The 106496-nt window shown below is 43.3% G+C and overlaps 1 protein-coding gene across 2 annotated transcripts; it reads right to left on the reverse strand.

Moving 5' to 3' along the window:
- Positions 1-10722: 10722 nt before the first annotated feature.
- Positions 10723-99044, reverse strand: SUGT1 (SGT1 homolog, MIS12 kinetochore complex assembly cochaperone). Of its 2 annotated transcripts, none has more exons than XM_066581474.1 (14): positions 98923-99044; positions 94516-94598; positions 83300-83345; positions 80149-80239; positions 75776-75845; positions 70911-70981; positions 62088-62141; positions 60611-60630; positions 57833-57861; positions 53677-53773; positions 43538-43645; positions 25203-25290; positions 18337-18518; positions 10723-11204 (listed from the first exon to the last, which is right to left on the reverse strand). In XM_066581474.1, exons 2-14 carry the CDS (start codon positions 94545-94547, stop codon positions 11103-11105), a joined length of 990 nt encoding a protein of 329 aa, XP_066437571.1. In that variant the 5' UTR covers positions 94548-94598; positions 98923-99044; the 3' UTR covers positions 10723-11102. The 2 variants fall into 2 exon arrangements, with proteins under 2 accessions (XP_066437571.1, XP_066437562.1); XM_066581465.1 differs by having other exon boundaries at positions 57833-57864.
- Positions 99045-106496: the final 7452 nt, after the last annotated feature.

A 106496-nucleotide genomic window follows, 5' to 3' on the forward strand; every position in this document is an offset into this window, starting at 1 on the left:
GAATGGAGTCATAGACATGAGCGATGCGGTGAGGGGGAAAAAATCACTGCATGTCCTATCTTTTTGTGTTTCTCAGATGAAGCAGTAAAACACATTCCACACCATGTGATGTGCATGCAAATTTGATGTTTCCCAATAAACTCAATGGGAAACACTTGCCGATCCTTTAACGTGCCTGAAAGCCATGCCAGGGGATCACCATTTCGGTACTAGTGTATCTTGTCTACATCAGATGTATGGGTGGAGACATGGGTTGGCAGGGCTTAGTGACAGGTCATGCCCATAGACGTGCAGATTGGCTGCTGCACATGTCTCAGCGCCCACCCCCCTGACAAGCTAACACATCGCTGCCCACACTAGCATGTGCGCTCCCATCCCTCTGACAAGCTCACACATGACGGCCGGACTGCCATGTTCACTCATCCGCCAGATCAGCCGGCCCCGTGGTGAGTCTTCTCCCTGTGGCCATTCAACTATGTCACTCTCCACTCCCGTCCCCCAGATCAGCTGTCCCCACTGTGAGTGTCCTGGCTGTGGTCCACTGCTTTTGAACGCTGACACTGCTGGCGTGGCCGCTGACAACCCCGTTGGCATTGCGATCACTGGCGTCCCTGCTGCTGCAGTATAGAGCCAATGGCAGTCCGTGGGGATGACTGTCAGCGCAGGAGCCGGGAGGGGAGAAGGGACAGTGGCTGCGACAGTAGCCGGGAGGGAAAAGGATGATGGTAGAGCTGCGAACATAGTTGTCCATGTTAGCACAGTTGGAGGCAGCTCAGCTTGGTGCAGGTGTGTATCCGGCAGCCAATCCGGAGCTGTGGGCATTCCCTCTAGCTCCGCCAGGCCAGCCTATGTCTCCACCCAGAAATCTGGTGGAGACAAGATACACCAGTACCCGCCACTTCACAGAAGTGATTGGAGACATTTTTACCAGAGCACCTCGCATCCACATAAAAACACACGTTTCTCGGCCCAATATCATGCTTGCACATGTGTAGGTAGCTTAAAGGTAGTTTCATCTGCAGGTGTTTTTTTTTTTAAGCTGATGTTGTTGTGCTGATGTGGCAGTTTTCCGTGCAGTTATTGAAAGCCAGAAGTGGATGCAAAAGGAATGAGAAATATAAAGGATGGACTTTTACTTCTCCTTCCTGCTGGATCCACTTCTGGCTTTGGCTCAAAAAAGTGCTGCTTTTTTTAATGTGAAAAAAACAGTTAAGGCCTTTGAAATTGTCAGATCCAGGTCAGATTTTTCTGATGTCTAAATGACTGTTTAATTTGTGACAGAACTAAACTCCGAGCCTTGGAGTTTTGCCATGAAGTTTCATGAGGATTTAGCCCCAGGCAATGCCCCTTCTTGTAACAAAGGTGTGTATTTCTACTCCATTCCACCAAATTGGTTAGTGTACCTGCCTGTTATTGGGCAACAATCAGCTTCGGAAATGAAGCCTAAGGCTGACCTCACACTGGCGAGAAAATCACGCAAAGTGAGAGTGAGTGAAAATGCATGATTATGAAACCAATGATTTTCAATGGTTTCATTCTCATTCGCGATGTCTTCACCCATGCGATGCTGCTTAAATAAAATCGCATGTCCTTTCTTTTTGCGATATTGCCCATTGTTTTCATTGGGGCCAGCGCAATGGGAGAACTCTGCAATCCTCAGCCGCAGCGGAGATTCCATTCAGCCCCACAGTGATGCAGGACTGTTTCCATGTGAAAACACCTCACACCCAGGGTTTCTCACATGGATTGCGAGGGCGATAACGGGCAGAGAATAACGGCCCGATATCGCTCTTCCCAGTGTGAAACCGGCCTAAGAGTTACACCCACCTTCCTTATGCTTTATGTCTTAATAGCAGCTACCGCACCTTACAACTGAGACCATAACCCTTATACGGACAAGAGCCATTGATGCTCCTGGGTTCAAGGCACATTCTGCAGTTCTGGTATTTCCACTTTAAAAAAAAAAAAGCATAATTTTTACATTTTTGGGTTACATATCTACATGAGGATTTGTTTTTTGTGGGACAAGATTTTTTTTTTAGTGGCACCATTATCATGCCATATAATGTATTGGAAGACTTAAAAAAAAAAAAAAAAAAAGACCAGGTGGGACAAATCCTAGAATTGCATCATTTTGGTAGGAGGGTGTGGGGTGTAGAATGTATTTCTACAGCTTTCACGGTGCTGTAAAAATAATATGTCCTTATTCTGTGGGTCAGTAGGGGTATGGCAATATCAAATTCATAGTAATACCTAAAAAAATTATATATATATATATATATATATATTAAACAGAAAAATTAAAAACTGCTTTCTGCCGCTATCTTTTGATGGTCTCAACTTTATTTTTGCATTCAGGGTTCTGTGGGGGCTTATTTTTTGTGGGGTGACGTGAAGTTGCTATTAGTACCATTTTGGGGAACATATGATTTTTTTGCTAGATTTTTATTCAACTATTTTGGAGACAGAGTGACCAAAAAAACCCCGCAATTCTGCCACTGCCTATTTTTTTCTAATGGAATTAAGGGCTTAGTCACGAGCGTAGGCGTTTTTACGTTCGCACGTCCACATCGTGTAAACGCCTGAAAGGACATTTTCCGGCGATCACAGGCAGAGCTAGTTAGCGTATTCTAGTCCGTTCAAGCTTTCAGAACTATCTTTCTGGCCACCGTATATGGGTCAGTGCGTATTTCGGTTGTGTATGTTCTGTTTTCAGCGGGTCGCCATTTTTCTGTGCCGTATAATCGCCCATGTAGACGAATCCATTGGAAACCAATGCCTCAGATGATCGTGTATATACAATCGGGCGTAAAAACGCGCCATATATGCGCTCGTGTGAATAAAGCCTAATAATGTGATATTTCAATAAATTGGTCCTTTACAGATGCAGCATAACCAATTTTTTTATTTCTTAAGTTTTTCTTTTTTTCTTATTAGTCCTTGTAGGGAACTTGAACTTGTGATAGTTTGATCGCTTGCACCATATAATGCAATACTTTAAGATCCTGCCTATTAAAGACATGCCTTTATTAGGCAAGCAATCATGGCATCCCTGGGGCCCTGCGGACGTCCCCAGGCTGCCAGTGTAGTGAAAGGGCACCCTTATCATCTTATCACAGTAGAGGGCGTTCGGGACATTTAAATCCCGATTGGAAGATTGAAATGTGCCTGCTCATGTTGTGTAATGAATGAACTATGCTCATATAGGAGTTTGTAGTTGCAGCAACAGTGTATTTGGGTTTAATACGAGGTGTCCCTTTAATACATACCAATCAAAGATATGTTTTACAAGTAGGGTAACCTACATGTGGCTATTCAAGGTCTTTGGACTTTTGAGTAGTTAAGCCTGGATTTTTGTGGTGGTTCTGGGACAAAGCCAAAAGTAAATTCAGAAGAAAAAGGACTTTCTATGGAAAAAAAACTGGAAAAACAACTGCCAGAAAATACCTGCGCATGAAACCACCCTTAAAGAGTAAATCAGGGTGAAATTAAAGTTTCAGACTCATGACATAAATGTATCACTTACCTTAAGGCCTCGGTCAGATGAGCGTGTTTTGTGCACACCTGTAGGCGCGCAAAAAAAATGCGCCGCTTACATGTGCTGAAAACGTGTGAACAGGCAAAGTGTTATATGCGCATCGCATGAAACATTGCCCGTTCACAGGAACTGCTGCACTTGAAGAGCAGCTGCTCCAGGAGGTCAGAGAAGAGCTGCCACAGGACTTCGGGATTTCCCCAAAGCAGGGAAAGTGAGTGAAGCTATGGGGATTTCCCCATAACATGGAGAGATGGAGCTGGGCAAAGGGTTAAACGCCCATTGCTCCTTTCTCTGTCCCTTGCTATGGTGAAATCCCCTATAGGTCCACTCACTCTCCCTGCTCAGGGTAGATCACCCATAGCTCCGCTAAATCTTCCTGCAAAGGGGAAATCCGGAGGGATATCCCCATAGCAGAGAGTGAGTGGGCAGGGCTATAGCAAACCATAGGGGGAGGGCGATCGATCTATTTCTCTCTCTCTATTGAATCTCCTGCCTGTCGCACACCAAAGATAGTGCATGTTCTTTCTAATACCCCATGTAACTGACAGATGATCGCTCAAACGACAGTTTGAGTGACAGTTTTGAGCGATCATCTCTGTATACTTTATAGTAGCTAATTAGATACTATACAGTTATGCAGGCGCAGTGGGACACCGCTGCTATCTCTCACCAAACACTACAGCTACTGAATTCACAGCAGGACACAGGCACAGAGAATCTTATCACTGCAGCCGGCTGATAACAGCTGATCAATCAATTCTAGCAAGCTAGAATTCAGTGATCAACCACTCGTTGCCAAAAACTGCACAATCTCAGTGCATTTAGACAGAACGAGAATCGCTCAAAAGATGATTTTGAGCGATTCTTTTATGTCTAAATCAGCCTTTAGGTATGCGGTGTTTTGCGCCCCTAATTTCACGCATATGATTGCTTCTATAGGAACCCATTGGTTCCTTTAGAAGCGTTCATTTTGCGTGCACAAAAAGCACGCTTGTCTGACTGACTGAGGCCTTATGGTGTCATTCTAGTGGACTTACAGTGACAACCAAGCAGGTCAGCACTTCAGATTTTAACAAGTGTGTCTGGGGAAATGTTGCTTCGTACTAAACCAAAAGTTATAGTTGTTAGACTTCCACAAAATAACTATTTATGGTAGCATTTACAGTAGCCCGTTCACTGTCCTCTACTGCACTGCCTGATATTTAGCACTTCCTGTCCAAAACCACAGATACAATGCGATTATACAACAGAAATAATCCCTCCATAGTATTAGTAATGCACAAAGTCTCTGCCGTTTTCCTCTGTACTGTATGAAAGTTACTCAGTAAACCAGCTTTTAAGTGTTAAAACTAAGGTGAATATCAGTGTCCAGTAGAGACAGCGGGAATCTGAGAATGGCGCTGTTACCAGTGAAATGTCACCTCTAAAGTACACATTAGCAGTGAGATAACGAGGTGCTTGTTCATAAAAGGCACAATCCTTATTGCAGTTTGCAATTCACATGAAAGGTACTATATGTGTTATAGGCTGGAAGGCATTAATGGTGCAGTGTGAGCAGATGGGTGCAGACAGCCAATTACTGAAAAACATGAAGCTTAATTTAGATGGTGTACTTCATGGCAAATGCAGATGGAAAGGTCAGGGTAAATCAAAGGCTACATGTTGACTCTTATGAGCCATACCACTAATGTATTGCTGATACTGCAGTTTGCATCATCATTACGGACCATTGTTGCTACTGATTGTCCAAGGCATGAACAGTCTCCAATTCCCATTGACTATTTACATTCAGAGGCAACAAACTGCGCTTGGTCCTCCTCTCAGCTGAAAAGTAGATACAATTGTATTCAGTCTAGGCAATGCTTTGAGAGCTAAACAGCCTGGAATCCAGATTGATACATTGTAGCAAACTACCAGAAAGATTAGTCCTGCTTATTTACATAGTTCACAAGAGCATTGAATAGACAGAGTACGAATATATCAACTTCTCAGCTAAAAGCAGGTCTAGGTATGAACACTATGTCTGTATTTATGGGTCTACAGGCTTCGAATGAAAAAGAGAGGCTTCTCATTTAGGGCGCCCACCCACTGGCGTTTGCGATTTTCGTGCGTGAAAAACGCCGCGTTTTCGCAGCGTTTTTCCCGCGTTTTCGCAGCTTTTCCATTAATTTCCATTGACTTTCATGGGTGCATTAGGAGAAAAATAAGGACACATATGCAACTGACAGTTCCTATGTTAAAAAACGCAACGCAAAACGCCAGTGGACAGGAGTACATTCAATTCTAATTGCTCTGCAGGAAAAACGCAAAACGCAAAGAAAAAAAAAATCGCCAGTGGGTGGGCGCCCTTACTGTTCGCACACGGAAATACCTTTAAAATGGTGTTTAAATCATAGGTAATCATGATTATCACTACATACTGGCCTTTGGCACCCAGAACATGCTTTCCATACGGACACCACGTGATACGTGTCTGGATATCTCTCTTCCAATTTAATTTTAATGCGGTCAGAATTGACAGCAGCATTTAAATAGTTAGCAGTCACAACTGGACTTATCTCTGACTGCAGTTGTCAAAGACAGCCAACAGAGCCGTGTCTGTAGTGTGGGCCTGGTTCCCAAGGCCACTTCATAGAATAACACCCGACAACCACCATTGACATAGGGTTAAAGGGGCTGTCCCATTTTCGGTTTTTATTTCGTTATAGAGATTAAAAATATGCAACTTTTAATAAAACCTATTTACATTTCTGCTCACGTACTTTCTTACACCAGTGCAGTGGCCCCTGTTTTCATAGTAGAATGGTAGAGTCAGTCCATGGATGCCTGATGAGTGGCAGTCACATGACTGACATTACTAAACGTGAATCTTAAGGTCCATTTACACGGAGCGATGATCGCTACAAAGCGATAGTTTTATCGATAATCGTTGCGTCTAAACGCGCACCCATCGTGCACTGCTAAGCTGATCGTTAAAGTCAGTCCAACCTAAAAATCGTCATTCAGCCTTATCAGCAGTTCTCCACAGGGAGTGTTGATAGCATTGTTTCCTGAGAACAAAGGAACTGAATGCAGATAAGAGCCCTCTTGCTATTAATTGCTTTCAGCTAAGGCTTCATTTGCACAGTTAAAGGAGATGTCCCGCGCCGAAACGGGTTTGTTTTTTTTTAAACCCCCCCCCCCCGTTCGGCGCGAGACAACCCCGATGCAGGGGTTAAAAAAACCACCCGCACAGCGCTTACCTGAATCCCGGCGGTCCGGCGTCTTCATACTCACCTGCTGAAGATGGCCGCCGGGATCCTCTGTCTTCATGGACCGCAGGGCTTCTGTGCGGTCCATTGCCGATTCCAGCCTCCTGATTGGCTGGAATCGGCACGTGACGGGGCGGAGCTACACGGAGCTACACGGAGCCCCATAGAGAAGAGGAGAAGACCCGGACTGCGCAAGCGCGGCTAATTTGGCCATCGGAGGGCGAAAATTAGTCGGCACCATGGAGACGAGGACGCCAGCAACGGAGCAGGTAAGTATAAAACTTTTTATAACTTCTGTATGGCTCATAATTAATGCACAATGTACATTACAAAGTGCATTATTATGGCCATGCAGAAGTGTATAGACCCACTTGCTGCCTCGGGACAACCCCTTTAATTGCTCTTAAGCAGCTGAGTAGCTACTTAAAAGTTTATGCAAAGCGATCGCTCAAAGCTGTCACTTGAACTGTCGTTTGAGCGTTCATCGGGCCTTGTAAATGGGCCTTTAGTTTATGGAGGAGCAGAACTCGCAGTATTACTACCCGCAGCATTTCCGCATGTGTATGGAGAAGCAGCTCTTATATTCATCTCCCAATCTCCTCTGTAAAAATCCAAAGTGAAAAATATCCAGTATAGCGCTTCACGGGATGAAGGATGAATAGAGCGTATATTTCTACACCATGAGGTGAACTTCATCCTTCATCCCGTGAAGCGCTATACTGGATATTTTTCACTTTGGATTTTTATTTACACTGGGTTCCCTAGCAATAGGGACCCCAGACATCCAAGCAGCTCTCCGGACAGGATTGGGAAGGAGGATCGTTCAACCTATTTACTTACAGGCTACCCCGGAATTGGAGGTACTAGTGAGCTATCCCACCCCAGGGACACTCACTAAGTACCGGGTAAGTCCTTTTTCTTCACTTTTGATCACATTACCATTTAGCACTGAAGGAGCGCTATTACTGATCCCGACACTACTGTTATTTTTTCCAATCTCCTCTGTGTGATACCTTTCCCTGAAAATAAGACACGTCTCATATTAATTTTTGCTCCCAAATATGCGCTACGTCTTATTTTCAGGGGGTGTCTTATTTCACCGCGGCAAATCCGTCTGTGGCCGCTAATCCCTCAATTGGCCAGCTTTGTGGACGAAATTTCTCAGAAATCTCGTCCACATGGGACAGCAAATCTGTCACGGCAAAGCTGGGAGAAACAGGTGTTGTGGTGCGGATTCACCGGCCACAGAAACGGAAAAGCGTGCAGCCAGGTCGCTTCAAAACAAGCGGCTGAGTGCCGTGGGTTTTGAAGCAGCTCTTTCCCGGCGGAAATCTCGCTGTTTATCGCTGTGGCCAAACTGCGAGATGTCCGCTGGAAATACGCTCTGTGAGAACCCAGCCTTAAGAATCACACACAGGTTGCCTGACTCATACACAGAGCCATAAAAAAATAAGGGCTGTAAAGTAACGTACCTGTCTGCAGACAGAAGTTCCTGTACCACTTGTAAGCAGGGATGGTTTTGCAGCTTCCAGCCACCAGGGGGAGCTCATCACAGCAGACATGTACAGCAGGAACAGAACGTACAGTATTGACTTTTCCAGCCAGCAAGGGGAGCTGACAACAGCACACTCGTACAGCACAGCAGGGACAGAATAACAGCAGACTGTCTGCAGATCTACCTATACATCTGGAGGTAGGAGACAACGGGAATGGCAGCAGGGCACAGGCCTCTTGACTTGCCTGCACACTTTACTATGCCTTACTATCAGGGGTGCCTTATATTTGGGACTTCTGCAAATTTCAGGGGGTGCCTTAGTTTTGGGGAAACATGGTATTCTTGTCTGGTTATCTTAATTAACACAGCAACACCACCAGGAAACAGTTGTGTGTGTAACACTTACTAATAAAGTTAGGGCTGTGTATTTTTTAACAGCTGTCTCCATCCAGACCGTTAACAACTAATATAGTTAATAACGGTTACAGAAATGTCTCCTGGTGAAGTTAATAAAAGTTAACTGGAAGAAATTATTAGCGGAAGCCATGATGATATGCTGCAGGTAACAATACTCTGCAAGTTCTGCTTCGCAATAAGGTAGTGTTCACCAGTGTCATTTGTAACATCAGTGGTCACATGACTGATATCCATTACTACAAACAGAGCAGTCCATGGACTATACCATTTTACTGTGCGGATAGGAGCCACTGCTCTGTTATAAGAAGGTGAGCAGGATTTAAAATACATACCCATTATACATATATACATTATCCTACCATTTTCTAAATAAAGTAGATATTTGGCAACCCCTTTAACAGTTTGAACATAACTGGTATTTTTAATTTTTAAATATCTTTTTATATCCTTTTCTTGATTTGCAAAGTTTCTTTGACAATTCTTTTGCTTTCCAGATTCTTCAAGAATAAGTAATGTCACTGCAGCCTGGATGAAGAGTTTCTCAAGAACCAAGAAACTCACTATTTATACAGAGTAAATTGTACCAAATATATTTCAGCTCTTAACACATGTGGCACCTATTGGACTGTCCTAAGCTCAGAAAATAAAATCTATAAATGTTCATAGCAGACAAGGATCAGAGCCAAAATTTGCACCATATCCTAACTGAAGGCTTAATAAATCAGTCTAAGGCCTCCTTCACACAGGGGGTTTTCAATGCATTGTTTACTGGTGTTCTAGCCTGGTTTCAGCAGCGCTGGCATGCGTTATGCCAGCATTTTCAGCACAGCTGAAAACACAGCGTAGGATGCAGAAAAAAAGAAAGAAATCAGTACTCCCTTAGCAGGATCCTGATGGCATTTGCTAGGTGTGGTTGGTGCATCCAGCGCAGGCCGTGATTGGTTGAGCCGGCTGTCACTCAGCCGGCTCAGCCAATCAGAGCAGTCTCTCGCTGGGAGGCAAGGATTTCAATCCCAGTCACTAGCAATAAAGTGACAAGTGCCGGGCAGCCGGCCTGGAACTACAGAGAACACTGGCGGGGACCCCGATGGCACCTGCTAGGCGAGTATGGATTTTTTTCCCCCCTCAGGTAGTGTAGCTAGGGCATTTAGAGCCTTCTAAAATGTGGTACCAAGTTGTGCCACGTTTTCGGCAGTGCTGAAACCACTGCACATTCATTTCAATGGGCGACGCAGAGCCGAAAACAGCCAAAGAATGAACATGCATTGTTGTCAAAGCACAGTGTTGAAGATGCTTGTGTGAGCAGCCCCATTGAAATGAATGGGAGCGTTGTACAACGTTTAGCGCTGCGCTAAACGCTGTACAAAAACATCTGTGTGCCTTAAGGTTGTTAGCCATGCCCCTCCAGGAAATCACACCGACTTTCCAATATTCACTTTTTCATGATTTGGGGGGAGTGAAATTTTTATGTAATTTATGACTTTTTAGCACTCATTTTACCCCAGTCAGAACCGGATTCACTTTACCTTTGAAGCAGGAGGTACAGTCTGTAAAATTAGGACCTATTTGATGTTGCAATAAACACGGAGAATTATGTAACATGTGACACTTTCCTTCACGTTTGATGCTTTAATGACTGCTATAAATCACACAGCTTTCACCGCATATCATTTTGGAAACACAAAGAGCTCCATTTAAACAGAGGAACATATTGTTATCAACCATCCTTTACTTTGTGCAGACTATTCCCCGTCTTTTCTCGGGCCGTACCTGCACAAAGCCAGTTGGTTTATTTCTGACAAACACATGAATAATATGCAGCGTACAACTCCCATTCTTCAAATGCTCATTTCCAGCAACGTCAGTCAACAGACAGGTTTTCAAGCTTCCTATGCAAATCAAACATGACATGAATTCTCACTGCTAAAGTATAAATTACAAGCTACTAATGTATAAATTTGCACTAGAGCTTTGCGAGAGCCTCGGCACGTTAGAAACTGAACAAAATAAATAAGCAGGACTTTATTTGAAAAAGTATATTTATATTTTGCAGTTCATAAAAGGGCAAACAGTCGGTCACAGTGAGAAATTTACAACATCCTGTCAGAAGTGATTAACGTTCCCATCCCGCGTACTAATAAAATAACTTGATGTGCATTAACAATGGCTGTGCATACCCCTGGTCGGCTTCCTTCCCACAGCACAGTAATAATGGATAAGGTAGACGCGTGACTCAATCCTTTGCAACATTTAACAGAAGCAGTGAATACAGAGCATTCTCCATGAGACATTCTGAATGATGAAGAGCAGTTAGAAGCGAACAACCGATGTAAGGACATGAAAGGCTCAACAACCAGCTGTTGGGCGCCAGATTGTTTGGATTGCACTCCTGGGATGAATGTTAAAACTTCTTATATTCCATGTCATCTGGGGGGTTAACTTCTACTTTCTTTTTGCCCACGTCTGACCAGTTTGTGCTAAGGACCGTCCCACCGGACTCTTGCTGTAAGACAGAACAGCTTCTGTTGAATGTTTTACATTTGTACACGTTTAGAGCCATAAAATCACATGGAAGTAACAGATAGGGCGATTCTTAAATACCCCCATTCGTTTCATAAAGAACATATCTGAGATAATCCTCCTAAATCCCATCAGCTGCCGATATTGCACCGTCTAAATGGCGAGCCTTGAACGCCCCAGAGCAAGGCATTATTCAAAGCTGCATGTAAATTAATGTGCATACAGTAATGGAATTGTGGCCCCTTGATCCTAAGGTGGACCTTGGTCAATGAAGGCCAAAATATTGGGTACAATAGTACTTACTTATGCAACTTAGAAAGAGCATCTTATAGATATGTTAAGGAGGCGCCACTGGTGAACTTGGATGTACTTTATGACCTGTAAAAAATATCTACTGCATATGAAAGCATCGCCTTCTCTTGGTAAATCATAATCAAACTAACGACGACCTATCTGTCTGTGCGTGAGTGGGTTTGTGAGCCATTTACATGCTCCGCCCAGGATCACATGATGGGGACATTAAAGGTCCTTCATCCCCAGTGAACGAGTTTTCATGCTTGGCCCCTGATCACATGACGGTGACATCATCACAGGTCCCGTACAGACAAGTCTTCTGTTCGGCTAGGTGTTTCGTTAGTATTCCATAGCAACTGAGGCCGCAGGCGGTTTGTAGTCCGACCGTAATCTGCACAAGAATGCAGGACCTTTGATGACATCACTGTCAAGTGATAAAGGGGTGGAGCATGTAACTCACTGGCGATGAAGGACCTTTGATAACATAATAGTCGTGATTAGGGGAGGAGCATGCAAGTCATTCACTCGTGATGAGCGTTACCATCATGTGATCAGGGGCGGAGCATGATGGTGACGTCATCACAGGTCCTAAATCTCCAGTACTGTGCTGCTTCTGATCCCTGTTGTACGGGATGAACAATAGATGTAGCAGTACTGTGTGTGACGTGCATGTAACTCAGCTGTGTGGCGCGTTGCGCCACAAAAAACACTGATACTATAGTTTTCTAATAATTACTAGTACAATATGAAAACATCAAATGAAGTAACCACTTTAATTAAGCACTGGATTTGTACAAACCTGTGCTTATGTGACAGCTAATGTGATAACTAGCAAATCACTTTATTTATCCAAAATTATGTTTTCATACTGCAAAACCCCTAAATCGTTCACTTTCACCGTATTAGTGGATGAGAACGACAATGATTGTTTTTCAAACCAAGCGATTAGTGAACGAGCCAATAATGAATTTTCATTTTTGCATAAACGATGAGCAAACAAATCAATCATTGGCGGTGTTTACACTGAACGATTATCGGTCAAATTATCTAGCTATTTTATGAACAATATTCATTCCATCTAAACGTACCTTAACTGGCGCACACTGTGTATCAGTATACATCATTAGTCGAAGACTCTACACCTGCTTTGATTGACGAGTACTACCCATGTGAGAAGTGTTCACCAGTCAGATCAGTGTGTAGTGTCTTAGGACTACTGATGTGTACTAGGCACAGTGTATAGCAAGTAGTCAGAGAAGTGTTTCGGCCATCTTTGTTTCTCCAGGTCCGAAGGGTCGCTTTAATCGTTAAAAAGCCACTCCAGGGAGACTATAATTTCCCCAGGGTGCAATTGGCCTCTAGTGTCTACTAGGGCAGTTAATGTACTTATCAGCTGCTTTACTGATCACACTTGGTCGGATCCGCTGTTCTCTGATGTGTCATGGGGTGCGACTAGCGGAGTCCAACAGCAAACAGGAAGCCAATCTAATAGGAATGACTTCTGGTGTGCTGTACTGCTGAAGGATACATTTAGTTATACCATTGGTTACGTGGAACAATGGCACACAAGGGTCTCTCATCAATGAAACAGCCGATAAGTACATTAACAGCCCTACTAGGAACTCAATGTCAATTTCACAGCAGTCAAGAGATAAAAGGTTTCCCAGGAGTGCCCCCTTAAGCTTCACCTCCTACATATATATTTGTAAAGAGCCATTACTTCAAGGCACTTTATATATAAAACAGATTACAGTACATAAAGAATAAAACAAGAATAATCAATACCACTAAACAAATGACAGATCGGTACAAGGAGAAAAGACTTTGCTCACAAGGGCTTACGGTCTATCTGCTTCAAGAAAAAAACAAAGGGATTAAGAAAAAGGTAGTACATTGTCTCTGCTGCGGGTTACCATCATATACATTAAAACATTTACGTGATTGGCTAACAGAAGCAAAGGTGGAAAAAAAAAGGCACTTTCTATTCATCCCCGGATAAATTATTGGTCCCGCCCCCCCCCCCCCCCCCTTTCCCCACCGACCCCTAGTTGTGACTGGGTAATATTTGGGACCAAGATAAAAAAAATCAGTAATAAAGACATTTCCGCTTAGCGCTAATACAGACTGATCTGGCCAGGTCCTGCTATTTCACTTCTACCCCTCGCCGCACGAGAGACAGACACAGCAGCCTGTCGGTAATTGGCCATCATGTGACTGCGCCTGCATACTAGCAATTTTTATTCCGGATAAAAGGGTGTTTTTTCTCTTAGTAAATTTTCAGACTTCCAACTTCATGCTGCTAAAATGGAAGCTTTTTTAAATGGTTATTAGTCACATTCGATTTTCATTAAATAGAGCTAGCAGGTTTTTATTGCGCAAAAAGATTATGTTAATTTTCTTTTCTGCATCAGTCATTTTTCAATCCAGAAGCTGCTACAATTGCAGTCCTGGGAAAAACAGTATTTCAAGAACAAAATTCATTTCCGTCCATTTTATGAGCCTGGCACATAATTTTACATTATTATTTTGTTTTTAATGAAATAGATAGCTACCACAGGATTACATAGTAAAGAACTTGTACAGGAAGGAAAATTAAATTGGAGGACGATCATAAAGAAAACATCCATAAATTGCAATCAATGCACACAACTGCGGGGAAGCTCGGGTTGTACTCGACTCCTATGTGACTACAGCTTTATAAATAAAGCTAACTAAGTAAATGTCATCCCGCTGCCCGTGCCAACGCCATGATATTAGATAGAATGCTCAGAGGATTGTGTAGGCAGACAGGTTAGGGCCAATGTTTGCGAACTACAGATTTTAGCATACCCCATCAGCTTTAGTAGTGGAACATATGTCTGGAGACAACACAACCCATTAAGGATACACAGTACATAAACCACTGATTCACACTGGTGGCTTGTGATCTGTTACATGCCATGGACTCTCAGAAGACTACTGTATTCTACCAACCAAGAACAGTGGAAACTTGGCCGATGATACCTTAATTCTAGTGTGAACATATCCGTATACTGAAGGTATTGATACAAAAGAAATTACATATAGAACGGTATAGCATCGACAAAACCAGCCCTAAACTACAGAGCGAATCTCCCGCTAGGACATAGAAACATTCCCCAATAGTGTTTTTAATTCCTGTCTGGTTCCCTATGAGAATTGACACGTAATTACATTGTATGTTGCAAAACAAGGTCTGCCTAAATCATATGCTAAAAATGGCCCCTCCAGCATCCAAGTCTATAAATTGGCGAAGACATCTGCATATGTGACATCGGTAATGGCAGTACCTCCCACCCATTGGATCTTTGAGTGAATCAATTGTTTATGGCTTACAGCTATACAGTGGGGAAAAAAGTATTTAGTCAGATACCAATTGTACAAGTTCTCCCACTTAAAAAGAGGAGAGAGGCCTGTAATTGACATAATAATAATAATCTTTATTTGTATAGTGCCAACTTATTCCGCAGCGCTTAGGTAGACCTCAACTATGAGAGACAACATGAGAAAACACATCCAGAAAAATCATTGTCTGATTTTTTACAAATTTATTTGCAAATTATGGTGGAAAATAAGTATTTGGTCACCTACAAACAAGCAAGATTTCTGGGTCTCACAGACCTGTAACTTCTTCTTTAGGAGGCTCCTCTGTCCTCCACTCATTACCTGTAGTAATGGCACCTGTTTGAACTTGTTATCAGTATAAAAGACACCTGTCCACAACCTCAAGCAGTCACACTCCAAACTCCACTATGGTGAAGACCAAGGAGCTGTCGAAGGACACCAGAAACAAAATTGTAGTCCTGCAACAGACTGGGAAGACTGAATCTGCAATAGGCAAGCAGCTTGGTGTGAAGAAATCAACTGTGGGAGCAATAATTAGAAAATAGAAGACATACAAGACCACTGATAATCTCCCTCGATCTGGGGCTCCACTCAAGATCTCACCCCGTGGGGTCAAAATGATCACAAGAACAGTGAGCAAAAATCCCAGAGCCACACGTGGGAACCTAGTGAATGACCTGCAGAGAGCTGGGACCAATGTAACAAAGGCTACCATCAGTAACACACTACGCCGCCAGGGACTCAGATCCTGCAGTGCCAGACGTGTCCCCCTGCTTAAGCCAGTACATGTCCGGGGCCGACTGAAGTTTGCTAGAGAGCATTTGGATGATCCAGAAGAGTACTGGGAGAATGTCATATGGTCAGATGAAACCAAAGTAGAACTGTTTGGCAGAAACACAACTCGTCGTGTTTGGAGGAGAAAGAATGCTGAGTTGCATGCAAAGAACACCATACCTACTGTGAAGCATGGGGATGGCAACATCATGCTTTGGAGCTGTTTCTCTGCAAAGGGATCAGGACGACTGATCCGTATGCATGCAAGAATGAATGGGGCCATGTATCGTGAGATTTTAAGTGCAAATCTCCTTCCATCAGCAAGGGCACTGAAGATGAAACGCGGCTGGGTCTTTCAGCATGACAATGATCCCAAGCACACCATCAGGGCAACAAAGGAGTGGCTTTGTAAGAAGCATTTCAAGGTCCTGGAGTGGCTTAGCCAGTCTCCAGATCTCAACCCTATAGAAAACCTTTGGATGGAGTTGAAAGTCCATGTTGCCCAGCGACAGCCCCAAAACATCACTGCTCTTGAGGAGATCTGCATGGAGGAATGGGCCAACATACCAGCCACAGTGTGTGCCAACCTTGTGAGGACTTACAGAAAACGTTTGACCTCTGTCATTGCCAATAAAGGATGTATAACAAAGTATTGAGATGAACTTTTGTTATTGACCAAATACTTATTTTCCACCATAATTTGCAAATAAATTCGTTCAAAATCAGACAATGTGATTTTCTGGATGTGTTTTCTCATGTTGTCTCTCATAGTTGAGGTCTACCTATGATGTCAATTACAGGCCTCTCTCATCTTTTTAAGTGGGAGAACTTGTACAATTGGTATCTGACTAAATACTTTTCCCCCCACTGTATACAAAGCCCTTCAATAAAGCCCACAAGAAGAAATCAGGTGGTCTGGGGTCTGGTGATGTTGGCAGCCACAGATCCTTCAAAATTAATCGGTAACCAAAATAACTTTGAATTTCCCTTCCAGTTGCATTATATGTGTGGCACACTGCCTAATCATCTTAGAAGTAACACTTCCGGTTATCTTAAGTTTTTTTCACCAGTTTGTGAATTCAAGATTTTCTCGGTTCTCTTCCTTCACCATACTCATTCAGAAATACCCTTTGACATTGTTTAATTGAACTCATTTGCCAGTATTCATGGATAATATACATAGACTGTTCAAACAAGTACATGTTTGAGGTACACAAAGTTAAATGCCTGTTTGGCAGTCACATCTTGACATCATGGGTACAGTCCACTTTCTTGAGAAGTGTGATGGTTCGCTAGGCATAGGGGGTGATTAAAACAAAAGCTGTCCTTTGCTTCACAGCTCAGCTTTCATTCCTCGTAGAGCTCTTGCAAAATTAAAGCTGTTTTATGATTGGTTGCTATGGGTAACCGTCTTTGCTTTAGGGTATGTTCAAACGTAACAGAATTGGTGCGGACCTTCTGCTATGGGTCCATAGAAGACTTCACCCATTCAATAGAAAAGGTAAAATCTCCTGAACATCCGTGTCAAAATCCACATCAATTGTGTGGATTTCAATGCAGATTTGTAACCAAATCTGCAGCACAATATATATACACCCAATTCCAGCACCCTAAGGGCTCTTCCACACTGGCGATAGATTTCCCTGCGATGCGAGAGTGAGTGAAAACGCATGATTTTAAACGGTTTAATTCTCATTTGCACTGTTTTCACCCACTCCAAGTTGTGATTTAAAAAAGCTGCGATATCGCCCATTGTTTTCAATGGGGTCGGCAGCAGCAGTGGTAAAAGATCGCGAAAGAGCTTTGGAATCCCCCATAGTGAGGAGAGAGAGGGGGGAGGAGATACAAGGGATCTCTTACATATCGCCTCATATCTGGAGAAATAGGGGGTGGGGCTTAAGGGCTTCCCCGAGAGTGGGGGTGGGGCTAGAGGGGATCCATCTAGCCACGCCCCCTCTCGGTTAGAGAAGAATCACTATGAGAACCCCTCTAGCCCTGATTTATTTTTTTATCGCAACTTGGAGTGATTGAAAACATCGCAAATGAGAATGAAACTATTGAAAATCATTGGTTTTAAAATCATGCGTTTTCACTCGCTCTTGCATGGCAGAAAAATCTATCGCCAGTGTGGAAGAGTCCTTAGACGGTTTTTAAAAGTCTGCTCCACAATCTTTGTCCTTGTCAATTTTCACAGGGAACCATACAAAAATTATTGTTGAATGCATGGGTTTCTAGTGAGAGAATCACCATGTATATATTAAAAAGGTTGTCCAGGGGGGTGAAAGCTTTACCTATACATGTGGTGTCAGAATGTCCACTTCTGGCCTACTCCTGACACCAGGTTGCATGGTCTGCACTCACTCCGTTAGTCATGCTCTTTCGGTGGCTCGCGGCTTCACTCATAATAACAAAGCCTACCCCTTTCTTCCTTTCCGCATTGGTCATGACAGATAAGGGGGCTGGCTTAGCTTTTAAGATGAGCGATAGTGTCAGCTCCCTGCAAGGAGGTGACAGGAACAGAGAGAATCCGTACCATGTGATCTGGTGTCCGAACCAAGTCGGAAGTGGAGTTTCCAACAGCTGAGGATTTCACCTCCCTGCAGAACTACAAATATCACACTAAAGGTGGAAATATAACTAATATATACAGGCTCTAACACTACACAAACATATTAAATACTTACAAAGGACTTGTTCATGGCACGTTTCACTTCATCGTTGCCATCTGTGTAAATCTGTTGGAAAAGTTGGTTTAGTGCAGCGTCCCCCTCCAGTTTTTCATTTTTCTCCTCCTCTTTGATCTCACCAACCAGTTTATCCCAGTTCTTGGTATAATGAGAGGATGACGGGTATTTGTGCATGGATTCTACAAGGCAGACACATTACTGATTAGTAAAGCCAGGGAAAACAGAAGTGAAGTAAAACTAAACAGTCCTTTAGTGCATTTCACGAAAGGAAAGCGAGACTACCCATCACACAGAACAGGACACAGATATGGATATATAGCAAGATATGTGTAATATAATATCTTCTCAGATACATGAAATGCAAGTAGCAGCCTGTGCCACAAATCTAGTATTTACCTAATATACATTAATGCAGCACTGTATTTTAGCCTAATAATCAGATTTAAGTTTTTTAATACAGATTAACAGTATGGTTTTGAATAGGTATTCTTGACACTATTTGCCAGATCTACATGGACCACACTGTTAAACAAGCACACAGCCCAGAGATGCACATTGAGCAAGAACTAGTCTCAGGAGCCACAAACTGCAAATATAAGGTATGAAACCCTTGCAGTTTTCAAGAATTTACATATTTGCCCCTCACATATAAACAAGCAAGATCACCACTCATCTCCTCACTACCCAATAATCCAAAACAATTCTGACACTTCACTCCCCCCTTAAAGGCTGATGTACTGTAGGGCTCACAGATCTCAGTACTGAAGACCTGACCACTTATGGTCCTTTTACACAGGCAGATCATAGCGGAGCGTTCTTCTGAATGCTCGTTCACCGGACAATCGGGATTATGTAAAGGGACCAACTATCAGCCGACGAAGAAGAGAATAAGCATACGCTCATTCATAGGCAGATTGACTCGGTTATAGGAGCATAAAAATGCTTGCTGATCGTCAGTCAATCTCCCCATGTGAGCAGGCGGATGAATAGCCCGTCTAAGGGGACGAAAGATTGTAGTATCGTTTGTTCATCCCCATAAGTAGATTCTCGGTCTGTGGAAAGAAAATGAAAGAAGACCCAAATGACACACTTGTTAATTGGCACTTGTTACATCGGGCTCAGATTTCAGCCTATGAAAAAGGACCGTTCCTTCAAAATGAAACTTGACAACTTTTAGCAGAAAATAATCCCCCAATCCCTGAGCAACTTTGATCTCCTTCTCCCCTCCCACATGCTCAGTATTTCACCTTACAACAGAAGCAGTAGTGTTCAGGCTCCTCTCTTCTTCTCGCCCTACTACCTGCATTAGTTACCCCGATTCCCTCACACCTTGTCCAGCGTCTCTACCCAACTGTTATTAGTTACCTCACTACAATACTTCACCTCCCTCTCTCTTCCAGTATCTTTCCGTCCTCTTAAATGTGCAGTCAGATTCCCATTTCTTTTTAAAAAATCATCATGTCCGCTTCATTTTTTTTCTGCCATCCTATTAACTTACCTAAACCTGATATTTCCATTTAAGTTTGGGATTTCACTTCGGCAGCACGCCAACTGTCTCGGGGTAATATTTGACTCAAATCTTTCCTTTACTCCCAATATACAATCACTTGCACCTAAAAAAACATCTCTAGAATTTGCCCTTTCCTTATTATGGAGAAATCAAATATACTTGTTGCTGCCCTGATCCATTCTTGGTTTGATTACCGCAACTTGCTAATTATCGGTCTTTCTTCTTGCTAGGGGTATTTTTACACAAGCTGATGGCTCAGTGTGGTCTGCCATAAGCACAGGGCCTGGCAGGGCAAGTGAGCAAGAATCACTCAATTGTCAGAGCTGTTAGGTGAGCTAAAAACAAAGCAACTGTCAGCTTGTGAAGGGCTGCCTGCGTTACTCCAATCAGTGAGCAATCAACACTCCCATGTAAAAGTACAGGGACGATAATTGTTGGGATGGCCGTCGTGTGCTTAAGCGCCCAACAATCGTCCCATGCAAAGGTACCCTAAACTCTCCCCTCCCCAATCCATCCTGAATGCGAAAGACAGGCTTTATCACTTTATCCAGCTGCTACACTGATGCCTCCAACCTTGTTGTCACTGCACTATTTTACCATCCACTATAGAATACAACTTAAACTGATCATTCTCAGCCATAAAACCCTCCACAGTGCTGCACCGCCACATACCTCCTCTCCGTGTACCACACTTGCCATGAGTGCAGTTCTGCTGAAGACCTTTCAACGAAGTTCCTCCTTAATCCAAATCTCTCACTCATCTCCAAGATTTTTCCAAGCTGCATCAGTTCTTTGGAATACATTACTTGAGGCAATTGGGTTATAATTATAGATGAACGAGTATACTCGCTAAAGGCAATTGCTCGAGCGAGCATTGCCTTTAGCGAGTATCTCCCCCGCTCGAGACTGCAGGTTCGGGTACGGCAGCGGGCACGGAGCTGCGGGGGAGAGTGGGGCGGAATGGAGGGGAGATCTCTCTCTCTCCCTCTCTTCCCCCCTGCTCCCTCCTGCTGACAGCCGCTACTCACCGCTCCCCCACACCGGCACCTGAACCTTCTGTCTCGAGCAGGCAGGTACTCGCTAAAGGCAATGCTCGCTCGAGCAATTGCCTTTAGCGAGTATACTCGCTCATCTCTAGTTATAATCACTAATAGTGTCAGAATGGTTGCTGATTCAGGGATTATTTCAATTGCCAGATTGACGTCAGGAAGGAATATGTTTCCTTAAATGGGCAAAATTGGCTTCTACCTCATTGTTTTTTTTGCCTTCCTCTGGATCAACATTGGGGGTAATAGGCTGAACTGGATGGACATGTGTCTTTTTTCAGCCTTACATACTATGTTACTAATTTCCAATGCCCACAGTTTTAAGCATGTCGTAAAAATACATCTTTTTGGGGGGCCTACCACATTCCCTAATCTAATTCTTTCCTTTTCACCCCTCTCCTACATAATCTCCCTGAGAACTCAGTTTCATCCCACTGCATCATCCACACCCCCTAATTAACTTAATATCAGTATATACACAGTAGCTGGCTGGTGAATGTCTCATAGAGCTTTATACATGTTACCCCATTAATAGGTGGTTGGACCATTTTACAATACAAGCACTTGTACCACTGTTACCTGATAGATTGTAAGCTCTTGCGAGCAGGGCCCTCACTTCTGTTGTTCAAATTGCATATTGGTTTAATACTGTATGTAATATCTTATTTTGTCTGTTCACAGTCCCTCTGATTTGTAAAGTGTTGCGGAATATGTTGGCATTATAAACAGATCATTAATAATGAGCACCTTCATTGTTTGTTTTGAGGGGATAAAACCTGTCCTGTTTATGTGATGGACATGCAGTTGCAAGGCTTGTTATGGTGCATTCACAGGGGGCGGTTGGGGTGCAGTTAAATATCACAACATGCACCCAGAGAGCAGCATGCGGTTTTTCTGTGGTTTCCATCTGGCTGCAATTGCATTAAAACCTGCATCAAATCACTGCAAAACTACAAGCATTTTTTTTTTTTTTAACCACACCCGAACCACGCCGTCTGAATACACCCTTAGGGGGCATTCAGACGACCGTATATTGGCCAGGTATTCACGCCGGCCGATATATGGCGTCTCTCTCTGCAGGGGGAGGAGGCTGGAAGAGCCGGGAGCAGTGCGCTGAGCTCCCGCCTCCTCTCCACCTCCCTGCACTATTTTCAATGAGGAGAGGCAGGACAGGGCGGGGCTAATTCCCGAAACTTAGCCCCGCCCCATCCCACCTCCCCTCATTGAAAATAGTGCAGGGGGTTGGAGAGGAGGCAGAGAGGGGGCGGGAGCTCAGAGCATTGCTCCCGGCTCTTCCAGCCTCCTCCCCCTGCAGAGAGACATGCCGTATATCGGCCGGCGTGAATACCCGGCCGATATACGGTCGTTTGAATGCGCTCTTAGTGCAGAGGTCTTAGTTTGGTCTTGCAATGAGTCCTACATTTGTGTGTCCAAAGCTTTATCTTTTGGTAGTAAACAATGAATGCTCCGATGGCATTAATACAAGTAGAGACCTTGAAAGCTGGACTATGCCATCACTGGATAAGATAGGATTAACGCTTTAAGCTATTTCTTATTAACTGTGTAACAACCCTCTGTTCAGGGCGCAGAATGAAAGTGTATGCAGGAACACATGTAGCAGGCGCCCCAAAGGTAGATTGTTGTTGGTTTAGTTTTTTTCACCTCTTCCTATGGCAATTGTTCGATGCCTTAGGTCAAACAGATTTAACCAGTTTGGGATCTGACTGGCCTACACCCTCTAACAATCATGGCCTTTATATCAGCTGTTGGATATTACGTGACATATTTCATATAAGCTTACAAATTTGGTGTTAAAAGTAATGTGAAAGTTGTAAAAACACTCAATAGAATCCCTCACAGACAATAGACTGGAGCCTGTACAGTAACTAAGTCGGGAAGGCCTGGATGATAGAAAATAAAACACAATGTATTAATATGAAAAAAAATATATATACAGGCTCGCACAAATGTCTGGAGAAATCTACTTTAGATGTCCTAAACCAACAAAACAGGGTCAGTGCAGCCAATTCAGTTTAGCGGAGAGAAATCTCATTCCGTCTTCAGTAAGCTAAAAACAGAGACACCTTATTTTTCATTTATGCCAGAAGACTGATGAAGGGCTTATTCACACAAACGCATGTGCCCAGAGTATTGCGCACGCAATACAGCGACTATAAAACTCATTGATTTCACTGGGTTCATACACATGGGCGTATGTTGCACGCACACTTCCTTTTTGTCTGCACAAACATAACACATACTAAACTAATTTAACCTCAAATGCCCATTGAAATCAATGTAAGAATGATGGTGGGGTTTTTTTGCACGGGCAAATACAGTAAAACACACAGGCGTGTGCAAAAACACAACACCCACTGCACAAGTGCACACGTAAAATGTGCTTACACCCATGTGAGGCCGGCCTAAGAGTAAATCTACCGGTATCATTCAGTCTTTCATATTCCTTGTACACGAGGGCTGTTGAGCGAACAATAAGTGAACGAGCCGACAATGGTTATAATGCCGGCATTAGAGTGGATGCACAACAAGCCCATGATTCTCGTTCATCGTGCAGCGGTTGTCTCGCGGTTAGACCGAACTATTATTGCTCACTTTTGCTCATTTGGACAATTTTTTGATTATTACTCATTCTGTCTATAAGCAGACACAGGACAACAATGACAACACTGCTGAGAGACACGGAAGTATTAATTATGTAATTCCACTTTTGACTGCAGTAAGAGACAAATTGGTATCAAAAGGATAGGAAGATAATATGGGCGGCATTGCCAATTCGGTTTTTATTTTTGTGTATGTTTTTGTATTTAGTGTTCCTTTAAGGGCAGCATATTGTATCACTGTACTATTAGCCTTACCATCACACAAAGTGGGGGGAAAAAATAAAAGTGAAATTTATATGAGGGCAACGATTTTCCCCCGTCAGGACAGCTATTATCTGCATGTCTGTATGACAGCAAAGGAATGGTAGAGTTGGAAGAGACCTCCAGGGTCATCGGTTCCAACCGCCTGCTCAGTGCAGGGTTCACTAAATCATCCCAGACAGATGTCCGTCCAGCCGCTGTTTGAACACTCCCACTGAAGGAGTCACCAGTGACTATTGGCGAAGTGTTATTCTTGAAACTGGACAACATTTTTTCTGCCGTTTGGGTTAATACTAAAGAGGGTCTGTCCCTATAATATGCGGGCCTTAAATACTAGGCAACAGATTAGCTTTAAAGGGAACCTGTCATGCTGAAAATGTAGTCCGATCTGCGAGCGGCACCTTGTAGAGCAGGAGTGGAGCTGACTGATATACTAAGGCCCCCTGTCCACGGCCGGGGAGGAATACTGCTAGCGATATTCAGCCCTGGGGGAGGAGAGGGGAGCACTGACAGGTCTCTGCGGTGAGCCCATGTAATAGATAGGCTAACTGAGGAGAATGGCAGCATGCCGCCATTTGAATCCCGCAAATGGAGAATCGCTATGATTCTCCGCTCGTGGACGTCAGGCGGTGCTTTCCTTTCCATAGTTAGCCTATGGAAAGCGTGCCATGCGAGGTCCGCGGGTGATTTATCACTATGGATCTTGCAATGACAACTCGCTCGTGGACAGCCAGACAGTCTTTTCCCAGAAAACTATATAACATATTAAAAAAAAAAATGTCTGCTCTTTCTATGCTCAGGAGTCCAGTGGGCGGTCCTATCAGTGATTGATAGCTCTTTATTTGCCATCATAAAGAGATAGCCATCACTGATAGGATGCCCACTGGATGCCTAAGCACAAAAAAAGCAAGAAACAAAATGAAATAATTACAAGTTATACTGAATGTTTTCCTTAAAAACTATATATCAATCAGCTGAGCTCCTCCTGTTCTAAAATATGCAGCTTGCAGATTTGGACTGTATGCGCAATGTGACAGCTTCCCTTTAAAGCCAGCATCTCCATTTGCCTACAGAGCTGTATCTTTTGGTTGATAGACTATGAAAAGTGTGGGAAATAAGAGTATTTAAAGTGCATGGCTACTGTATGTAATTGTGTTTGGCCTGCCGTAAGCTACTGGAGAATTACATGATGTACAATTGTAACCTATTCACTAGATCGGAGTGCCGGATACAGTCTGTAGCCCGTGGATAGACCGCAGGGAAGCCATTGGAAATGGTTGCAATCCTCTAGCTAAACAAGATTCTACCAGTGACTATATGTTGGGGAATTACAGATGCTGAAATTCCCTGTCTTATTAGCCTCTGTAAATCCAAAGTGGAAGAACAAAGCCGAGAACAGGCTGCGCACTGAAGGTTATCACCTACCTGGTGTGAAGCGTTTTAACGGACGCTCATCCTGGCCCTCTAGTTTATCCCATCTGAGAGCTTCAGTCTTCTTCATTTTTATTTCTATCTGATATAGAAAACAGAGAGAAAAAAAAAAACACCGTTCACACTTCATAGAAAACAAGTATTACGCCCATCCAATATTTGAATTAACCTTTTCAATATAAAAAACAGTTTGACCCCCCCCCCCCTCAATAGTCACAGTAAAATTGAAGAAACCCTCCAAAATCAACAATTTTAAAAAATTGACTTTTTTGAATTTATATGTCTCATGAAAATATATACAGGACAGAACTCTGCTGCCTAAAGTGCATTTTAATCCCTCACTGACACCGCTAATTTAGGAGCCTGTAAATCGTATCCGCTTTTGTATTCCAGCAGTCATAACTATTTCTTTGTCAATGTAGCTGTATGCAAAAATCTCGTCCACGCGCTGCGGACGATCCGTTCCGGCCAAGCCTCGCTGAAACGGCCATGCGTTGCGAAAATTCAAAGCCGACGCATGTCAATTGTATCGCCGTTTCCGCTGCCAGCTCTCTCCTCTCTGTGTAGAGAGATGGCCACAGTGGAATATGCGGGTTTTGCGGTTGCATCTCCGCTACAGAAAACTTGAGATTTCTATAGAAATTCTGCTCCGTGTGAACGCAGCCTGAGGGTCAGTGCAATTATGAGACTACCAGATTTATTATGTTTTACCACTTTTGCACATTAAACACTTTTTGCAAAAATACTTTTTTTGGCACCGCATTCCAGGACCTGAGCATTTTATTTTTCAGTTCAGAGAGCTGTATCAGGCCAGTTTTCCATAAGACTTGTAATATTTATTGGTACCATTTTGAACTATATCTGATTTTTTAAATTATTTTTTATTCCTTTTAAGAGAGAAGCTGAAAACTTCTATTTTACTTTTTTTTTTTCATGAAATTTACCACCAATGCAGGGCAAGATAGAGATTACCTTCAACAGGGACGGAGCTCAGCTTCCATGCGTCTGGCACAGATGATCAAGCCCCCATCCAGAAAAGTGGAGAGCCGATCCTTCTCTGGATCTCAAGGGCCACATAAAATGTGGCAGGCCAAACTTGGCCCATGGGCCTCAAGTTCAAAACGTGCTTTAAGGGCTCATTCATACGGGCATATTTACACAGTGCTAAAACCCGATAGACTTGGGGTGTTCAACTGTGTATTTTACTACAAATCATATGTTCATTCAAGGGGGTTCACTTGTTTCGAAAAACTATTTTTAAAATACCTTCTCATGCATAATCACAGTGAAGTGTGTCAATTGTCGGAAGACCTTATTTTACGTCACAAGGGAAACTTAATTCTATCTTCTATCCTCCCATGATGGGAGCTATTCAGACGTATTCCTGCTTTCTGGCCTCTCCTGTCTGTGAACGAGACCACATTTCCAGGAGGATCAGTTTACCTGACATTTTAATCTGCCCAATGAAAATATGTGTAGTTCTCTGAGCAAATTATACTTAACTTGTGCAGGAAACCCTTTGCTGAAGAATCATTCAGAAGAAAAGTTTCCTGTTTTGGTGCTGGAGAACTATGAATGGCACATACACAGGATTGTTATCTGGGACCAACATTACCTAGGGAGCCCTACAGACCTTCCAACAAGCAACCCTTTGTAGAAAGTACAGCTAACATCAGCAACCAAGCAAGGACCAGACTGTAGTCTCCTTGTGAAATCACTCCAATGTATGTCATCTCTACTCATTCCAGCCCCGGTAACATCAATGCTGCTCGCCTGTCCTATATTCTTCAGTGCAAAGCAAGGCAACAACATTGTGAGAAGTTACTTTATTAAACATGAGCCATCAAAAACTAATTTCTCACCGTATGTTCATTACCAAGACAGATCAAAAGACCTCAAATTTCAGGAGTGGAATGTTTATTAATTACTAAAAAGACTAGACCGAGGATGAAGCAGACGGTGTGATTTAATGCTTCATTTATAAGCTTTTTTAACATTTTGATATTAATATTCTGGAAATAGTATTTAAATATTAATAGATTTATCTTATTACTAGAAAACGGTCACTAGGATCATAAATTAGCAGCACAGATGCACATATGAAACTTCCAATGCTTCTTAAAAAGGCAACTGCATATTCTCTCCTTCTAGCAGCTAGTGATGCCCCTTCCCTCCCTGCAGGCTCTGTCACTAATCAGAGCTCTTCTTCGTTCTCCAGCTAGGGTAAACCAGTGAATGATACACATGGAGGAGGGGGTTGCATCTGCAGTTTCTCTCATTCTGTATGTCTAGGAGATTGTACGCTGTAAGCAGGCAGGAAGGGCAATGGTGGAAACATCCAGTTCAATCATTGCACAGAAAAACTACCTTTTGTCCTTAGGGAGAGCACCTAGACAGTGAGTGAGGAGACTCAAAAGGCTCCTCTGGGTAATATGCAAATAAGGGAGGTGAAATAATATTTCCACAGTGGCACCTACTGGAAGGCAGCATTCCTTCAAGGCAAAATCAGACACTTTATACAAGCCTTGTAACAAGGACTGGGAATGAAAAGCAAAGCCAGACTCCATGTACAGACAGCGGTTTCAGGGTATTTGCCCTTCATCAGTGAACAGCAGGGGTATTAGTGTATCTTGATGCCACCAGGAAGTCCTTGTGGAGACGAAACTTATTGCCTAGAAACGCCCCCAGAAGCTAATTGGCTGGAGAGAAGGCTCGCCATCAGGTCCTGGCAGCCAAGTTAAATTATCCTGTCCCCTGTGAATACTGCTGTATGCTCCTGCTTTGTCATCCCCGTCCCTCTCATCGCAGGTCTCCCCTCCCAGCTCCCGGGGTGTTAATAGTGCTGCCCAGGTGTTCATACTGCTCTTTGCACTCGGCTCACCTGGTGTGAATATCGGCCCCCGCCTGTTAATACTGCTCCCCCGAGCAGCATGCAGCGCCCAGGCTCCTAAAACAGCTCCCCGTGGCTGGCCTGTGGTGGGCGCCCCTGTAATCCCCGCTCCTGCAGTTTGCTGTCTGGCCCAAAGCAGCATCTTGTGTATTGATTGCTGATTGCCAAGGACAGTTATGGTTAGTGATTATGTTCCTTTTAGACTTACATTATTACTTTGTAATATTTCCATCTTGTGACATGCAATTATTTACACCAAATAATGTAAGCCTAAAAGGAACATCATCCCTAACCCTAACCGTCCACGCCAGGCAGCAATCAATGCATATAGTGTGTGGTGGTAGGACCTTTCTGACGTCACCCAATAGGGAGCTAGGGGTGCGAGAGGGGTGTTCCTCCTGTCAAACCCCTAGCTTCCTGGTGGCGTCAAGATACACTAATACCAAAACTAGGAGTCTGGCTTTGCTAGTGAGAGGCCTGGGACGGGGGTCAGAAACGCTATCTTCTCTTCTTAGGGAGAGCACCTAGACCAGTGGTGGTGAACCTGCGGCACGCAGAGCCCTCCCTGTTGGCATGCGTCGCAGTCGGCTGCTCACCAGGTTAGTGAATACCTGCAGGGGCCGCGGCATTCACTAAGCAGCACTGCTATGTGCGCTGATCCCTGCTGCATATTAACTTTTTCTTCCCCACTTCTGCCCTAATCAGCAATTCCAGCAACCTGATCAGTTGTTTGGTGAATCAGTAAACCCAAACAACCAACCAGGTTGCTGGAATTGCTGATTAGGGCAGAAGCGGGGAAGAAAAAGTTAATATGCATCCCGGCAACACTGTGACATCAGTGTGCAGCCGGGATCCTCCTCCCCCCTCCCCCGACGTCTCCTACTTGGTTCCGCGAGAGCAGGGGGAGAAGGCTTCCGGCAGCACACTGATGTTAGTGTGCACCTGCTACCAGCGCTGCTGGAGAGCGCGCCGGGCAGAGGAGGAGCGCCCACAAGGAGGAGGGGGTAAGTATGTGGGTCTCGGGGTGCAATGGGGGAGCCACTGTTCGATGTCACTGTGCTACTGTGGGGGGGCCGCAGTGGGGTGTCACTGTGCTACTGTGGGGCCGCAGTGGGGTGTCACTGTGCTACTGTGGGGCTGCTGCGGGGTGTCACTGTGCTACTGAGGGGCTGCTGCTGGGTGTCACTGTGATACCGGGTAGTCACTATGGGGTGTCACTGAGCTACTGGGGGGCTACTGCAGTCAAAATCTGCACGCTGTCTATTATGAAGCAGCCCTGTCCTTTTTAGAACGACGAGGGTAAAAATCATACATCGTGATAAGCCCCGCCCTGCTGACGTGTTGGTACTTTGCAGTAAATAAGTGGGTTTTGGGTTGCAGTTTGGGCACTCGGTCTCTAAAAGGTTCGCCATCACTGACCTAGACGGTGAGTGAGGAGACTCAAAAGGTCATGCCTGCTCATCTGGGTAATATGCAAATAAGGGAGATGAAATAATACCTCCACAGTGCCACCTATTAGAAGGCAGCATTCCTTTAAGCCAAAGCCAGACTCTTTATACAAGCCTTGTAACAATGACTGGGACCTCGATTCATTGCACAGAAAGAGTCCACTCACCAAGTAAAGCTGGAGAAGGAAAATGTACACTTACACAACCCAAAAGAACTGTTGGCACTAAATTAACAAAGGCTACCAGGATTTCAGCACACTAGCTGATGACGCTTGTTACATAAGCACTAGCGGATTATGCCTGTAACATAAGTCCCCACCTTCACACTATGCCTGGATAGATTTAGACAAAAACAAAATCAATTTTTTGGGAAGTCTGAAGCACAACCTAAATAAATGCATGAATTGTTTCATACCCGAGTCTTACTTATATACAAGGAGACACAGAATAACTGAAATATGACTAATATATAATGTAAAGCAAGTCTTTCGAAAAGAACATTGTGCAAACTGCAACTGCATCAGTTCAATGTGATCATGTCATGGGTGCCAATTTACTGCAATTAATTTGAACCAAACAAGGAAAACCAACAGTGTATTTCAGCATAGAGTATATTACTGTCAGCTCCTAAATTCACAGTCAGCTGCAAACATATAAAATGTGTACTGAGTGTAATAAGTGGGAGTCGTGCGGGAGCGGAGAATTAGTGCTAATGAATTAATCTTTATTTTCTAGTAACTGCTTTGAATTTTCAATAGACATATAATAAATCATTCCAGCAGAATCTGTTCTATACCAAGAACAATATTAATCAGTCTATTAGTAGTTCTTTATGGGAGCTACTTGCAACTTAATTTACATTGAAGTACCACTACAAAAAACACAGAGAAACAGTAGAATAGAAGTTTAAAGTAAAAACCACTTTGCCAAGCTGTCAACATAGATTTCCCAGTAGACACCGTATTTTTTTATTTTTATTTTAAGAGAACTTTGCCAAAAATCACAGACAAACTTTTTACAGACCAACTGGAAAACCAAAGAATGAATACCAAAAGGTAAAAAATATGACTATAGCTCAAAAACGTAAAGTAAGAACCATATTGTTTGACTGAAAAGTGACACACAACCATGCCCAGATTCAGAGACCAATTCTGCCTGACACAGACTCATTTGGCATGGGAGACACTTGGCCAAGTAACAATGTATAAGATTCCGTTTGTACGTTACCCAGAATTCCCAGTAATTAATCCTTCCCTAACAAAATGTTGCCCCCTACATATCAATTAAGAAAGACCTGTCACTAAATAGATTGGGTGGGGCTGGCTTTTTGGCTCTACAGCTGTGGCCTCGCTGACTCTACCCTCTTCCCCATTATTTTTCTCCCACACTCTCATCCCCTTTTGCCTGGATTGGCTCTGCTCAGGTTTGACTCCCAGCGATGTTAATATGTCAGGTGGGTAGTCACAATCAATGAGTGACATCAGATTTGATGGCACTCGGAGCCGAACCTAAGAAAAACTCATCCCTCATAAAGGGAAAAGAGTATGGAGGTTAAAAAAAAAACACAAAACAAAACTATGGTGATACAGTCAGCAGGACCATGGTTGCAGAGCCACAAAGCCATCCCTGCTGATACTATTCAGTAATAGGTCCTCCTCTTAAAAGATAGGAGACAAGAGCTTAATTACAGTAGAACTTTGTTTACAGGATTTGTATCTGAGCATCTTAGTCTATTCAGTTCCATAATACAAGGCCAATTTGTCTCAAAAAGATGAAAAGTGTAGAACATACATATTCACTATAAGAATGGCTAAATAACAAAAGGTGACATTTTGCTGCCCCTGTTCACAAAGATGTATATAATAAGGATCAGCACTGCCACCTATTCTGCTTTTTAATTTTTGTTATTCATCAAACAAAGGCATCCTATTCATCCTGTGCGTGCAACTTCTATTTTTTTCTTCAGATGTAGAACCAGAAAAAAAAGCAACCTTGAGAGGATTATCTTCTCTCTGCATACATAACATATCACAGGGGTGGCAATCAAACCTATGAAAGCCATAATAAAGACTTGTTACCGTTCACATTAGCAGCCAAATCCTCATGTCCCACCCTATTCTTGCACGTAGTACTGCCTAAACCTCACCTAGACGGGTAATAATCTTTATTGATCTAGCGCCAACATATTCCGCAGCGCTTAGAAGACAGCGGGAACAGAAACAAAACCACAGTTACATGCACTAATCAATTGATGGAGACCATAGCGGTGAGGGTCCTGCTCCGAGTTTACATACTACGGATAATGGGGTGGTACAGAAGGTAAAGGGGCTGGAGATGTGCACAGTATGGCGAGGTGGAGAGTATGGAATGCTATACACATAGACAATGGTCAAATTGTGCCAAATAGTGCCTAAAACGGTATGACTGCAGAGGTGGTTGATTGCGGCTAGCTGGGGTTGCAATCAGTAAAACAGGGAGCATGCTATCTGGCGGAGTACAGAGGGGTTTGGTTTAAGATATGTCGTATGCCTTCCTGAAGAGGTGCGTTTTTAGAGCCTAAAGTACTGTGCGTCGGGGATTGCCCGTATAAGTTTTGGGTAGTGCGTTTCAGAGGACTGGTGCTACTCTGGAGAAGTCTTGGAGGGTACTGTTGTATCTTGTCTCCACCAGAAAAATGGTTGGAGACCTGCAGAGTGACACTGATGCCTTGTTAACCCCCCAAGTTCCACTCAAATGAGCGTGTAGGAATTGCGTAATACGCAAGTGCAAAAAAAGTAAGCAACATGACCCATTTTGCATCATATTACGTTGCGAGAGAGCCAATTGTTCTTTATGGGCATGTAATTAACGCTGCCCATATGTAATTACATGTAAACGCGCCGCTGCAAAAACAACGGCAAGGGAAATATGAATTTAAAAAATACAATTATTTTTCACTGTAGCAGAGGAATTACAAGTAAACACCTTCACTGCACTGACTCCTAAAACCTAACGTTTATTGATGTATAAAAAGAAGGCTACAAGAACGAACAAACAAAAAAATATATAAATACTACGAATCGCCACCCGTAATCTGGACCGGTCTATGGCTTATAGGGAGAATACACCCCCTTTCTCTAATTGTACACCAGTAAATGCGGCCATACACTTCACAACCCCACTCAATGTCTCCAAAGGGGGACCTTCTAATAGGTATAGAGGTATCGGCTGCGTTCAGGCCCTTAATGTCAAGATGTTGTACAGAGAGCAATCTGATGGTGGGACTCTCATGGTGTAAAATTAGACCACAAATCCAGAAATTACAGATATCAAAATGCTCTGTTCTTTAGCCCTATTTTCAGGCAGATCGTAAGGCAAGTGGATCTATTTTTATGGTTCTGGGATTAGTTGTTCAAGATGTTATTATTTTAGTGGCTCTATGGTTCTGGTTCAACGCGTTTCTGTCGCACTACAGACTCCTCAGGAACCTACATGAAGCATCTCTGAACCATGATCCATATAAGCAACAGACTAGAAAGAACGAGCAACGCCTCATATACGCGTCCAGCACCTAAATGATTCTGACCGGACCCAATTTGGCTGAAAAAATGTTGTGCCAAATATTCTGGGACGCAATGTTCCACTTACTTGGTGCTAATTCCTGTCTCAAATTAATCTAGAAAGAAAGACTAACCTTCTATGGGCCCAGAAATTTTATTTTTCAATCAGATGTCCTAAAAAATAGGAAAGTCTTATCAGTAACTAGAACTTGAACTAAATCCTCATCTCCACTGCTACTACGCTGTCCTATCTGTAGTATAGCTAGGAGACTGTGGTGAGGAGCAGCAACATAAACAGGAGACCAAGTAAAGGCCTCCAGCCTTGAAGGTAGACTGGAGGCATCTGACCTGAGTAACACATAGTGCCTCCTTATAAAGCCCCTAGTGTGCTGCCAACACCTCCCTCGGGGGATGCCTCCCTTTCCACCAATCAGTGAGGCAAAATTGCCAACACCCTCCAACGGGGAGGGCTAGTCATCTACCATACACATCACATACAGCAGTGACCGATCTAAAGCTCAAACTTGGTTAAACTAGTCCACAGATGGTCACAAGCCTTATTCCATAACCATAAAGATATAAAGTATAAACTACTCCATATCCGCCGGTCCCTAATCGCCTGTAGGTATACCGGCGTTGCTACGGCGATACCAGGATCTGATCCGGCCACAATGAGCGCTGCTAGGGCAGGGGTTCCGTGTTTACCCAGAAGAAACTTACTCCGCCATTTCATATAGTCCAGCGCTCTACTCTAGAAGGGTGATGACGTGGCCGATTAGTGTAACGATGCAACCCTGCAACACGCGTCATCACTCGTTTCTTCCTTTGGAGACATTGAGTGGGGTTATGAAGTGTACAGCCGCATTTACTGGTGTAACATTAGAGACAGGGGTAAATATTACTGTTCTCCATTTCAGTAAACATAGCGCTCAATTAGTCATATGTAGGGCATAGCGACAACAATGATGTCACTGCCTCTAATGGCCCCAGCACTCATACCCGAGCTGGTGCTAAACCACCCAGATCAACTGTCTGCAGAAAGAGGGGGCCATTTTGACCTGTAACTGTGGCTCCTAGGAAAAACCGCACAGTAAAAAAATATGAAGTCTGATGAATGTCCCTCAAAAGGGGAGAACTATGTTAAATAAATACATTATACAAAAAAAATAAAAATCTAAAAATAAAAAAGGGGTGGTGGGTCCCCCAACCACATACTTCCAAAACCATACCCACAGCCCACCCGACCTGAGACCATACAAAATATAACTGAGAACCCACAGTTTTAAGCGTACGCTAAAAACGTATCTTTTTGGGGAGGCCTACCAAACTCCGTAATCCAACTCTTCTCTATTCCCCCTCACCCCATTCTTCATCAGAACCTCACCTTTTTCTCACTGGTTTTCCCCACATATCCTAATGCACTCATCTGTATATACTTAATACGACTGGTGACCAAGCTCATACAGCTCTATGTAAAAATGTATAGTACCGTATTCTGTACAGAACAATCTCTTGTACCTCTTATATCACTCATATTTCCTTACAGTCTGTAAACTCTTGTGAGACCTTCATCCTTACTGCTCGAACTATGAGTTTAATACCATATGTTATCCTATTTTGTGCATATTCTCTCTGACTTGTAATATGCGTGGAATATGTTGGTGCTATATAAAGATTACTGCTACTTTTGGACTAAATTTTCAAGATATGAAAAAATTCTTAGAAAAAGACACTGGGCTGGGTGTCCGATATCCAACAGCAATGAACTCTGTTAAAAAAGGCTAAATCTATAAGGTCAGGCTATCAAAATCTGATGTTTTGAATACCTATTTTAACATAAACTTCCTTGCTGTTTAATAATGTACCAGTAATTATTAGGAAGTTATATAGTACCAGTGTTTCTGGCCACACAGCTCTGCTATATGCACGTCTCACACACAGCACTGCTACATGTACATCACATACAGCTTTGCTACATACATTCTTTATACAACAGGGATGAAAAGCAGCACAGCAGAGTCCTGCACATACTGATCACCCCCTGGTCATGTGACTCCAGACTGCAATCCACACAGGTGAGTGATCACATGATGGTGACATCATGACAGGTCCTGTAAAGCACACAGGTGCTGTTTGTGTTTGTTAGTATTCCATCCCCTACAAACCCCCGCGGCCTCAGTTGCTATGGAATGCTAATGAACACACAGCTGGAGGGCTTACAGGACCTGATGTGACAGGGGTGGAGCATGTAACTCACTCATTCACTCTTGTTCTGCCCCTGATCATCCAGAATCAGTTACATGCTGCGCCCCAAATCACATGATGGTGACGTCATTACAGGTCCTTCATCCGAAGATCATCCTGAGTGAGTTATGCATCCCCTACAATACCCAATAGCCTCAGTTGCTATGGAATAGGGCCTGTGATGATGTCCCCATCATGTGATCAGGGGCGGAGCATGTAACTCAGTGACTTTGGATGAAGGACCTTTGATGAAGTCACAATCGTGATCAGGGGCAGAGCATTTAACTCACTCACGCATATACGGACGGACAAACAAGTGGTTTTTGATATTTTGATTCTAACATGTAAGAGTGATTTCACATCCCCGTCGGAACCTCCGGCTGTAGGTTCCGTCGCAGATGTGGCTCAAAGTACCTGAAGAAAAAGCACCAAATGCAGTGCTTTGGCTTCAATCCAAAACCCATTCAGCTGGGCGGACCACATTATAGTCAATGGGGTCTGCCCAACACGGTTCAATTCCACACAGAGATGGAACCATTTGGCCGTGGGGATTCCCCTTTCCTTCTTCCCGAATAGAGCAGGAGGGCAGAATCCCCAGCGCAGGAATGAAAGCACCTAATTCCTTTACTTTGACATGATAGTCCAGAAATTCCAATAATCTTGCACTTGCTGCAGCTAGAAACAGAGCCAGAAGACTGACCAGAGAGAGAACTGTGAGAGTGAGTGTTAGCCGTATAGATCTGCACACACCAACATACATAAATATATAACCGTATTGTGTGTATCTGTACATGACATATATCCCATGTGCCTGAACACTGAAATCTGCTATAAACCTGGAGAGGCAATCTGCATTCAATTAAACCTAAAGAAAGTCTAGTAAGGTGATGAAGGAGATGTGGCCTGCCTGGAAACACAAGTCCCAGAGCCGACACGTGACTGTAGTTCTTTGATTTGGGTTTGCGAGGGTGGCTCTGCTCCCTGCTCTCTGTACGCAGACTGTCGGCTGTCACACGAGGGCACTGGAGCTAATTGGTATTCTTCCTCTTTGTTTAAGCCATCAATCTAATAAACTGTTCCATTTGCATACATTCATATTTCCAGACACAAGTTATATGAGAAATGCCCCACCTAAACCTCAAGTTACATGCAGGCCACCACATATTCTGACTAATTAGAAACTACTGTGCCCTAAACTAATTAGTTATGCTAGCAAGCCTGTGCTTCTGTCAAACAGTGCAAGCAATTAAGGCTTGCGTTCCCCGAACATCAGAGCCTTATTTACTGCCAGCCATAAGAATAGATATTCTCACAGACAATCCCTTTCATCGGCTACATTTTCAATAGCATTCTGTTTCTATCTCAGTTATGCCGAGAATGCTAATGCCTTAAGGGCACAAGATCTGTCTTCTACGGAATATTTTTTCATAAAACCGACCTACGTTGAATACAAAATTCCACCTATTTTCTATTTTATTGTGTCATTTCCTAAGAACTATGTTTTTAACCTAGAGCATTTCAGCTTCCTCAAGCAGATTTAAATGAGCCATTCCTAGGGGAAGACGCATTAGCCTATATTTCCATGTCTGCAAAGGAAAAAAAATACATATACAGAGCGTTCCAAGCAGCAAAATAAGGTTTAATGTGACATTTTACAATTTCCATGTTGCTATGAGTCATTTCAGTTTATAACGGAACCCAGAAATAAATATGACTAAACAAGAACCAGCCTTCTTTTATCTCCACGTCAAAAACTTTTATTATGTGATTTGTTGGATATGCACAGAAAATGCTGATCAATGCTGCGCTAAATACAGACAGGCTGCTGTCAGTACAGCCGCCCCACATGGAAAATAGATCACAGGCTGCTTTCACATAGCGCTTTGCCTAGGTCAGATTCACATGAGCGCAAGTGTATTTGCACGCATCTTTGCCGAATGAAAGTTGCATATTTCCGCGTGCAAATGCATTTTTATTGCACTTTTTGCATGTGCAAAAAAATACGGATACGAGGCTGCCAGCCATTGAAATGCGCAGAAAAATTGAGTACGCTGCATTTTTCCACAGCGCAATTACACACGCAAATTGCGCTTGTGAATGAACCCACTGAAATGGGTTCTATTTTCTGCGTATTGAAGGTACAAAACTTTCTGTGTGAACCCGGTCTTAAAAGAAAAAAACAAACATACATATATGTAAAAAGAGCAGTATAAATGATATGTTAAATTAATTCTGCAGGCCAGTACGATTATGTCAATACGCTGCAATCAAAGACCCCTAACATTTTTCTTCTGCCAACAGGGTTTATTTTCTTTACATAGTAAAAGGGGGAAAGATGGGTTCTGACTTTTTTTCTTCTTTTAAAAACTTTAACTTTTTATTTTTGTCCGACTAAGACTTGAATATCACCATGTTTTATCATTCTTCAAATACATTACTATACTTCAGTACAGCAGTGTATTACAAAGCCTATGAAGATCAGCAGGAAGCTGGACTCAAATGGCCATAGGCGTTATTACATGCGCCCATAGGTGCCGTAAAAACACGTGAACGGGTGCGCAAATGTTCAGACGGCCCGAGCCCGGCGCATATGCGCCAAGGCCACAATGCCTTACCTCGTCCTCGCCGGCTCTCTGCCTCTCTCCTCCCCTCCGGCTGTTTGCAATGGAAGGGGTGGAGCTAAGCTCTAGCCCCCCTACCCTTGTCCGCAGTCAGCAATGGGAGGGAGCTTAACTCTGCCCCTGTCCCATCCCTTCCCATTGCAAACAGCCGGAGGGGAGGAGAGAGGAGGAGACAAGGCGGAGGGAATTTAGCAGTCATGCTGCTAAACTCCCTCCCACCTCCCTTCTCCGGCCGCTGTCATTGGCTCCCATAGGAGTCTGTGCAGCAGCCGACATATTCCAGCTGGGAAGATAGTTCCAGGACTATCTTTCCTGTCCAGTGTAAACGCGCCTGGCGCTATATTTGCCAGCCGGGTGCTTATACGCCGCAGGAATACGCCTATGTGATCTGATGCATTGGATTCCAATGCATTAGATGGTAGCATATATCGGCCAGCCTTGAAAACGCCGCTGATATACGCTCGTGTGAATAAGTCCGGAGGCTGAGCCTCATAGGCCAAAGCTAGCAGACCAGGAGGCCACATACAAGCCCCCGGGTGCCACAGAAACCTAATCGGGAGCATGCAATTATTTTGCGGCGATCCAATGTGTGAGAGAGGGAGCCCCCAACTCCCTCTGTCAGCCTATGACTTGCCGGGGTTGCCGAGACCGTGGCATATAAAGGGTTAAACAGCGGGGCTCCAAGGTTTCTCTGGTCCTTGCTGTTTGAGCAGATGCTAGGCTGTTGTTATTCAACAGCCGAGCACCGGCTCCCCCAGGCATGGGAGACTCGTCCCAGGCTTCTTATGTAGCCACGCATCAGAATAAATCCCCTTAATGGCTGGTCGTTAGGGGTTAAAGAAATCTGTAACCTCAGAACTCCCCCAAAAACTAAAGTAATGAATGAATAGTAAAAAGGGCACAAAGTTCAAATGTGCAATGTCAGTGCTTTTATTCCTCAGTTCGTCCACAAACGGGGCGTTTGCTGTGTGCTGTAACATAAGAGGACTAGTCTTCTCCATTCTACACAGCCAGTTTACAGGTGTACAGTGGTAGAACGGGAGGGAGTGTGAATATGTAACTAGGTGTCCCTACTAGTGTTCATTCATTACTTTAGGTAACGGGGATAGTCAGAGGTAACAGCATTTTGGTTTATGCTGTTTTTGTGGAAATTATTGGGATGATTACATAGCATGCTGGGTAGGGTGAGGCGTTTTCACTGGTATGTTTACCATAGGCTTCTTTGTAGCACTTAAAAAATGCCACCATCTTATTGCACTTCTATCCGAGGGCAGCACAAGGTAGTGACAGTCACACTGATATGTCTGCTGTGTGTATCTGTGCAGTAGTTTTGGAGAAACTTAAATTTGATCAGTAACAGCACATGCATAGAGGACTCCTTGAAGTATTCCTGAGCTGGAGGCAATTACTCTTCATACAGAAAACTGCCAATCATTGGCTGGAAGGTGAGGTGGGTGTGGCCAGTTTGCATCTCATGAATATGCAGAACTAGTTCTGTGTCAGGCTTCTGCTAAGAAAATGGACGGTTCTTCAAAACTACTGCACGAATACACACAACAGACATATCACTGCAATCAGTATGACAGACACTACATTATGTTGCTTTCAATGAGGGCTACAAAACATGGTGACAAACTATGAATACCACAAAATTACATTTTATGAAATTGGAGCCATACAAGTAGTTTTCCCCACATACTACTATGAGAGTCATTATAGCCCCCATACAACTCACATCTTATGAAATAGGCTCATGCACCTGGACATTTTTAATCATGCGGGATTAATTTGATAACTTGCAGTCTTGCAATTTCTTTCTAGGATCATTAAACGGTCTTTAAATTCAGGTTTGTTATTTCTGACTTAACCAATTTTTTCCTATGCCCCACATCAAACGTGCCAGTGTAAGCAGCCAAAAAGGAGCCACTCAGGTCTTCTCAAGGGACTCCTCTGCTGGAGGCATGTTAGCCAAGATGAGCACCAGATAATCTATTAGTCCAGCAGAGAGGTTCGTGTCCAACTACTTCTACTGGTCATATTCCCAAGAATGTAGTTCATACAAATTAGACCTCTCAATTATTTTATGATGGAGATCTAATTTCCCTTTTACACGGGCCGACAGTCAACTGCGGAAGGGCCGCGGATCGGACGGCTTCCATTGAAGTCAATGGAAGCCGACCGTGTGGGAATCGCAGGAAAATAGAGCATGCTGCGATTTTTCATCCGCAAGCAGAAACCGCAATTGGTTTCCGCTCGTGTGCATGAAGAATCATTTTTCCATAGCATGCTAGAGGGTTACTACTGCGGAATCCAGAGGCGGACGCCCCCTCCGGAATCCGCAGCAAAAAAAATGGCCCGTGTGCATTAGGGATAAGTGAAGAAATAGTAAACGACTTTTACATTTACACTGAATGATTATCGCTCAATTTTGTTTGTTTGAATGAATTTTGAGCGACAATCATCCTGTGCAAATGGGCCATTACTGTGCTAATAAGGTACTGTTCACACAGTTTTCTGGACACGTGTCAAAAACAACAGCGAAAAACAGTGTCCTTCTAGCACCCTATTGAATACAATGGGAATTCTCATAGTGGTTCATACTGCACATATTTTGATACTCCAGTTGTGGGGGGGGGGGGGGGGGGTGGAAACCATAATCGTAAATCGTACATGGATTTGAAGAAATCAGTGGGGCTAAATCCACGTTTAAATCCGCATGCAAATCTGAACAAAGGGCCGGTCAAAGATTTCTGCCATGGATCCGCATTGAAAAAAAATCTGATGCAAATCTGGCACATTACAACTCAGTGAATGCGCTCTTCAATCGTCCTAATCCTCATGTATGGATTTTTTTTGCTTTTTAAGGAGTATACAACTGTCAATAAGAAAAGATAACAAAAATACCTATACATGTGTAGGACAGCCATGTTTGTCATTTAACTCTGTGGGGTTGCAGTTTGTGTATCTTGTTAACCCCTTAATGACACAAACCTTTTTTCCCCCCCATTTTTGTTTTTGCCTCCCCCCCCCCCCCTTTAAAAAAAATCGTAACTCCTTTATTTATCCATCGACGTCGCTGTATGAGAGCTTATTTTTTGCGGGATGAGTTGTATTTTTCAATAATGCTATTTAGTGTACCATGTAATGTACTGAAAAACCTTTAAATATAAATTCTAAGTTGAGTAAAATGAAGAAAAAAAAACAAACACAAAAACGACATTCCGTCATCTTTCGGTGCGTCTGGTTTCTACAGTGCTTACACAACAAAAATGACATGATAACTTTATTCTATGGGTCAGTACGATGACTACGAAACCAAACTTGCATAGTTTTTTTTTGTTGTACTACTTTTATTTATTTTTTTTCAAAGAGATTCAATTTTTAAAAATTATTTTCTGCCGCCATCTTCTGCGAGCAATTACCTTTTTTTTCCTGTCAACGTGGTTGTGCAAGGGCTCATTTTTTGCGAGACATACTGTAGTTTACATTGGTACTAGAGATGAGCGAACGTGCTCGGCCCCGCCCCTTTTTCGCCCGAATACCGCGATTTTCGAGTACTTCCGTACTCGGGCGAAAAAATTCGGGGGGCGCCGTGGCGGCACGGGGGGTTGCAGCGGGGAGTGGGGGGGAGAGGGAGAGAGAGAGGGCTCCCCCCTGTTCCCCGCTGCTACCCCCCGCACCGCCGCGCCTCTCCCCGCCCCCCGGCGCCCCCCGAATCTTTACGCGCGAGTACTGAAGTACTCGAAAATGGCGGTACTCGGGTGCGTAAGTACTCATTACGAGTACGTTCGCTCATCTCTAATTGGTACCATTTCAGAATACATACAACTTTTTGATTGCTTTTTCTTGCATTTTTTCTGGGAGACAGAGTGACTGAAAAAGTGCATTTCTGGCGGTCTTTTTTTTTTTCTATCCGGACGGCGTTCACCGTGTGGGGTAAATAATGTGCTACTTTAAAAGATCGAACTTTTACGGATGTGGCGATACCAAATATGTATTTTTGTTTTAGGATTTCGATTTTTTTTATTATAGGTATGGCAAAAGGGGGGTGACAAACTTTTATTTTTTACAATTAGTAAAACTTTATTAATCTGATTTTTACTCTTTTTTTTTAGCCTTCCCCTGGGTGACCACAACTAGCGATGCTTTAATCACTCCTGCAGTATGATGTAATGCTGTAGCATTACATCATACTGCAATCTGACTGGCAGTCTATCAAGCCACCCCACGGGGACGGTGAATTCATGAATGGGTGAGTGAGTGCTGCCTCTGATTGCCTGAGCGCAGGGACCAATCAGAGGCAGCCCATTCAGCAGGCGGGGATTTTAAATCCCCGCCTGCTGAATACTACACAGAGCAGTTCAGGAGAACTGCCGGCCGGACGCGGCTAAACTCTGGCTGCAGGGAAAAGGTGAGTATACATTTATTTTTACACATTTTAGGATGATTTTCAGGGAAGGGCTTATATTTTTAAGCCCTTCCCAAAAATTCATCCCGCGCTCGCCGGCAGCCCATTGCTTTCAATGGAGCAAGCTGTATTGCCGACTCCATTGAATTCAATGGGCGAACATCGTTGTCCTCTGCCACAGCTCTGCCACAGCTGTGGCAGAGGATAGCAGGCAGTGTGGGCGGTTTCACTGAAAACGCTGCTAGGTGCAGCTTTTTCAGCAAATCGTCGGCCTCGGTCACGCGATTTGCGGATGCGCATCAGTTATGCGATCCGCAAATCATGGGAAAAAACGCCCGTGTGACCGAGGCCTTAAGAGGAGATAAGGACATTCAAGGTGTACCAGCCAATTGTCAATATATTCATAAACTGTTAGGAGGAACAAGAGAAGAACTAAACTACACAAACGTTATACGAAAATATGGTCTAGACTTATGGAGCATAAAATTAGTCACTAAAACAAACAGGAAAAGTAAAGTGCCCTCTTCAGGTTATACAACATGTTTAACATGACTCCAAGGGTCCATCCGCTGTGGTCAGGATACAATTTGAAAATACTAATCTATAGGGTTACAATTCCTTTGATAATTGGCTTTATATGGAAAGGTAAAAAAAAAAAAAAAACAATTCAAAAAGTCTAAAGCCCCATTCACATGCAAAGATGATCACTCAAAATTTGATCAAAAGATACGAATGACAGTTTTAAGCGATCATTTTGCATAAAGTACTAATAGGCACTAATGCCCATTAGTACTTTATCAGCTTTGTTTCCCTGCAAATGAGCCTCCAAGAGCTCAGCAGAATGTCTGAGCTCTGTAATTAGCTCTATTGTTCAGCCATGGCCTGCTTAGAAAAAACAATGTAATCTCTAGCTCCCATGTAGATCACAGCCTGCACGGAGAATACAATGTTATCTCCTGCTCCGAGCCTGCGGTCAAATCAATGGTTTTTATGCTCAACTAAAAATCATTGTTCAAACAAAAAGTGCACGATGGTAGCATTTACAAACAACAATTATCGCTTAAAAGCCATCGTTTTAACGAATTTTGAGTGATAATCGCTCCATGGGTTAAATGTGTATAACTCTAATATTACAAAGATAACAGCCAACCAGGTAGGTGAGAAAAAAAAACAACTTACCTTTGTTGAAAGTACTTTAAATGTACTTTGTTCTGGCACAATAGAGTGTAATAAGACAAGAGTCAGGTTGTAATTTTCTTCTGATGGAAGGTGCACATTTAAAGTTAACTGTAAAAGAGAAATGCAATCAGAGTTATATAAAAACAGAAAGATAATTTACCCAAAAAAATAGTAAATCTCCAAACAATGTTTCCCTGCTGTCTCATATATCTGTGAGAAATGATTCTTAATTAAGATCCAGGGTCAACTGTAAATACATGTATATGTGGCGGCACGTTCGGAATCGCTGGCATTCACATACAGTTGTGGGGAGCAGGTGCTGCTTTTCAAGTCTTATAAATTGGTATGTAGAGCTGACACAAATTGTTATTTCACAAAATAAAAAAAAATGCAACTATTATAGAGAATGGGATCCGCTAGTAGGTAATCCACAGCTGTCAAATTACTAGAGGCATAGTCATAATTTATACAAGGACACAATTCAGTGGAAAGAATTGAAAACTTTTTTCAAAGGAGCAGCAAATTGTGTTTTTAGGGTAAATTGTTTTTGGAATTTGCTTAGGGTTTTATTTTCTTCTCAGTTTTTATTCCATTTCCTTCTTGAGAACATGATGTATATGTTTTATGTGAAGACACACAAATAAGGAAATGGCATAAACAGCACCCCCCATATACATCTGTTACTGCAACTGATCTTCTTAACACAACAAGTATTATAAGGTTGCATTCACATGGGGTGGATTTTGAAAAAATGAAATGAGGCCCCATTTCAACATTGCTGATTTGATACAGATTTTCGAAACAGACTCCACAATAAAGTACATCGCATGATTTTTAACCCATTTTTACATGATGCATTTACAGCATTGGCCGCGAACAGCCGTAAGTATACAGCATTGGCTCAGGAGTTCTGCTCGCATTATCTGCAGCAGATGTCCGCTACAACAGACGGAATCAAGAGTTAATTACGTTCCCAACCGTTAGACCCCCGTATGTGTCACGGTCAATAGAGAGCACAGCACCCAAGAGATTTTAGAGAGGAAGGGTGCTCTGTATATTTTCCCGTTGTGGGATTAACAGCATGGCAGAGATCTTCCAAATTTACGATCAGACCCCTCTGCATGCAACGGTTGACCACTCAAAACATACAGGTGTACTCGTTTCATATTCTCTATAGGGAAAACGGACAACAAAAAGAAATGTATTATGGTAGAGACACCAATAGTATACTGAAATGAAGTGGAATTTATCTCACCTGGGCATCCAACACACCCCATTTAAGAGAAACCACTGTGGAAGGAAGATATTGCGAGTGCAGATGGCCCCCATTCAACTGGTGCTGGGTGATTTATCAAATTAAATTGCTTCACTCACTGCCTAGGAGCCTTGTGATTCTGTTTTCAGACAGAACCGCAAAATTACATTTTTCGGCTTCACTACTGAAATACCACTGCACTCAGTATATGAAATGTATCTTACAGCAAGCTTAGAGTGCCGTCTCCGCCCCAGCAGTGTTAGGACACTGCCTACAGCCAATCATCATAGGTTGGCTGGAGCCAATCCGCAGAAGTCTCTACTTCCTGCCCAACCCCATTCATCACTACCGCCGCTCTGCTCTTAATCTCTTGCAATACTTCTAGTATTGCAGGGCAAGCTTGATGCTCTAAAGAGCGGAGGTGCAGATACCAATATGCACAGGAGAGGGAGAAGGTGGGGAGCTACAGGCAGAGTATAGCCACTCTGTCCGTGTCAGCTGGACAGCGCTCTCACACATTAGAAAGGAGTTTAAAAAAAACTACTAATGCAATAGCTGCTCGGCCAACTTGTGAGAGCACTGGCCCGGCCAACAGTGATTAAGTGCGGACTCGCATGGCTGCTGTAGAGCATCTTCAAGTGAGGGACAAAAAAAAAAAAAAGGTTAAACCCACCATTTTGCCGACAAAGCACCCAGAACTACAAAAATATGTGTCTTATACTGAACAGTAAATGGTAGAATAAAAAGTTTAAAACAAAAAAATGCAAATATTGCTATTTGTCATCCATTTGCCTCCCCAAAAAAACACAATCTAAAACCCACATGTACCCCAAAATATTACAAATCGAAACTGTAACTCATCCTGAAAAAAAACAAAACAGGACCTCCCGGAGTTCCGGTGGTGAAAATGTAAAAGTCTTATGGGTCTAGAATGCAATGACACAAAATCACTTTAAAAGAGCGTTTGTTGTAGAAAAGTAGTAACATGAAAAAAAGCTAGGAATTTTGTATTACCATAAATCATAGTGAAGCACAGAACAAAGCTGGCATGTGATTCATACTGTATGGTGAACTCTAAAAGAAATTCTGGGTTACCTTTAAAATATAGATGGGGAGCTGCTAACAGAAAATGGTGACCTTCTCCATAACTTACACAGCTATAAAAAACAAAAAACAATGCCTATTGCTCTCGAACACCAGTGTGTGGACACAGCGTATCCATACACAAGAGAAATAAATCGCAGCATGCTCTATTTTTCTGCGCATCATCCACTGGCCATACACAACACATTGCGTACGAACAGTGTTTCGATATGCATCCCCGCTCTGAACAGAGCGGTGAATATAAAAAATAAAATCACACTGCGCATGTCCGTGACGTCAGATTTTTGAGACAAGTGCAGTGCCATGCTCAGCCCATAAGCGTCCTCTGCTGCAGGTCTTATGCATGAGCCCAAACACTCACACTAAACCTCTCATAAATTTTATGATAATGGGCAACCAGCTGAGCAGCTCATCAGGACAACTGCGATGTCAGCTATGGCCACCTTCATATAACATTACGATACACTTTTTTTTTAATGCATTTACATACATTTGGACCTAAAACTCACATCAACTTGCTGTATCAATTTCGACTTGCTATATCTTAGGCTGTATTGCTGATTGATTGTGGTCTTGTTTTAAAGATAAGAATCCTAGTTTTAAAACCAGACCAAAAGTGAATCTAAGCTCTACCTTCAATACAGCCTGAGATATAGGCTGTAGAAAGTCAGGAGTGAGGGCTTCAGCGAGACGTACAATGAGAGCTCCAGATATTTGCAACTCCAATGTCAAACAACTCAAATGCATTGAGAAAGTCTTCAGACCCTTTTTTTTAAACATTTTATGTTGTGGCCCTGTGTAAATTTAACAAATGATTCAAGTTTTTCACCATCATTTTACACTCAATACCCCATAATAACAAAGTGTACACAGAATATTAGAATTTTTTTTTTTTTAAGAAAAAAAAAGGGGGGGGGGGGGACATTTTGTATTGACACAAGTACTCAGACCCTTTTGATATGACACTTGAAATGTAATTCTTGGGGCCTCCCATTTGGGGTATTGAGTGCAGAACGATGGGGAAAAACTTGGGAATTTTTTTTCTTTTTTTCTTTGCAGAAGGCCACAGCATAAGAAAATGTAAAAAAGTGAAATGGTCCAAATGCATCGTGTATCTGAGCCTGTATTAGGGATTGAGCAATACAGAATCAAGTTTCTCAGCATGGACAGCAGACAGCATGCGGTCTGTCTTATCTTCACTCCAGCCAAAGAGTGAAAGATGGGAGCATTTACACACAAAGATTATGGCTCAAAAGATGGCTTTTCATTTGAGCAATAATCGTTGTGTCTAAATGGGCCTTTAAAAACAAGACCGCAACCAAAGCTCTATCTGCAATGCCTGAGAACCAACTGTAAAAACAAAGATGTATCTCATACGTCATTGGCTTCTGAAGTGCCGCTCTACAGGGACATGAGAGACATGTCCTGGGCAAAAAAAGGGTTAATCTTCCTTATAATGGTATACTATATATATTCCATGTTAAAGTTAAAAGTACAAATTAAAATACAGAATACTTTTTTTGGAAAGTGTGATAGTATTTAACAGATTAGCATTAATTGTGAAAACATGTCTCTAAAGAAGTATTGTAATGAGCTAAATTTTAGCTGATAAAATGTAGGTGCTAAATATTTTAAAAACAGGTTAATTGTGGATATAATAATAAATAGGTTTTATTGCAGAAGATAATTTTTTGAGGGGAAGCAAGCAATAATACTATATTTAATTATCATTAAATAGAAACGTACAACGTATAAAGAAAATGCAAGATACACCTTAATCCTTAATGGTCAGAAGACCAAAAACAATGCAAGAACAATGAAATTCAATTAATAATAATGTTTGCCACAATCAATCTGTGTCAATAATGGCTGCCTTGGGCCTGATGAGCGGACGCCATTTTCGCCATATCTGGTTCCATCTTCGTTTACCGCAGTTTCAAGTCGCCCCTTACACATATCTGAAGTTTGTTTCTCACTTTTGTCAGCAGCTGCTGAACCGCGCTGAAGCCCCTCTCGACTAAGTACGTAGATGGAAAAGCTAAACATGAACAACTTAACTTCCTTTCACAGGATAGGAATTCTTTACTTTCACCCAAAAACATTCATAGCCACATTCTTGGAAAAGTGGGCTTTGCTATCACATTTCAAGTCGATCAACTGCTCTTGTAATCTGGGATGAAATTCTCCTGCATCTGAAAATGGACTGAGTATCCACGTTAGTATTTCAAGGATACATAGATCATGGAACCTAGTTTGCATGTATTCTTTGGCTTGTTTGAGGTGTGAGCAAAAAATGTCTATGTCTGCATCTTGAAGCTGGTCTCCGTCTTCAAGTGCAATTTCTTTGCCTCCCCTGCTCCAGACTCTACCCCCTCCAATCCATCCTGAATGCGGCAGCCAGACTCATCTTCCTGTCCAGCCGCTACTCGGACGCCTCTGCCATGTGCCAGTCACTGCACTGCCTGACCATCAAATACCGAATTTAATTTAAACTCACTACTTTCATCCATAAAGCCTTCCACAGCTCCCCCCTATATTGCCTCCCTCATCTCAATCCACATCCCAACCCGGGCCCTCCGCTCTGCTAACGAAATCAGACTGAGTGCCATTTTAATTCGAACCTCTCATTCCCACCTTCAAGACTTTTCCAGGGCAGCACCAGTCCTCTAGAATGCGCTACCCAAAACTATCCGTGCAATCCCTGATTCACAAAACTTCAGGCGTGCTCTAAAAACGCACCTCTTTAGGGAGGCATACCATATACCCTAATCTAAACCCCTCTGTACTCCGCCTGATAATGTGCTCCCTATCCTAGTGACTGCAACCCCTGCTAGCCGCCATCAACCCCCCTGCAGTAACACAGATTCAGCCACCACACGGCTTAATGTCTGACCATTGCTTATGCGTATAGCATCCAACGCTCTCCACCTCCCATACCGTGCACATCTCCAGACCCTTTACCTTCTGTATCACACCATTACTTGTAGTATGTAAGCTCATTGGCGCAGGACCCTCACCCCTACTGTTTCCATCAACTGATCACTATGTAACTGTGGTTTTCGTATTTTTGTACTTTTGTTTTTCTGTAGCCCCCTGTTTTTGTAAGTGCTGCGGAATATGTTTGGCGCTATATAAAGATTATTATTATTCTTGGAGACTCGGAAACTCAGGTTATTTGTATGAAGGTCCAGTTTGGCAATGAAGAAAGATTATACCATTAGCCTTAATGAAATTCATTTTGTCTCCTTGCAGCTTTGTGTTGACCTCATTGAGTTTGTCAAATGCGTCTGCGAGATAGGCAATGTCAAAACATCGTAGTTCGATTGCATCACAAAGGCTTGGGTCAATCGTCCGAAGAAGCTCGACTACTGAGTTAAAAGGTTCATAGAAGCATTGTAAGGAGCCACCTTACTTTGGTGTGTAGGAGTAGACATTTGAATTTTTCATCATGGTCTTGACAGAGTTTGCGGATAAGACGCTTGTTCAAAGAGTGCGCTTTTATCGTGTTAAAAAAATTAATTACATAGGGCAGAAAATCAAGTAATCTCTCACATAAATGTTTAGCAACAAGGCTCTGCCGATAGATCACACAGTGGACTGCCATTATAATAGGTATAGCAGATTTTAAATGGGCTATAAATCTGAGATATCGACCAATTATGGATGCAGCTCCATCGGTTGCACAAGCAAGTTCATTTGTTAAAGGGATGTTTTTATCTTGGAAAAATTCTTCCAGTCTTTTGTATATAGAGGAGCCTTTAGTGTCAGTGGTTAAATTTCTGGTAAACAACAGTTCCTCCACTACATTTTCATTCCGATTAATGAAACAAACATAAGCTAGCAGCAATGCTTCATTGTCTCTAACCGTTGACTCGTCAATTTGCATTACAAATTCTGTGTTCTTTAGCACGTCCAAAAGTGTTTCTTCCACATCAGCAGCCATCTTGTTAATTTTTCTTGAAACGGTGTCATTACTCAAAGGAATCGATTTCACCATGGCACACACATCAGGCCCCAACATAGTACTGACAATCTCTTTAACTGCGGGTAACACAAGTGTTTCCCCAATAGTATGTGATTTGCCACATTGCACTGTTAATAAAGAGACTTTATAGGAAACATGGAGGCCTTTGTCAGCATTGAGAGCAGATTTTCCAAATAGCTTGCCTACAGTGCTGCGGTTCTCAAACTTTGTCTACAAATCTTGGCAAAATGAAATACGCTTACCCACTTTGTCTGAATGCATTTTTGCAAGGTGATCACTCAGTTTCGAAGGCTTCATTCGAAAATGATTTTTGACAATCGAGGCACAAGGGTAGTTGTCTGTTTGCAGGAGAAGGGATGAATCCGTATTTCAAGTATTCATTTGAATATTGACGGCACTTCTTTTCAACCATTTTTATAAAGTATGCTTCAAGAATGCACTGCTTAGATTGCTCTATCATATAATGATGTACGACTTTTATAACTCCATGACTCCGCTACAGATTAATCACACTGGATAACATAAAGCACCAGCTACCTCGCTGTATTCCATAATGCCGCTGATTGGCTGGAACTTTCAATTGTGTGCATCTCTGGGGGTTGTAGTTTATAGCCGTGTTTTGAAAAGACATTTGGCGTTGACTAAGACTACAACTCCCAGAGACTCACACAAGTGAGTCTGAAGCAGTTCCAGCCAATCAGTGGCATTATGGAATACAGGGGGTTAGGTTGTGCTGTAGGTTATCCAGTGTTATAAAGTGTGATTGATCTGTAGAGGAGTCATGGAGTTATAAAAGTCATACATTCTATGATAGAGGTGCGCAGGCTGCAAACAATTCCCATTACATGTAAGTGATTCATATGGAAAGAATTGCCTCGGTTTTCACTGATTGTTTTCCCAGCGGATTATCGACGAAAACCGGGGTATCACTACTAATTTTTAGAAAAAGAAATCACTTAAAGCTTTTAAAATCTCATCCAGGGGTGAGGGCTGTGGTTCACAGATTTACCAAGGATTCAGCCGCTGATTCGAGGACTTTCGCGGGCAATTGTTCACTCGGTGCCGCTGGCTGTGCTATGGCAGAGCGGGAGGCGTCATGTTCAGACGTCCTGCCTGGATGGCCAGTCAGCATGCCGCTCACTCCAGCTCCTCTGCCTTCTCCTTTATGTGCTCGAGCTGAACTGCCCATCTGCCATGAGGGCGCAGCGCCTGTAAGACACGTGCCTGCATCTTCCAATATCATTGCCAGCATGGGCAAGTCCCTCTCCCTTCCTTTTCAGCCATGCAGAGGACCCTACCCAGGACTAACTCCTCTCTGACCCCAGCTAGGGGCGATAAATGGGACTGGAAAGCCCACATACGAGCATTACCTACTAAAACATTGATAGATGGCCCATTCCAGAGGTGTGAAGCTTCTCACAAGAGGGACATTTCTGCCGTACAACATGAAATACATTATGTGGGCCGGAGATTATTGACAGAAGAAACAAGAAAAAAATTATAGATACTATTGACTCCTATATAAAGGCCACACAAGATCAGGCTTCACAAATCTCTAACTTGTTTATGCATTTAGTCGACTTGGAGAATCACCATCGGAGGAATAATCTCTGCATCAGAGGCCTCAAGGAGAAGGTTGGGACTTCTCAGTTGGAGCCAAGGGCCTAAAAACCTTTTTAATAACCCTCTCCAGAGATCCCGACACGTCAACTGAACTTGATAGGAGTCCTCATACCCTTGGTCACAGGCCCTCTGGTCCCTTTCACCCTTGTTACATGGTCTGTCGCATTCATTTCTTCAAAGAAAAAGAGCTGCTATTCTGGAGACCCAGAGACTCCGAGGGATTGTCTTTCCAGGGATCTCCAGGATAGAAGGGAAATCATGAAAACAGGCTCTCCGGACTCTACATAACCTAAACTGGAAGCACCATGACTTAGTCTACAGTGCTTAGTTGATGACAGGTTTCCTTCAAGACTGAACTTAGATATATCACGTGCGAGTTAAAATGCATTGAATACACCAAAATTATGCGCTCAGTATATTTGAGATGTAAATTCAAAATTTACAAAAAATTAATATACCGTACTTGGGGATTTTTTCCACTTTTAATGCAACAGTTCGGAAGTTAAAAGATTTACACGAGTTTTCTGGCACAGAAAAGCTGCAAATTGTGGCGCATGCCATATTTGTGCTAAAATTAGTGATTTCCATTGCCATTTTTTTGAATGTGTCCAAAAGGTAGTTAGATGGGAGGCACAGTGACATCATCAATCCAACAGATTTACTAAAATTCAAGCCATAAATTGTCAAAAATTTATAGCACATACCTATACCCCCAGATATAGGTAAATGTGCTACATTTATTAAGAGGTATGCAACACTTTGTAAACACCAGTCTTTGTAAATCTTCTCCATTACCTGTAAAAGGCAATAAATGTATTAGTGTGGAAGTACTGCGCAGTATCCACCATCTCCCACCTTGTGCTTCAGTAATAATGAGCCATTTATTAACAAATACGCATACATTTCAAAAGGCTTCAAAATGAGAAAAACAAGAACTGTTTGCTGAACGAAAATCAATTTGGTTATTAGCAGAGAAAATTGTTAATAATCACAATGCTCTTTCAATGTCCCGGGGATGTACAGACACGAGTGTGCATCAGGTAGAAAATACATAAAATGTCCTTAAACCTATAGTTAGGGCCTATCATGGTGCAGACCAACGTAATATAGGAGGTGCTGACAAGCTGAGCAATAAAACTGAAAGAGAGTGTTATTTACAACTCAGAATTCATTTTTGGAAGAAAGCCACAAGAAGACATCGCTGCCAACGACAGATTACAAAGAGTAGACACGGAATTGTCAAAATGTGTTTACATGCCATCAGCGCTGATGCAATTAATGCTAATTTAACAACTATCCCATACGAAATGAACACATGTCACATAATAGATACTGATCACATCGATAAAATTTAAAGGAAAAAAGCCCTTTAAAGGTGCAACTGGCATAAAGCAGAGAGTGTCAAACTAGTGAGCAATGTGGTGTCCACTAAACAGTCCCCAATTAAGTGATATGGCCCGAGATCTTAGGCCTGCCTACAGTTCATCAAATTATCATGACAATTGCTGGTTTAAAGAGTCTGTTCGATGAAGCAAAACTAATGACAGGGCTAAGAAGGGGCAGCTTCTTAAAGGGGATTGTCCAATTTTTAAAAAAATAATGGCTGCCAATGCGTTAAAATAATAAAAGAAGCAGTACTCATCCGCCTTTCCGGATCCAGCCCCACAGCTCCTACGGTGCTCCCAATAGTCGTCCGGCTACCAACTGGACTAGTCAAGAGCCATTCTCCTTGTATGTTCTCAGCATGTGAGCTGTGGTGCCAAGAGAGAAGCAAGCGTCCGATGTGGCCTCTTATTGGATCTTTCCAACTCACCCAATGAACATGACAGCAGATATACATGCCCTTTTAGAGTACTGTACATTCACGCATCGCGAATACACTGTGGATTATCCTCTGCAGAATTCAGAGCAGAAAAATTGCAGCGAGGTGATGAAATTAACATATCACCCACATGATGCAGAGAAGATACACGGCCTTAATTGACCTGCAGCCTGGTTTTGTAAATCCGCAGCATGTCCATTTATGCCACGAATTTCATCTGCTGATTTCATCCCTCTAAATATGTGGGCTATAATATATATGCAGGTCTATCATGGATTCACCGTATAAACTCAAAAACGTCTGCTGCGGTAAGTCCACCCTGTGCGGCTATAGCCTAATTGTCTTCTTACCTGTCTCTCTGCAAACTGTAAGTGCACATCTTCCTTCCGTACATTCTTGATCATTACTGTAACAATGACCTGAGATTCAGTTTGGTACCAGTCATGTCTCCATGGAGAAATTAATAAAAAAAAGAGGATTAAAAAAAATAGTTAGCCAAAATTATAATTTAGAGCCGTTAACACGAAAGGAAAGTTCACAAACACTGAATTCATACAATATTGGCAACTTTCCATTTGTTCTTGTGCTATATATAGTAAAGGTACAACATACATACATACAGTTGATGCATTGAACAGTAAGCATATACTACTAATAATGCAAAAAAATATTACAAAATAATCATAATGTACCGTGTTCCCCCGATAATAAACCCTACCCCGATAATGAGCCCTAGCTACACTACACATAAAAAAAACCCAAAACATAAAACAATACTCACCTAGCAGCCGGTGTTCGGGTCCCTCGCACTGGGCTGTGGCGCTGCTGCAGGCTACTGTGTCCTCCTGCACGCTGACAGAGCAGTTCTTTCTGGTAGTGAGACTTGAATACCCCGCCTCCAGCAAGCTAATACTCTGACTGGTTAATTGAGCGTCGTGTCAGCCAATGAAAGCTGGCGCTCAATTAACCAATCACAGCCATTTAATGATGTCATTCAATGAATGGCTGTGATTGGTTAATCAAGCACCGGCTCTTATTGGCTGACATGGGGCTCAATTAACCAATTTAGAGCATTAGTTTGTTGGAGGCGGAGTATTCAAGCCCCGCTACCAGGAAGAACTGCTTTGTTGGTGTGCAGCAGCAAGCCTTCAACAACGACAGAGACCAGAGTGGGGGGCCTGAATGTCAGCTGCTAGGTAAGTATTATAAGACACCCCCCGAAAATAGGACACTGTGCCTCTTTTGCGGCAAAAATTAATATATAAGACAGTCTTCTTTTCGGGGAAACAGAGTACTACCGATACAATACGAATAGACTTGCCTCTTATTCAAATACACATTGGTCATGCTTAATGTATACTTGGGTACAAAAACATTTTGAAGGGGAGTCCATAAGGGTGACGGCAAGAACAATGGGTACATTCACGGTAAGTACATTTGACTGCATTTTAAAAAACTAAACCGATCTTCTTTAACATTCTTCCTAATGAAATCTATGGTCAGAGAATGGACTGATTGTAAATCCCAACTCACGGGATACTGATCCACTAAGACATTGGAAGCTGATCGGTCATGCACAGGCATCTACCCTAGTGCTGTACACTCGTCCTATTTACACTAAAGCCATTGGAGTAGGTGGGTAAGACATCGGAGCAAGACCACCACATATTGCAGTGTACCAATGCATACATCTGCAAAGCAGTTAGACTTCTACATTCTTTCATGTCTGGGAAACTAGATTTTGAAACTAAAACCAGGTAAACTGTGAAAATCACCCACCACATGTCAGATGTTCAGTGCAATCTGTTATTTATCATTATGGGATGTAAATACATGTTTTACGTTGCTTCTGTACTGCCATAGAATATAATAAGATAAGACTTGGAAAAAAAATGGACTGCTGTGCAGAAGCTGCCAGAGACTGGAGAATAAGTAGAACAATACTGCCGACCAGTGGCTAATGTCACATACTGCAGCTTCTAATTTAATTGTCCTGCAGGCATTTTGGCTTTACAGAAAGTGATTTTTGATTGGTTTGGTTTCTAAATGAAAGAGTAAAAAGGTAGGGGAAAAAAAATTACTTTTTTTTGGAGGCAGAATAAATGATCTGCATGTATAATGAATCCACAGCGCACTCAGCAAGGTATAACCAGTAGTAAGAGCGACACTTAGGTTAATACCACATCTGGTATGCTGTGTTCATTATTGGAGACTTCCTCGCCCAAGGAAAATACTGAAAAAGTAGAATGCATTCAAATACGGGTACAACAATGGTGTGGTGGAAGGTCTCAAAAACAAAAAAGTCATCAGGAGAGACTTAAAGAACTTAATTTGTATAGCCTGATGGTCAAGTAGGGAAAGGGGGGACACAACAGAAGCCTTTAACCCTTTCCAATCCAATTTTGGATTCAGGGTTTCCTAAAAGGCTTTCTCTTTTTACTGTTATACAACGGTGCCATCTGCTGGCTAAAGCCAGTGTGTGTGTGTGCCAGAGAGGCTCCGACAGCGGAGTGGCTGGCAATAGACGGTAAGAATACCCTGTCAGACGTCTTCTGACATTGGAGCTGTACAAGCTTCAATCGGAATGTAGGAAGACGTCAGACAGTGGATTGGAAAGGGTTACATTATGTTAAAGGTATAAATTAGCTTCCTAATAAAACACTTCCCTCCTGAACCTTAACAAGGGGGCACAATCTGGGATTAGTTGGGGGAAGAGCAGAAGCAACGTCAGGAAGTATTTTACTGAAAGAGTAGTAGATACTTGGAACAAACTTCTAGCAGATGTGGTTGGAAAATCAACAATAAATGTATTCAAGCATAGATCAGTGCTAAGAGAAATAAAAAGGAAGCAATACACAGGCAGATTAGATGGACCAGGGCGGCTCTTTATGCCATCAATTTCCTATGTTTCTATAATCACAGGGGCGGACAAGAAATACACAAAAACATAATATCTGAAGTATCCACAGAAAAAAAAAAAAACAATCTGACCACTCTAGCTTATTTATGAAAATGACATCTGTGAAGTATCTAGTTTGCACTTTTAATTTTTTTTTGAAAAAGTAAAAACTTTGATAAAAAATAGGCCAGTATTGTGCAAGGGAATAAACTGTACGGACCACTCATCATTGTGTGTGGTGGGCAGGCGTATGATCATATAGGGCTCTCACTGCAGCTGCATAGTAGCAAAAGTGCTAGAGGAAAAAGATTACGTGACTGGCTGAGGCCATCTCTTTAAGAATAGGGATAGTCTATGATTGAATCCCATACTAGAATGTTGAAAGGTTATTGATGCGTTAATTCACATGATACTTCTTGATTTAAAGTAGCACCGAATATTGTATCCTCAATTAAAGGTGATGTCTAGCTGAGAACGCTCATTACATAAATCCCCTTATAGAATTCTGAGTTGACAGTAGGGAGGGGGTCTTCTGTTTAGGATGCTCATCATTTGGCCAGTGTGAAGAGCAGTTACAAAGAGCACCTGTCACTCCAAAGGACCTGTCCCGTATAACACAGACAACCCAAACCTCAATTTGAGTGGGCACTGTGTAACGCCTAAACTTTCCTTCTGCTTGTGCCGCAGGGGAATTGAAGGCTTAGTTCCAGGTTTCAACACACATTGCTGTGAACTTCTGGGGGTCCCAGCAGGATCAGTTTATTGTCAAGGGACCAACAACTATGAATTATCCAGTGTGAAGAACCCTGTAAAATGATCACTAAACTTAACACACGCACAAAAAAAGAAATCACGCCGTCTGAAGCTTTCCATTGCTATGGAAAGCGCCGGCCCCCTGTCCACGAGCGGAGAATCCTTGCGATTCTCCTCTCGCGGCCGGCAATTCGCAGCATGCTGCAAATTGTCCCGATTCTCCGCGGTCAGCCTATCAGATTAGGCTGGCCACGGAGATTCGTCTGCAGCTCCTGCTCCCGGGCAGCGGCTCCCACAACGCCCGTGGACAGGGGGCCTAAGGGTTCCTTCACACGGGCACATGCTCATTTGTGCATGCCTCAACACAACATCTTTGCGCTGTGAACAAGTCTCTTCGTGGTCATGTCTTTTACGTATTTTACTGTACTTTTACCGCATGCGGGACACAACCTTGGCCTGATTTAACTAACTACCCACCCCCACTCAATCCACCTACCTGTTCCCCAATAGACTCTTTCTATGCAGGGCACCAATGGAGGCATTATTTGGACGCAGGCTTATCGCTAAAGAGAGGTAATAACTAGTTACATTTATACAGTCTCACAATCGGCCCCTTTGCAGGCAACTATAAGGCAGATGTGGCCCTTAGAGATTTCTTGCGGGTTTTTCTTTTTACATGTGTAACAAAATGCCGATAGATCGAAGTACACACGGTATAGTGTATGTCGGTCTGTGAATACATTGCAGGTTTCTGAATTTATTTTGCTCTGTGAAAGGCAATGACGTCTATAGGAGCTTCTCTGCAATTTGTACATCATTTTCCTACAGCACCATAATAGAAAAAATAATAATACCTGTATTGTGATGTCTTTTGGTTAGTGGACTGCTGTCAGGGAGAAAAAGTGCAGTGTTAACCATTAAAATGGCAGTAAATTGTAATCCAGTTCTTTAAAATAAACCAGCTCTGAACATATTAATTACACAACCTGCCAAACATAGTGTTGCTTGCTTCAATGAAAGAGGTATTCTGGGCAGAGAACACTGTTCCGATGACTATATTTCCAGAGCACTTCCTAATGTACTTGTATTTTGTTACCAGAGCACTTCTGTCAGAGGTTCTCCTACTGTGCCCTTCGGCCAGAAGTCCTGCAGCTGCTAATTCTCCTCAGCGTGTGCTCCCCGGGCTCTGTGCAGTCACATCTATACTCATCCATTCGGGACCTGCAGTCATGACCCAGAGGGGCCTCAGCGAGATATAATGTAGCATCCCAGATTATGGGGGGTGCAGACACTCCCCTCGCTGCGCGGCGCCTGGGGACCACACGCTGAGGGAAATTAGCAGCTAGAGGACTTCTGGCCAAGTGGTAAGAAAACATTTCACACAAGAACTCCGTTACAATATAACAAGTTAGTATAGAATATCCATTTAAGCAAACACTGGTTGGGATTATTGATGTAGCTGCAAGTGATGTCACCTTGACAGAAAGGCAAAATCCCCCCCTCCCCCCTCCCTAAAAAATGATTCTGGGTGGTTTCAAGATGCAACACATTGTTCAGTAGTGCTGGCCAATTGTATCATTTCTTCATAGAACTGGAGAGAGGCAGTGCTTTGTTAAAGGAGTTCTCCAGCTGTGAAGCAGATTTGCAAAAATTCATGATAATAAAGGAATTTGTATCAGGTTTATGCCATTGCCTCCTTATCCTGTCCTCCATTTCTGAAGTTTCCCCACATTGCTGTTTTCCAAGACGGCCACTGCATCCCTGCTAACATGCCACTTGAAATACATCTCCAACAACTTCCTGCTCTGTGCTTGCTTCCTGCGTGCGCCCCACTAAGCGCTGAATCTGGTCCAAAGAGCTGGAGAGAAAAAAAGCCGTCCCTGGTTGTTCTAACTGAGCGCGCCCGTCCTTTACCGCTGGAACACCTACAGGTCGTATCCAGGGCACACTGTGAACAACCACGTCTGGTTAGGAGGGAATGCTTTATACAGCCACAGACAAAATCCAAAGCGAACTTTAATAACATTTTACAATAACTTTGATCAACCAGGATACCCCTTTGACCCCCTTTGGACATGGCCTATTTTGGCGTTGAGGACCAAACAATTATTGGTAGATTTTCATCTCCATTTTTCAAAAGCCATAACTTTATTTTTTCGTACATAGACTATATTGTAAAACTTTTATTATTTTTTTTATGATAACAAGGAGAGAAAACACATCAATTCTGCTATAGATTTTTTGGCTCTTTTTTTAAAGCGTTAATCATGCAGCATAACTGACACACTACATTTTTTCTGCGGGTCGGTACGGTTACAACGATACCAAAATTCTTACTTTTTTAAGGTTTTTCCACTTTTCTGTAATAAAAGCCTTTTTTGGAAATCTTTTTTTTTTTCTAAATCGCTGCATTCAAAGTCCTATAACTTTTTTTATTTTTACATGGACAGAGCTCTGTGAGGGCTTATTTTTTGCTAGATGACCTGTAGTTTTTATTGATACGATTTTCGGGTACATAAGGTTTTTTTGATCACGTTTGTGTTTTTTTACATTTTTAATTTTTGTACATTTTTTATTTTATACCACCTATGTCCCTCTAAGGGACTTACACCATACCATTGGTGCTCGCTACGATAAGGCATTGCAGGACTTCTCTCCTGCAATGCCTTATCTCTTATACAGCAATCACAGGCTCTAGCAATACAGGACGTCCTATCTGGCGTCCTGTTGCCATAGCAACCAGTCGGGCTCTCTGTGATAACATCGCGAGAGCCGGCTGAAGACACAGAGGGAGCACGCTCCCTCTATGAACTCTTTCCCTGCCCCGATTTACTTAGATCGCGGCAGGGAAGGGGTTAACAGCAGGGAGGCGCATCTCCAATGCACCCCCGCTGTTGCAGCGGGAGGTCGGCTATTAATGTCATGATCTCGCGCTATCCCTATGACGTAAGGGTACATTATTTTGCGTGAAGTACCCCGCTCCCATGACGTACCCATACGTCATGGGGAAGGAAGGAGTTAAATATTGTCAAAATAGTGCAAGACACTAAAGCCGCCTGCAAACAGTTGGGTCAGATCCCGCATGCCGGATTCTAGTAGCTGAGTTCGACTCGGAGCCCGGAATCTTCTCCTCTGCTGCGAATATGCCAGCCAGAGAACTGGCAGCCACATACTCAGTCTAGAGGACACTGAGCCGTTGCAATGGCGATGATGCGGCCTCCTCTGCTGCGAATGTGCCGGCCGGCGCTCCGTTGCAGTTGAGGACGCTGGGGCGTCGCTATGGTGATGGCGCGGCTCTTGCGGCCATTCTGCAATGATGATTGCTGAATGGTTGCGGGACGGACGGCTTCCAGTGACTTCAATGGAAGCTGGCCGTGCGTAGCCCACACAAAATTGATTCCTCCCCCCGCAAGCAGAAAACCGCAATCGATTTCTGCTCATGGGCAAGAAATCGCATTTTCTCATAACATTCTATGGGCTGGATTTGCTGCAGAACCCACCAGCAAAAACGGCCAGTGTGCAGGAGGCCTAAATAAAAAGGAAAAAGAGCAACAAAAAAAGTTGATCTGTAGCCACAATCATGTATGCATGTCCTATTTTCAAGTACACAGAGTAATGCAAATAACTCTTACCCCCTCAGGACAGGATGAAGCTAGGAAAGAAGAAAATAAACATTGTTACACAAAACTAACAAAATGCACACCCCTATGTCCTTCTACTAGTCATAGCATCCAGTTTTAAAAGACTACTGAAATTCTAGCTCTAATTTTTAAAACAAAGTTTCACCTGAAACCTGTTTTTTGCAATATTGTGGATCCATAGAAGTTCAGAAACATCCAAGGTTAATTGGAAACATTATTACAAGTTATTACATGTACATCTCCAAAGCATACTTGGCTTATTTGCTTCAAATCACTATTGGTTCTTAACTAATAGCCCGGAGTACAAGTCAGTAATGGTCTGAGACACATAAGTGACGTACGCTTTGGAGACGCACATTTTCGGACTTTGAATAATGCTTCCAAATACATCTCGGAGGTTTTTAACATTTTTTACAGATACTAGAGGAACACTTTTCTCTACTTCTATTGCTTGTGCTAATAGCCTACATTTACTAAAACGTAAAAAGCTTTAAAAAGGGACTACATCACCAAAAAAAATTTTATTTTTATTAATAAAAGCCACATAAGATAAACATTTTCCTAATCTATTTTCATTTACTGTTTGCAGGATTTTTTATTCTGTTGTCTATACATGACTATGGGGGCTGCTATCTTTCCAGAGCTGCATTTAAACAGCACTTACAGCTTTCAGGGATCTGCTTTATAGCAGCTTCATGGGCCATTCACACAATGGACAGGAGGGGACCCACTGACTTGTATGGGGGACTGTCCTAGACGTGCTCTGTGACCTGTGCAGAGGTTATTGTGCAGGGAAGAGGAGGAGATAACTTAGGATCCACCAATCACAATAGATATAAGCTGTGACTACCTACATAGAGGTGTTACCTTCAGTGTAATCCTGCCTGTGATGTTAGTGAGATGACTGCTGCAAAGCTTTCTCTACAGAACGGAAACTAATCAGAGCATTAACAGGCTCTGTGGTCAGTTTGAAAAATGCAGAATTTTAGGGGGTTTTCTTTAAATATGGTCTAAAACGCAAAAAAAGGCGATTTATATAATAGGCCATTTTCTGATTACACATTCCCTTTAAAGTTTTGCATATCGGTTTCAATTCTATGTAGTTTTTTTTGTTTGTTTTTCTTATAGGATAACCAAAACCACGTCACAGTAACAAGCATCCGCTAAATGCCACCTAACAGGGACAGTTGATAATGCACTTTATTATTTTTTATTTTATTTTATTTTTTTTTTAGCAGTAATGCACTTTTTGTTAAAACAGGTTATATAAAGGGAAGTCAATAAAATATGGCATGCATTTCATATTTCTACCAGCCCTGCAATACTCCCTGAACACATTTTACATAAAATAGTAGTAACTAATGTGCAATTTCCGTTTGTCTAATCTTCCAACACAAAATAAGCCAGCTAATTTACACCCAAAAGGAAAATGAGGGGAAGGATTTAAGAGCCAAAAATTGTTACTCACTATTTAACGTTTCTTCACATTTTTTGATCCATGAAGAAAATGATGAAGCAGATGCTGAAAGGAAGAATTATTTAACCAGTTAGAAAAATCTGCTAAAGAATTAATACAGATATACGTAATATGAGGGGAGGGTCTCAATTGGTGCATTTAGGTGAAGTGGCGAGCGGCTACTAAGAGTTCCTCTTTCTGGAGGACCCAGCACATCAAATTAATTTACATGAGCACCATGTAGACCGTCAATAGATATGCAAAGTACAAAAATTGCATGAAAAGGAGATAAAGGGGTATTTAGGGTCTTGAGAAAAGAGCAGAAAGATAGAGAAAATAGAAAATAGAAGGGAAGTTACAGAGCGAGTAGGATACAGAAAACTCACAGAAAAGAAGACTATTCCCAGAGAAAAGAAAGTTAAAAAAAACACTAAGAAAAAAGGGTGTCTAACAAAACTAAACAAAAAAACTGGTACTAGAGGATGACATAGGACTGTGTGAGACAGATAGGACTCCTGACTAGATTCTCATACCTAGGAGATTAATGGGACAACACAGCTGGGGAGTTTACCCATTTGCTCCAAGTTTGACAGAATTTAGTTTTTTTTCCTATGTATGTATAGCTTTTTTTAAAGTGTAATGTAAGGTTATTTGATCTTATCCAGTACCATACCTCAGGAGGAGGAGAAGCCACCCAAAACCTAGCCACCGTTCTCACAGCATGGAATAGGGTTTCGTAAAGAAACATGCTTTAGATGGGGAAAAACCCCAAAACATTTCTATTTCTACAAATAACAGGCAAATAAAAGGCCACCACTGAGTCATAAGCGATTTGAACATCCACTTTTGGAATGCCCTCCCGGTCCACACAATCTTCCTTCAAGAAGGGAGAACATCTCTTAATACCTGTTGGAATGAAAGAACCCATTTCAAGTCTGTTTCATTCCTTTTTAATAAACTCATGAATATCTTTGTGGACTGCGAAAGTATATTTATGTCTTTCTACAAGACATCTTGAATGGTTTTAGGATTTTTTGGCTCATTGATATTAAGAGTGACTCTAATTGCCTTAATTCATCAATACCATCTGGGATTGCAGAGAAATGTCTTGTAGACATCAAGATTTTCACTTTCTTCAAATTCAGAGAAAATGTCACTCTCTTCAGAATCAGAGTAATTACCAAAACTACGTGTTCTACCAGAACTACTTGTTAACGGATACTGGAACAGAATAAGTAGACTGTATAGAATTTGGAGATCCCAAGGCAAAGTGAACTTCATCTCTAATCAATATTTAATATAGTCTCCAGATTCCTTGTTAATAACTTTTGCTACATACAATTTGCATCAAAATTTGGTATAAGATGGAAATTATTTTTCCATACACGAGGCCCATTTGTCAGTCTGGTTTTAGCAGAACCAGCCACATCCTTATTGCCCTAACAAAAGAGAACCGCAGGGTAAAGGATTAGTAAATCTACTTACAGACATAATTTGTATGATGCAACCAAAACGAGCACTTTACAATACCAGGGTCTGTAACTGGTTCTGGGTTGTCAGATGCTGGAGTGCTCATATCTTGATAACACTGCAGGCAAACTACATGTAGTCCAAAGTACAACTCCGACAGAGAGACTTTTCCTTCTACCTTCTGTTTTTTTGTCATACAAACTCCCGGTATACCTTTAATAGAGTGCTGCCGCGCCCCCTCAGCCGACGTCATGACACCCCCAAGTGACGCTCTGCATGACGAAGCCATGCCTACTCCCAGTATGAGGGCTAGTAAGCCATGCACCATAACATTAGCTGTGCCACTACTAGAGGGGGGTCTGTGTGCGCCCAAATCAAGAGTCAGGTGCACGCTTAGGAGGGGAACCAGGAGCGTGGCAGTGATGCCAGTTGCAGTACTCCTGCTGCCTTCGATCAGAAAACCCAAAAGGTAATCTTCATGGCCAGGAACTCCAGGAGCTCCCAGCACCTCTCTGGATACTAGTCTACCAACAGGACAGGAAAACCACCGAGGGAGGTGGGAAGGGTGGGTTTAAACCTCTCTGTTTTTTCTGTTCCATCAGGAGGAGGCAATCTCAGATGGGGAACATTCACTGAGCTTTTACATTTGCAAACCTGAATGATAAAAGGATATATACAGTCATAGTAAAACACTGCTGACCTTTTTTGCATTTTGACAATATAATAATCCTTACAGCTATTGCTTTGTGCAAATGGCTTTTTACTGCTGTAATTTATGATCATCAGTTGGGAATAAACCTGTATGAAACATCACCTGAATAGAGTGAAAGGCAGGCTATATATTGGGAATATTAGGATTATGATAGGTCACATATTAGCAGACGTATCAGACTGCATGACTAGCATTACCCAACCTTTTTCAACTTGCGGCATACCTCAGAAATAAAAAAATAAAATAAAATAATATTATATATACATACACAAACTCTCTCCATCCCACATACCACGAAACGCATTGGGGTCATCAGCAGGAGGGAGGTTGAGCCAACGCTGCCTATTACCTACAGTAGTTAGCTCCACTTGTCTCAAGGATCCTTATGCCCCGATGGGAGGAGGGCATTTACCTGAAGTTGTTGCAGCTGGCCCCTGAGAGTTTAGCAACTGCACTATGTAGCGGTGGGAACGAGCGGTGTGGCAGCCTTCGGGGCTTCTCACGGCTCACCAGTGTGCTGCGGCACCCCGGTTCAGAAGGCCTGCACTAGAGCATCTACTGAGATAATGGTTCACCTCATGCACTAACAAAAAGGGTCATCTCTACTCTAAAACACATTTTCACCACAGATCAGAGAACAAGACGACTGCAGAAAACAATGGTAAATCCTCCATGTACTTCTTATTACGGCACAAATATTCTCTTTAAGCAGGAAGATTAACCCTTTCCCTGCAGCCAGTGTTGGCCTTCCTGACTAGGCTCCATTTTTCAAATCGGACATGTGTCACTAAGTGTTAATAACTTTAGAATGTTTTTTCTTAGGCAAGTGATTAGTACTTTAATGTTAGTGGCGAATTTTGGTCAATGTGTTTTGTATTTATTTTAAAAAAAAAGAATTTTAAGTTTACAGAAAATTTTGAATAATTTTTTATTATGAGTTTTCAAAAGAAAAGGCAACTCTCTCTTTTTTCTCACACACAGTTGACTATGCGGTATAAATTATACATTATTTTTATTTGGTGGGTCATTAAAATTCCAAAGATAGCAAATTTATACATATTATATAATTTATTTTTTTTAAAGATTTTTCTACATTGGGATGATAAAACAATTTTTCATAGAAAATCATTTTTTTGTCTTACTGTATTCAGAGTGTCAAAACATTTATTTTTCCACCTACGGAGCTCTATTAAGGTTTGATTTTTACATGACGAGTTGACGTTTTCATGTAGTGTAGGGCATTATCGGTTTATCACTGACAGTACAGCGTGTTACTGTGAATGATGAACTGACACTCACAGGCCACCGTACATGGCAGTGGTCATGATCTGATCTCTGGCTGTTGTGGCAACCATTGGCACCGCGTGATCTCAGCGTGGAAATACTGATGGGGAGAAAGAGGGAGCCCTCACCAAACCCTCTAGTTGACACTGCCTGCATAGACAGCTGCAACTAAAGAGTTCAATCACTGGGACCGGAGCAAAGCTCCATCCTGTTGGTTATAGTGGGACCACAGCTGAGAGTTACAGCTGCGATCCCGCTCTGAATTCTGTGTGCTCAGCTTCAGGGCCTCCTGGTTATCAGCGCCGTATACAGCACAATGCAGGAATTACTAGCCCGCTGCGCCATACATGTATGGCGCGTGTCGGAAAGGGGTTGAACTCTCAATGCCACACTATGCTTTTATACATCGTGGGAGTACCATGGTACCAGGAAGTGTTTTTACATCCTGAGCTGTATTTAAAAGGGGTTCCCCTATATTCAAGTGATATTTTTAAAACACCCTTAATGAGCTGTTTATAAAATGTCCGCTAAAGCTGTGACAAAACCATCATGGGGCAGGTGAACGCATCTCTACATCAAAGATGGAATGGAAGCGGGGTGGGGGGTCTTAATGCAAAATTATTTATTCCTGTCTGGCTTAACATTCAGTCTAATAGGCAAGCATTGCCCCTACCAGCAGCCCTGTCCCCTTTTCCCCTCCAGTTTAGACATCCATTCACCCATCCTAGGAAGAGCTTCTTTTTTTTTATAAATGTCTTTATTGCACAGATCAGGTTACACAAATAGTAATGTCATAAATTGGTTAGAATCCTTTTTTTCTTTGTATGTATGTGTTAGTCCTAACCTGCTTTTTTTTTCTTTTTCTTTCACTTACTAAAAAAACATAACAAACTAAACTTTAAAACATATAATTGACATACATTAACTCAGACTCTCGATCTACTACGACCACCTATATTTTTGGTCTACTGACCTGTGTCTTGAGGATCTTCAAGTTTATGGAGGCCTCCCGCGTCCACGGCACAACTCATGTGTCACCCTAAACTGGCATCTCCCCAGCTGCCATCTGTTCCTGGAACCAGCAGGTGTAGCTAAAGCAGTCCCTCAGTTTATCTTTTACCCTTTGTGGTAGTTGTTGGATAAAGCTCTCCCAAGTTTCAAAGAAGGCTTGTACCTTTTTTTCCTTGAATAGTGATGTTTCTGCCCAGTCCATTTGGAATAGGAATGCTAGTTTGTCCAGGAACAATCTGAATGGGGGCCCTGTTGGCTGAATCCATGTTTGCAATATGGCTTTCTGTCCTGCTGCTGCTATGAAGTGTAGTAGTTTTCTTACGCCTCTTGTGCATTGGTATGTTTCTGGGTCTAGATATCCAAATATTGCCCATATCGGCTCTTGTGGGCAGAAATTCGTTAGGTGTGCTTTTGTATATTCTCCTATACGTGCCCAGAAGGCTTGTATTATGGGGCATGTCCACAAGCTGTGATATAGATTTGCATGAGGTCTCTGGCATTTAAAGCATTTTGAGGTGGTGTAGATTCCCATGTGGAATCCTCTACTTGGGGTTAAGTATGATCTGTGGACAATCTGCAGTCTCATTTCCAGAAACCTTGCCGATGGCAGGAATCTGTGTGCTGCGGTCAGGGACTTCATTATCAGTGAGGGTGTGAATTCCGGGTTGTCCACAGCCCATTTCCCCACCCCCGGTTCAATATCGTCTTCCTCTCTCATGTTTCGTATTGTTCTATACAGCTTGGAGATCATGCCCCTTGGCCCTGTTCTCCTGGTGGTCCATGTGTTCCTTGTCTGTTTCCAGTCATTTTCTCGGAATTTTGGTATAAGTTCTGTAATGTAGTGCCTAGCTTGTAGGTATGAGAATAGTGGGACTCTAAGTTCCGGGTATTTTTGTTTCATTTCGTCATATGTTAAGATCCGTCTTTCTCTTGTGTGTAGTAGTTTGTCTATTGAGTGTATTCCCTGGGTCTCCCATTCCGTGAAGGTGTTATGGGGTTTACCGTTTTGGAAGTCGGGGTTGTCTATTAATGATATGTGTGGTGATATTAGTGGTGAAGTTTGGCTGTCTTTACGCAATTTGTTCCACGTCTTCCAAGCTGTTAGTATCAGGGGATTCCTTTTGATCTTTTCTGGGAGTTCCGCATATGTGCGGTGTAGAATGTTCTGGAGTTTAACTGGGCCGGCCATTTCCTGTTCAAGGGGTTTGTTTGTCAAGTATGTCCTGGAGTGGATCCAGTCATGGATGATTCGTGCCTGTGCTGCTAAGTTGTAATCTCGAACGTTAGGTAAGTTGGTTCCTCCGTTCTCTCTGTGTTTGTGTAGTGTTTTAAACGCAATACGGGGTCTTTTCCCCCCCCATATAAATTTCCTGTATAGATAGTTAATTTTCTTTATATCTTTTAGTCTTAAGAGTATGGGCAACGTGTGTAATATATATAGTAAGCGTGGGAATTCTATCATTTTTATTAGACTAATCCTCCCCAGGAAGGAGATTGTAAAATTTTTCCATGTGTTCAAAGTTATTTCTAATTTTTTGATGTGGGGTTCTATATTCGCGTCGTATAGTTTGGAAGGGTTTCTTGTAATTTGTATTCCCAGGTATTGTATAGCTTTTTTTTCCCATCGGAATGGATATTGTGCTGCCCACGTAGGTTTAGCCGGGCCTCTAAGAAGTAAAGCTTCTGTTTTATCCAGGTTTATGGTGTAGCCTGATAATTTACCAATTCTCTCAATATTCCGTATTAAAGGTGTTAGTGTCTCCCTGGGGTTATTTACCACCAAAAGGATGTCGTCCGCAAATGCCTCTGTCTTTATCTTTGTGCTTCCGCAAATTGCCCCTGTGTATAATGTTGTGTGTGTTAGATGTCTAAGTAACGGGTCTATAGATAAATTAAACAGTAACGGTGAAAGTGGGCATCCCTGTCTGGCCCCTCTGAATAGGTCTATTTTGGGGGTGTTAAGTCCGTTAACTGTAAGGGTCGTGGTGGCATTTGTGTGCGTTGTATCTATGTAATTTACAAAGGTCTGTCCAAAGCTTCTTCTTTCTAGTAGCATATTCAAGAATGGCCAGGCCATCTTATCAAAAGCTTTCTCCGCGTCTAAACTTAGCAGCATCATCGTCTGGCTTTCGGGGTTCTGTGCTATAACCGTTGCCGCTATGGCGGCTCTGATGTTTTTTAGAGCACCTCGCCCTTGTGTGAAGCCTTTCTGTGCTGGATCTAGTATGGACGGAAGAATCCGCTGAAGCCTGTCTGCTAGGATCTTGGACAGAAATTTGTAATCGCAGTTCAACAGCGCTATTGGTCTATAAGACCTTGGGTCCGTTATATCTTTGTTTGGTTTTGGAAGTAGAATGGTTCTAGAGGACCCAAAGTCTTCTGTTTGTGTACCATTTATGTATATTGTATTGTAAAGTTGGGTCATTATTGGTACGATGTCGGTGGTTAGTATTTTATAGTATTCTGCCGAGAATCCATCGGGGCCCGGCGTTTTCCCCCCTACCGCCGTTGCTATTACCCTCCGTATCTCTTCTTCCTGTATGTCGGCATCTAGTAGTGACTTTTGTTCTTCAGTCAGTTTTGGTAGGTCTATGGAGTCTAGGAAGTTGTTTATATCCTGTGTGTTCGTTGGTTCTGCCCTGTATAAATCCTCGAAATATTCTTGTAATATTTGAGCCACCTCCTCGTGTTTTGTTGCTATGTTATCTCCGTTAATTTGCCTTAGGGTCAGTATTGGTTTATGAGGTTGTTTTTGTTTGGCAAGGTTCGCTAACAAACGTCCTGCCTTGTTTCCCCATCTGTAGAATTTGTTTTTTGTCAGCTGGGTTTGCCAGTGTGCGTGGGCATGTACGAACGTGTCTAGCAGGTGCTTTGCTGTAATAAAGGTTTGGTATGAATTATCATTATGGAGGTTCATGTGCTCTTTTTGTGCTATCAGGAGGGAGTGATGCAATGCCTCAAACTCCGTTTGAAATTTTTTCCTCCTGTGGGACTGGTAGCTTATTATATGGCCTCTCATTACTGCCTTGGATGCCTGCCAGAACAAATTTATGTTGTCTATATGTGTGCTGTTGTCATCTACATAATTGTTCCAGTTGATCTTCAGGTATGTCCTGAAGTCCTCCGATTCCCACAAATATGAGGGAAAGCGCCACGTTTTTGTCAGTTTTCGTGAGGTGATCAGTTGTAGTTTTATTGTTACTGGCGCATGATCGCTTAAGGCTATTGGGTGTATTACCGATTGATGGTGATATTGGAAAATGTTGTCTGAGATTAGGAAGAAGTCTATGCGTGAGAATGAGTGATGGGCATTGGAGCAGCATGTGTACTCCTTGTTGGTGGGGTTGAGGAGTCGCCATGGGTCACATACGCGTAGTTGTTCTTTTAGGGTTAATAGTGCGTGTGTAGTTGCTATTGTCTGGGTAGATGGTCCTGTTCTGTCCAGTGTTTCGTCTTGTGTACCGTTAAAGTCCCCTCCCATGATTATTCTGTCATTTGGGTATGGTTGTAGCTGCTCTATTAGTGCGGTGTAGAATGTTGATTGGTTTGTGTTGGGGGCGTAGATGTTTATCAGGGCATATGTTTGTTCATCCATGGTTATTCTTGTTATTAAGTATCTTCCCTGTGGGTCTGCTGTATTTTGTATTAGGAAGAGCTTCTTACAGGCTGTATGGCCAGTGGCCATTTTTTTGAATTTTTGGACTACCCCTTTAACTGTGTTATTTTAGGAAAATAAAAATATTTGACATGTATTCAGTAAAAAACTGTTTCCAACATTGTCGCTCTCCCGGCCACTAGTCTTCAGTGTCAGAAAGACAAAGAAAAACACTCCCAAAAATGCTTAGCCAAGTGAAAAACCTTTATTACCCCTCAGACTTTTCACACCAAGAGATAGTTGAGATTCTGAAAGCTTTTCTGCATACAGAATGGTACTGCTTGGAGAACCTAAAAGGCAACCATGGAGGGATTGAAGAGCTGGCTGTCAACACTAGGGAGGGATCTCTAGGGGTCTTTTCTTATGTCTTGTCGTTTATCCCTTACCCAATTAAGGAGTATAGTAGTCAATCTCAGTAGAATGGTGGCAGTCTGATTTTAATTCTACTTACCACTGTTTAAGGCTTCTAGACACTTGCCCAAAAGAAGACAATATACTTGTGACAAAGATTAGTTAGACAATTCCTCTTGAGACCTTCTTTGGGCTAAGTTTAATGAGAAGTAATTCCCCTATTAGGTTTCCCTCCAGGAAGATAGTAGCCCTAAAAGTAGAGCCAACGCTACACAGCGATAGCTTAAAACCAACATTACTAGCCTGAAAACAGCGGTCCACAATAGGTTTCCATATACACATCTATACTCACAATTTAATGTTTGGCCTTGTTTAAATGTGTCTTTTGCTGCAGAGTAGTTCTTTAAGTGGAATTCGGCCTCCCTGTAAGAAGAGGAGTTTAAACAATTAGATTATAATTATCATATCTATAAAAAGTTAAGTGCAAACCATTCAACATTCAATTGAAAATATTTAATAAAGAGCATCACTGATAAATGGGATTCCCCTAATATTACCGTATATACCGGCGTATAAGACGACTTTTGAACCCCGAAAAATCTGCTCTGCAGTCGGGGGTCGTCTTATGCGCCGGTAATACAAAAAAAAAAAAGTGTAAAAAAAAAAAATTTATTACTCACCTCCCACGGCGTTCTGTCGCGCTCCGGCAGGATGTCGCTCGCTCCGGCAGGCTGTCGCTCGCTCCTCGTCCCCGGCGCAGCATAGCTTTCTGAATGCGGGGCTTGAAATCCCCGCTTCCAGAAAGCTAATACACACGCCGGCAGCCATGACAGCATTGAATGGCTGTGATTGGCTAAAGCACACGTGGCTTCAGCCAATCACACTATTCAATGACATCATTGAATGGCTGTGATTGGCTGAAGGCGCACGTGTTAGCAATCACACCCATTCAATGATGTCATTGAATAGTGTGATTGGCTGAAGCCACGTGTGCTTTAGCCAATCACAGCCATTCAATGATGTCATGGCTGCCGGCGTGTGTATTAGCTTTCTGGAAGCGGGGATTTCAAGCCCCGCATTCAGAAAGCTATGCTGCGCCGGGGACGAGGAGCGAGCGACAGCCTGCCGGAGCGAGCGACATCCTGCCGGAGCGAGCGACATCCTGCCGGAGCGCGACAGAACGCCGTGGGAGGTGAGTAATGAATTTTTTTTTTTCTCCACTGTATACCGGCGTATAAGGTGACAGTTGGGGGGTCGTCTTATACGCCCCGTCGCCTTATACGCCGGTATATACGGTAATCATTACAAGGAGTTCCCTGGGACATAAAAAAAAAGGTTATACGGCCTTAAAATAAAGTAAAATTGAATATTCACCTATCCCTGTCCAGCGCTGCAGCCCCGATGCCCACACCCCAGAACCCCAAGGAAGCGGCGGGCAGTCATATGCCATTCATTGTACTCACAGGCTTCAGTGGTGATTCTACTATGGCCTGTGAAGACTGAGTGGCTGAGCGGTCACGTGCACAATGAAGAGCGGATTCTCCCGGGATCTGTGAAGCGGGCAGCTGTGCTGTACAGGGGGCCGCGGGAACAGGGTCGATTTCAAATTTTTTTTTATTTTAAGAGCCATATAACCTTTTTTTGTTACCCCTTTAAAAATACACAATACCGCTGTTGCAATAAGTTAAAATAAGTTATTTCTCAAATGAAGATCTGTATTACGTACAGTGCCGACCACGTAGGATTGTCAGGCTATACAGAACGAAAGGCCCGTTTTGAAATAGGAACATATGAGCTGGTTTACTCCCTATTAAACCAATCCAAAAGTCACCTACACGTACCCAAGACACCCTCAGCCACCTGCCCTAGACTAGAAATTCTTACGTTACCCATGTAAATAAAATGTTTCCCACTTGAGAGAAGATGTTTCCACTGGGTGTTGTTGAAGGAGGGCAAATTACCGATTTCAGGGTTAACCCCGAAATATAAATGCTTGAAGAACATGTCAAAACTGCTGGAGATCTCACATTTGCAATTACATGGATTTTGGGCATACCCACAGTGAACATGCCAGGGTTAACCCTGCACTAATGGGAATACAGAGAGACTTGCCCCAACCAATGAAAACACTGTTCTAAAGAGATGTGAATAACATGTAATGGATATTCACACCATGTAAGCTCCTGCATCCTATATATGCAAGATTACAGCAGCATGCTGGTCATGACATAGGCAGACACATTAATCACACACTACTAGGAATGGTGGGCAGAAAAAGCAGCAGGCTCTCTGCTCAGAAGTGACCGGCAGACACGTCTCCCTTCATTTGCATAAAGCTTGGGAAATGGTAACGAGGACTTCCTGAAAAGGAACGATATTTTTATGTCTCAGGGCCCTTTAACACAGAATAATTATCGAATTATTAGTGAATATGAACGATAATCTCCAGTATAAGTGCTGTAAGCGACTGAAGGATGAATAATAATACATTCACTTCTAGTTCGTCGTCCTGTTTTTGCAAGCATAAAATCAGACAAGAATCGGGCTGTGCAAATAGGCAATCGTTCATCCACAAATAGTTGTCAGTTTACTGTGAGTGGAAGTGATCTCTGGCCGCTCACTTAAAGGGGTTTTGTCATTAAAAAAAAATCCTATACTCACTTATTTCTTCCCCGTCAGTCTCCTTACCGCATTTTCTCCTGGCTGAGCTTTTGCAGTGCCCCAGGATCAGCTCATCGCACGTCGGCTGGCTCATTATGAAGCTAGTATTCCTCATATTCTTTTCCAGCCGGGTCAGTGAAGGTCATGTCCCTGTGCCGTAGCATTCACTGCCTAGGAAGGAGTTCTAATCTATTGACGAGACAGCTGGCATGAGCAGTCTCTGAAGTAAATCGGCACTCCCCCTGCTGGCCTGTGAACTAGGACGTAACATATATTGGCTGACAGGAAGGTGACTGCCGGCAATGTACGTAACCTTACAGGAAACAGAGGAATCAGCCAGCTGGAGGTGAAGTGACCCCCTGTACTGCAGGAGACGGGAGAAGATAAGTGAAGTGAAGATCTGGTAAGTAGAATGACAGAGGAGCAATAGGTGAGTATAGAATGTTTTTTTTAATGGCAGAACACCTTTAACCTTGGATGTGGAGCCTCACAGACACCTCCCCATTGTAGTTTTTCGACTGAATTAAGACCGAACACTTCCTATAGTTCTTTATTATGTAACATTACTAAAATATATAAAATAAAAAGTTGATTTCTACGTTTTTTAATTATTTATAACCCGAAAATTAATGAAGAAAACAAGTTATTGTAAACATCCAGTTCATTATTGTGAAAATAAATCAACCACAAAGCATAGGAGATTGTGAGACCCCACGACCACGGAAGTGTAACAAATCAATCACGTCCACAGCTGAAGGATAAAGGGAATCCATTACGTCCCCACAGCACTATAAAACTAAGTTACGGTGCCGTTAGGGGACGCAACGGGAAGCTGGGCGACTTATTTTCTATACTGAAACGTTATCACAGCTCAAGATTGTGCAAAGCACCAAAAATCCAACTCTTTATACAGTGCCATGCATATGCTCTCCATAGACTTACATGCACATGACACTGTAAGGAGATGGATTTTCAGTGATGTGGGCGGACTTCAGGCGCGGGCACTGTGGGAACCAGAAAGCGGGCGAGTATAGGAAATACCTCACCCAGCTCCCTGTTGCGTTAGCATCAATAATAGTTAAAAACTGTGTGAAAGCACAGAAAAGATAATCGCTGGGACGACTTCGGTCACCATCACACATGGCGCCAGCCAACTGCCTCGATTTTTATTGGCGTTTTGGAACGCAATGCTTTTTAACGCATCCCATCCTTGTAATGGGTGAGGAGTTGTAATAATAAGCGACAAAATCAAGCGGGCAGCTCTCGAAAATCGCAACATTTTATAGTGCCGTGGGGACGTGACGGATTCCTTTTAACCTTCAACTGCAGACGTGATTTATTACACTTCAGTGGACGCGGGGTCTCACGGTCGCCTATACTTTGTAGTTGACTTTTTTTTTAGCAATAATAGACTGGCTGTTCGAGGGCAGGTCTGCGAGGTCCAATTGAAATCAATGGGAGCGTTGTACCGCAATTACAGTGTTCAAAAGGTTGCTGTAAAATGCGTATGCGCGGGAGTGGCCTTAGGAGTAAGTATGGGTTTGATCGAGTTACATGAGCAGCCAGCCAAGGTCGATGCCTTGCTTACAACCAGTGACAGACTACGTCTTCCAGGAGGGATTCAAGGCACCTACTCTACGTAGTATACCTTAGGGTAATACGTATACTCTGATGTCAGAACATGGGGAATATTTATGTACATATATGATTTACACACAGTTACATTTTTGTGTATTGTAATAGACATAAATACAAGCTTTTTTTTTTATTCTTCTCTCCTTTAGCAGATAATACAAATAAACGTGTCAGATTATGCTTCCCTCTTGCAGAAATCCATCCCCGCTTGTTTGACAAGATTATCATGAAACATAATTTTAAAAGAGGACATCTGAGCCCCGTGTAGATTGCTACAAGAACATGTGGGGCACAGAAAGGGCACTTTGAAGAAGATTACATGCTCTGCTAATACAATGACATCATGCAAATCAGAAAACCTCTAAGAGAGGAAACAACTTTCAAATTGCAGTTGCCATGGTAACAAAGTAATCCAGCGAAAGAGTGAAGCAGAATGTAAAAATGTCTCTGATTTAAGCAAAGTGGGGGGGCTTCACATCAAATGCACTCATTAAACATATCAACGCTTTTCTGATCTGCACATTTCCTTGTGCTTGCTGCCTGTAGCAAAGAACATAATCAGAACATCCATTTTCCAGGGGACGGAGACGGCTGGCAATACTATAGCTCGGGACTGAAGGGGAAAAAAAGGAAACTATAGTTTACATTACAGCTTCCCCAGATACAGTAAGACGAGCCGTCATTCATACACGGGGTGTAAACTGTTCACTGCAGTTGCAAAGTTGTGGGTTTTTGTGTAATAACGGAGCTTTGTATAATTGACGGTCAACATGTCTCATTTGCTCATTGGTATTCCTAGTCTTTTCATAGGACAACTTCATCCATATTAGAGCAGCACTGATGAATATCCAATTTAACGCTGTATGGCCAGAGGTTTGCAGACAGTAATAAATGTAATTGGAAACTAGTAGTGACACCTACCCCTTCCTCAGGAAAGCGTTGGCATTGTTAGGCTGGAGCTCCAGGGACCTCTTCGCATCCAAAACAGCATCTGCATTAAACCAAAGCATTGAGAATTCAAACACATTCCTGAATTACACTGGGAAGCCTCGCTCACCGCAAACTATATCTGCAATGGTACGTGAACACATGCAGGTGCAAACCAACTTAACCCTTACAAAATCTTCAATCCTGATATGATGGATTTCCCAGAAGGGCCTGTGCAGCGGCTTACGATTCTCAGAAGGATATGCTATAATAGTGGGCACAGTGTGATAACATGACATTATCAAGACTAAAGGCAATGTGTGTTATAGCAAAAAGCAAAGAACTGTATCGTAATGCTTGTCTATCACAGTCGCAGAGGGAAGATACAGTTTAAAACCATACAATAAAATCAACACGGCGATCATATATACAGCTGCTCTGTATGAATGCGTGCGGGGATAATTAGTGGGACAGCTATATTGGGTGCCCCTACAAAAGCTGCTCTGCCATAAAAGAAGGCAGAAGCTGTATAGATGGCAAGTGACATTTGATGAGCCCTGGCATAGGTGCCCAGGAGCTTCAACCTAGCTTTTGGATGTAATTGGGGTCAGGAACTCTGCTACTAGCAACAGTAGGGACAGACTGCACGAAGCAGATAGCGGGATGGAAGACTGCTAACATCCATCAATTACACAGGCGCCCATGCAAATGGGAAGGTGGAACAATACCTCTGAATTGGAAGGCAGCATTCCTGCAAGTCAATGTCAGACTTTTTAATGAAACCTTGTAACAATGACTGGGAATTGTAAGCCAAAGCCAGAAGAACCATGCACAGGCAGCTGTTTTGGGGTGACTGCTCCTCATCTGTGTGCAGCAGGTTGCTGGCTTGGGTGAGAAGACTATAGGTGCGAGTCAGGAAGGAGATCATTTCTCCTTATGGAGAGTACCTAGAAGGTGTGAGGAGACTTATAATGCCACCCAGACCTCCACGTAATACAAAACATCAGCAAAAGTCAGCAGTAGCCAAAAAGAAAAGGCTCACCATTTAAAATTATTATAATGGTTAATTGGGCTTTCTTTGACTTTACAATATGGTTATAGAGATTAAAATATAAAAATAATAAACTTCCTAGTTGTCTTTCCAGGTCTGAACCTCAACTCGGACCTGTGTCCAGTTCTGGGCTCCCCACTTTAAAAAAAAGACATAGCCAAACTGGAGGAAGTTCAGAGAAGAGTTACCAAGATGGTGAGCGGTCTGCAAACCATGTCCTATGAGGAACGGTTAAAGGATCCGAGAATGTTTAGCTTACAAAAAAGAAGGCTGAGAGGAGACCTAATAGCTGCGTCCCACTCTCCCCATTTCCTGTCCTTTAAGGGCAGGGGAAACCTGTTAGTGCCATCATAGATGTGCACTGAAAAAACATTTTAGCCAACCAGACTGTTTCTATTGCTTTCTATCCTTTTCCTATTTGCCACATTAGGAGACCACTCTAGCCACTGGTGATGATCTTCCCCATACCAATAAAATAGCTCCTCAGCAGGGTAACTCACATTTTTGACTACCTGACCCTCGAGAGTAACCATTTTGTTAGTCAAGAAGAAATTAAACAGAGGTGCAGAAGCGCAGGGACTACTCAAGCAGCACCACTATATGAGAACACTTTCAGCACTACAAATTTCTGTTTCCTTGGTCCTGTGTTAGGCTGTGAACACTTTAACCCATTAAGGACTAAGCGCTGTAAATTTAGTAAAATGATAGTAAAAATATGACGCGGGATTAAAGCTTCTGCAATCAAGCAGAAGCAGGTCTGGTTGTCATCTGGTAGTCACAGCTGAGAACCCGAAGGAGAAGGGAGAAGCAGTTTTTAACCATTTCTGCCTTCTCCTTTCCAGGCTACATGGCACTCGTGGGCACGTGACAGTCGGGATTTCCTGGCATAACAGAGCTGCAGGTTCCCAGCAGACCCTGATCAGTTCTTTCAGTGACTATTGCCACTACAGGGGGATGTTTTTCCCTGTAACTGAGGCTCCTATGGATGTCCCAGCTACAGTAGAAAAGTGTCAAAAAAAAAACAAAACACCTGTGAATGTCTCCCAAAGGTCTCATATATAACGTAATGAGGAACATAGATGGTAAAAAAAAAAAAAAAACTACATAAATAAGTAAAAATAAAATTTACAGAATAAAATAAAAAGGAAAATAACCCAGAGTAGATACCAACCAAAACCGTCGCTATATGCGCCCTGTAATCCAAAACCATTCATATTATATATCAAAACATCCAAAAACAAAATGAGGAACCCATTCCCATACTTTATTTTAGTGTAAATATACTATTTTTTTTTAAGAACTATAAATGTTAAAAATAAAAAATATTTTTTTTTTTAGCTTTTTACCCCCAATAAAACTAAAAAAGGCAAAAACGCCAGTGAAAAAGATTTAAAAAATAACCCCATATGTCACGGGGAAAAAAAAAAAAAAAGCAGCAAAAATTATTTTGGTAGCTAAAGGGAAAAAAATAGGGCAGTAAAACTGCTACATAGGTAAAATCCCTAAAAAGTGTCTGGTCCTTAAGGTACAAAACAGCCTGGTCCTTAAGGGGTTAAGTAGGTGTTCCAAGCATAGACAGATATGTACCTTACCTTTTTATCTGTCTTGAGATATCCCAAAGTAAATAATGGAAGATAATTAATTTTCTAAGTTAGTTTTTTACTCAACTGCCAGCAAAATAATGCAACATTTTCCTTTTCAAAACCGTCATCTCACATCCATCATCTCAGGATACCTCAAAAACAGGCGAAAAGTTAAGTAAATTTATATGCCTCCATTCAAGTGATGTATACCTTCGACAGAAGGCTGAAACCCATTCTGCACAAACCCTTAGGGCTCATGTCCACGGGCAAAATATGATTTAAGATCCGCAGCGGATCTCCCGCATGCGGATCCGCACCCCATAGGGATGCATTGACCACCCGCGGGTAGATAAATACCCGCGGATCGTCAATAAAAGGGATTTAAAAAAAAATGGAGCATGGAAAAATCCGGACCATGCTCCATTTTCGTGCGGGTCTCCCGCGGGGACGGCTCCCGCGGGCTTCTATTGAAGCCTATGGAAGCCGTCCGGATCCGCGGGAGACCTAAAATAGGAATTTAAAGTATTTACCATCCGGCGCGGGCGGAGAAGATCAGCTGTTCCTCACGGCCGCATCTTCCTTGCTTCGGCTCGGCGGATGTGCCCGGCGCATGCGCGCGGCACGTCGGCGACGTGCCGGCGACGTGCCGCCGGCGTCAGGAATTCATCCGCCGGCCGAAAATGAAGATCCGGCCGTGAGAAACAGCTGATCTTCTCCGCCCGCGCCGGATGGTAAATACTTTTAAATTCTTATTTTCGGCGCTCATGTCCGCGGGGCAGGAGGGACCCGCTGCAGATTCTACATGTAGAATCTGCAGCGGATCTGATTTTCCCCGTGGACATGAGGCCTTAATGTGACATGATTATTTATTTTTTCCCCGAGGAGTTACGCTTTAAATTCTAACAGGGGGCAAGGCGGGCCTTCAGTACTCATGTGAAACGGGGCCTCCAGACATCTAGACCAATAGACTAGCCAATCACCACCTGCAGTCTGTCAAGAAAGGATGGCCGGTCCCGGGTAACATACATGCAGGCATCTCATGACCGCTATCAATGTCACAACTATGCATCAGTTGGCATCACAGTTCCAATGAAAGCAATAAAACAGTTTCTAGATAGCAAAGTTTAACCCCTGATGAGATCTTCAGAGCAGATGGAAAACGTAAGAGATATTAAATGTGATATAAACAGTCATTGCTGAAGTCTGGCTGGAGCACAGGAGTATCAATGGAGTACCCTAGCAGTTTATAGGGGGCAGTAGTAGGGTCAACATAGCTTCATACATAGCAGGACCTGCTATAGATTTATGTAGAAACTTGCATTCTCTGCTCCAGTGAAATAAAGGGGGCTGGAAAGATTTTCTAACAAAGATGACAAAAGGTAGCTAGGGCCAAAAAAAAAGTGAGCCAACCTATGAATAACGTGTGGCTTTTGACAAAGTCTTCTTTGAGTGTCTGATTTATACATGTTATTGCTTCACTCCCATTTTTTCAGTGGGCCAACCAGTTTATAGTGGGATCCACCTTTTATATAATTTTTTTTAATGAAGTGACAATTTAAATTCTAGTTGGAGGAGTCTAGTATTCTTTTTGCTGAATTTTGATAAAGAGGGAATAATAATAATAATCTTTATTTGTATAGCGCCAACTTATTCCGCAGCGCTTTTGAATAAGTAGAAATGTGATATGTGATGTTCTAATAGAAGGAGATCCAAGTGTAAAGGGTGACGGTTACCGTTGTAATTGTGAAGCAGTATGTGCGCATACGCTCGCTGGCTGTATAATTCGGCATCGTCTGGTTCCTCTCCCAGCGCCTCTGTCAGCTCCTGTAATTCAAGCAGAGTTTTGCTATTCATTTGTCTTCGCTGTACAATGCGTGTGAGAAGAGCTCTCCTCGGTAGTGGAGAGATTAAACTCCGCACGTCTAGAAGAGAATCATCAGCCTAATCAATAACAATGTCTGACAAGGAATTTCTGCTCCTCAGTGATTACCTGTAATGTAATGAATAGAGCAGATCATTTACAGAACTGCATTTTCTTATTAGAGGCAGGTAATACATCGCCAATGACAGTAAAACGAATACCAAATCTACAGTTACAGGGGTTGAAGAGAAATGGCTTCAATCACACTAGTGAAAGCAGAAATCATTAGAAGCAAAAGTCCATCAAGATATTCGCTAGTTGAGCTCTCCAGAATATTAAACATTACAGGAGACAACATTTAACGGATGCGCCGCACATCTACACATCCATAATGGTGGGGGGGGGGGGGGGCTAAATCAAGTTGCGGTATCTGCTAAGAAAAATCGGTTGCTTGCAGTAGCGAAATGTCAACGAGAGGACAACCTACGAGACAAGTCATGTCATTAGACAGCATCCATAGTCCATGCAGCTGATAGTTGATGACAAGTTCCCTCTAAGTTATGGAGCTTACAGTTCAGATGACAGGGAGCCGTGTCTCATACTCACAAGGTCCTCAGTTCTGGCGGTGTCCCCGAGCCAGGTGAGCATAGGCACTGCAGTTCGACTGCTTCAAAGGAAGCCGTCCGTGCAGGAACCGCACAAAAATGGGGCATGCTGCAAATTGTTTCCGGACTAAAAGGGTCGCAAAACAAATCTGCATGCTTTAATCCATTTGCGGACGCCCAGGCTTCCCTGTGGGGGGCTTGATTTGCGGAAATGAGCATGCATTTCGCAAATCGTTTGCCTGTGGACATTGGGCCTTAACCAGAAGAGTGGGAAGTCACAACCGTAGCCCCTTGAGGACATGGCCTACTTTGATCATGAGGAGCAACGATTGTTTGGGGTATTTTCATCACCACTTTTCAAAAGCCATAATTTATAAGTTCTTTTTCTGTGTGCCATTTGGGGGCTTACTTTTTGCATGGCAAACTGCAGTTTTAATTGGTAACATTTTTAGGCACATGTAATGTATTGCTTTTTTTCTTTTTTAACTTTTTTTTTTTTTTCAGAACAGGGAGAGAAAACAACTATTTTGTCCTTGTTATCTTTACAGCGTTAGTCATACAGCATAGATGACATGATAGATTTATTTCTGTGGGACTTTACGATTACGACGATAGCAAAAAATATAAATTTTTTTAGGTTTTTCCAAAATTATTTTTTCATCACTGCATCCATTACTTTTTTTTCCCATGGGCGGAGCTCTGTGAGATCTTGATTTTTGCGTGACGAGCTATAGTTTATCTTGGTACCATTTTGGGATACGTACACTTTTATTGCGTTTTTGAAAGACAAAACAAACAAAATAAGCCCTTTGCCTGTTTTTTTAGGTTCTATTTTTACATTTTTTGTTGTGCAGGGTATATTTATTTTGAGGTCGTTATGGATATGATGATACCAAATATATGGGATTTTTTACACTAACAGGAGAAAATGTACAAAAAAAAAAAAGGGTTTCTTTACTGCTACTTTTTTAATTTTATTTTTTAGATTCTTGTAGGGGACTTGCACCATAACAGCTCTTATCCCTATAAGGCACTGCAGGACTTCTGTACTGCAATGCCTTATCGCTTATAATAGCGATCATAGGCAATAGCCAGCTGGGATGCCAGGATCTGGCGTTCTGTTACCCTGCCAACCCATCGGCCCTCCGCAATTACATCATGGGGGTTTGATGACGTCACAGAGGGAGCTGGCTTCCTATGTAAACCCTTTACATGCAGCAATCTACAAAGATCTCAGCATGTAGAGGGTTAACAGTGGGGATCACTGTTCTTATGAATCCACGCTATTGCAGCGGGCAGCTAGCTATTGGAAACAGCCAGCCCCCACTGCAGAATTCAACGCCATCCATAGTGCGTAAGTTTACGTTAAAGACCCTCATAAGAACTACTGTTGGGTCTCAGGCAAGTCACTCTCTTACAGACATTGTACATCCAGTCTATTCAGAACTAATAAACTGCTGCCTATTGAATAAAGCTTAACCCTTAGGTCCCATTCAGACGGGACAAGAGACGTCCAAAAGCTGCAGAGCGTTTAGACAGGCAAAGTTCACCGCTGGATTGTGGGCTTCTTGCTCAGCGCTTCACCTTCTATATGAAGTGTTGAGCCAGGAGGGTTTATATGCAGCGAGAAGCACACGATCCAGCAATGTTTTCTATGCTGACTGAAAATCAGCTGTAAGAAGTGAATAAATACCCTGTTTCCCTGATAAGTCCAACCCATATTTTCAGGAATGCTTGAAATATAAGCACTACCCGGAAAATAAGCCCTAGCTGCTTTACATAAAAATATATATACACATTTACCTAGCAGGCTCGGTCAAGATCCTTCTGCTGCTGTCCAGAGCTCCGCTGTGCGCTCTACAGTCCTCGTTCGTCCACAGAAAATAACTTCCCAGTTACAGGATTCATAAATTTCACCTCCAGGAAGTAATAGCTCTGATTGGTTCTCAAGCGCTGCTCAGCCAATCAGTGCAGCGCTCAATGAACCAATGCAATGGCTGTGATTGGTTTATCGAAAGCTGCATTGATTGGCTGAGCAGCGGTTGAAAAACCAATAACAGCCATCGCATTGTGGAGGCGGGATTTACAAATTGGCCTATCAATGCCGCGGCTCAGCATGTCAGAGCTCCGAAAAGCAGTGGGAGGAGCCTGGATTGAGCCTGCTAGGTAAGTATAACACGGCATGCTCAAAAATAAGACCTAGTGCCTCTTTTGGGGCAAAATGTAATATACGACAGGGCCTTATTTTTGGAGAAACACGGTAGTAAACGATTTTTTTGCATTTACATGAGACGATTATTACTCAATTTCGTTCATTTCCCTTTAGTGGGGTCATAGTTGTTCAAGATAAGAGGGGTAAAATCATCTCTGCATAATCTGTGAAAAGTCAATTGTTCAAATCAATTCAGAAGCCCTTACCTCCAATGATCTCTGCGGATTTTCAGTTATGAAACTATTAGAAAACCTGCAGATTTAAAAAAGAAAGGAAACATGAGTAAAAGATAAGATATTACCTCTTAACAAGGCTAGCTACAACTAACTACTGCTGCTAGCCCTTTATGACCTAGAGCAATAGGACTAGCTCCGGTGGGACACAGGGCAAGTATAGGTGGTCTACGGCAGAGCAGGAATACTGTAGACTTCTGCAGCCATATAAGAATTTCTTGAGACATTTGTATAAAGCGAGGAAAACATTTCTAAGATTCAGCACTCCGGCCCTCCCTGGTTGGTCATACTTTGTACTTATAAATGGAAACAACCCAACCAGCAGTTTTCAGCTACATAGCAGAATGCTGGGAAAATGAGATCTGCAAGTATCCATGTTCTCTAAGGTCTTCCTCACAGGCGTTTTTGTGCTTTCAGCGCTGCACTAATTGCTGTACAACGCTCCCATAAATTTCAATGGGGCTGTTCACACAAGCGTCAAAACGCTGCACTTTGACAGCGATGCATGTTCTATCTTTGGCTGTTTTCAGCCCTGCGTCGCCCATTGAAATGAATGGGCAGCGGTTTCACCACTGCTGAAAACACGCCACAGCTTGGTGCCGCAGTTTTGGCAGCATTGACCGCACACAGATTTGTGTATGGAGGGCTTGAAATATAAGCCCTACTCCGAAAATCAGCCCTGGCGCTGCTCCGGGCTTCCGCTGCATCGACAGATCATCTATTGCTGTAAGCAAGGTTTGAGAACCCCGCCTCCAGCAATAGATGACTGTGATTGGTTCTTGGAGCTAGTTCGATGCACCACTCACAGCCATTCATTGACTGGCTCAGCTAATGAGAGTCAGCAAGCTGATGCATCGGTACAGTTGTATCTTGCCTCCACCAGAAGAAAAGGTGGAGACAATCTGCATGCCTACAACAAACACCCACAACTTCATTGGCTGGGCCGGAGAATCCACTAGTCTGTGCTCCTAGCTTCGCTGTCATAATTCCCCTGGCGACCTTCTTCCCTTCATGCTTCGGCGGTGTAAGTTTCACCCCTTGCTCCTCCTCATCATCATCCATTGCATTCCCCCCGCTGTCAATATCCCGGGCCAGCAACCAGTCAAGCTCGGGCTCGTAGGTCCGCAGTGATACTTTCCCCGGCGGCCTACCCTGCCGGGGTCAGAGCTGTAGTTCCACCCTGCCCCTCCTCCGCTGCATTCCCCCAGCGCTCTGCCTTCTCCCATCCCTGCTCCGCTGCAGTCAGTCACCCGCGTCGCATAATGCTGGCAATATGTGACGGCACTGAGAAGACTGACAGTGCAGGAGCCGGGATGGGGACAAGGGAGAGCGTCGGAGTGTCCTGTCCCCCTGACGCTCTGCCTTCTTCTCCCCTTCCTGCTCCGGCGCAGTCAAGTGCAGAAGACGGTAAGGGCACAAAGGAGAGCGGTTGTCGGGTCAGTGGCATGAGGCGGGAGGCTACATACTGTAACCCATTCTCCGACCCAGCCAATGAAGTTGTGGGTGTTGCTTGTGGGCGTACAGCTTGTCTGCACCCATTCTTCTGGGGGAGACAAGATACAACAGTACCAACAGCACCTGCTAGGTGTGTATTGCGTTTTTTTTTCAGCACCGCTGAAAACACAGCCAAAACGCTGGCACAACGCATGCCAGCGCTGCAGGAACGGGGCTGAAACTGCAGTCAACGTTTCTGCAAATGCCTGTGTGAGGGAGGTCTCTGGAATGCCAAACCTGCTGCTTCCAACGACAACCTGACCATCTATTGTGTGACATGTTCACCAACATTTTAACATTTGATTTGCTCAGCAAAAAATAAATAAAAAAATATATAAAGGGTCAGGCAGGTTGAATTTCAGTGCAACAAAGTCCTCAAATCCAAACAAAGGGCTTTGCATACAGACATTATCGGCTATTGGTGGTGGCCAAGACACTAGAGAACATTTAAGAAAGGTATCATTTTGGTCCATAAACAGGTGTTAAATGTTATTGATAAGTCACATTCTTCTGAACGGTAGTCACATAAAAGGAATTAGCAATTCTGTAGGTGTTTCACTTGTAAAAAACACTGTCATCTGCCGTAAAACTGCATGCAAGACATAGTTTAGACTACAGACTAAAAAACATGTAAAGCTTTCCTAACTCTTGTACTAAACTCTCTTAAAGGAGATGTCCCGCGCCGAAACGGGTTTTTTTTTTTTTTTAAACCCCCCCCCCGTTCGGCGCGAGACAACCCCGATGCAGGGGTTAAAAAACCCACCCGCACAGCGCTTACCTGAATCCCGGCGGTCCGGCGTCTTCATACTCACCTGCTGAAGATGGCCGCCGGGATCCTCTGTCTTCATGGACCGCAGGGCTTCTGTGCGGTCCATTGCCGATTCCAGCCTCCTGATTGGCTGGAATCGGCACGTGACGGGGCGGAGCTACACGGAGCTACACGGAGCCCCATAGAGAAGAGGAGAAGACCCGGACTGCGCAAGCGCGGCTAATTTGGCCATCGGAGGGCGAAAATTAGTCGGCACCATGGAGACGAGGACGCCAGCAACGGAGCAGGTAAGTATAAAACTTTTTATAACTTCTGTATGGCTCATAATTAATGCACAATGTACATTACAAAGTGCATTATTATGGCCATACAGAAGTGTATAGACCCACTTGCTGCCTCGGGACAACCCCTTTAATACTCTCACATTTACCTTTTCAAACCCAATAGCTGTCTGACAGCAACCACTTTTACAAAATTCCTCCTACTCGTCTTGGAATTCTGTAGATTTGCAAATCCGAAGCACATTCCATCGGTTCTACACTTAGATTTTTAGACTAGTTCTACAGCATATATTTCACTAGAGTAGCGATTCCAAACCATGGTGACATGGCTGGGAATCACTCAGCTGACATCATATGGGTTTTCCAGGCAACACCTGTTGGGATACACTGGAGCGTTAGAGCTGCTCCAACCCCTGTGTAGTGGCCAGTGCTTGTAATTGCAGCCACAGCTCTCAATAAAATCAATTTCTGCGCCTGTGAAATTCATCTCTTCTCCATGAGATGGTGAATTCAGCACAAAAAAGGGTTTTGAGGCAGACTTTCAGCTGCTGATCTGCTGCAAAATGTCCATTGTGGACATTCCGCTGCAAATCAGTCTCATGTGGATCCAGCCTTAGGGTAGGTTTACACAGTGGAAATACTACTGATTTTCCAAGGCACAGAGTAAAAATACGCACCATCAGTGTGGTTTGGGAACCGCTGATCTAGAGAAAGGCGAAAAAGCCCAAATGAAATAGAAGCCAATTTTCCTCGTTTTAGAGGGGGGGAGGGGGTTCTTCACAACCCCCAAGTCTAGCAATCAGAATAATCCCTGGATCAACAACCCCTTTGAAGTAAATAGTGACTACAACATGTAACATTGTAACGCTCTACGAAAAGCGTCCACGTCCCTCTAGAACCTTATGAGAACACTATCATCATGTCCACAGGCAGAGAGTTTCATAGTCTCACTGCTCTTAGGCTGGGTTCACACTGCCGCAGCAAAAAAAAAAACGCAAGATTTCCGCCGGGAATCCACTGCTTCAATACCCGCGGCACTTAGCTGCGGGTTTTGAAGCGGCCTGGTCTCACGCTCTCCCGCTGCAGCCGGCGCTCCCATAGAGGAGAGCGTGGCCGCAGCAGAAGAAGAAGAAAAATGAACATGCTGCGGCCGGCAAATCCGCGCTGCAGCGCCGGCTTTGTAGCGTCGGATTCACCGTCCCATGTGGATTAGATTTCGGAGAAATCTCGTCCACATGGCTGGCTAATCCCGGGATTAGCGGCCACAAGCGGATTTGCCGCGGCGAATCCGCCCAGTGTGAACCCAGCCTTACAGTAAAGATCCCCCTTCTTTTCTCTAGACACAGACTATGTCAATGAAAAAATTAAAATGTTATTGTACGCAGAAGATGGCGAAAGAAAATAATTTTAAAAAATGTAATATCTTTTGGAAAAAAAATACAAGTAGTACAGCAAAAAAAAATAATTAAAAACTATATTGTTTGGTATCGTAGTAAACGTACTGACCCATAGAATAAAGTTATCATGTCGTTTTTGTTGCAGGTTGTGCGGCGTAGAAACAAGATGCACTGAAAGATGGCAGAATTTAATTTTTGAAAATATGGTACATTAAAAAAAAGGACCATTGAAAAATACAAGTCGTCCCGCATTAAACAAGCCCTCATACAGCGACATCGATGGATAAATAAGGGAGTTATGATTTTTAAAAAGGAGGGAAAAAACAAAATGGAAAAACAAAAAAAAGGCTTAGTCACTAAGGGGTTAACACGGCATTTTACTTTCCTTAGTGAATACACTGGAGAGAAAAAAAACAAACTATTTAACAGATTTACTTTCTCCTCAGCACAATACAATTTTTTACTCCTTCCGTGTGAATCTTTTTACTATTTACAGAGCTGAACAACAGTTTAGGCTTAGATTTACTCTCTGTGGAAACGAGTCTCTCTGCCTCCCCCTTTTGTTTGTTTTGCTTTTTAATGCCTCTTCACTGCTTTCTTGTTTTAAGGCTGGGTTCACACAGGGCAGATTTGCCGCGGTTTTGACGCAGAAGAACTGCTTCTGCGGCAAAACTGCTTCAAAGGTTAATTTGGGCATGTGGATTTTGTTGCAGATTTTCGTGCGGAAAAATGAGCACGCATTTTTTTCCGCAGCGCTTTTTTACTTTTTGTCGCGTATTTGGTGCGGTTTTGGCTGCGTCCATAGAGGTCTATGGACAAAAAAGCGCCGCGGAAAAGACCAAAGAATGAACATGCTGCATCTTTTAAAACCGCGCCGCAGTTGCATTTCCGCACTGCGGCTGGGCGGAAAAAATACGTCCTGTGAGAACAGCTTTTTGGCAAATCTCATTTGTGCTGCATTGCACTGCAAACGCAGCGGTTTTGCCGCAGTGCGGATATGCAACAGCAATCCGCGGCAAAACTGCTGCAAATCTGCCCTGTATGAACCCAGCCTAATAGTTTAAGCACTTTAAAAAATATATTTTGTTAAAGAAAAAAAAAACAAAAAACTACCCCCTTATGTTTAAAAAAAAATCATAAAAAAAGAGGTAAAAAAACTGGTATAGCTGTGTCTGTACTGTCCCACGTAAAAAAAGATGGTTCATTATTTAACCCACACAGTGAACACAGTGTAAAAGATTCTATTTAAAAAAAAATATGGTAAAAATAGCCAATTTTGCATGGCTCGACTCACAAAAACTTCTCCCGCAACAAGAAAAAAACAATACCCTCACACAGCACTATTGGTGGGAAACTAGCCCATATAAAATTAGGTATCAACAGAAGTGTACTGACCTGCAGAATTAAACTTTTTAAGCACACTTATAAATAAAAACATTGCCGGAAGCGCAGATTTTTGTAATAAGGCTTCAAGGAAAATAAATGGAATTAAAAGTGATCAAAATGCTAAAATGCACTCAAAGAACTGAAATAGTTTCCCTGTCACCACATCACAACACTCAGAAAATGTTTATAATCGACAGAGCTGTATGAGGCCTTTTTTTGAGGGATAACCTGCAGTTTTAATTAATACCATCTACGCTACACGTTACTCTCATTACTTTTTAATCTGCTTTTTAGAAGGTAGAAGTAGCAAAAAAACTGCAATCGTAAACTTTTCTGTTTTTTTTTGTTTTTTTTACAGCAGTCACTGTGCGCCATAAATAAAATGTTACCTTCATTCTGCAGGTCAATAGGATTACAGTGATAACAATTAGAACAATACAAACTATAAACTTGGTAACTACTTGTACAGAAAAAAAAAATAAAGAATTTCTATCGCAAAACCTCTAACTTATTCTCACACATGCGCAGCTCTGCGAGGTCTCCATTTTTTGCAGGAAGAATTGTAGTCATTGATGCCATTTTCGGGTACATACGATTGATCGCTCATTATTGCCTTTTTTTTGCAAGGCGAACAGACAAAAAATAGCAACTTCTACATTTTTAAATACTTTTTACGTCATTCACAAAGTTTAAAACACAACAATACATATTATGTGTATGTTTTTATTTGAAAAAAAAGGTTTTGAGAGGGAAACGTTTTCATTTTACACCAGGATTGTGGAGTCAGTAAGCCAAATGAGAAAACACTTGAGCTTCATTATACATCCCAGGTATCAATGTTTTAGATAAATCTATATCTATATATATATATATATATATATATATATATATATATATATATATATATATATATATATATATATATATATATATATATATATATATGATGACGAAAGCCCTCACTGACTCCCTGACTCACTCACTCACTACTAATTCTCCTACTTCCCGATGTCATAGAAGCATGAAATTTGGCAGGAGCATTGATTATGTCATAAATAGGAAAAGCTAATGAGTCCCAACTCGATTATTCAATTCTAGCGCAAAAGAACTAGCGTCCAAATTTTACGTATGGAATCTAATTCTCTCACTTCCTGATGTCATAGAAATTTGAAATTTGGCACGAGCATTGATTATGTCATAAATAGGAAAAGCTAATGGGTCCCAACTCTTATTCAATTCTAGCGCAAAAGAATTAGCGTCCAAATTTTACGTAGGGAATCTAATTCTCTCACTTCCTGATGTCATTTTATATAAAGGAAACGTCGTATGGTTGCCTCCCCGTGGTATTTCCTGGGTAACGCAAAGAGCCATGCAAAATGGTGAATATATTTTTTCCTTGGTATCTCTAAAGTATCCACGACTTCATAAGATTTTCTGTGTAAACACCAGGACCAAATTAACTCGGGCGAAATCGGGTATATCAGCTAGTACAACATATATTTAGGAAATTTCAAGACTTCCCATAGTTACTATGAAATATAGAAATTCTGCATTGAATTAACCATACTTATAAAGGGTCCCACACACTTGCGTTTTTTTACCGCTGCATTTTTTTAACGCGATTGTCAATGGGACTTTCTAATGTTAAAAACGCAACACACCAAAAACGTAAGTTGCGATGCGTTTTTAACATTAGAAAGCCCCATTGACAATCACGTTAAAAAAATCCAAGTGTGTGGGAGCACTAACATAGATCTTATTTTTTATTTATTTTTTAATAGCCAGAGTTGGCACATTTCTACTGAATCAGACTCCACAGCCCTGTTCTACACAGGATTTTTTAACTAGACTTGATTTGACTTTTTTTTTTTTTTAATCTGTTCCTGCTTCAGGATGTACATTTACGTCCTGGAGCATCGGGGTATGTATGAAGAGAGGTCGCGGGGCGACCTCTCTTCATACAGTGCGGGCGTCAGCTGTTTATTATAGCTGACACCTGCGGGCAATAGCTGCAATCGGCTGCGCGGTCGATCACGGCTATTAACTCGTTAAATGCCACTGTCAATTCTGACAGCGGCATTTAAATCCCCGAACGCAGTGAGATCGGAGTAGCCGTGCAGGTGTCATGGCAGCCGAGGGCCTTCTGAAAGGCCCCAGGGCTGCCTTAGGAGACTGCCTATCAAGCCATCCCCGTAGAGTGGCTTGATAGACTGCCTGTCAAATCACAGTATGACACAATGCTATATTACGTCATACTGCAGGAGCGATCAAAGCATCGCATGTTGTAGTCCCCCAGGGGGGTTTAAAAGAAAAGTGAAAAAAAGATCAATAAAGTTTTATTAATTCGAAAAATAAAATAAAATAAAAGTTTAAATCACCCCCCTTTTGCCATATCTATAATAACAAAATCTGAATCATAAAAGAAAAATACACACATATTTGGTATTGCCGCGTCTGTAAAAGTCCGATCTATCAAAGTAGCGCATTATTTACCCCGCACGGTGAACGTTGTTCAAAAAATAAATAAAGAACGCCACAAATGCACTTTGTCATCCTGTCTCCCAGAAAAAAACGCAATAAAAAGCGATCAAAAAGTCGTACTTATTCCAAATTGGTACTGAGGAAACTACAGGACATCCCGCAAAAAAAATGAGCCCTCGCTCAACTACGTCGACGGAAAAATAAAAAAGGTTATTGCGCAGCAGAAAATAATTTAAAAAATGTAAATGTCTTTGAAAAAAAAAGCAGTACATTAAAAAAAACAAAAAAACAACAAGGCCTAAATTTATCACCTCCGGTGTCTAAACGGCTTTCACAGGCGTGCTGTCCCTGCGCAGTACAGCTGCGTGCAAAACAGATCGCGAGAACGGGTTAATGCCAGCTACTTAAAAATAGCCCGTTCACGCGATGCATGGTGCAGACTGTGTGCTTTCCAGCTCACATAGGAGTTTGCACTCGCATGTCCTATCTTTGTTAGATGCGCAAATTCAACGGTTCCTATAAAAGCGCGTACTTGGTGTGCCTCTAATGCGTGCGGACAGCGCTCGTCTGAAGAGCCCTAATCAGTAGACTGGGTTCTTATAATAGGCGATATGTTAAATGCTAGATATTGGAAATATTGTTTGTTAGGAAAAAATGTCTATTTCTGCTTTTGTTGAAACAAAAATTTTTTGCAATAAAAATTGATTAAGCATAAAAAGGCCTATCTGCGGGCCCCTTCATAACCACCATAAAAGCACAGTAACTAAGGGGTTAATATGTCGCAGCGGGAAACCGTTAAAAATCACAGCACAGTAATCCCACTAATTTAACACAATTCTGGGGCTCCATTGTCTCATCATTAAGTCCTGGCCCCATAAATAGCAGCTTGTAGCTGCACTATGGTGGGAATCCAGTGAACAACCTCCGAGGACGCCGTCCCACAGTGACATATACAACATATTACGCACCTACGAGGACGCCGTCCCACAGGGACACACACAACATATTACGCACCTCCAAGGACACCGTCCCACAGGGACACATACAACATATAAAGCCCCTCCGAGGACGCCGTCCCACAGGGACACACACAACATATTACACACCTCCAAGGACGCCGTCCCACAGTGACACACACAACATATTACGCACCTCCAAGGACGCCGTCCCACAGGGACACATACAACATATTACGCACCTCCAAGGACGCCGTCCAACAGGGACACATACAACATATTACGCACCTCCAAGGACGCCGTCCCACAGGGACACATACAACATATTACGCACCTTCAAAGACGCCGTCCCACAGGGACACATACAACATATTACGCCCCTTCGAAGACGCTGTCCCACAGGGACACATACAACATATTACGCCCCTTCGAAGACGCCGTTCCACAGGGACACATACAACATATTACGCCCCTTCGAAGACGCCGTTCCACAGGGACACATACAACATATCACGCACCTCCGAGGACGCCGTCCCACAGGGACACATACAAAATATTAGGCACCTCAGAGGACGCCGTCCCTCAGGGACACATACAACATATAAAGCACCTTCGAGGACGCCGTCCAACAGGGACACATACAACATATAAAGCCCCTCCGAGGACGCCGTCCCACAGGGACACATACAACATATTAGGCACCTCAGAGGACGCCATCCCACAGGGACACATACAACATATAAAGCACCTTCGAGGACGCCGTCCAACAGGGACACATACAACATATAAAGCCCCTCCGAGGACGCCGTCCCACAGGGACACATACAACATATAAAGCCCCTCCAAGGACGCCGTCCCACAGTGACACACACAACATATTACGCACCTTCGAGGACGACGTCCCACAGGGACACATACAACATATTACGCCCCTTCGAAGACGCCGTCCCACAGTGACACATACAACATATTAGGGACCTCAGAGGACGCCGTCCCTCAGTGACACATACAACATATTAGGCACCTCAGAGGACGCCATCCCACAGGGACACATACAACATATAAAGCACCTTCGAAGACGCCGTCCCACAGTGACACATACAGCATATAAAGCACCTTCGAGGACGCCGTCCAACAGGGAGACATACAACATATAAAGTCCCTCCGAGGATACTGTCCCACAGTGACACATACAACATATTACGCACCTCCAAGGACACCGTCCCACAGGGACACATACAACATATAAAGCACCTCCGAGGACAACGTCCCACAGGGACACATACAACATATAAAGCACCTCCGAGGACGCCGTCCCACAGGGACACATACAACATATAAAGCCCTTCAGAGGACACCGTCCCACAGTGACATATACAACAAATTACGCACCTCCGAGGACGCCGTCCCACAGTGATACATACAACATATTACGCACCTCCGAGGACGCCGTCCCACAGTGATTCATACAACATATTACGCACCTCCGAGGACGCCGTCCCACAGTGATTCATACAACATATTACGCACCTCCGAGGACGCCTTCCCACAGTGATACATACAACATATTACGCACCTCCGAGGACGCCTTCCCACAGTGATACATACAACATATTACGCACCTCCAAGGACACCGTCCCACAGTGACACATACAACATATTACGCACCTCCAAGGACACCGTCCCACAGGGACACATACAACATATAACGCACCTCCGAAGACGCCGTCCCACAGGGACACATACAACATATTACGCACCTCAGAGGACGCCGTCCCACAGTGACACATACAACATATTACGCACCTCAGAGGACACCGTCCCACAGGGACACATACAACATATAAAGCACCTCTGAAGACGCCGTCCCACAGTGATACATACAACATATTACGCACCTCCGAGGACGCTGTCCCACAGTGATTCATACAACATATTACGCACCTCCGAGGACGCCTTCCCACAGTGATACATACAACATATTACGCACCTCCGAGGACGCCGTCCCGCAGGGACGCATACAACATATTACGCACCTCCAAGGACACCGTCCCACAGTGACACATACAACATATTACAGACCTCCAAGGACGCCGTTCCGCAGGGACGCATACAACATATTACGCACCTCCGAGGACACCGTCCCACTGTGACACATACAACATATTACGCACCTCCAAGGACACCGTCCCACAGGGACACATACAACATATACAGCACCTCCAAGGACGCCGTCCAACAGTGACACATACAACATATAACGCACCTCCGAGGACGCTGTCCCACAGTGACACATACAACATATTACGCACCTCAGAGGACGCTGTCTCACAGTGACACATACAAAATTTACAGAGAACATTGCCAAAAAGTCAATGGCACCAATCGTAATTTCTTCATCTAAAAGTGAAGTGGAAAGACTCACTGTGCAGACGGATACCCTGCGGCTTCTGTCATCGTACCCGATGCCCTCAATATCGGTTTCTATTCAGTTACAGCAAGCAAACACTGTGAAGACAAACACAAGAAGAGTTACAACAATGGAAGCCGAATACATAAGACACATCCCACCATCTCTTACTTCCCAAACATCATTCTTTCAGATTAAGCAGGAATACTCTTTCTTCCACAACTGGCTTTTTGTTTGGACCCCCTGGACTTCCCCCAAATTAGCGGCTATCAAAAAGTCAACTAGCAAGTGCTCCTCCAGATCCACTGCCGACGATTAGGCCCTCCCATACACTCCTGATAACGGCAGGCAGCCCCTCAGTGACATCGCCGCTAACGTTTGCACTCATCAGGATACTCCTTATAGGAACATCTGGGTTTTCTAGCGGGAATATCTCTATTCTGCAAATTTAAAGGGACATTCTAGGATTTTTTTTCTATTATAATAGGTGGGGGGTCAAACACTCAGATCCCCGCCAATCAGATGATTGCTGGAGCGGCTGTCATTGAGGTCAGGGCTGGAAGCAGAAGGTGTTGACCACAGTGTAACAGTGCAGGTTGCTGCAGCAGCCCAGCTCCCACAGAATGCAATACCAACCCGGGTTGCTGCGCTATGGTCAGCGCTATCTGCAGTGACAGCGGCCTCGGGAATTATCTATTTATGGCTTGTAGCAAAAAAATTTTAAAGCACGAAAATACCCCTTAAAGCTCATTTACACCTGACTGTCTGAACTCCATTAACCCCTTGAGTGGCGGGTTTCCTACCACCCTGTCGTGCCCACCAGGGCAGGTTTTTTAAAATGGTCTAATCATTGAATTTCACCTAATTTTGCAGTTGCGTCTCAAAAGCCATAACTTTTTCATTTTTCCATTGACATGGCCATATAAGGGCTTGTTTTTTGCGGGACAAGTTGTGATTTTTTAAACAGGGGGGAGGAAAAAAAGAAATGGGGAAAAAAGAAAAAAAGGGGCCATGTCATTAAGGGGTTAAATAATGCATTAACTTCCTTCTCTGGGTCATTACGACGCATGGATACCACATGTGTGATTGTATTTTTGGTTTTTTTACAAAGTAAGGCCTCCTTCCCACAAACGGATTTCCGCCGCGTAATTCGCGGCGAAAATCCGCTGCGTTGCCCGCAGCTATTAGGTTCTATTGAACCTTATAGCACAATGCTCACGATGCGTAATTCCAGCGCGGAATTACGCACCGCGATTTCTCCCATCCTCACCCACAGCATGCTCTATTTTCTGCGGGTGAGGACGGGCTGTACGCACTGACGGCTTCCATTGCAGTCAATGGAAGCCGTCCGTTCACGCTATCTCCCGCTGTAACCAGCGGGAGATAGCGTGAAAAAACGCTTTCCCGCCCACCGCCGCGCGTCATATGACGCCAAATGACGCGTCCGGCCGCGTCACGTGACACGGCCGGCCGTGCACGTGACACGGCTGGTGACGCGGCGGTGGTGGGCGGTGACGGGCGGTGACGCGGCGGTGGTGGGCGGGGAAGCGATTTCACGCTATCTCCCGCAGGTAAGTATAGGGGCTCTGGGGGGCGCCGTGACGGGCTTCACTGCGTAATATTACGCGGCGGACCCCGTCACGCTCGTGGGAAGGAGGCCTAAAGGGAGACAAATGTTATTTTTTTAATAATTTTTTTAAAAAAATTTTAATTTGTTTTAAATTTTTTTTGTCCCTTTAGGGGACTACCACAGGGACCCATCAGGCCCCCCTGATCACATTCCGGGGGTCCGATGGTGACAGCCCTTTACATGCTGCAGTGACAGCCCTTTACATGCTGCAGTCACATAGACTGCAGCATGTAAAGGGTTAACACAGCAGAGATCAGAGGTTTTCTCTGATCTCTGCTGTAAGAGCTAGTACCTAGCTGTCCTCTGACAGCCAAGCACCAAGCTCTCCCTGTCACAGAGACCATCGGCTTGCTTCTGACAAGCCGATGGTCTCTATGGCAACCTGTAAACAAAGCAGGAGATTGCCAGCAGATCGGCAATATCTTCTGCTGGTTTTTCAATGTCCTGCTTTGTTCTCTGTGGGTCTGTGCAGGCAGAGCACACTATCACAGCTTGAGGCATTGTGCTTTGCAGCTCCCATAGTGATACATAGCCCGGAAATCTTCCGGGCTATGTCACTACGAGCAGTGGAGCTCGTCCCGGAAAATTTCCGGGCGTGCCACTCAAGGGGTTAAGGAGGAGGGAAAGCACCCAATGCTCGAACAGAACTGTCGCGTAGTACTAATAGCAGATTCCCCGTGGACGTTACCCTACTGCTTTGCAAAGGGCAAAATCAGCGGTGAAAGTCCGTAAAAGAGTGCGCACACTGTAGATCTCAAAATCCGTAGCGTACTCTGATTTTCGTGCAGATTTTTTTTTTACAATATGAGAAAGTTGTGCAGCCCCTCCCCCCACCCCCTAACTTATACTGCAAGCTGCTGCAGAAGACTGCGGTCCAAAATTCGCACCACAAATCCGTAGAGTGCCTCCGAGGTGCCAAAACACATACCGCCATTTAAGCAAATTACGAGCGCTGTCTGCTGCATTTTAGTGCATGCCAGCGATTTTTATCGCACCTCATGATGCGCTGCAGTGACGGGTGCATTAAAAACAGCTGGTGAATGTGCTTGCAGCGTTTTTACAGAAGCCAGTGTGAGGGTGGCCTTAGGCGGCCGCCACGCCCGCTCAGGGCGGCCTTAGGCGGCCGCCACGCCCGCTCAGGGCGGCCTTAGGCGGCCGCCACGCCCGCTCAGGGCGGCCTTAGGCGGCCGCCACGCCCGCTCAGGGCGGCCTTAGGCGGCCGCCACGCCCGCTCAGGGCGGCCTTCGGCGGCCGCCACGCCCGCTCAGGGCGGCCTTAGGCGGCCGTCACGCCCGCTCAGGGCGGCCTTAGGCGGCCGTCACACCCGCTCAGGGCGGCCTTAGGCGGCCGTCACACCTGTTTAGGGTTTCCGTCTCACCGCTCAGCTTTTAAGGAATAGCGTATTCTGCACGCAATACTCTGTAGCTCTGCCGCAGGCTCCCACGCTGCCGATCACACATATAGCATGGAATCCACGCGTAATAAAGATCACCGCACGGTCTATCTTGGCGTGTATTACGCACACACGGCAAGCCAGTGCATGGGGATTGTCCCCATAACTGTCCCACGCAGCGGCACGCAGGGAATTATACTCGTCTGCAGCCGGGCAAACTGAAATAAAATAGGGGAAAAAAATGGAAAACCTGTTTCACAAGGTTTACATATCATTGGATGGAAAATAGCGCAGTCCGCAGCATTTTTCATATCCCGAAAAACGGAAGCCTGACGGGAAAAAAAGCAAATGGTAGCCTTTCCGTTTTTTTGAAACGCCATAAAAAACAATGGTTGAAAAAAATGATCCGATTTTTTATTTTTCAGTTTTATCCCATTTAGACGAGACGACAGTCGTCTAAACTGCAGGGGTGCGGGCGTCAACACTGGTTGTACGGAGCGTTTAGACAGGCAGATCCTTGCAGGCTTCTTGCGCAGCGCTTCACATCCTATACGAATCACTGTGCAGGGAGCGTTTACACATAGCGAGAAGTCAGCAATCCAGCGACGACTTTCATGCTCTGTTTGAAAGTGACGACCAGCGAACTAGTAGTGCGCGACGGCTGCGTTCACATGCAACAATTATTGCACGTTTTTTGCGATAATCGTCCCGTGTGAATGGCCCTTAAGGTTGCATGCGGGAGCCCACAGCCTAATCCAACCCTGTGCCCAGCCGGCATTAGCGCATGCCTGTCTTTTCTTCTCTGTACCGCGGACGGTCCGCACGGCTCGCCATCAGACTCGCACAGTACAGGGTTTTTCTTAAACTCCTGCTTTTCCCGCGGACTCCGAAGTGCCAATTCCCGACAGGCCGCAGGTCGGACGCTTCGACTGACTTCAATGGAAGCCGTCCGCGTGGAATCTGCGGGAAAATGGAGCATGCTGCGATTTTTCATCTGTGCGCGGAAACCGCAGTTGGTTCCACTCATGCGCAGGAACAATCCCCTTTGCGTAGCATGCTATGGGCGGTATTTACTGCGGAATGCGGAGGCGGTCGCACCCCAGATTCCGCTATTCCAATCCACCCGTGTGCAGGCGGCATTACTGCCCTGCAAAATCGGCGCATAGAGACGGAAACCCTGAATTGGCGCTGATGTGAACGCAGCCCGACTTCCAGCGCCGCATCTCCGTATACACCATAGAGTAAATAGTGGGATATTGTAACAAGTATATAGCAGAGAGCGCAGCCAGTATATAGCAGGGCACAGCCACAAGTTCCCGGAAGCAATGCATGCTGTGACTTGTAGTTCTCCAACAATAGACCACTCCACTCCGCACGTACAGCACGCAGCGTCTGGTACCTTGGCCGTGCGGTGATGCACAGGAGCCGGTCCTCCGCCGCCACCAGCGCTGCTCGCGGCCAGGAAAGTTCTGGATTCGCCGGGCACTCAGTACAGATGTCAGCGAGGCCTTGAGAGCGCAGAGCGGCGTGTTGGAGCGGAGCAGCGACACCTGGTGGCCTGGAGGGAGAACCGCGCCTCTCGGTCTTCCTCTACAGGCGGGAAGAGTGCAGTAGCCCGCGGTCTACGCCCGCTGTGTATCAGTGTCTGACAAGAAAATTGCCCCACAGGAGTCTCAGAAAGCTGGGGGACGGTGGAGCCTGTAATGGCCGCTGTCTTGTCAGGGTACAACTAACCCCTCACAGCTGAGAACCTGTTCGAGGAGCCCCTACTGGGGAATGTTCCCTCTAAAGTGCCTGCAAGCAGCGGTATGTGATGAGTCCTCTGTGGCCCCTGAGCCCTCGTAGGACCCCACTGTTGGTGGCATAGACTTGGTTTACCTCTAGGGCTCATTCACAGCAGCGTATACATGTGGCGTGCTATGTGCGTATTACGCAGTGTGTGGGCCCATCGATGGCGATGCGTTCATTCACAGACGCAGATGAGGCTCTGAGCTGGCCAGTGACTACTGCAGTGGAACGGTCTCTGAAGGGGGCGCACTGCCTACACCGGGGGCATGGCACTCATTTTCACTAAGGGCCACATTAGCCTTCAAAGGGCCCATTGTAAGAGTGAAAGTATTGAGTTATATTTGACACAGCAATGTGTGTACAGCAGGACGTGCGTGTACAGAAGACACCAACTGCAGCTTTACTAGCAGCTCTCAGACGCTGGGCTTTGTCATAACGAACCTTTATAATGCTTTACTAAGAGAGAAGTATCACACGTTGTAGACTTTGAATTGTTGACCTTGTGGGGGATGCCACTGCATTGCACCGATAAAACAGAAGAGCTTGGAGGCATCACTTGAGTGTTTCTTATTGTTCTCTTCAACGCCGCATCGAATAATAATTAGGCATACCCGATTAATAAGGCTGCGATACTCCTTGCGTATCACCTAAATTAAGTGATATGATGGACCAGGTACAACCACTTTTCCGTTGGCTTGTTCCTATGATGGAGCAGAACAATGACAATAACAAACAGGTATAGAAGTAGTCTCAGAATGCATAAACACAAGGGCTTTTTACAGTATATTTTTTTCTCCACTGCAAACTGATAGAAATGAATAGTAAGTGTGGACTGATGACTATCTGTTGCGTTGACAAGAACATGCGGCTGCACCCTCATTGCCTTATCATTGTACGGTGGTAATACTTTCACATTGTGCAGAGAAATGAGTTATTACAGTATTATTTAGTCATGACTCTAGTTGCCTAATATTCATTCTTATGATGGGATAAATTATTTGGAGGTGAGGCTAAAGCGAGGCATCCTACGCGTTATGACACATGAATAATAAAATGCCATTAGTCAATAATAAACACACAAACCACACAATTTGGATTATGAAAGGCCACGGTATTTATTTGAAAGCTTACCCAACTTTAATTATTCACTAAATTTTATATATAATATATATTAGCTCATATACCCGGCCTCGCCCGAGTTAATTTGATACAGGTGTTTATGTTTTGTTTGTATGAAAAATTTTATGAAGTCAAGGTTACTTTAGAGTAACCGAGGAATAAAACATGTATACATATAGAGGAGTGGTAGATTCTCCTCAGGCTGCATGTACCGATGTCCCTCTGCAGAATGTGCCACCTCTCCCACTCTTCTCATTTAGGTTTTAAAGAATGCTCATGCCAAACTTCACGCTTGTATGACACCGAGCAATTACAATATATAGGGGTGCACTTACTTTTGCAATTAGCATTGAAAAGTCGAGTTGTGACGCCTTTACTTTTCCTATTTAGGACCTAAAGAATGCTCGTGCCAGATTTTATGTTTGTACATCAGGAAGTTAAGAGAATTAGATTAGGTACATTACACAGGGGTGCCAATACGTTTCCACTTAGCATTGAATAATCAAGTTGTGACCCCTTAGCTTTTCCTATTTAAGACCTAAAGAATGCTTGTACGAAATTTCATGTTTGTATGACACCGGCAAGTTACATTATATAGGGGTGCCAATACTTTTGCAGTTAGCATTGAATAATTGAGTTGTGACCCCTTTACTTTTCCTATTTAGGACCTAAAGAATGGTCCTGCCAAATTTCACATTTGTACGATATCGGGAAGTTAGAGAATTAGATTAGGTACCTTACATAGGGCTGTTAATACTTTTGCACTTAGCATTGAATAATCAAGTAGTGACCCCTGTACTCTTCCTATTTAGAACCTAAAGAATGGTGAGGCCAAATTTCTTGTTTGTATGACATCGGGAAGTTAGAGAATTAGATTTGGTACATTACACAGGAGTGTCAATACTTTAGCATTGAATTCTCAAGTTGTGACCCTTTTACTTTTCCTATTCGAGACCTAAAGAATGTTCCTGCCATATTTCATGTTCCTGCGACATCGGGAAGTTAAGGAATTAGTGGCGAGTCAGTCAGTGAGAGGTTTCACACACACACACACACTTTTATATATATATATATATATATATATATATATATATATATATATATATATATATATATATATATATATATATATACATAGAGATAGAGAGAGAGAAACATATAAAGCATGTCCAGAGACTTCGTCATACAGACTCTAAAACGTTGTGGAGGCGGGATTTATAAATTGACTGAGCCACGGCATTGATTGGTTCTTTAAACTCTGCTCAGCCAATCACATTGTGGAGACGGGATTTATGAATTGGCCAATCAATGCAGAGCGCTGCATTGATTGGTTCACCCAGAGCTACTCAGCCAATGAGAGCCATCGCTTCCCGGATGCAGGATTTATGAATCCCGCAACCAGGAAGTGATCTTCTTTGGACGAACGAGGACTGCAGAACGCACGGCAGAGCTCTGTACAGAAGCAGGAGGACCTGGACCACGCCTGCTAGGTCAGTATTCCACTTTTTTTTTCTGGGAATGCAGCTAGGGCTTATTTTAGGGGAAGGGCTTAAGCATCTTGAGATAAAATAGCGCAATTTTATCGCTGACAGTGAAACAATGCACGATTTTCCACAAGAAAAATGCATCACTGACGTTACAAAATGGCATGTACAAAGTTAGGATATTGCCACAATTTTGTAGCACCGATGTTGCTGTCGCCCGTGTGAAAGAGGCCTTATAGAGAGGAAAACCAACAATATTAACAATTTATGCCCAGATCCCATGTGGCCTCTGCTCCTAAATGTTCCATTGGCCTTATAGGACATGAGAGAGGAAAATAATTGTGAGCTGCATGACGATATCCCCCAATGCGATGACCTGAGCCATGGCAAGCAATGCTACATCCAACAAAGGCAGCCAAGTTCTTTCTTGCTGGATGACATCCTGTTCATTGCAACAGAAACCTGGCTGACCATCACAGATGTCTCGTCATAGTTACGGTCTTTCAGCAGTCACCATAGCTCATGCAGATCTGAGGAGAGACTCGGGAATATTTATTATTGACGTTGGTAATATAGTGCCGACATGTTGCACAGCGCAGTATGCAGTTTGTCACTATTCATATCAGACTCTGTCCCAATGGGGATCACAGTCTAATGTGTAAACAGTTCAAGGAGAGCTCACACTCATACAGCAATGCATGGGAATCCCAGCCATGCAGCTCTGGGACCGCTGCAGGTGATCAGCTGGAAGGCTGGAAACAGAGGAAGCCCAGCACATCCGAGGGTAAAATAAAACTTCTCTTTATTAGATCATTAAAGGAGATGTCCCGCGCCGAAACGGGTTTTTTTTTTTTTAACCCCCCCCCCCCGTTCGGCGCGAGACAACCCCGATGCAGGGGTTAAAAAAACCACCCGCACAGCGCTTACCTGAATCCCGGCGGTCCGGCGTCTTCATACTCACCTGCTGAAGATGGCCGCCGGGATCCTCCGTCTTCGTGGACCGCAGCTCTTCTGTGCGGTCCACTGCCGATTCCAGCCTCCTGATTGGCTGGAATCGGCACGTGACGGGGCGGAGCTACACGGAGCCGCTCTCTGGCACGAGCGGCTCCATAGAAGACTGCTGAAGACCCGGACTGCGCAAGCGCGGCTAATTTGGCCATCGGAGGCCAAAAATTAGTCGGCACCATGGAGACGAGGACGCCAGCAACGGAGCAGGTAAGTAAAAAACTTTTTAGAACTTCTGTATGGCTCATAATTAATGCACAATGTACATTACAAAGTGCATTATTATGGCCATACAGAAGTGTATAGACCCACTTGCTGCCTCGGGACATCTCCTTTAAAAGACAACAGAACAAAGGGCCAATCAAAGCTATATGTGCATCTATAGACTATACATTGTTCACATTATATACACCTGTCAAGAACACACAGTGTTATGAAACAGTGCGTTTTGATATCGTTTATTACAGTGTCATGATTAGAGATGAGCGAGCACGGTCGGATAAGGCAGTTACTCGAGCGAGCATCGCTCTTCTCGAGTAACTGCATTCTTGTCCGAGCAGGCTCGGGGGGGGGGGGGGGGGGAGCGTGGGGGAGAGTGAGAGAGAAAGCTGTCTTTTGAATGATAATCATTGTGTCTTAACACGGTGCCATCGAGAACTGTTTGTGCACTATTCATTCAGCACTGAATTCTAGCAAGATAGAAAACACTGATGACTGTTATCAGTGCTGCAGCTGATTTTCTCAGTGGGCTGCGCTGATAGTATTCTTTCAGCTGGTATCCTGCTGGCAGCTGAAAGCTCAGAGAACAATGCAGCTGTTTTCATATACAAAACAGATGCTGTTCTCAGAGTTATCAGTGGTGTCCTGCTCCACCTGCATTTAACTCTTAACCCTTTCCAATCCACTGTCTGACGTCTGAAGACATTATGATTTAAGGCTGTACAGCTCTGATGTTGGAAGACATCCGTCGGGGTTCTCTTACTGTATACTGCCAGTGTCTCACTGTCGGAGCCTACCCAACGTGTCACCTCATGCAGTACTGGCTTTAGTCAGCAGATAGCGCTGTTGTATAACAGATATGTACTGTTGCCTTTTCTCTATATATTTATATGTTCACATATCCTGACTTTTAATTTACGGATTGTGTATCCTAAGTACATTATATTGCACAGTTTGCACGTTATAATGTATACTACATGGTGCAAATCGGAGTTTAAAAAACTTTTGATTTTGTTTTTTGGTCATCGCTAGATGTAAAAAATGGGGATTTATCAACATTACCACAAAGGGGGAGTGCGAGGAGAGAAATCTCCTGCAGCCGCCCCGCTGTGAAGCAACTATACCCACTCCTGTGCAAAAGCACGTGAGCGGGTACTTGCGAGGACTAGTGTCGGGCATCGTTTACTCCACAGTCGTTCCGTCTAAATGGGTCTTTATCAATCAGGTATGCCTAATTGTATATACGATGCTTCAGAGAAGAAAACAGACAAGATGGTGTTCCAGGCTTCTCTTCTTCTTAAGCACGTCTTAAGAAGCCCGGGTACTGACAGGAGCTGATAATGAGCTCACCTCGTCCTGTCAGCATGCAATCAAAATATAATAGGCATTTTATACGGAATCATAGTAAGGTTATGGTGTGTGCATATTAATAAGCGTTTCATGGATCATTTCTTATCAGTGATGTAACATAAAATAAGTAAAGTGAGAGAATGAAGCCTTGAAAGAGAAGGTCTAGTATATAAGCTAGGAGTAATGCAGTACATCTGGAGGCATGAATACAAATACAAGGACTATTGTCTATGTAACAAGAACAGTTCATTGTAAGGGGTTGACTTGCTGCTTTGTGAATTTGTGATGACATTGAATAATGTGCTTAAAACCTTGTTCTTGGTTACTTTCCAATTTCTTGCATAAAAAAATATTGATGTAAAAAATAACAATAAACAGAATTGCTCTGATCAAAAAAGTCAGAACTATTAACCCCTTAGTGAGGGCCCCAAAGTGTTTTTACGTCCTGCTGTTGCAGGAGGTGTATGGAGAGAGATAGCACCACTATCTCCCTCCATACAGCACAGTCGTCAGCTGTTTATTACAGCTGACACCTGCGGGCAATAGCCGCAATCGCCTGTGCGGCCGATCGCAGCTATTAACCCTTTAACTGCTGCTGTCAACACTGACAGCGGTATTTAAATCCCCCGAACGATGTTCAGGGGTCCCGTACGCCCCCCCCCCCTGCGGGGAGATCGGGGGAGCCGTGCAGGTGTCATAGCAGCCGACAGCCTTCTAATAGGTCCCAGGGCTGCCTTAGCAGACTGCCTATCAAAACATCCCCGTGGGGTGGCTTGATAGACTGCCTGTCAACAAGCAGTATGACGTAATGCATTACGTCATACTGCAGGAGCGATCAAAGCATCGCTGGCTGTGGTCCTCTAGGAGGACTAAAAGAAAGTGTAAAAGTAAGAACAAAAAAGTTTTATTAATTATTTTTTTAAAAAGTAATAAAAGTTTTAAAAAAAAAACCTTTTGTCATATTTGCAATTCAAAATACCGGTAATAATAAACCAAATGATGTTTTTTGGTCACCTTACTTCTCAAAAAAAAGGAATTGAAATGATCAAAAAGTTGTATGTACCCTGAAAGCCAATAAAAACCACAACTTGCCCCTAAAAACCCTTAGGTCCAATGTCCACTTGCACACATAGATTCCACAGCTGAATCCTGCAGTGGTATCCAGCCGTGCCCACAGACATGGACAGGAAAATATATTCTTCCCTATCCAGATCCAGCGCGGGTCTCCTCTGTGCTGTCCAGATCTTCTCTCTTCAGCACGGCAGATGCGTATTAACGTGCCGGATGATGCGCAGTGCAATTTTTTTTTTAAATCTCCTGCTTTCCCACAGCACGTCCACAGTGACAGCTGTGGCTGTGCCGCGGATCGGACGGCTTCCATTGACTTCAGTGATAACATGGGCAGAGCTCTTATGCCTGTGTGATCATCAACATCAATTTGCAGAAGCTACTTCTCTTAGGCTTATGACATAAACAGGCACTGTCATTTCAATGAACCTTGCTTAAATAAATAGTACAAGCAAATCTATGTAATATTTCTGTCTTTCAGTTTCTATCATTAACCTACTCTCTGGGCCTTTCACAACTTAGAACTTCTCCCACGCACGAAGATGGCAATACGCTTGATCTGGCCTTCTTCCGGCTCTGTTCTGTATCTGGCTTTTTAAACTCTTCTCTCCCACTCTCTACCACAACTTCCTTTCATTTAACATTATGTACGTTTATCGTTCTTAGGACACTCCTACCTATTGAACACACAGAAATCTATACGCCTTTAATGCTCAGCAATTTATAGACTCCCTACAGTCATCGGTGTCCCAAATCTCTTTCTTCACTTGTCCTGATCTGGCTGCCAAACATTATTACAAAATTCTCAAAAGTGATCTGCAAAAAGCAGCTTTATCCCCTGCCCCCCTTTCCCCCGCACACACACCACCACCACCACCATCACCCTTACTCCGTTCCTCTCAACACAGACCGCAGCACATGCCTCAAACATGTTTCCTGC

Source organism: Eleutherodactylus coqui, chromosome 1 (genome assembly GCF_035609145.1).
Source record: "Eleutherodactylus coqui strain aEleCoq1 chromosome 1, aEleCoq1.hap1, whole genome shotgun sequence".
Lineage (NCBI taxonomy): Eukaryota > Metazoa > Chordata > Amphibia > Anura > Eleutherodactylidae > Eleutherodactylus > Eleutherodactylus coqui.

What these genes read in the sequence shown, in the direction of transcription:
- SUGT1 (XM_066581465.1), bottom strand. Translation starts at nt 94,547, where the DNA reads ATGACAGAAGCCGCAGGGTATCCGTCTGCACA. An exon ending in GCAGGGTATCCGTCTGCACA is followed by an intron (nt 83,346 to 94,515) that starts GTGAGTCTTTCC and finishes TTAAATCTGCAG; the next exon opens with GTTTTCTAATAGTTTCATAA. An exon ending in CTTCATCCTGTCCTGAGGGG is followed by an intron (nt 57,865 to 60,610) that starts GTAAGAGTTATT and finishes TCTCCCTGACAG; the next exon opens with CAGTCCACTAACCAAAAGAC.